Here is a 144,179-nt window from a genome sequence, read left to right on the forward strand (position 1 = left end):
AGTTACTGCAGCCAACACTTCATCATGCAGAGGCAACATGTCAACACCGGAGGAAACAGATGATCATATCTTATGTATGTTAGCAAACAAAGAAACAGGAAGAGATGGAGCATGTGAGGTTGATGTAACAGTAGAGGAGGGAGGGGTGGAGGGAGGATGGGAAGTAGAGGGCACAGACAGGATTAAAGAACACCATCTGTCCACTGAGGTCCTTGAGCCAGCAAACAAAACATCCTGTCAAACATAGCATCAGGTTGACCAGAGTCACCACTGCCTCCAATTCAAACAATTCAAAAACAATTTTTCATACATGCAAATGAATGGGCTTGGTTTATGTAATTTAATGCAGGCAATATCTACAGAAACTGTATTTTCACAGAGATAGACTCAACAAAGATGTTTTTGACTGTCTTAATGGGGATAATTTGCTTAAAATTCTGGGTAAATTAAATTTTTGTTTTGAAGTGAAAAAAAAAAAAAGGGGGGGGGGGGGGTGATAAAGCTACCTGCACTTTTACTTTAAGGAGTCGTAATAGTTACAAGATGTTTTATTGTGAAAATCCATGAGGGGAAACAATCTGTGAAAATGGGTATCACTTGAAGATACAGGAATCTATCTATCTATCTATCTATCTATCTATCTATCTATCTATCTATCTATCTATCTATCTATCTATCTATCTATCTATCTATCTATCTATCTATCTATCTATCTATCTATCTATCTGTCTGTCTGTCTGTCTGTCTGTCTGTCTGTCTGTCTGTCTATCTGTCTATCTATCTATCTATCTATCTATCTATCTATCTATCTATCTATCTATCTATCTATCTATCTATCTATCTATCTATCTATCTATCTATCCAGAAAGGAAGGAAGGAAGGAAGGAAGGAAGGAAGGAAGGAAGGAAGGAAGGAAGAAAGAAAGAAGAAGAAAGAAAGAAAGAAAGAAAGAAAGAAAGAAAGAAAGAAAGAAAGAAAGAAAGAAAGAAAGAAAAATATAATGGAACTGAAGCCATTAAACTGTGGTTTTGGTATTTCAGGGTTTTATTTTTATTAACTTTAATCAACTATTTTGCATTAAAATTTTAAAATACAGTTCTTCCTCGTACAGATTGATGGGTCAGAAAGTAGTCCTGTCCATTCTATGACCCCACTGGCCTATTGTTATTATTTCCACATGAATTCTAATCCACACTGTTTATTACTAAAATAACCAAATCAAGGCTGTGAATTGACCCTAAAAATCAAGCCCGTTTCAGTCCTGCTTGGCCCCTGGTATCAGTTGGATAACATTTGCAGGGAGTTTCCAGGCTTTTGGCTTTGGGCAGTAATTAATCAACTGGTGAACCGCTTATTCAGTCTGAGTCCGCTTGGTTCACTCCGTCACAAGACTGGTGTCAGCAGACCATCGAGCATGCTGCCCTCACGTCTCCCATTACAGCCTAAAGGATAATTCAGTTAAACTGACTCACTCTCCAACTCACCAACTCTCTGACATGCTGACTTACTCTCATTCTATTTGTTCTGCTCAGATGCTGACTCCTTTAACACTGTGCTGATTTTCTGTGTTTCATTGCACTGGCTTTTCTTTGCTTTTCCTTCTCAGCATCTACATCAACAAAGACTGACCAGACAGATTTTGTATGTGGTGCTGAAAATATGAAGAGAATGACTTTAACCCATAAAGACCCAGTGCTACTTTTATGGCAGTTCCCAAGTTAGTTTTTCTCTATATTCAACCTTTCTTATGTGATTTATCACCATTTATTGTAATGTTATCCTCTTTAGTTTGAGTTTTTTCAATGTATATCACATATTTTTCTAGATTTAATTCACTGATGGTCATTAAAGCTCAGAGTAAATTCAAAGGTTATTTTATCAGAGACAGAGAAAACTGAACAAACAGTGACTCTTTTTGTAAAATCTATCATTAACTGAACATAAACCAAGTGTGTCCATCCACTGTCATTGATCCAACTCCATGGGTTTTACAATGTTGTAGAAGATGACGGTGTTTCCATGTTCGCTACGGAGCCTCTGAACATCCAAATGGGTCCTATCTGATGACCATGAAAAGATGACAAACTGCATTTTACACCAATTATTCATACGTATTGATAGGATTAGTGGGTCAACAGGTATTAAACAGTTTAGATCAGTAGTTGGTTTTGGTCGCCAGTGGCTGTTTGGGTCTTTATGGGTTAATATGTGCTGATAACATCTTTCTGACCTGATGGGAAGATTACTGATCTGGTACAGAGTGAACTGACATATATTTCTGTTAGTGTTTTTATGGATGCATAGGTGACCATGTAGTTATCCCACTATATTTTGAAGTTTCTTTGATGATATATATTGAACGGGTTACACATATTAACCCTTTCATGCATGAATTATGAGAACCTTAATCAAGAGTTTTTTCCTGCGTGTTTTTATTCCTCTTTAGGCATTAAAAACAATGCTATTGAAAAACAATAGCCGAAAGTGATATACTGTGTGAAAACTATGAAATAAAAGCATTTTAATGCTGCTAATCTGATGTTTTCTCACATTTTAACATACTCTAATACTAGTCAGTACTCACTTCATTGTGATATAAAATGCAAAAAAACCCCAAAACTTTTTGCTTAAAAAAAAACTGTTAATTGCCGTCTAATAACAATAACAAGCAACCGATTTACACTGAAGCATGTTACTGCAGATCAGGTTTATCAAGAACAGCAAAGTTACAGTAACAGTATGAATGTCAGTGTATTATGGGATGGTGCATAAGCATCCACCGATTTGGCTGATATGGAACTAAAACAACAAAACCCATGAATATACAAGAGAACAGCTGCAGAATAGCTGTCCACTTTTTTATTATTATAAATAAAAAAAAAAAAAAAAAATAGCTGTCTACTGTAGTGACCACTATGTATGAAAGGGTTAATGAACATCTACCACAATTGCAGCTGTAAATATGCCAGATTGTAGCAACAGTACTAATTTCCATCTGTAGTCACTAGGCAGATGACAAGACAGACAGTAGACAAAAGACAAAACATCATAAAAACACACCAAACATCTCTCTATCAAACTGAGGGTTGGTTAAGAAATGAGTAACTACTCACTGCATCTGTTACAGTTAAAGAACATGTTCCTGCTATAAATATATCAGTCACTTACAATAATCACTTGTGCTAACAGGCTCCTGTTTTTTATTTTGATGACCTGAATGAGCATTTTTTGTACTAGATTTATTTATTGATCCAAACATGGTCTTCTATAGCTGATCATAGAACAGTGAGTGAAGTCCTGAATCCAGCACTGATGTTCTTATTCACGTTTAGTTCACCAAACATTTTCCTTTTTCATCCGTCTATTCCTTCCTCTGCCAAAGAGTAGTTAATAATATTTATAAAGCCTAATATCATAGACTACAAACGTGCTGCACAGCACAACACACTCCGTCTTTTCACTCTCAGCTCCAATAAAAAATAAAAAATAAAAAAAAATTAATGGGAACAAATTGATATAAACCTCAGAAAGGGATAAAAAACAAAACAAAACACAAAACCAGCATAAATTGTAACACGCCCCATTCTCAGGCTGTCTTAACAACATCAGCTGATCATAATTATCTGCTGTCTATATTAAATTAAACGTCTTCGGGAGGAGACGATAACTCTCCCATTAACCATGTATTCACATTGACCAATGAAACAAAATGAGAAAACAGTGTGAGGTGTGGTGATCCACAAGAGAGGAGTTATCATTTTAATTTGTTTTAGGTTTAATTTGTACCTCACAATTGTAAGAAAACATCTCGTCAGTGTTTGGGTGTGGGCTTGGACTTGAAAGACGCAGAAATTGAATTTAGGAATGAGCTGAGGGGCGTTTCGGATCAACTGCAGCAGTTAGTTTGATGACACACTCGTAAGTCCCAGGAGTTTATGTTTTTTTGCATTTTCACATCAAACCAGAGTGAAGAGTTCAGTAAAAAGTATTTCAGGGCGTTTTGCAGCAAGCATCATGTCACGTTCACAGCTCCTGGTTGTACTGTTCTGTTGTCTTCCATTGGCAGGTAAGTAGGAGTAAAGTCTCAGTTTATTGGCATAAGTAAAATTATTAGAAACTATATATAACGTGTTTCTTGTAAGATAATGTTCAATTTAATTCCTCCTCTTATTAAAAGGCAAAAACAGCCTAATTATGGCTCATACATAACAGGGGGCTTTGATATAATTTTTAAGAATTTATTACCTCCGCCAAAGAGGTTATGTTTTTGCCAGGGTTTGTTTGTTTGTTTGTCTGTTTGTTTGTCTGTCCATTAGTGTGCAACATAACTCAAAAAGTTATGGACAGATTTGATGAAATTTTCAGGGTTTGTTGGAAATGGGATAAGGAAGAAATGATTAAATTTTGGTGGTGATCGGGGGTGGGGGGGCCCACGGGGGGCGCCACTGATCAGCCTTGGCGGAGGTCTGCGCTCTCCGAGTGCTTCTAGTTCCCACTGTGGGGATTAAAAGAACAGAATATTATGACAAACTGCCCATTAAACAGGCAAGAGTTCATCATCATTAGTTGTATGTGTCATCTGGTGTTTTTGTACCAATCTCAGTCTCAGAATTACATCTCAGTCTGTAAACGTAATCTAAAATCTGATTTTATATTAATAATAATACCAATAAATTGAATAAATCTTTTTCAGTAAATAATATACTGGCTGATAAATGATAGGAAACTGTGATTAATGATGTGATGATTTAGGATTACTCTACAAATGTAGTAATTTAGAGAATTTTTTTTGCAGAAAATGACAAAATAACAAAAAACGCAGTGTTGTCAGACGTATAATACAAAGATAAATTCATATATATTTTTAACCCTTTCATGCATAGGTCACTCCAGTGGACAGTTATTCTCCAGCTGTTCTCTTGTATATTCATGGGTTTTGTTGTTTTAGTTCCATATCAGCCAACACAGTGGACACTTATGCATCATCCCACACCCTGACATTCATACCATTATTGTAACTGTGCTGTTCTTGATAAACCTGGTCTGCAGTAACATGTTTGAGTGTAAATCAATTATTTGTTAGACAAAAAGGTTTTTTTTTTTCCCATATTATCTCCATGAAGTGAGTAATTACTAGCATTAGAATGTATTAAAATGTGAGACAACATCAGATTAGCAGCTTTAAAAATGTTTTTATTTCATTGTTTTCATATCACTTTCTGATGTTGGGTTTTAAACACTTGTTTCTTTCCTTCAAAAGTTAAAAGCATGGACGTTTTTTCTAATTCCACAGTAAAAAAAAAAGTCGATCGCATTGTTTTTTTCAGGCCTAAGGAAGAATAAAAACACTGAAGAAAAAAATCTTGACTAAGGTTCTCATGATTCACGCATGAAAGGGTTAAATAACACATTACTGATATTTTAACTTAGGAGGAGATGACAAATCAGTTTAACCCTGATTTTTCTCTCCTCCAGTCATTTTTATTTGATGCTTTGTCATCATCATCATCTCCTTCCACAGGTTTACAGTGTGAAAGCCTATGGAGGTGTCTTTAATTTTATCCACTGCTGTATTTTGCAGACCAGAAAGCATCACACCAGTGCATAATGGTTGTAATAATATTATTGAAGATTTAATTCTATTTCGCATTGATTATATATAGTTTGATTCTGTTTTATATTTATTTGAGTCACTTTTATGTGTTTGATTCCATTTTTACATTATTTTTCTGCATTTTAATCTATTATACTTGGTCATCGAGTTGCATTAATTTGTATCAAAAAAAAGTTTTATTAATTAATTTAATGCAAATTGATGCCAAAGAGGACTGAAGCCATTCTGGTGCTGGATACTTTTGTTTTCCTTTAATTCTTTACTGTCTGTGTCTTCGTTCTACTGCTTAAAAACTAAGATTCTTATTTACTAAAACACAAATATCAGCCAGTTCTCCAAACTCCACAGTCTGTATGTATTTCTGCTGACTAGAAGCTCCCTGTGCTTGTTTCCTCCAGCCTGTCTGCGCTGTTACACCTGCCTGTTTCCAGCTCTTTCTCCCATGGACTGCTTTAAGTTTCCTCAGGAGTGTCCAGCTGGGCAGCGCTGCCTGTCGAGCATAGCCACGGGAAAACGGGGTAAGATCCAGCACTGTGCTAGTCTGTGTGTGTGTGATAGGGACGGGGAGTTATTTTTGGTTCTGTTGATGTGATTATTTTCTGAGAATCTGGGACATGATGGCCACAAATTGGCAGACAAAGCCTCATTGTGCAGAGGAGCAACAGGAATGAATTACAGAATGTACAGTGTTGAGTGTATAGGCCTCTGTGCATTATACATCAGACTTTAGATAATCTTAAAGCTCAAAATTAAAACTTAAACCCTCAGTCTCCTTTTTATTTGAGACCAGTCTTCTTTTTTTGTTTTATATTTTATTTGATATGTCTGAAAAAAGCCCTAAAATGGACTAGAATTTAATATTCTCCAGACATGCTGTCACAGTTTGAGTTCGACGGTATATTATTATGTTATATTGATTTTTAAGGGGTGCCAGCCAGGTCTCTCTCCTGACATTTAATATGTAAAGTCAGTTTAGTCTTTTGTCTGTTTGTCGTACTTCAAACCACACAAAGGATGCCAGTCTAAATTAAACAAACACCCTACACATTAAATGACAAGAAAAAGAAATCACACATTTAAACCATTTAAAATTCAAAATCATGTATTAAACAATGATTGCACAAAAACTCACAAATTCAAAGCACAAATTTCCCCCCAAAGTCCAAACTCAAAAAAATCCACTAACCAAGCAAAATCAAACTCAAAATTTCCACTTTAGATTTTGTTTCAGTCTTTTAGAAGAAAAAGAAAGAAACAGTTCAGTTCGTTTTAACAAAAAACCTGATTTTATTGTGGAAAGTTACAAAATAAGTCAGCAATCTGCCACCAAAATGCATCCATGTTCTGATACAAACAGACATGGACCCATGCTCCCTATGTGCAACTGCTATAGTAAGGAAGAAACCAACATACGAGTGGTTTTCAGCTGCCTTGTTTTGTTTTTACAAGTGTAATAAAGAGACAAAAGAATGCGCCACTGGATCTAGTCTATGCATCATTACTCATCTGGGCAGCTGTCAGTGCTCTAATGCCATCAAATTATCTCTAAAAATAGATTTGTGGGCCTTTGGGTGGAGTCAGACGCTCACTGTGTCTCATCACGTTTCTACACCTTAAACTGATACTGTTCTGGTGAACTGTTTACAAAAGAAGGCTTGTGTTTGTTCATTTTTGGTGGGACTCTGGTTGTATTTTATAAATCTCACTTGGCTGTTTAACCTGGAAATCTTCTGGACTACCTGTTCTTTATGGATCTGAAGGTTAGTAAAAGATAGACACAAACAAATGCAAAATGTTAGAGTAAATTTCTAAATCTTTTTTCATCAGCTTTAATGTTTTGACAAACTGAAAATAAGACTGTTGTGTAATAGGCAAGGCAAGGCAAGTTTATTTGTATAGCACATTTCAGCAACAAGGCAATTCAAGGTGCTTCACACAGGACATTGAAATAAAAGAAACAAAAAGAAACACATTTAAAACATTATAAAAGAAACATGTAAAAGGTGATTAAAAACAGCGAGTAATAAAACAACACATAAAATAAAAAAAAATAAAATAGAATAAAATAAAAACACACACATATTAAAGTAAGAGTTGCAGTGCAGAGTTTCAAAGAGAATATAAAGTTTAAAAAGTCAAAAGCCTTTTAGTCAAAGGCAGCAGTGAACAGGTGAGTCTTTAACCTGGACTTAAAAGAACTCAGACTCTCAGCAGACCTGATATTTTCTGGTAGTTTGTTCTAGATATATGGAGCATAGAAACTGAACGCTGATTCTCCATGTTTAGTTCTGACTTTGGGAACACAGAGCAGACCTGCACCAGATGACCTGAGTGGTCTGGATGGTTCATACTGGACTAGAAGGTCTAATAAGTGAAAGAATCTAAGGAACATAAAGTATCAAATGTGTCTCCATTCAGCTTCAAATATTAAAACAACACGGTAATTTCAAAATAAACTTTGAGTCGAGAAAGGAGAATTTGCTCAGAATTAGCTGGTTAAAGACATACATCAGGGGTGTCAAACTCATTTTAGTTCAGGGGCCCCATTCAGCCCAATTTGATCTGAAGTGGTCCAGACCAGTAAAATAATAACGGTGAAAAAGTAAAATTATATTATGATCAGGTTTACATCTACATACCTTCCTTAAAAATCTGAATAACCTGAACAACTTGAATTGTCTTGAGAAAAACAAGTGCAATTTTAACAATATTCTGCCTCGGTTTATCAGTTTATCATTTACACATGTGTGTTACAATCACACAAAACATTTAGTAACAGGCAGAATATTGGTAAAATTAAATTTACTTTTCTTAAGACATTTCTGTTTGTTCATATTTGTTCAGGTTATTCACGTTTTTTGTAAAAGTATAGTTTGGTAATGTAAACATTTTCATGTAATTTTACTTTTTTACACCAAAAAACACAAAGAGAGAATCTGGGGTTGTCATTATTTATAGGTTATTATGATAATATTTTACTGGTCTGACCCACTTGAAATCTAATTGGACTGTATGTGTCTGTATGTGGAACCTGAATTAAAATGATTTTGACATCATTGATTGTTAATATCTTCAGTGTAATATTTGCATTTCACAAATTCATCCTGCGGGCCAGGTTGGACCCTTTGGCGGGCCGGATTTGGCCCCCGGGCCACATGTTTGACACCTGTGACATACATGAACAAAAATCTGGAATGCAGACATAAATGTTTCTGAAATTTGAAGCTTGAACTGTTTGAACTTGTATTAAATATCAGATTAAACTTTATTTCCATTACACATGTACAAATACATCCAGTCTGAAGTGCAAAAGTGTTGCAAATTATGAAAAACTAAACAGTGATATATTTAACAGGTGCTGTTATTAACTACTAATGTAGCTGGGTATATTATAGGTGTATATAAATGGATAATAAATGTAGCAGCAGAAGCATATAAAGTCTTTTCTTTGCTCTTGTAGGTGCACTACAGCTGACGATGTATGAGAAGAGCTGTGCCATCTCCTCGCAGTGTGGCGTCAGTGGACAGAAGTATGCAACTGGCCTGTACTTCAACTACACTAACGTGTGCTGTGATACTGACCTGTGTAATGGAGCCGTGTCCGTTGCTGCCCTCAGCTGGGCAGGACTGGCCCTCTGTCTGCTGCCTGCACTCTGCCTCCTGTTGGCCTAAGTCAACCCTGAGGAAACAGGTTATCTGGAAACAAACGGTTAAATACACCCTCACAGACACATCAGTGTGCACCAGTGGTGGAATCTAAATATGTACATTTATTTATATACTCTGCTCAGACTTCTGTGACTATATCTAAGAGGCACAAACTGTAGTGTTTAAAGACAAAGACAAATTTAGTTACTTTTACAATTTCTCATCTCAATGAAAATCTTATTCTCTTAATACAGTGTTTTTCAACCTTGGGGTCGGGGCCCCACTTGGGGTCGCCTGGAATTCAAATGGGGTCACCTGAAATTTCTATCAATTGATAAAAATAAATTAAAAAAAACTTACTACTAAATAATATATGGTGAGTTAAGAGAGACAACCACAATATATAAAAGACATGACAAACTGTGAAGCTGAAACAGTACTGTTTATCTTTCAAATGTTCATTGTGGTCAGTTTCAGATGCTGCAGCTCTTTCATAATTCATAGTTTGAGTTCTTGTTTGTTCAGTATTAATTGTCAGCCTTGTAAATCCAAGCTGGACTGACTGTACATATCCTGACCAAGGAAAATAAAATTCTCACTTTGTGCAGTAATCTACACCTGGCTTTTCTGCCTCCGTCCATAATAATATACATTATATAGACTAAATGTCATCTAAAATTAACCTGTATTTGAAACATAGGATAGAAAACTATTACATGATCAAAAACAAATTAATTTTAGCCAAAAAAAAGTCTCTGTTTTGAATGTCTGGGGCTGCCAGAAATTTGTGATGTTAAAATGGGGTCACGAGCCAAAAAAGGTTGGGAACCACTGTCTTAATATGTTGATTTTTAAGGTTTGAATGAACAGAAAGTTTTTCTTTTATGAGTTGATTTAAAATTTTCCTCCTTATGCTAATAAATTCTTACCCATCTAAGACCTAGAAGTAATTTTGTGGTAAATTCTTATCATCTTCCCCTCTACACTTACCCTTTCCTAACTCATATATCACTATTTATTATAATATCCCCTGCATTTTTCACAGAAAATCTGGTATGTTCCTATAATCAATTTACTGATTTTGCAGATGTTCTTAAAAGCTGGGAAAGAATTCAAAGATGATTATTTCAGAACAGCGAAAACTGAACTGACTTTCAACGAAATATAACCTTTTGCTAAGTGAACATGAAAACAAGTATCTACAACCAGTCATTTGACAAACATGGGTTTTATCGCTGCAGTGAATAGCGGTGTTTCCACATTCACTTCGGAGCCTTTGAACATCCAAATGATTCGTATGTGATGACCATGAAAAGATGAGTAGCTGCATTTTCACCTGAATAATTTACATGTATTGATAGGATTAGCGGTTCAGAAGTTATTGAACTGTTTAGATCAGTAGATGCTTTTGGTCACTGGTGGCTGTTGAGGACTCCCATGGATTAACTGAAAACAGGCCTGTTTATCTGAGCTCATGGAAAGATTATTAAAAATAAATAAATAAATAAATGGTTCTTAAGGATCTGTAATAATGGTGGTGTTATAGAATATGATGGATTGGATAGTAAATTATTAATGAACCTACTACAAGTTTTGTAGTGTAACGGTTATGTTCGCCTCACACGCAAAAGGTCCCCAGCGGAAACATTTGCTATATTTACCTCCGCCAAGGAGGTTATGTTTTTGCCAGGGTTTGTTTGTTTGTTTGTTTGTTTGTTTGTCTGTCCGTTAGTGTGCAACATAACTCAAAATGTTATGGACAGATTTTGATGAAATTTTCAGGGTTTGTTGGAAATGGGATAAGGAAGAAATGATTAAATTTTGGTGGTGATCGGGGGTGGGGGGGCCCACGGGGGGGCCCATTTCCAACAAACCCTGAAAATTTCATCAAAATCTGTCCATAACTTTTTGAGTTATGTTGCACACTAACGGACAGACAAACAGACAGACAGACAAACAAACAAACCCTGGCAAAAACACAACCTCCTTGGCGTGGGGGGGCCCACGGGGGGGGGGGGGGGGGGCACTGATCAGCCTTGGCGGAGGTCTGCGCTCTCCGAGTGCTTCTAGTTAGGCTTGTCACAGAAAGATTGATACACCCTGGAGCAAATTCCTTAACCAAGGCATCTGCATGTTTAGCTACTGATGGGTTAAATGTAGAGGCTTTGGGTGTTTGTTGCATTAACAATATACTGACAAATAAAGATTCTCCTTAATGTAAAATTGTTCAAATGAGTTAATCCATAGATATCAGTTAATTCTACAGTAATATGAACCCAAAAAACATCATATTTAATAGTAAAACACTGACAGGGAGCATTTTACTGCACAGTGACTACTTTAACCTAATAATACTTTGGCTTACATTAGGGCATGTAAGTGTTTTGTAAGTGTGGTATTAGTACTTTTACTTAACTAAGAATATGAAGAATTCTTCCACCACTGGTGTCCACTCCGAACTCAGAGTATAAAAAGTGTCTGAAAAATGTTTTAAATAGCATTAACAGTGGTGACAGGAAGACAAACTAGTAATGCATCAAATCTATACTCTAATATTGTCCTACACAGAGCAACAAAATCAACATCTACAGTCAGGGAAAAAAGCTTTGTCAGTGACACAAATTGACTGGGATTTATTTGCTAATGGGATTCTTTTAAAATTCTTGTAAAATACATAAAACATGGGAAAAAATTTAAATAAAAACTGAAACAGCAAAGCTCGGTCAAAACAAAATCCTTGTCATTGACAAAACTTTTATACATGACTGAGTTAAGATGCAGTTTAACAAAGAAAAATAACTGTTGTGTGAATAAAAAACATTAATAGTGAGAGTTGCACTGGGTGAAAAGCAAAAAAGTGTACAAAATAATCACTAGAAAAAGTAAAAAATCAGGTGTTCATCATGGACATGGCAGGATCGAAAGAAACTAAAATATATAGAAAAACATAGTGACCAATGGGAGATATCTCAAAAAATACAGAGTAGAGAAAGGCAGTCAATAAACATCTGATAACCTTGAAGATACAGCCACACATTTTCACCCCAAAGAATCTTAAACAGGACGGAACTGTTCAGTGATTTTAAGATCACACTTTGACAGATATATTGGCTGTATCTATTCCATAGAACACAGGTGTCAAACATGCGGCCTGGGGCCAAATCCGGCCCGCCAAAGGGTCCAGTCTAGCCCCTGGGATGAATTTGTGAAACGCAAAAATTAAACTGAAGACATTAATCCTTTTAGTTCAGGTTCCACAAACAGACCAATTTAACCTCAAGAGGGTCGGATCAGTAAAATACTATCATAATAACCTATAAATACTCACAACTCCAAAATTTTGTCCTTGTAAATATAAATATTTTCATGTCATTTTACTGTATTTACACCAAAACAAACTAACATTTCACAAAAACATGAGTAACCTGAACAAATATGAACATTATAAAATGTCTGAAGTGTAATTTTAACAATATTCTGCCTGTTATTAAATCTTTTGTATTTGTAGATCCACTATGATTTGTAAGTTGTAATTTACACGTTTAAATAATAAACTGAGACATAATATTGTAAGGTTACATCTTAAAGATCTCATAACCTCATTAAATAAAATGATTAAGGAGGCAAGATCCAGCTACTTCCACAAACTTATAGCCACAAACAAGAAAAACCCCAAAGTAATCTTTGACACAATCCAGTCCATTGTGTCCCCTGCTGTCGCTGCTGCCCCTGTGCTCTGTAAAGCTGACAGCAATGACTTCCTAAACTTCTTCACAGACAACATCAGGGATATTAAACACAATATCCCACCACCCTCTGGCCGTATGACCCTATCTGATCCCCCTCTGCAAACCTGGTCCTCTTTCGACCCTGTGACACTGGAGGACATCTCAGCACTTTCATCCAAAATGAAACCCTCCTCCAACTCTGCAGACATCCTCCCCTATAAGCTCCTTGTCGGTGTCTTTGACACTATTGGACCATGGGTCACAAAGTTTTTTAACCTGTCGCTCTCAACTGGTTTGTTTCCCAGCTCCTTCAAACAGGCCATCATAGAACCTAAACTAAAGAAAACCACGCTGGACCCCACAGACTTCAAAAGCTACAGGCCCATTTCAAAGCTCCCCCTATTGGCCAAAATCCTTGAGAAAGCAGTGTCTAAACAACTTACAGCTTTTCTGGAGACACACCAGATCTATGACACTTTTCAGTCTGGGTTTAGACAACGCCACTCAACAGAAACCGCACTATTAAAAGTGTCTAGTGACATCCTGATGGTGGCTGACTCCGGGAAATCCACGGTCTTGGTCCTGCTAGATCTCTCCTCGGCCTTTGACACAGTGGACCATACCATAATGATTGAGAGACTGAGGGACCTGGTAGGGATGTCAGGTCCTGTGCTAGACTGGTTCTCCTCTTACCTGACCGGCAGAAGCTTCACTGTGTCAATAAACAACTTCCAATCTGACTCAGCGGATCTACTGTGTGGTGTGCCCCAAGGCTCTGTCCTGGGACCAGTCCTATTCTTACTCTATGTCCTCCCACTTGGCCACATTATCCAACAGTATAGTGATGTCTCCTATCATCTATTCGCGGATGACATCCAGATATACTGCTCCTTTAACTCCTCTGAGCCCCACAAACTGAGTTCCTTAATCAACTGCTTGTCAGAGCTGAAGCAGTGGCTAAATGATAACAGCCTCCAGCTGAACTCCAGCAAAACTGAGACCCTCATCATTGCCCCGGATAGTGCAATCCCAGGGATCAAACATCACCTTGGAGACCTGAGTTCCTCGGTAAAGACAAAACTGAGGAATCTGGGTGTCATCTTTGACCAGGACATGTCTTTAGAATTCTACTCCAAACACCAAGTCAAAAACTGTTTCTTCCACCTACGCAACATCTCCAAACTCAGATCTATGGTGTCCACAAATGAGCTCGAGATGATCGTTCACGCTTTCGTATCTTCTCGCTTAGACTACTGCAACAGCCTGTTTACATGCTTAAACAAGAAGGAGCTGGCCCGTCTACAGTTTGTCCAGAACTCTGCTGCCAGGCTCCTGACCCGCACAAACAGGAGAACCCACATCACTCCCATCCTTAAATCTCTCCACTGGCTCCCTGTTCTATATCGTCTTCATTTCAAAATTCTTGTGCTAACTTTCCGGGCCCTACATGGCCAGGCCCCTGCATACATTGCTTCCCTGATCCAGCCCTACAGCTCGACTCGTAGCTTGAGGTCTTCAGGACAGCACCTGCTGATGGTTCCACGGACCTGTTTTAGCACACGCGGTGACAGGTCTTTTAAAGCTGTGGCACCACGTCTATGGAATGACCTGCCTCTACACCTACGGTCCATGGACTCTGTAGAGAGCTTTAAAAAACACCTCAAAACCCTCCTGTTCAAAAAGGCTTTTTAGTCTCCCACCTGACCCAGGACCACCACAGACTGATTACACCCTATGTATTCATCATAACGTACTCCATGTGTCACCCCCCGCCCCCCCTCAAGTCTCTCTATATCTCTATCGCTCTCTCTTTTCTCCTCCTTTACTCTCTCTCTCTCTCTTTAACCCCAACTGGTCAAGGCAGACAGCCATCCTTCAGGAGTCTGGGTCTGCTCGAGGTTTCTGCTGTTAAAGGGAAGTTTTTCCTTCCACTGTCACCAATCACAAGTGTTTGCTCCTGAAGGATTCTGTTGGGTCTCTGTAAACTTAATTTGATTATGATTTGAATTGATAAAGCACTTTGTGACTCTGTCTGTGAAAAGTGCTCTATAAATAAAATTTACTTTACTTACTTTACTTTATTGTTAAAATTACACTTAGTTTTCTTAAGAAATTTCAGTTTGTTCATGTTATTCACATTGTTTTAAAGGATAGTTGGTATATGTAAACATTTTCATCACATAATTCTACTTTTTTTTTGCTCTAAAACATAGAGGAAAGTTTGGAGATGACATTATTTATATATTATTATGTTATTATTTTGCTGGTTTGGCCCACTGCAGATCAAATTTGGCTTAATGTGGCCCCTGAACTAAAATGAGTTTGACACCCCTGCCATAGAATAAATAAAATTCTATATTTAACTCAGTTGTTCATCTAAAAAGTACTTTTTTAAACACTTCTTGTTTGTCTCTTTACCTGCCTGGTGACATGCTCATTATTCATGAACAATTCTGTCAAAATTAATTTTAAAAATGTCTCTTTTCTGTGTTGTGCCCGATACTACTGATGTTTAACCAACTACTTTTACCATTAAGCTTCTAATGGTGCTCAGTCTGATGTATACACAGATCAGCCATAACATTCACTGACAAGTGATAATAATTGATGTATTTACTGTGGATGCAAATGTATATATTTTCAGTTGATAAAATGATTAAATCTCCTTGTCTGTGGTTTTACATTACAGTTTTTTGTTGTTTGCTGCTTATAGTTTGCCATAACCCTTGAAAACATTAAATGGTAAATGAAAAACACATGAAACTGGTTTATTAATATGACAATTTTATTGGGATATTAATAAATGAATGTGTCTTTGCAAGAGCTTTTAAGTAAAAAGTACATCATATGAAACTTCAACTGTGCTGTTAGTTTGATTGTCTTCATTTTAATCTGATTTAGCGTCCACACTCTGGACTTCAGAGTGCAACAGCTTCAGCTACATGACAAACAGCAGGAAAAAAATGTAAAAAAAAAAAAAAAAAAAAAAAAAAAAAGTTAAAATACATATTTGGAGGTTAGCATGCAGGGAAGGAAATGAGTGAAAAGCACAAAATGTGTTCTTAAGAAAAATACATGACACAGAAATAAACAAAAAAAAAAGGTTTTAACAGCGAAGTACAAAAGTTTTAACGGTTCCTAGAATCATTCGTGTGCACTATAAGAAACTTCCACATCACATTTCAACAACGATGAAATTATTCTGACATTTTCCCTTTAAAAATAGGTCCCAAAGCCGTGACATTTCACTCAAGTACATCAATTGTTTCAAAAAAAGAGGGCTGAATCTGCACAAAAACAGACTGTCATTTCAATCCATTAAATTGCACTTAGGTTTAGTTTTTGAGAGACTGATGAAAAAATGAGCTCAGACTAATAATATTATACAGTGAGAGAAAGATGTTTACATCACTATAAAAAAACAGCCTCTATAATTGCTAATTTGCATTGTGACTTGGTTAATAAAAGGCTCTACTCAGGATGCTACCACAGTTCAACACCATGTAACTTTATTGCTTCCAGTTCTTTCCAGCAGTTTTATTTCAGTAACTTTTATTAAAAAAAAATAATAATAAAATTTTACTTATACTAAATGACAGAGAAGTGTCGGCCTGCAATCACTCATGGTTAAATATAGGGATTTATATTATGATGAGGTAAATGTGTTTGTGATATTAGATTTTAGCTTCAAATTTTAGTATAATTTGGTTCGGCAATTTAGTATTATTTCATTGTCAATTAATCTGTTGATAATTCTCTTAATTATTTGGCTGAAAAAATGGTGATAAATGCCAGTTTTCCCTCAGAGCCCCAGATTACATCTTTAAGTGTAAGCACCACTGTAATGAAGTGATGAACAATATTCACTAGAACTGCAAAAATCACAATCCTAAAAACTGAAAGATGAGTTAATACTAGGGATAGACTGATTGAGCAACACTGATAGGATATTTTCCAAACTGTAAATATCAACTGAAGTTGAGGCTGATAGTTGATATTAAGATTATCAGTTGGAACGACTGACTTGGGAGAGAAAATAATATGTAAAAACTGCCCCAAATAGACTTTTTAACAGTTAGTCTAATGTTCATTCCCACATTTATTGATTAATTACAGTATTTATTGCTTTATTCAAGTTAAAGTAGTACATATCAGATACGCATCATGTCTTTTCAAGTAGGGTTGGGCCACTTTGATATGACACACTGGGCCAAACTGGTATATTGGATTTTACCACTAGGTGTCATATTTCCACTGAACAGAAGAGAAGAAATGAGACTACCAAAGCCTGTGACTGGGAACGTCATGACTCCACTTGGTGGTGTTAATGCCCCTCTAAAATGGTTTGTCATACACCAGTAAACACTGAATAATGAAAAGAAAAAACAGAAGCACTGAGGACCGTACGACTTGCCATCCCCTTTTTCCTGCAGTGTTTACTGATTGCGTTGTCTACATTTTTCTCTTATCGCCTTAAAATCAGCTGTTAGTCTGTTTATAACAATATAATGACATCATGTTCATCACGTTGTCATGTTGCTACACTTATCGCCATCAGGTTGTTTATGTATTACACTTCTTATTTTGGCACAACCTGTCACAATGATAAATGTTCGTTCAAACGGTTTGCGTGAATCAAAAACCAGTTTATGCTTTTACACTGGACTGGATTAGCCAATCTGGAATCAGACTCCCACTATCATCATATCAACCTTGGTTAAACTTTAGTTAATACAGTACGCTTGTTGATGATAGCAAAAACATGGGATCATGGTAACTTAATTCAGAATTAACTTGAAATTTTTCCAATTTAAACTTTAAAACTCATTGACCTGGTGGAGTTCAAAACTATTCAAATAATGTATAAAGCAAAGAATAATTTACTGTCAGGTAATATTCAAGAAATGTTTTGTGAAAGAGAGGAGGCTATGATTTACGGGGAAAATTTAATTTAAAGATTCATAAAGTATGCGCTACGTTAAAAAGTTTCTGTATCACCATTTGTGGAGTAAAACTGTGGAACAAATTGTGTGTGGAGATCAAACAAATATCAAACATAATTCATTGATTCAAAAGAGGTACAGTATTTAATAATGACAATGAGGCCTGTTTGTTTATGGATGATGTTGTGCTGTAATTATTGAAGAAAATGGTTGAATTGTTGAGTCTGTTTGTATGACTGTACTGCCATGAACATTTTGTTTGTGAATAATTCAGTTACTGCATTATGTATTTGTTGTGGTTCGATGCTAAAATTAGGAACATAGTATTATTTGATTTTTATATTAAGTTAGTGATAAAGGTGTAAAAGCACTGAGGGGTAGGATTAAATAAGTTTATCCTTCTTCCTACTCCTTTTCGAACATGCAAAATTCAGACTTGTACGTGCTTGAAGATAGATTCTGTCCATTTAAATGTTATTTTGTTTTTGTCTTAATTTGCTTCATTTTGTTTTATTTTGTTTCTTTGCATGTTCGAAATAAATAAATAAATCAAATCAAATATTTTTCATGTTTAAGTAACTTTTCCCTGCAGCTTCTCAAATGCAACAATCTGACACATTTCTTTTTACAATAAAAGAATAAACACTAAATACGTTGGATTGAAATTGCTTGTTGCATTGGAAAGGCAACACTGATCTACAAGGAAAATGCTTCCAGAATAAAAGTAATGAAATTTTACCACAGGAGAGTCACTAATAAAGAAAAATCAAGTCAAAAATGCTGGTTGGCTGAACTTTCCAAGATACAGCCTTGGGTCAAAATGTGAAATTCAAGAATTAACGAGAGAATGGGTTTGACTCGAAAGGAATATTTGTCTCAGAGCTACAAGATCTACTTCAAAACACTGTCTGCACATTAGAATACATTCACTTTACAGGTTCTATTTAGTGGAAGATTTCTAAAACTGTTATATAAATGTACATAAACCAATATATATGTGTAATAACACTTAATCATATACCTTGAAAACATCAGCAAACCGGCACTTTTGTCATTTATTTTCCAAATAATCTTATTAAAATACGTGACATTTAGCACATTTAATGTCTGAAGCGAATCATTTCTAAAAAATTGTAGACCAGTGTAATTTGAGCATAACGTTTTGGTTCAAGGAAATCATAACCATCACATTTTTATCATTTTTTTCCCCAAAATCCTCAATAAACAAATCATTCCAGCTTCCTTTTTGTTTAAACATTGCTCTTCTCTTTCCTTCTTGTTTTCATTAACAGACAGGACGTTTCAGTGTTGCATTAAACAACCGACACTTCTTTAAACAAAGCACCTTAAGTACACTTTTGACCTAATCAACTTCTTTTTTAATGATACAGTGAGATCCCTCATACATGGCAGGCAGAACCGAATAAATAGTTGGCAACAAGCCCTAACAGAGGATCACAACAAGCTTTGTAATCTTGAATAATCCTTCACGCCTGCTGTGGGAGCTCAGAAAGGGGAAGCTCACGTCTATTGAAACAGTTTCCTGTCTCTGTTTAACTGTTTTCAGCTCAGACCCAAAGAGAAACCCCTCCTCTGTGCAGAATGAAAAGCTGTTCATTTAAAAAAAAAAAAAAAAAAAAAGACTGACTGATCGTTCACTGTAAAAGGCGTGTTCCCTCAGGAGGATATAATGAATATGACACATCTATGATAACACACAAACCAGAAAAAGACACTTTGGCAGGTGAGCTGATCGTCACCCAAGAAGCATTTCCTTGATACAAAAATGAAAACGTGAATTACATCAGCTGGCGTGAGGCTCGTGAAGTAGATTAGGTTTGATCTGATAGGCAGCTTTGTGTCTGTTTACGAATCGACTACACTGAGGTTTTTTTTTTGTTTTTTTTTTCCCGCGATCAGACTGTTTTTTTACGACGGAACAGTGGTTTTTCCTTCAAGTTCTGACTTTACAGTGTGTTTGTGCTGAGGGTGAAACTAGACACGAGCAAAGGCTGTAGTTAAACGGGTCAGTACGCAACAAACCACCTCCATGTCGAGTTCATGTCGGGGATTTTCACTAAAAGATTTAGGTGAAGTTCAAGAGACTGTGAAATCTAAAGCTCTACTTCAGATCAGGGATGGGAAACATATGGAACTAATCAGATTACACTGGTTTATGACAAACAATGAAATAATAAATTTGAGGTTATTCCTAAATGTACCTTGTTCTATAGAGCATGCCATTTTTATAAAGAACATTATTTTTTGGCCAAATCAGATGGTTTACTTCAAATACTTTTCTAGATTTGAATGTTTTAAGTTTGATGAAGTAAATTCCATCATTAATATGTTTATTCTAAGCCTTATCAGTGACTTATTTTCACTTTGACTTCATGGAAAACAATGAAAAAAAACCCTCTACACACTTCATAAAATGTAAAAAAAGAAACAATAATTTAATAATCATCTTAAATTATCTTTTTTTTTTTAACTTAAATTTAGTTAAGTATAGAAGGATGATGCTGCATAAATCACACTTAACTTGGAAATTGTGTCTAATACCTCTAATGTAAACAGATTGCTAGCAATATTATTTTAGCTGTTGATTATTTTCCTGATTTAACTGTTGGTATTCAGATTTCATAAAGATGGAATTAGATTGCTGATTTTGTTTACTCTAATTTATTTATTTATTCTTTATTTATCAGAATGCTCCCACTGAGATACAAGATCTCTTTTTCAACAGAGGGTGGTTCTTAAAAAATTACTCAAGCCAAATATCAATTAACAAAATAGTTGATTAATATAATACTTGACAACTAATTGATTCATTGTTATAGATATAAATGTAAATATGTAATGTACTTTTTTTTTTGGGGGGGGGTTAAGATAAGTTTAAGTATGGAATATAATCATCCAACTGCTTACAATAATCTCCAAGTTAACTGTGGATTTATACAATTGTATTCTCTGCTTAATTTTTTTTATATAATTGAGACTTTTGTCCTCTGATGGAACAATTTTAAGTCATAAGAAGACAGCGTCAAAGGTTATTTCTTGTTTTTGCAGTTTAAAAATCAAAGGATTGAGATGGAATTTGTGCAGAACATCGAAGAAACCCTTAAGAAAATTCACAATAAAATTTCTCATCTACTAGTTTTTACTTCTTGTTTCCAATTACGAGCAGGATTCACATATTCCTGTCATATCTGGCAGTTATTTGCTTCTACATGAAAGACTGATCTGGTAAAAAACAGAAAAAAACTCATTTTGATCGTACATTTTCCCAGAGGAAGTATCTGCATTTCCTTCATAGCTTTCTGAGGGAAAGTGTTGACATTCATTGCAGATTGTGCAACTTCTTTATCAGCTAATATTTCCTTTTTTGCTCCCGTTTTCACAGCCTTAAAAGGAGCTTTAGGATTTTGTACAGTTTCATGAGGGTTGAAGCTTTCACATAAATATTTCAGAGAAAATCCATGAGATGAACTGTGAAGTCTGTGTGAGTTGGTACTGAATGACCTAAAGTGTGTGTGTGTGTTTGTGTATATGAGTGTGTGAATGCATGTGTGAACGACCTGAACAACAAGTTTCCCACAGAGCAGACTGGTCACGGAGGAAACATCACATGATATTTGGTCTGAAAACAAGCTCATCAGGGGTCAAAATAGATCCAACCTCAGTTATTTTATCCCTTTTTTGTTTTGTTTTGTTTTAACTCCTACTATAACAGTCAACCAACCTACATTTAGAGATTAAAACTGCATAAATAATCAAATAAACTGAGAATAAAAACCACTTCAACATATGACAAATGATGCCGTAGACACGTGTTCTGGTTGAAATCCTGTTGAGGCGTTCACAGTCGCTCCAGATCTGCCGTGTCGCCCTGTCGTTGTGTTGTAGGTGAGTGTTCGATGTGTACAGGTGTGTGTGTGTGTGTGTGTGTGTGTTCTGCTGATGTTCATGACGTTCCTCCTACTTGAGAGTTTTAGCTACAGACGAGTAGGCGATGTGGATCTCGTCATCGACCGGACAGGTGGAGGAGAACTCCTCCCGGGCGTATGCTGCGTTCAGGTACCTCCACAGGTGGGTCAGACTCTCGGGGATGGAGAATTTTCGATACCTCAAACACACCACCTGAACGCACCACAGAGACACACAGAGGAGACTTAGATCAGGATTTATTGTTAGTGTGAGGTTTATTTATTTTAATGCCTTATTATCATCATTATTGTTTTGGTGGATTGTTTTGGCTATTATTTTAATTAATCAATCAGCATTAATTAAACCTTAAATGTCTTTTTTAAAATCAATCTACATGCATTTTTTTTTATATACAATCAACTTAAAATAAATCTAATGTCAATTGTTTACTTTTTATTTTATATTTTTTATTTAAGTCATCAAATTTTAAAAGTAATTACCTTAATTTCATATAAATTATTTGATTTAAAACATTTTTTTGTAATATTTAAAATATAATGGCTTACATTTTCACATTAATTTCCATATTTAACAGTTATTCATTACAATACAGTTCATTTAATCATTTTTTTTTTATTTTTAGCTTTTAATATCAATTAATTTTTTAAATCAGAATAAACCAAATTAAATCTATACCAATTAATTTATAAATTATTTACTTTATCCTTTAACAAATTCATTTCAATATACTTTTTTTTTTTCATCTCACTTTATTCTTTTTTGCACTTTACCAGTTAATAGTTTATTCATTAATTTAATAGCTTAAACTATTAATAATTTATGTTGAGGATTTTTACTAATTGGTGGCCAATTCTAATTATTCTATATTTGAGCAGATTCATTTTTAATCCATTTGGTTGATTCAGGTGTTGCTGCTTTAGCCACACAGACTCTGCAGCCGATACCTCACACTTGAAATGTTTACACATTACACAAATAAACATTTCAAGACTCTTTTGTTTGTTTGTTTGTATTTTTTTTTAGGGTGAAATCAAGAGCTGATCTGATATAAAACAAGATTAAATTCTTCTAATCTGCCTGTCCTCTACTTTGTGCTGACATTTACCTTCACAATGTGGAGCTTCGGCAGTAAGTTACAGTCGGCCAAAGTGAGCTCTTGGCCGTCCAGGAAGGGGCGGGATGAGGAAATGACATCATCGGCGCTATTCTCGTCGATCTCGTCAGGAAGTGGGGAGCTGAGGTAGTCGTTCAGCTTCTTCAGGGCCTTCAGTAGACCTTTCTCTAGATCTGCACATATAAATTCACATATAAAAACATAATCAGACATCTATCCTGATTTATGATTTAATTATGTATAAGTTTGTTTTGGTTTAGCTCCTCCAGTCTGGTCTGGACACAGTGTTCTCTGACGTTAGATCAGCTCACGGACCGAGCAGCAGGTGACCGCTTTAGACAGAGGAGGAAAAGCTCAGACTGTAATGTTATTAACAGTCGCTCCCTGCTGGTTTCTGAGCATCAGAAAGGACACACAGCTCTTAACAAGTACGACCTGTTCAAATACAAACCTGCATAAGTTACTCATGTGAACACACAGACCATAATATCGACTCATATTTTGCCCTGTGTTAACAGATTTTTTCCTTCTTTTCCATCATTTACTTTAAGTTAACAAGACACTCAAGACTTTTACCTAAGGTTGCATTTAATTTATATAATAATATTCTTAAAGATACTTTCATTATAAAACTAGACGACCGAAACACAGGGAATGGAGGAACTGCACTTAAAGTTATTGTAATTTCTAAACAGTCAATGCAATATTTTTGTTAAACTTCCTGAATTAAAGCTGAAAGTCCACATTTCAATCACATACATACGTGTTCACAGCTGTAACAGAGTGTAAAATGCATCTTCATATGGATGACATGATCTTTTCCATGGCCAGAAATACTGACTATGATAGCATTTTCATCTCCACTATAAATGGTTGAAGAATTGTCAGACCCACAAATGATAAGTATCTACAACTGTGGATTGAGGATATTTGACACCTGCATCCTTCAGTTGCAACACTCGCTGATGCTGTTTATTACTGATGATAACCATAGTACTCATCATTGTGCATATGCCAAATATGGGTGTGCGTCTGTCTATATAAAGGTATAAACACTGGATTTTATTTATTTATAAAGCATTTACTGGTCTTTTACCTCCATACTTCACTGCATTACTGTCTTTTAATATGGGCACCCATGACTTCATTACACTGCACATGCCACCTGTTTTTACTCTTGCTCTTTGAAAATGCAGTTTTATTGCAGAACATGCAGAAAAGCTCAATATTGCATCATTTGTATGTCGAGGGCAATGCAAATTTTAATTTCACTACATTTTCTGAATAATTCTTTGTGTTTTAAGTCATTTTTACGTTAACTGGTTTTAATTGTTTTATTGAATTATGTTTTACTGTTTGTTTTTACTTTTATCACCAAGGTTCTGGGTATAATCCCTTTAAATTCTGTGTTAGGTTTTTATTGTTTCCAGAATTAATGTTTTTTAATTGTCACTTATTCCTGTGTTTTCTCAGTTATATTGTAAATCAGGGGTGTCAAACTCATTTTAGTTCAGGGGCCACGTCCAGCTAAATTTGATCTGAAGTGTTCCGAACCAGTAAAATAATAACATAATAATATATAATTAATGTCAACTCCAAACTTTTCTCTATATTTTACAGTGAAAAAAGTAAAATTAAACAATGAAAATGTTTACATCTACAAACTGTCCTTTCAAACAATGTGAATTACTTGAACAAACTGAAAGAATAAGTGTAATTTTAACAATATTCTGTCTCAGTTTATCATTTCCACATGTTCATTATAACGTACAGATCACAGTGGATCTACAAACACACACAATATCTAGTATCAGGCAGAATGTTGTTACAATTGCACTTATTTTTCTTAAGATATTTCAGGTTCTTCACATTTGTTCAGATTATTCACATTTTTTTGTGAAATTATACTTTGTTTTAGTGTAAATACATGAAAATATTTACATTTACAAAGAGAAAAATGTGGAGTTGTGAGTATTTATAGATTATTATGATAGAATTTTACTGGTTTGACCCACTGGAGATTGAATTGGTCTGCATGTGGAACCTGAACTAAAATGATTGTTAATTTCTTAATATCCATTTTTGCATTTCACAAATTCATCCTAAGGGCCGGACTGGACCCTTTGGCGGGCCGGATTTGGCCCCCGGGCCACATGTTTGACACCTGGGTTGTAAATGAAGCCACCGCCTCAGTATATCCCCAGATGATAACAGTAATGATATTGTATGTGCAAACATGTATATGTCACTTACTCTCATTGGCTTGAGGGTTTGAGTTTTTGATATAAGCAGAGAACTTGGAGAAGACATCATTGCCTGCCGTGTTGGACTCTGGGTTACGGGCAGCCAGACGAGGATACCTAACAAACACAAACACACATGCATGAAACATGTCAGCTTAATTTCAGCACAAAAGCAGACAAATAACACTGGTCAACAACAAATTTATTGTTTCAGTTTTTTGAGCTGATTTAGGATAATTCTGGTGTGCTGAATCCAAAAATCACATTAATTTTGCTCAATCAGGTCAACTTTCTGAACTATGCTACATATTGGCTTTTGAACATTTTTGCTTACATTTACGGGCATTTTCACATCATATGATACAAAATTCTTTCATATTTCTTCCAATAAATGAGTTCTGAAGATTTTACTTTTGCCAATTTATGATTAATGTTTTTTTTTAATATTACAGGTGAATGAAATGGCTTCGACTAGAAGATCTTGCAAAAATAAACCTGACGTATTCTGCTACATCTGCGGTGAATACATAATAAATAATAAATACATCCTGTTAGAAAATGATTTTTTTTCTCTTAAAACCTATTTTGGGTGAGAACTACATAAAAAATCAACTGATAAAGTCACAAAAATGTAATCAATTTTGTGAGAAGATCAAATTTTTCAAAATCAAATTAGCAAAAAAACCTGACCTGATTGGGAAAAACAGATGTCATTTTTGGATTCAGTGGTGCAAAATGGTCCTAATTCAGTTGAAAAAACCTAGACAACTTGCAAAAAACGTTTTTTTTGTAACCCAGTGTAATACAACTACAGACAACTTGTGGATGGGGTGATTACTTTGGAGGGCAGAGATTTTCCTCCAGGAATTCCTCAATCTTGTTGGTGTCGGTTTTCACCTCGCTGCCGTACAACAGGAAAGGTGGCTGAGCTCCAGGAGCCAGGTCCTTCAAGATGTCTGGTTTTCTACAAGTGAACAGATGTGAAGAGATGAGCAGAGTGTGACTCAACATAAGTCAAAGGGTTAAAAAAAAAAAAAAAAAAGGAAGCAGAAAAAAACTTGAAACCGCTAAAAATGACTCGTTTATTGCATCAAAAAAGTCCTCAGCTTTCACTAAACACAATGCCAGTGTAACTTTACATCTCCAGAGACGTGAAAGTGAATAAAAAGTCCTGCTTGCTTTAGTTTTTGGTGCATTTGAGAGCAGTAACAGTAGGATGACTCTGAAATATTATAAAAAATGTGCAGTGGGGAAAAAGGAAATATCAAAGTCAGGTTTTTCACCTCTTCATATCCACTGTGGTAACGTCGAAGGTCACTCCTTTCAACCACAGAACCATGAAGAGACGCTGAGAGAACGGACAGTTTCCAATGCTCTGACCATCACTGCCCGCCTGGAAAACACACACATTCAATTACATCCTCCTGAGACCCAGCAACGCATTTTTGTCCTCTATAGGGGACAAGTGGGTCAATACTTTACTTAAAAAAAAAAAAAAAAAAAGTGTTGTCCACTGCAAAGGACATTCCATAAAAAATGTATCTAAACCTCAGTACTAAACAGAGTGTTGTTTTGAAGTTTGTGGCCAGACGTCTAATTCTGTTAAACTAGAAGAACAAAAATCCTCCAACTCTTCAGACTCTGATGAAAGATGTCATGCAACACTTACATTTGGAGAAAATCTAATTTTCACTAAAAGATAATGTAAAGTTATTTTATTCAATTTGGCAGCCCTTTATAGATTATTTTAATGTTAAGTAAGTAGACAAACCTCCTTCCTTTTTTTTTCTTTTCTTTTTTTTGTGTATGTGTATGTGTACATGTGAGTGCGAGTGTAATGCTCTTGTTTTGCATTGTTTTAATTTCAATAAAGAGTTAAAAAAAAAAAAAATTATCTGAAAGAACTGTTGCATCAGGATGTCTCCAATCAAGGTAATTATTTAATGTAAAAAAAACCAAACCAAAAAAAAAAAAAAACATTTCCTTTCCTAGGTGTCAGGAGGATATATCAGTGACCATTTTGGGGATTTACTTTATGTCATGCAAAATTAAATTATTCAGTTAAAATAAGCAATGTGAGAAAAGTTGAAGCATTTCAAATCAATGAATGGAGAAAATCATCAACACATAATCCATAGTAGAGCCAAATAAAAGTACAATCACTCAGGGAAAATACTCCACTACTAGTAAAAGTATGTGAGTATATTAACAAAATATACTTAAGGTATTGACTGTGCAGTAAAACACCCCTGTCTCTGTTTTACTGTAATATATGACTATTTTTATATTCCTTTTACTGCTGCACATGTTTAAGGTAGAAATTATTTACAATTGGTGATTTAATCTACATCAATGCAAATAGAAATTGTATTTGAATTGTTTGTTTTAAGATGTGATGAGACAAAAATGTGTCTGCAGTCTCTTATTTTCCTTCTTCTTTTAAAAAGTTAGAATAAGATAAAAGTTGCTTATATGTATTTTTTTTAACACCTTCTCATGGTCTGAGCAAACACCAGCTAAGTATTATAACTGAACAACATCACATGTCAATATTAAAATATATATAACTTAATTTAAGCACAACAAAACAATAAAACATTTTTGCTTTTATAATGTTAAGAAAATAAACCGTAAAGCAAAAAGGTTTATGTTACGAAAGCAATAATTACTTTGATATAACATTATAATCTGATATTCATAGTTGCTGATCTACTAGGAAAATTAGTGCATTATAATAGTACAACTTAAGCGATTTATGATTTTAATCTGTTGTTCTCAGCCTCCATGAACTGAAGACAATTTGATTCAATAGTACTCTCTTTACTTAAACTATGTGCCATATATGACTAAAGGAACACTTTTATAATTAATATATTACAAGAAACAAATGGGTTGTATTTTTAATTTTCACTGAACAAAAAAGGTATCCAGAGGAATATCCTTAACTTCAGCGATCTAGGCTTTTTTCACAATTTCCAGAAAACAAAATCTTGATTAATTCTATATATATTGCCTGGGTTTATGATATTATATAAAATTATATCGTGATAGTAGCAAGTAAGAAGGCCCTGACCAGAAAATGGCTGAAAAGAGCATACCTAATATAAATGACTGGACTGATGTAGTGTACAGTGTATATGTTATGGAGAGAATCACATTTAAACTGAGATGTATAAACTGAGATTTTTAAACTGAGATTTTTATTGAAAATTAGTCAAAGTGGCACACTTATGTTGCAACTGTGAGGCCGGACTTTGCATAATTTCTATGGACCCTCAAACTTTACCTTAAAGGAAAAATTAATATGAGCATACAAGTATATTGATGTATAGGGCTGTAAGAAAATATCGGTTCTGCAATTTATCGCAATATTTCATTTCACAATACTGTATCGATATTAAAAAGTACTGTATTGATATTTTAGGTATTTATTCAAATGCAGACATTGTGGAGGTTCACTTTTATTTTTATTTTTTGTTTATATTTTATTTATTATTTTTTAACAGTCTTTTATTAAATAAAATTAGTTCCTTTGTTGGGATTGAACTAAAATGCTGTTCTAATGTTAGTTCTGAACTAATAGAATGTGAACATTTGAACAGGATCTTAAACTGTAATGTCTGTAAAACATAATTTAAGATTGAACACAGGAACATTTTGTGATATAGTATTAGATCCTGTTCTGATCAAATAAAAATGTGTTTAGTATTTGTGCAGATTTCTGGTGTAACTCAATTCTTCAAGGAAATAATCATTAAAAGAAAAAGAAACAAACCAAAAATTGCCTTTTTAACAGTATCATGATATATAGTATCATGATCCTAGTATTGTGATTTGTATCGTTTCACCAGATTCCTGCCGATACACAGCCCTATTGATGTATGTATGGACTAGATGCTGCTCTAATGTTGGACTCTCTGTCTGTTTGTTTTTTTATTGTAAATATTTGTGTTACATTTTTTCAAAAACAAAAATAAAAAGTAAAAATAGTCGCGATAATAGTCATGATTGTCCTACAGAGCAGAAGAGTAATGTTGCAGATGGAAAAACTCCCATAAAGGTGGAAGTGCCTCTAAAACACAGGTGTCAAACATGTGGCCCGGGGGCCAAATCCAGCCCGCCAAAGGGTCCAGTCCAGCCCTTGGGATGAATTTGTGAAATGCAAAAATTACACTAAAATATTAACAATCCTTTTAGTTCAGGTTCTACATTCAGACCAATTCAATCTCAAGAGGGCAGGATTCAGTCAAATACTATCACAATAATGTATAAATAACGAGAGCTTCAAATGTTTCTCTGTGTAAATGTAAATATTTTCATGTATTTACACTAAAACAAAGTATAATTTTGAAAAAAAAAAAAAGTGAATAACCTGAAATGTCTTAAGAGAAGTAAGTACAATTTTAACAAAATTCTACCTGTTATTAAATGTTTGTGTATTTGTAGAGCCACTGTGATCTGTAAGTTATAATGTACATGTGTAAATGTTAAACTGAGGCAGAATATTGTTAAAATTATTCTTATTTTTACAGTTTGTTCATGTTATTCACATCTTTTGAAAGGATAGTTTGTAGATGTAAACCTTTTCATAATGTAAATTGACTTTTTTCGCTCTAAAACATAGAGAAAAATTTTGGAGTTGACATTATTTATATATTATTATGTTATTATTTTACTGGTTCGGCCCACTTCAGATCAAATTTAGCTGAATGTGGCCCCTGAACTATAATGAGTTTGACACCCCTGCTTTAAAATAAAGCCTATTTAAGTACAGTACTTCAGTAAAATTACATTCCGCTACTGTTCCATGATGAAAACAATCATTAGCTGCGGCTGTACAGTAACATTACTCATTTCTGTGTTCAAGTGCAGCTTGTAGGCGACTCAGGAAATGATCATACGGCTGTAAAATGTGCCTTGTTTGTCTGTAGGAAGCCATATTTTACTTTCAGTCATTCTACGTCTTTAAGGATGTGAGTCGTGTGAGCCTGTGTTTCAGTAAACCAAGCTGATGTGAAACTATACTTAGGTGTTATTTAACCCTTTCATGCATACTGGTCACTATGGTGGACAGCTATTCTACAGCTGTTCTCTTGTATATTCATGGATTTTTTTTTTTTTTTTTTTTTTACACATATCTTTATTAAAGTTTTAAGACACTACATATCTTTTCTGACATGTATTGGTAACATTATGTAGATCTCTCCTGAGCATAAACCCCCAGAATAATAAGCCCTCCCCATAGTTTTCACACAATGTATCAGTAAATACATGTTTCTGTGCGTCAAAAATTAAACACATGGTGTCCAGTTGAGAGGACATTTTTGCAACTTCATGAAATTTAGGTTCATAAGAATTTTTTTTTTTCATTATTGTTTTTAATGTTTTTGTTTTTTTTTTTTGATTATTTTTTATTTTATTTATTTATTTTTCAGAACAAAATTTTCAATTGCATTGTTTTTTTCATGCCTAAAGAGGAATAAAAACACTCAGGAAAAAATGTTGATAAAGGTTCTCATAATTCATGCATAAAAGGGTTAAATTAACCCTTTCATGCATACTGGTCACTACAGTGGACAGCTATTCTACAGCTGTTCTCTTGTATACGTGGATTTTGTTGTTCTTTTTGTTGTTTTTTTTTTTTTTTTAACACATATCTTTATTAAAGTTATATTACACTACATATCTTTTCTGACATGAATTGGTAATATTACGTAGATCTCTCCTGAGCATAAACCCCCAGAATTACAAGCCCTCCCCATAGTTTTCACATATTTATAAGTAAATTCATGTTTCTGTGCATCAAAAATTAAACGTGTGGTGTCCAGCTGAGTGGACATTTTTGCAACTTCATGAAAAAGACGCTCATAAGAATTTTTTTTCATTATTATTTTTTATGTTTTTTTTTTTTTTTTTTTATTTTTCAGAAGACATTTTTCAATCGCATTGTTTTTTTTTTTCATGCCTAAAGAGGAATAAAAACATTCAGGAAATAATTTTGATAAAGGTTCTCATAATTCGTGCGTGAAAGGGTTAAATTAAGGATGTTTAAAGTTGCTGTGGAGGCTGAATGGAAACCAGGATTTAGAGAAGTTACAACAGCATCTTTCACCTCTGCAAAAAAAAAAAAAAAAAAAAAAAAAGGGTGGTGCACATGTTCACATGTTCATACAGAGGGGTCATTATAAGAGCAGTGAGGAAGCCAGAGAAAGCCATATTGGTTATATTAGAGCATGTTTTTCAGTCAAACAAAATGAGCTTATCCTGCCTGAGCAACATACTAAATATAGATTAAAGTCGGCTGCCCCTTTATGTTAATGTGCATTTAATGAGATTAGTCTAAGTGTCGTTTATAAACCCGGTGAGTCAGCAGAGGTGGTCTGGAAGCTGACAGGAATCTAATAACCCTCATGCAACATCCAGCATGTAAAAAACAAACCGATGGAACCGATCAATAGATAAGATAACCACTAAACAAAGTAAACTCTTGTCAAACGCTCCCATTACGCAGCGCCTCTTACAATGTGTGGGCGTGATTGTGGCTTTTTTTTCCTGTCATCATTCAGTCTTACCTTGACAAAAAGTTCAACTCTAGGCTGGTTTGCGTCGCTCATCTTCAATTGTTGATGTACGAGGCCTGTTATGGAGGAAAAAGTTACGTAAAAGCGGTTAGAAGGTCCGTGCGTAACGCGTAAAAGTTCTATTTTCTGGAGCGAGAAACCACGCGTAGAGAGAGAGAGAGCAGCCAAGCCCATCTTCCGCTCCAAAATCCACTTAGTAAAACACCAAATGAGACATTGTAACAGCAACACGAACGACTTTAACAGCGCACAAACACAAGCCCGTGTGCGTAAAAGCTGTAAATGTTGGATTGGGTTTGGTTTTTCATCCTGCAGATCTTACCTTCTGCTGCTGAAAGTTGCCTGTAGCTGTTGCTGCTGCTGCTGCTGGTGGTGGTGGTGGTGCTGCTGCGGGTCGTTTCCCCTCCCAGTTCTGCTGTGAGCACACACAGACACACATCCCCACAGCTCCTCCATTTCCTGGTGCCGCCGCTGCAGCTCCACGGCGCGACACTCAGCAAACGCAGACACGTTCACGGACGACGCGGAAAAAAGAGTGCGGGCTGAATTTGATGTGAAAAGTACGACGGCGTATTAGGGCCACATGAGACAAAAAAAAACAAAACAAAAAACGCTTGTCATTACGAGAATAAAGTTGTTATTTAACGAGAATAAAGTCATAGTTAAAAAAAACAAAAAAAAAACAAACAAACAAACTCATTGTTTAACCCTCTGGTATCCCGTCCAGCAAAGCCCTTACTAAGCACCAAGTGTGCCTTTTTGGCACACTTGTGGAATAATGTCAAAAAAATTAGCATACAGTTTGTTTTTAATTCTTTTACACTTTTTTCTATTTCATTAACTTGAGCCGTAAATAAAAATACCAAATACTCAATAACTGTCACATTTTTTAACCCTTTAAATGCCGTGTTTGTAATGTAAACAAACCATTTTTTTGGATGCAAAAAACACAAAAAAATATTTTTTTTCAATATCCTACATAAAAAGTGGATCACATATTACTTGATTTTTTCATCCTGGCATATGTCAATGATTAACAGCAACATTGATTAATTTGCATTATTATTTTTGGCGCTAGGTCAAATGCTCAAAAATACTAGCATCTGTCACCAAGTGTGCGTAAAATGCACACCTATAAATCAAACTATTAAATATTCTACATTGATTTATTTTTCCGCTCTAATTTGATTTTATTTTTGTAAATCAAGGTCAGCCTTAATCATACATATCAAATGGAAGAAATAGTGCGTTTTAGGCACACTTAGGAGACAGATGCTAGTCTTGTAATTTTCTTTTGTTTACAATGTGCGCATTTTAGTCGTTGGCCAGAATTTTAAAGATCATGCCAAAATGAACAACTTTTGAATTCTAACCTGATTTAAATGATGAAAAATAATATGAAATTTTTTTAACACGAAGTGCAAAGTGTGCCTAAAAGGCGCACCTGGATACCGGAGGGTTAGCCCATAAGGACCCAGTGTGACATTTGTGGCAGTTCCCAAATGATTTTTTCTCCATATTTAACCATCCTTAAGTGGTTTGTCACCAATTATTGTAATATTTACCTCCGCCAAGGAGGTTATGTTTTTGCCAGGGTTTGTTTGTCTGTTTGTTTGTTTGTTTGTTTGTCTGTCCGTTAGTGTGCAACATAACTCAAAAAGTTATGGACAGATTTGGATGAAATTTTCAGGGTTTGTTGGAAATGGGATAAGGAAGAAATGATTGTATTTTGGTGGTGATCGGGGGTGGGTGGGGCCCACGGGGGGGGCCACTGATCAGCCTTGGCGGAGGTCTGCGCTCTCTGAGTGCTTCTAGTTTGTTTGTTTGTTTGTTACCTCCGCCAAGGAGGTTATGTTTTTGCCAGGGTTTGTTTGTCTGTTTGTTTGTTTGTTTGTCTGTCCGTTCGTGTGCAACATAACTCAAAAAGTTATGGACAGATTTGGATGAAATTTTCAGGGTTTGTTGGAAATGGGATAAGGAAGAAATGATTATATTTTGGTGGTGATCGGGGGTGGGGGGGGCCCACGGGGGGGGGCCACTGATCAGCCTTGGCGGAGATCTGCGCTCTCCGAGTGCTTCTAGTATTTTATGTATTTTGTGTTTTTTCAGTGAAAATCGGGTATTTTCTGACATTTAAGTTACTAATCATGTAGATGTTCATGACAGCTCAGAGAAAAGTCGAGGATTAATGTTTCAAAAATAGAGGAAACTGCAGAAAAAGTGACATTTTCAGCCAAATATATCATTAATTGAACATAAACCTAGTGTGTCCATCCGCTGTCATTGATCCAACTCCATGGGTTTTACTGGTGAATCAATGTTGTAGAAGATGACAGTGTTTCCACGGTAACTACGGAGCTTCTGAACATCCAAATGGGTCATATCTGGCGACCATGAAAAGATGAAGAACTGTATTTTACACCAATTATTGATATGGATTAGTCAATCATCAGGGATTAAACAGTTTATATCAGTAGATGATTTTGGTAGATGGTGGATGTTTGGGTCTTAATGGGTTAACGAGAATAAAGTCGTAGTTAAAAAAAAAAAAAAACAAACTCATTATTTAACGAGAATAAATTCGTAGTTAAAAAAAACAAAAAAAACAAAACTCATTAACCCTTTCATGCATAGTGGTCACTACAGTGGACAGTTACTCTACAGCAGGGATGTCAAACTCATTTTAGTTCAGGGGCCACATTCAGCCCAATATGATCTCAAGTGGGCCAGACCAGTAAAATAATAACAGTGGAAAAAGTAAAATTAAATTATGATAACATTAGCATCTACAAAAAATCTGAATAACATGAATAACTGGAAATGTCTTAAGAAAAACAAGTGTGATTTTAACAATATTCTGTGTGCATTACAACTTACACTACAATTACAAATGCACAAAACATTTAATAACAGGCAGAATATTGGTAAAACTGCATTCACTTATCTTAAGACATTTCAGGTTTTTCACATTTTTTGTAAAATAACAGTTTTTTAGTATAAACATTTTCCTATAATTTTACTTTTTTACACTAAAATAAAGATAAAATTTGCTGTTTTCATTATTTATAGGTTTAATACGAAAGTATTTTACTGGTCTGACCCACTTGATATCTAATTGGTCTGTATGTGGAATCTGAATTAAAATTATTTTGACATCCTCGATTGTTAATATCTTCACTGTAATTTTGTATTTCACAAATCTATCCTATGGGCCAGATTGGATCCTTTGGCGGGCTGGATTTGGCCCCCGGGCCGCATGTTTGACACCTGGGCTCTACAGCTTTACTCTTATATTTTCATGGGTTTTGTTGTTTTAGTTCCATATCAACCAACACAGTGGACGCTTATGCATCATCTCATACACTGACATTCATACCATTATTGTAACTTTGCTGTTCTTGATTGGTTCTTGAGTGGAAATCAATTGTTAATATTTATTTTTTTGCATATTATCTCCATGAAGTGAGTAATAACTAGTATTAGAATATGTTAAAATGTGAGAAAACATCCGATTAGCAGCATTAAACGTGGTTTCATTTCACTGTTTTCATATCACTTTCTGATAATGGGTTTTAAATACATGTTTTTTTGCTTCAAGAATATAATTCATGATGTAGCTGAGTGGACATTTTTGTAGCTCCATGAAAAACAGGTTGATTTAAAAAAAAAAAAAAAAAAAATCACTTTGTTTTTTTTTTTCATGCCTAAAGAGGAATAAAAACACTCAGGAAAAAAAAATCTTGATTAAGGTTCTCATAATTCATGCATGAAAGGGATATTTAACGAGAATAAAGTCGTCATATTTTGAGAATAAAGTCATAATATAATGAGAAGTTGTATCTAATCATTGATGTAGAACTGTGAACATTTTGTGAAGTTCTGCTTTCATTAGTCTATCCTCCATCAACACATCAGTCTAAGGCCTTTGAAGACAGTTCACACACATTTGGGTTTGTTGTAGAACTGAACTGATTTGTAGCAAACTGCCTCTTTTGTGGAGGAGAAACTGGTGAAGTGTTCAGCTGTAGGGCTATCAGTGGAAACACCAGAGAACTAAACACAGAGGGTTTGGTGTTTCTGAACAAACTGTGGGGATGACACTCTGAGTTTTGAAGTCCAACAGAAGGGAAAGTTACTGCTCGCTTATTGCCTTCGCTGTAAAACCGGAAACTCTGTCGAATTTTCAAAATATTACGAGTTTAATCTCATAGAAGTACGACTTTATTCTTGTTAATCAATGACTTTATTCTCATTAGTCAACGACTTTATTCTCATTAATCAACGACTTTATTCTCATTAATTAGCGACTTTATTCTCGTTAAATAATGACTTTATTCTCATTAATCAACGACTTTATTCTCATTAATCAACGACTTTATTCTCATTAATTAGCGACTTAATTCTCGTTAAATAATGACTTTATTCTCATTAATCAGCAACTTTATTCTCATTAATTAGCGGCTTTATTCTTGTTAAACAATGACTTTATTCTCATTAATTAGCGACATTATTCTCGTTAAATAATGACTTTATTCTCATTAATTAAGGACTTTATTCTCATTAATTAGCGACTTTATTCTCATTAATAAACAACTTTATTCTTGTTAAATAATGACTTTATTCTCATTAATCAATGACTTTATTCTCATTAATTAACGACTTTATTCTCGTTAAATAATGACTTTATTCTCATTAATTAACAACTTTATTCTTGTTAAATAATGACTTTATTCTCATTAATTAAGGACTTTATTCTCATTAATTAGCGACTTTATTCTCATTAATAAACAACTTTATTCTTGTTAAATAATGACTTTATTCTCATTACTCAACGACTTTATTCTCATTAATTAACGACTTTATTCTCGTTAAATAATGACTTTATTCTCATTAACTAACGACTTTATTCTCATTAATTAGCAACTTTATTCTCGTTAAATAATGACTTTTTTAAAACGACGACTTTATTCTTGTGGTGACAAGCGTTTTTTGTTTTTTTTTCTTATGTGGCCCTAATACGCTGTTGTAGAAAAGAGAAGATTTATGGAGAGAAATGTGTTTCTTTATTCATCAATCAAAAAGAATGGATTTGCAATTAAAAAGAATAGATTTGCAACCAAAAAAGAGATTTGAGAGCAAAAGACAGTAAGTGGCAATCCAAAAAAAAAGATCGTTTTGCTTATAAAACAGTTCTCTTTGCTTGTGAGTTAAAAACTTTTGCTTGAGACTTCAAAAGTTTTGGTTGGAAGTCACTCCTCTTTGTTTGCAACTCCAAAAGTTTTGCTTGTGAATTTAACTGCACTTAATGGGCGTGGCCTAAGCCGATGGATGAGAGAAGAGTTTCTATTGGTGGGTTTGTCCTGGCTCCAGCTTCTGGCTCCTGGATTGCCACCTACTCTTTTGCTCTCAAATCTCTTTTTTGGTTGCAAATCTATTCTTTTTAATTGTAAATCCATTCTTTTTGATTGATGAATAAAGAAACAAATTTCTCTCCATAAAGATTGGGTCAAAGATTCAGACTAAAATGATGCCTATAAGGCAGGGATGTTAAACTCATTTTCTTTCAGGGGCCACATTCAGCCTAGTTTGATCTAAAGTGTGCCAGACCAGTAAAATAATATAAATAATAGGTTAAGAACTTATAAATAATGTCAACACCAAAGTTTTCTCTATGTTTTTGAGTGAAAAAAAAAGTCAAATTCGGTAATGAAAATGTTTACATCTACAAACTGTACTTGAACATAACATGAATAAATATGAACAATACGAAAATTTTAAAGAAAAATAAGTGCAGTTTTAGCAATATTACACCTTAGTTTATCATTTATACATGTGAATCACAACAACATACACAAAATATTTAGTAACAGGCAGAATATTGGTACAATTCTGCAAATGCCTCTTAAGAAATTTCATATTGTTCATATTTGTTCAGGTTACTTATGTTTTTTGTAAAAGAATAGTCTGTAAAAATAAACATTTCTGTGTAATTTTACTTTTTTTACACTAAAAAAAGACAAAATTTTTCGTTTTTCATTATTTATGGGTTGTTATGATTGTATTTTACTGTTCTGACCCACTTCAGATTGAATTGACCTAAAATGATTTTCACATCCTTGACTGTTATTATCTTCATTGTAATTTTTGCATTTCACAAATTCATCCCAGGGGCCAGATTGGACCCTTTGGCGGGCCTGTTTTGGCCCCCGGGCCGCATGTTTGACACCTGTGCTATAAAGAGAGTAAATGGACTTCAGTGCCACATTCAACAGTGGTGGACTGTAAATACTTGCTTCTACCCAAGTATTAAAATTGTGCATTTCCTTTTTGTGTGCATAGCTACATTTGTCTGTGACTAGTCTGTGCAAAGGCTGATTTTGGGAGGATGTTATGAGCATTTTTATTTCTCATAAGAAATGAAAATAAAATAATAAAGTTGTGAACAGCTTTAAAAAGACAAACTAGGTGGAGTTAAGTGGCTTCTATTAGCAAAAGTCAGTATTTGATGTGACCTCGGTTGAACTGTCTTAACTTCTTGATCAATTCTTTTATTACCTCCGCTAGGAGGTATTGTGATCACTTTGCTTTGTATGTTTGTTTGCGTGTTTGTTTGTTTGTTTGTTTGTTTGCAACTTTATGGGAAAACTGTTCCAACCATCTTTACCAAATTGTACCCACAGATAGGCCTAGGCCCTGGGACCAGCCCATTAAATTTTGGGCCAAGTAGGCCAAAGTTCAAGGTCACAGCAAGGTCACAAAATCTACAATTTTCCTATCTCTCATCATTGAGCAATTTTCGAAAATTCATTAAAAAAAATTCAAAACGACTCCGATTAGCCTCCAATTTGATCCACCCGTAGCTTATAACAATATCTTGTATCTGGCACAAAATTGTCCACATCCACTGTGGAATGTGGACTCTGTGGACATTTCAATTTAACACTGAAAATACCATTTACGACACATTTTTCATCTTCACTTTAAAATTAAAATTCTATAAATAAATAAATAAATAAATAAATAAAATAAATAATTAAAAACAAACTACAGACCCCTTGTACTGAGGACCTATAGTTCAAATCTTTTAATTCAATCAAACTATAACTATAAAAATTTAAAACCTATATAAATGTATTACCATGTTTGACCACAATTTTTCTGTTGTATGGAACAACCTTGAAACTGTTTAATTTAAAAAGAAATAGTCGATCCACACATGCACACCGTTCGGGGTGCTTGACGGAGGTTTGCGTTCTCTGAACACTTGTTTTCATTTTGCATCTCAGAAATTAAATACAAAAGAAAAAGAAAGAAATTCACATTTTATGGTATAAGATTTTGTGACATATAAAGTATAAACCCTGCCCCCCCAGAACCAATGGCAACCCCCAACCAACCCAACCTGGATCTCAAAATATGAAAACCAAAGTAATAAAAACAAATACATGTATATAGATGAAAGAGAATATAATATACAGATATAAACAGAACAGTGATCAACCGAGGTCACATCAAACATCCTGGGTTACCAGGTTTTCATTACAATTTTATTTTTCAGTGAAAATCAGGTGTTTTCCTAAATTTAATTCACTGTTCATCAGGGCCGTTTCTAGCTTCATGGGGGCAGAGCCTGGTTAGGGCCCTGCAGCCACCAGGGGGCCCCAAACCTGTGTATCATGTCATTTGATTTGTTGACAATCTGGCAACACCAAACAGTGAAAACGGTGATTGTAATGAAAACCTGACAACCCTGGATGAAGCATTTGTCAGTTTGTTGGAGCGGTTTCACCATGTCCAAACAACCACCAAATCAGATCAATATTACATCATCAATCTAATTCTGTTTTAAGCAACATACCATATTCATGAATCCAAATTCTCCAATCACAAACCTACTTTTTTAATCTTTAAAATTGAGCGTCAGTGGAAATGCGCTGAGCTTCAAGTGAAATTTCGCTTGAATTAAGCAAAAAAAAAATCTTGAATTACACCAAAAAAGTCTGCCAACAGAACAAGTGAAAATTATCTTGGTAAGATTTCTTGAAATATGATTTTCAAGATCTTATATCTCACTGAAAAGTTACTCTTTAGGTGATTATGTCTTATTTTAAGTGTGATGAGATATTTTGACTAGAAATGAGAAAAATACACTTGGTAAGATTTAGATTTTTGCAGCGTGACTCAAGAAACACAGCCCCTAAACCCATTTTGGGTCTTTAACCTTAAGCTTATGAAAGGCAGTGCTAGAGATCCTAATAAAGTTCTTCTGAGTCCAAATTTTCATGAGGTATATTGAACTTAAATCACTGTACACACTGTAGTGTCCCCTCATAATTCCACACATGATCTATTGTATGAAGGTTTGGAGACAAACATACAAAACCAAAACTAATCCAATTTTTCTGCAACGATAACAGTGGTAAGTCAATTAGGTTACTATGCACCAACTAATACAATATTTAGTCATTTAAATGCATTAATATAGAACAGCTTTGTTGACTTTAAAATAGCACAGATAATGTAGAAAGCACAAAATAATGGATTTAAAATGACCTTCAGAAGTTAGACGTTAAAGAGGGTCAGGGTGCACTGAGGGTAACAGGAAGGTTTAGGAAAAACAATGATCAGGACAAATGCAGAAATCAGATGTAGACCTGTTAAATGAATAAACTTGTGGATTGACTATAACTAGGAATTGAGGATCTGAGATTAAATTTGCACATGTCAAAATGTTTATGAAGGGGGTGAACAAATATAAAAGTGTTGCATGATTTCAGTGTATTGTCTATTATATAAAACACTTTGACATGCACATAGAAATTGCTTTGATATGCGCAAATGTTGGTGTAATAAATTCTCAGTCAATATTGTTTTGTTTTTCCATGTCATTTATAGTCTTGTGGTATCTGGAGAAAATCCAACAAGCACTGAAATTAACTAACTGAACTGAGCTAGAGCCAGTAGGTGGAGATGTTGAGTTTCAAATGGCACGAACACTTTACAAGACAGAACTTGAATGGATAAATATTTATGTATTTTTAAGAAGCTGTAACCGTCAAAGCGTTTTTCTCTGTGTCCTCCATGATAGAGATTCTAACTTAATACAATAACTGTGATGTAAGGTTTTATTTTTGTGGTTTGTTGCTGCGCAGAAACAGAAAACAGAGGTCTGAGGTGACATAACCTGCAAATGTGCTATTTTATAATAATTTACAAAAAGGCGGAAAATATGAAATAGATCAGGCCAATGGTAGGTGATTTTTACTGAGTTTTCTGTCAGATATGTGAGGTTTTGGTGGGGGGTTTTATAAGTACGTGTGCTACTTGTCGTACACTAGAGGGCAGCCTGAGTTCAGACTTGATTTGCAGGTTCAGGTTATGAAACAAGTTTAATAACTGTAGTTAATGTGTTTGGTTCCTCAGGACATTAAGTGGCAAGTGTTAACAAAACCAACAACACAGTTCCTCCCCTGTGTACAAAGTGCAAAGAAACCTGTTCCTCTTCTCTGCTATTAAGTTTCTCACAGTTTGTTTTTTTTTTTAGATGGTAGTTCACACATTATACTTTAGTTTGCCTTTTTTACTTCTTCTTCCTCTTGTACACAGAGATGATTTCTTCTTTTGAACAAACCATGAATATTTAGTTACATTACCTTAATATGTGAAATCATCTGGTGTTTTCTGTGCTATCCACTGATAATATAATGAGGAAATAAATGACATTTTACTGGTTTTCTGACCTCAAATAACATCCAGGATGCCATACTTTATGGCATAAGTCATGACATGCACAACATCTGAGCCCCATGTCATCATTCTGTAGGTGTAGACAGATTGAACCTTAATTCACATAACGTACATCTGCAGTTCTGCCTTAAGGGTTTTTTCTTTTACATTTAAATCAGTGGTTCCCATCCTTTTTTGGCTCCTGACCCCATTTTACCATCACAAATTTCTGGCGACCTCAGATATTCAAAACGGAGACTTTTTTTTTTGCTAAAATTAATTTGTTGTTGATCATGTAATAGTTTGCGATACTATGTTGCAAATAAACATTAATTTTAGATGACATTTAGTCTATATAATGTATTTTATTATGGACGGAGGCAGTAAAGCCAGGTGTAGATTACTGCACAAAGTGAGAATTTAATTTTCCTTGGTCAGGATATGTACAGTCAGTCCAGCTTGGATTTACAAGGCTGACAATTAATACTGAACAAACAAGAACTCAAACTATGAATCATGAAAGAGCTGCAGCATCTGAAACCGACCACAATGAACATTTGACAGATAAACAGAACCACATTGCTTCAGTTTCAGACTCACAGTTTATCATGTCTTTTATGGATTGGAATTGTCTGTCAACTCACCATATATTTTTTATTAGTAATTTTATATTTTTATCTTTATCAGTTACTGGAAATTTCAGGCGACCCCATTTGAATTCCAGGTGACCCTACGTGGGGTCCCGACCCCAAGGTTGAAAAACACTGATTTAAGTTAATCTTTTCTTTGTGCTATGCAGCACTTGTCACAACACACTATGTCAAAGCATTGCATTGTAATGGCTCAATAAAACCTTATACATTTACAACATTTCTTTTAACCCATAAAGCCCCAGCGCTACTCTTATGTCACTTCCCAAATGAATTTTCTCTATATCTAACCTATTATAATATTATCTTCTGTACTTTGTATTTTATCAGTATAAATCAGGTATTTTCCTGTATTTAACTGACTAATCATGAAGATGTTCATAAAAGCACAGATTAAAGTTGGGGGCATTATATCAGAAACAGAAAACTGCAGAAAAAGTGACTTTTTCAGTAAAATCTATCATTAACTGAACATAAAAGAAGTATTTCCATCCACTGTCATTGATCCAACTCAATGGGTTTTACTAGTGAATCAATGTTATAGAAGATGACGGTGTTTCCATGGTAACTACAGAGCCTCTGAACGTCCAAATGGGTCATATCTGATGACCATGAAAAGATGACAAACTGTATTTTACACCAATTATTTACATGGATTGATAGAATAAGTGGATCAACAGGTATTAAACAGTTTAGATCAGTAGATGGTTTTGTTAAGTGATGTTTGGATCTTTATGGGTTAAATATCACCCACATTTTGCAAAATTCAAAGCAACATGTAATACTTTATCAAGCATTATGATGACTATTTATATAATGTGATTTTTATTTGTAAAAAGCTGCACTTTTAGCAGCTTTACTCTGAATAACCTGAAGATTTTTGATATTTTGAGGGGAATAGTTTCAGAAGAGCATTGCAGTCATTAAGTCTGCAAGAAAAAATGTAAGTATGTCTTTCTAGGTCAGCTTTTGACGGGAAAACCCTAAGTTTGCCTGTAAAACCTGTTTTTTTTTACTATTGCTGTTATGTGCTCATTCAGAGTAGGATCAGAATAAACTACTTTAATTGAACTAATTTATTAAAAATGTAACTGAACTGACAAACACTTTTACTTTTGGAACATAAACTCAGGGTTTTGAGGAAGTTTGAGGCTTTTTCAGGTAATCCATTTGGTGGTTTTATTGGACAAATTGTTTCTGAGAAATGTTTATGCTGATCTGCAGATTTTGAGGATGATCAGAGGGGTATACACTGACCTGAATTACACACTGTCTTTTCATTTCTTGAAAACACAATTGTATTGAGTCAGTTTAACTGTTTTGCTGTTTAAGTCTGTTGTTAAGTTTATGTCATTGTTTCTTAATAATGATCCTCAAATGAAAATACTGCTGCGAGAGCTTATTTATCCACTGTGTTCTGCTTTGGCCAGTGTCAAAATCCTAATATTTGCTTAAAGAATTCATATCTACTAGTTATATATTAACCTGATCTGAATATTTTTTTGGTCAGTGACTTGGTTTTGCCTTTTTATGCACCTGTGGCTCAGGAAATGAACATGCACAACCATTACCTTTCATATTAAGTGCAACATTTTGATGCTTGACAGAGAAATTTATTCAGCAACTGCAGTATACATCATCATGGTGGTGGTTTGTGTTGTTTATTTACTGCTAGATCCCACAACCCAATGCCATCAGACTGTAGACAGATGATTAAATACATCAAGAAAATTCAACTGACAATTAGGTCTATATATAAAGAAAATAAAAAAGCAATGAATCATCATGAATCATTATTTAAAAGCAAATAGTGGTGGAAAGCAGTAATACATGTGGTGCTTTATAGTAGTCATGTAGTAAAATGGTTCATGTAGCTGTGAGGATGTGGGATACCCTGTATTTTGCATTTTTGGTTATGTGTTTTTGCTTTGTGGACATCTTTAAGGACTATTTTAGGACTTGTGGTGATATCGCTGTTAGTTTTTAGGTTCCAACAAAGCATGATTTGATAATGCCGAGTATTTACAACTGAATAGAAGAAAAAGAAAAGGCAATTGTTTGGATTTTTTGTAGCAATTCCGGAAATGTCTGGAAATGTGCTTCTAACTCTAATCAAATCAACTTCATGTAACCTCCGGTCCAGGAATGGATGACGGAAGTTGCAACAGTAGCAGCATATGAAAGAATATCATATAGGATGCATTTGAAATGGAGCAAATATCTGGAATCTTTAGATCTCAAAGACTAAAGGCTAAAAGGAGTCACACTGAAAAGACAATGATCACGTACCTTATGTATACGTGTGTATATTATGATTAGACACCTATGTGTAGATATTTATAGTGTATGGATATAATACACTGGTCTACAAGGAAAATGCTTCCAGAATAAAAGTAATGAAATTTTACCACATGAGAGTCACTGATAAAGAAAAATCAAGTCAAAAATGCTGGTTGGCTGAACTTTCCAAGATACAGCCTTGGGTCAAAATGTGAAATTCATGAATTAACGAGAGATTGGGTTTGACTCAAAAGGAATATTTGTCTCAGAGCTACAAGATCTACTTCAAAACACTGTCTGCACATTAGAATACATTCACTTTACAGGTTCTATTTAGTGGAAGATTTATAAAACTATTATATAAATGTACATAAACCAATATATATGTGTAATAACACTTAATCATATACCTTGAAAACATCAGCAAACCGGCACTTTTGTCATTTATTTTCCAAATAATCTTATTAAAATACGTAACATTTAGCACATTTAATCTCTGAAGCAAATCATTTCTAAAAAATTGTAGACCAGTGTTATGTATGGACACTCAAAGTTGATGTGTGCGGGATAAAAAGCCACAATATTGATATGAAGACCTCTTCTGATTACAGGTGGGTAATTTACCAATGCTCTAATGTTACTATTTGATGTGTGATGATGTGATATGTTTGGAAAAAGTTAATAAAAAATGCAAGTCATCAAAAAAAAATCAACTTCATGTATGATTCATGTCACACTGCATGATTTTTTTTATGTTTTTTTTTTTTTTCTTTTCTGGAATTTATTTATTCCTCATTCATTGAGATTAAAGGTTAGATGAGCGTGTAAACTGATCAAAACAGATTTGGTGTGAGGAGACAGATGATGTAAAACTACACCCCCCATGCGGTCCACACAGAGGACAGGACTGCAGTGCCGATGGCTGCCATCACAGAGATCTGAACTAAAGTGGCTCCGTTACACAGGGTTGTGTTACAACATGTGAATCTGCTGCTGTATCCTGATCCCAGGAACTGGCCAGTTATCGTTTTTTCACAAAGGTCCGAGTCCAGACATCCACGAATGTACAGCACGACCCCCTCTGTAGCATTGAACTCTGGGAAGATAACAAACAGAACATGTGTTATTTCTTATCCTGCACATTGTTGTTGTTGTTGTGCTTAACTCTTTAAAACCTGACGTGTCAGCACTGACACACCCTGTGCATATGCAGTTTAGATGGCTGGAACTCTTTCACTGTTTGTGCAACTGGAAAATTCCAACAGTTTCTGAAACCTGAGACGTTGAGCTTTATAGGTTTTATTGGGTCATTATGGTAATTTCACTCATGCCTGTACTAGACGCTGGAGAAGAAGCCCTTTTAGCAGTATTATAAAATGCAGTAGATTGTAAATGATTGCAAGATTTTGAAAGATCTGGACAAAAGTGCTCTGGAAAAATGGGCAAATGGACTCACTCACAGCATATTTTCTAAACTTTAATTAGTCAAAATAAGAAAAAAGTCCAGGCGGACCATTTTAGGCTTAGGATTTAAAGGGTTAATTACTTTTTTTTCTCCTTTAAAACATTTTATTTTAGGAATGATTTGAGAAATTATACATGATTTGGTACAAACATTAACATTTACACAAGAATGAACCTAGATGATTTTAACCCTTTCATGTATACTGGTCACTCCAGTGGACAGTTATTCTCCTGCTGTTCTCTTACATATTCATGGATTTTTTATTTATTTATTTATTTTTTCTCTTTTTTTATGGGCTCAGCTGGCTGACAGGCAGCTGTCTGTACCGATAAGGCAGCAGTCGACACCAACTGTACTCCCAGTCGTCATTGCCCATTTTTCTGACACCTTTGCCTGTGTATCCTCTTTTGTTTGGACATTTTACCAGGAAGTATCTCACACTACTTTTTTTTTTTTTCTACTTGTCTTGTCCAGCGTCCTAACAGCAGAATGGTAGTCTGGTTCCTCCCGGTGCTGAACAAATTTGCTTTGCCAAGGGTAACTTCATAAAGTATATGAAGCGCCCTTGGATATTCTACTGTGTTTATTTTGAGTTTTGTATATTCATGGATTTTGTTGTTTTAGTTCCATATCAGTCGACACAGTGGACACTCATGCATCATCCCATAATTCACTGACATTCATACTGTTACTGTTACCTGATCTGCACCAACATGTTTGAGCGGAAATCAAATGCTTGTTATTGTTATTAGACTGTTATTAGCAGATTTTTTTTTTTTTTTTCGCATATTATCTCCATCATAATATGTTAAAATGTGAGAAAACATCAGATTGGCTGCTTTAAAAATGTTTTTATTTCATAGTTTTCACACTACATATCAGTAAATACGTTTCTTTGCATAATGTCCAGCTCAGTGGACATTTTTACAACTCCATGAAAAATAGGTTCATAAAAACAAAAAAAAAAAATTCAATCACTTTGTTTTTTTAATGCGTAGAGAAATAAAAACACTCAGGAAAAAAAATCTTGATTAAGGCTTTCATAATTAAGGCATGAAAGGGTTAAGGCCAAAGGTCAGAGACTGCTGTGACCTCATGTCTCCATATACTTGAACTGAAAAACCTAAAAATACATTTTCATTGCTCTCTGTGACAATAACTTAGGATTTCTCTTACTTAACCCTTAGATGTAAATAGCTACCAGTGAGCATCTACTGATCTAAAATGTTTAATAACTTTTGAACAAGTAATTCCATCCATGCACTGAAATGATTCAGGTAAAACAGAACTCTGCATGCACTCTGCAACACTGATTCACCAATAAAACCCACGTAGTTTGACAAATGGTTGTAGAAACCTGATTCTATGTTCAGTTCATGGTATATTTTGCTGAATAGGCTAAAAAAAGTTTTTCTTCTTTTTTTCTCTGTTTTGATAAAATAATCTCAGAATTTACTCTGAGCTTTTATGAACATTTACATGGTCCGTAAATTAAATACAGGAAACTACTTGATTTTCACAGAAAAATGCAGAGGATAATTTAATGAATGGTAATAAATAACTTAGAAAAGATCAGAAATAGAAAAAAAATTAATTTAGAAGTCACCACAAAAGTAGTTCTAGGTCTTTATTAGTTAATATCAGGACAAATATTTTTGCATTTTCTTTAGATCTGAGGTTCAAAATGTCACATAGGGACTTGCTCTGAGATGGTTTATGTGCTGTAAAGGAGAACAAAATGAACAGTAAGAGTTAAATAACAAATCCACTGTGGATATAAATGAATTCATAATATACATATCATTTATGAGCTATTTAACCCTTTCATGCGCAAATTATGAGAATCTTAATCAAAATGCTTTTCTGAGTGTTTTTATTCCTCTTTAGGCATGAAAAAAACAATGCGATTGAATATTTTCTTCTGAAAAATAAATGAAAAAATAAATAAAATAAAAACAATTGTACAAAATTTTAAAATATATAAAAAAAAGGATAATGAAAACAAAATTCTTATGAACCTATTTTTCATGAAGTTGCAAAAATGTCCACTCAGCTGGATACCACACGTTAGTTGTTGATGCACAGAAACATGTATTTACTGATAGATTGTGTGAAAACTATGGGGAGGGCTTATGATTCTGGGGGTTTATGCTCAGGAGAGATCTACATAACGTTACCAATTCATGTCAGAAAAGATATGTAGTGTCTTAAAACTTTAATAAAGAGATGTGTAAAAAAAAAAAAAAGAAAGAGAAAAAAAAACAACAACAACGAAAAGAACAACAAAATTCATGAATATACAAGAGAACAGCTGTAGAATAGATGTCCACTGTAGTGACCACTGTGCATGAAAGGGTTAAACAATGGAGTGTGGCCAATTTATCCTAATCCCTCAAATCAGTATCATCATTTGCTTTATGAGTGGACTATAAATAATCTATAAATGATTAGTAAATTTCCTTCAATAAGACCATTTGTGATGTTCTAATAAAAATATTTTTATTTAGTTTTCCTTACTTGCTTGTCCACGAAAGCATTTTTCAGTCTGGTTATTACATGTGACCTCCTTTCCAAAAAGACATGCGTCTACAATAGAAATGGGGCACTGCTGACACTTCAGACACTGAGCTGTGGAAGTAAAAACACAATACATTAAATTCAGCTTTAACTTGCTGAGCAACATAGTTTAAGGGCCACATAGATTATATGTTACAGGAAATATGTGCCGGGAAAATCTGTCTGTATTTTCCTGTAGCGCTGATATTGACAAATGTTTGAAGTTTATGTGAGAACGGCGCACATTGAAGGTGAAAAACAAACTGTGAGCATAAAAGATAAATCCACAATTGCTGTAGTAAAACATAAAATGGATGACAAGAGTTGTACAGAATGAAAGACTTGATTGTACAACTTTACATTTTTAATTTCACCATTTATTATGTTCCTGTTGTAATTCTAAAAGGCACATGTATTCTTCTTCTTTCATATAAACTAGTAAAAAAAAACAACTCTCATCCACTTTCAATGGGAAGACATTGTGTGACCCTCACCTTCTTCTGTGTTATGTTACGTCTTCATGCTTTAATGTACAGAGTTAGAACTTTATACAAACCACAAATGATCTTGATGTCTTATACAGTCTTTATGAAATTGCTGTTTAACCCATAAAGACCCACTTTTGCTGCAGTTCCCAAGTGAATTTTTCTCCATATTTAACCTTTCTTAAGTGATTTATTACCATTATAATATTATCCTCTGTATTTTGTGTTTTTTCAGCGAAAATCACATATTTTCCTGTGTTTCATTTACTTATCATAGATGTTCTAAAAAAGCTCAAGAGTGAATTTGGTGGTTATTATATCGGAAACAGAGAAAACTGAAGAAAAGCTGATTTTTTCAGCAAAATATATCATTAACTGAAATTTTCCTCTCTATTTAACCAATCATAAGTGATTTATCACCATTTATTATATTATCCTCTGTATTTAGTGTTTTTTCAGTGTAAATTAAGTATTTTCTTATATTTAATCTGCTGAGAGTCTGTTGAGTGTCTGGTTTCGACAAACTCTATGTGTAAAGTATCATGAGATAACTTTTGTTATGATTTGGCACCATATAAAATAAAATTTGATTGATTGATTGATTGATTGATTGATCATGTCGATGTTCATTAAAGCTCAGAATAAATCCAAAGGTGATTAAATCAGAAACAGAGAAAACTGCAGAAAAAGTGAAATTTTCCACAAATATATTAATAACTGAACGTAAACTAAGCATCTCCATCCACTGTCATTGATCCAACTCCATGGGTTTTACTAGTGAGTCAATGTTGTTGAAGATGACGGTGTTTCCATGGTAACTACGGAGCCTCTGAATGTCCAAATGGGTCATATCTGATGACCATGAAAAGACGACAAACTGTATTTTACACCAATTATTTACGTGGATTGATAGGATTAGTGGATCAACAGGTATTAAACAGTTTAAATCAGTAGATGCTTTGGTCGATGGTGGATGTTTGGGTCTTTATGGGTTAAATTTGATGCTTTTTTGTGATATTGTACAGAATGTTCTGATTTAGAGTGAGTATATTTTCACTAGAGTGCAGAAAGCTCTTGGTAATATTTAAAACTAAAACTGTTTACAACCATTACACCATAGTTACCTCAAACATACACAACAAACAAAAAGTTAAGAATATTTTTAATTTTTGGGCTATTTTTTTCAGTTGGGATTCTTGCAGAGTGCTTTTTACTTTTTTGTATGTGAACTGAATTGAAACACATTTTTTTAATGACCAGACATACTTCTATTTACAAATGGCAAAAATAACAAAAAAAAAAACAAAAAACACAAAAAAGCAAAAGAAATATCCTTAACTTTTTGTTTGCAGTGTATCTACATTTTACCGTCTTTCCTACAGTGAGACTTCCCAGTTCCATTCACCTGCTCCATTAAAACCAATAGTAAATCAGAGCTAGTTACGTGTCGAACTGCTAGTATGAAAATCCTTGTATTTATAGTTCTGTGACATGTGTTTTGATCCCCATTATGACAGGTCATGCAGGTACAGGTGTACTAAGGTGAACTCAGGCAGAAGAAGAAGAAGAAGAAAGATGAGTTAAAGTAAACACATCTTCTGCAGTGAGACATTTAATGACAGGGTCTACAGATCATTAAATTGTTGGTTATTATGGTCGGTGGCTTCAACCTGAGAGCAGAGCCTTTCATGACAGCATTACAATGGTATTCAGTTTGACTTCCTCAGTAACTTTGTTCCTATTACTCTGTCCTACCTGTTACACATGACAACATTATGAGTCAGGAGCTGCCCTTTCACGGTAAATACCACAAACACAAACAGCTGAAACGTGTGCAGATTCCACTACTGTGTGTTTACTCACTTCACACTAATGCTTTTACAATAATACAGCCTATATTGACATGGGATTGTGTTATTCTGTACTGCAAAATGTAGTTTTAGTATCGTTATATGAAGATTATTTCGTGTCTTTATTATGCAAGCAAAGGGACAAAAAGGAAAACAAAAAAATACAGGTTTGAAAAAAAAAAAAAAATCAAGATTTGAAAACAAAAATGAAGGTTTCAAAATTTTTAAGCTTAACAAAATCAATTGTGTTCTCATTTTCTTTCATTTCATATATGAAACTTCTGCTTGCAGGCCAAAATGTTTCACCCCACCCCCCCGAAGGAACTGAACTAGGACCCACCCCTTCTCGACAGGATCACCTCTTTGACACAGACTATACACACCAACCCCCTACAGCACGGGTGTCAAACATGTGGCCCGGGGGTCAAACCCGGCCCGCCAAAGGGTCCAGTCCGGCCCTTGGGATGAATTTATGAAATCCAAAAATGACACTGAAGATATTAACAATCCTTTTAGTTCAGGTTCCACATTCAGACCAATTCAATCTCAAGTGGACAAGATTCAGTAAAATACTATCATAAGCTCCACATTTTTCTGTTTGTAAATGTAAATATTTTCATGTATTTACACTAAAACAAAGTATAATTTCGCACGAATGTGAATAACCTGAACAAATATGAACAATCTGAAATGTTTTAAGAGAAGTAAGTACAATTTTAACAATATTCTGCCTGTTATTAAATGTTTTGTGTATTTGTAGATCCACTGTGATCTGTAAGTTATAATGTACATCTGTGAATGACAAACTGAGGCAGAATAGTGTTAAAATTACACTTATTTTTTCAGTTTGTTCATGTTATTCACATCTTTTGAAAGGATAGTTTGTAGATGTAAACCTTTCATAATGTAAATTTACTGTTTTTGCTCTAAAACATAGAGAAAAGTTTGGAGATGTCATTATTTATATTTTATTATGTTACTATTTTTCTGGTCCGGCCCACTTCAGATCAAATTTAGCTGAACTTGGCCCCTGAACTAAAATGAGTTTGACACCCCTGCCTTACAGGTTTATTAGTCTGCTTTCCTGCACCGGCAAATAGAGCTGATGAAGTCTCTTAGATGAGAGACGGAACGTATTCAAGAACAAAACCAGTTCCATGTCGGAAACCACTAAGGATGATACTGGAGGTGTTAGGCTATCGGCTTAGGCACTGATCATCATGATGGTTCAACCGTAATACGTAACTTTGTGGGTAACACTGCCCCATGCCCAAAAACAAAATGAAACTAAAAAAGAGAGAAAAAAAAAGAGATAAGAAATTTAATTGCTATATTTGAAGTGGACACACCACCACAGATAAAATCTATCTTTATGTAAATCTTTGTAATCACTACAGGAATGTGGCCATGGGTTCCACCTGTCACCTGACTGCTCACATCACACAGGCAATGATGTCTTCCAAGTGCAAGCCTGCAATTTCCCCTTTTCACCAATAGAGGTCACCAAAAAAAAAAAAAAAGAAATCTTAAGTCTTGAGCCTCAAAATCCAAAAAAAATCTATTTTTACTTCACTGTCTTTTCCCCACATTTCCACTAAATCGACGGAAAATATATATCAGTGTGAGGGAATTATACTGTTTATATGTACCTAAGTTATAGTGTATTATTATTATTATTATAGAGGCCATAATGCAGTTGCACTATTATTTTGTATATATGTATTGTGAGGGTTCGTTGGTGGTTAATAGTTCATTCTTTATAAAATGAGACTGCAGGATGCAGATGGATTTTTTCTTACAACAGTGCTTTACTTTTTCATGTACCATAACAGCTACCACAACACCTCCTGAAAAATCCTCTGACATGACTGAACCAGCCAATCAGGAACTAACAGTACCTAGATTGGTAAATGTAAGTGATTTAGAAAAGGCACATTCAGCAGGTTGTTTTAGCTGCTTATATACAACAAAGGAAAATAATTAAATGTGCATATATGTAAACAATTATTATACAACATAAATGTAAATGGTTATTTGTGTAAACACTGTCAAGATATATATTTTTTTAACAAATATGTGAATTAATTATTCCCTGTAATTTATTCCGTTGTCAAACCCCACATTCCTTCAACATGAATTATTTTAACTTCTGAGCCTTACATATAGTTTAGCAGGGACGCCATTTATTAGATTTTTCATTACTTTAAATCCAGAAAAGGGGGTAAAAAAGTGTAACTCCGTGCAGTACTGTATTTTTAATTGCACTGTGAATATTACAAGTGCACCTTCAGCGGTACAGTGTGATGAGATCAGCCCCTGAAGGCATTCTGTTTCGTAGTTGGCAGGGCAGATTTAAAACTTGTTCGACCTGAAGGTAAATCTCATTCTTTGTCCCTGTGTCCAGCCGAAACATCCACTCAATCGGCCAAGTCTTCTCTTCCTCACAGTGAAAACATTTTGTTTATATTGCAATTAAGTCATCAATAGAGTTTGGTTGAATGAATGTATGAAGCACTCCCTCTTAATGTTTTACTTATGATTCAACAGCCTCTGACAAGAGTCAACTAGATTTACCAGTCCTCAATCAGGGATGTTGTATGTGAGGCCAAAAGGTGGCTATGACAAAGGAATTATGACTAACGCCATCAGAATATATTTGATCATAGTTTTATAGCCCCGCCCCTAAAAACCACAATTACATAAATATCAAAATGTCAGGTCACCATAATAATAGTGGTTTCTCCTCTTTTAGCTATAGTTGTTGAAGTATTTATGTGAGATGTGAAATCATATAACTACAGTACTGCAATGAATAGTAAATAAATAATTAATACACATATTAATTGGCATGACAGGAGTGGAGAATCAGGTTTGGGTTGTGTAAGAAGCCGGTATTTAAAGATGAACTCATTCCTCTCTCGTGTATATATAAAAAAAAAAAAATTCAAGCTTCGGGAAGATGGTGAGAAAAAAGTCATGAAATACACTGTGAAAAAAATCCTGTTGTTTTTACAGAAAAAAAACTGGCAGCTGTGGTTACCAGAACAATACTGTAAAAAACACATCCAACTGTAGACATATTTACAGAGTAACATGTAGATTTAACATTTTAGACATGTAGATTTAACACTGGATTTAACTGGTAAATGGACTGCACTTATTTAACACATTTTCTACACCTTCATGGTGTCCAAAGCACTTTCCAAAACCACCAGGTCCAACTGGGAACAATTTAGGGTTCAGTGTCTTCCATAGACACTTTGACATATGGACAGTCGGAGCTGGGATTCAAACCACCAACCCTTTGGTTACTGGATGAGCCGTTCTACCAACTTTACCAACCCATTCATTTGTATGTTTAAAATGTTACATTGTTAAATGCTTACTATTCTTTTGTTTTTAATAAGTTTTTTTATTTAAAAAAAAAAAAAAGAAAATACGCTGTTATTTCAACATTATGGTCTTGCAATTTATACAGATATATATAGAAATACATAATTTCTACGTACAAATCTGGTTTTGTTCACATACTTTTCCTGTAAAAACTGCAGCTATATTTGATTTAATCGTTAACACTAAAATCCATCCATCCATTCTCTTCCGCTTATCCGGGGCCGGGTCGCGGGGGTAACAGTCTAAGCAGGGATGCCCAGACTTCCCTCTCCCCAGACACCTCCTCCAGCTCTTCCGGGGGGATCCCGAGGCATTCCCAGGCCAGCCGAGAGACATAGTCTCTCCAACGTGTCCTGGGTCTTCCCCGAGGTCTCCTCCCGGTGGGACATGCCCAGAACACCTCCCCAGGGAGGCGTCCAGGAGGCATCCGAAACAGATGCCCGATCCACCTCAGCTGGCCCCTCTCGACGCGGAGGAGCAGCGGCTCTACTCCGAGCTCCTCCCTGGTGACTGAGCTCCTCACCCTATCCCTAAGGGTGCGCCCAGCCACCCGACGGAGGAAACTCATTTCGACCGCTTGTATCCGGGATCTTGTCCTTTCGGTCATGACCCAAAGCTCATGACCATAGGTGAGGGTAGGAATGTAGATTGACCGGTAAATCGAGAGCTTCGCCTCTCGGCTCAGCTCCTTCTTTACCACAACCGACCGGTACAGCGACTGCATCACTACACTACACTACACTACACTACACTACTACACTACTACACTAACACTAAAATCTTTTCAAATAAACAACTTTGCATTGGATTGTCACTTACAGGTTTTTTATGTTGCAGTTTTACAACTTTTTGGTGTTAATTCTACAGTCATTTTTTACAGTGTACAAAAATATTTTTGTAACAGTGGTGATTTTTAAGAAGAAATGCTTAGTTTATTTCATGGCGTTATTTGTGCACAGATAAGAGCTCACACAGGAAACAAAGACAGTGTGTGCGAACAGATCTCTGACAATCCAAAAGGAAGACTGTTTTATACCAAAAAGTTGATATATCAGCTGCATTAGGCATATAATAACAATAGTAGTTCACACACAGGATGATATTTTAAGAGAATATCATCTTGATAAAGAGAATGGTTACGCTATAGGACATACAAAGACCACAACAGATTCGAACACTTACGTAAAACTAATCCCTATAAGAACACAATAGGGACACAGTAATTTTTTGATCAGTTACGTGTTTTGTTTTGCCCTGTTTGGAATGTTTTCTAGTCTTACTTAACTAAATGAGGATCACAGGCAACAACACAGCACAGGGACTCCATGTTCACCCCACTTTATTTATTTCTTCTCAGCCAGTCAAACACAGAACATCCTCCTTTTTTAAGGCTTATTTCTTTGCCCAGAAAAAAATGAATACCAATACCAATTTAACCCATAAAGACCCAACGCTGCTTTTGTGGCAGTTCCCAAATCAATTTGTCTATATTTTTAACCTTTCTTAAGTGATTTATCACCATTTGCTCTATATTATCCTCTGTATTTTGCATTTGTAAGTGAAAATAAGGTATTTTCCTATATTTTATGAACTGATTATGTAAATGTTTACTAAAGCTCAGATTAAAGTTGAGAGTTATTATATCCAACACAGAGAAAACTGAAGCAAAAATATTCTTTTTTCTCAAAATGTAGTGTTAATTGAACATCCTACTATATAATCTTTTAAATATTTTAATAAAGTTTTTCCCAGGATTATCACAGACTTTCCCAGGATTATCTCTGGACCTGCTGCGGTGGTCCTTCCTCTCTCCTGCCTTCATCATCATCAGTCACTTATCCTCAACTGCCTCCATGTGTCTCCCCCTACTCCCCGCTTCTCCCCCTCTCCCCCAGTCTCTATCTCTATCGCTCTCTCTTTTTCTCTTTCTTTACTCTCTCTCTTTAACCCTAACTGGTCCTGTCAGTCGTCCATCCCCCAGGAGTCTGGGTCTGCTCCAGGTTTCTGCTGTTAAAGGGAAGTTTTTCCTTCCACTGTCACCAGTCACAAGTGTTTGCTCCTGGAGGATTCTCTTGGGTTTCTGTAAATTGGCTTAGAGTGTGGTTTTGACCAACTCTATATATAAAGTGTCATGAGATAACTTTTTTGTTGCGATCTGGTGCTATGTAAATAAAATTTGATTGATTGAGTGATTTGATTGGTTTTCCCCTGTAAGTCGCTTTGGAAAAAAGCTTCTGCCAAATGCATAAACATAAACATAATACACGTTCTGTGTCTGTCTGATCGATGTTGCAGCACAGGAGGGCGTTTGTACAGATTTTCCTCAGCCTTCACAGGCCTGATCACCACCAAACTCGCTAAATGAATAGAAACATTACCTGACTATCTACTAGGCACAATTTTATGTCCGTATTCAAATGTTGTGAGGTATGCTGGGAGATTTTAACCTCTCATGCTATCGTACAATGGCACCGTGGGTACAATGCCGCTAGTAAAATAAATGTCTCTAACCACTGTCATTATCGAACTCCATGGGTTTTCTGGTGAATCAATGTTGTTGAGATTTGCTCAAAAGACATTTATTTCTACTTTACACGGATTTGAACCCTTTAACCCTTGACGTGTCTGTGGTGCTTGTTTTGAATGTATGATTTATTTTAAATATTCAGAAAAATTCAACCATTTGTTCAATAGAAACATTTTAAAAACGTGCTGATAGAATAGACCTTGTGCTTTCCATAGACGTTTGATGATGGTGTTTCCATGGTAACTACGGAGCCTCTGAACGTCCAAATGGGTCATATCTGAAACTCTCGAACTGTATTTTACACCAATTATTTACATGTATTGGTAGGATTAATGGATCAACAGGTATTAAACATTTTATATCAGTGAATGATTTTGGTCACCAGTGGATGTTTGGGTCTTTATGGGTTAAACACACAGTTGTCATCTAAAAAAATATGGGGAAATATAATAATCACTAATTAAACATAGCCTATTGCTCAAAATGTGTACATATTGAATTATTGCAAAAATAAATCTATCTTACACCCTTTCCCCGATGGCTGTGCTCTAAAGCACACTCACCCACACCATTTCATAACTCTATAGGAATGTTCCACAAGAAACACAACAGAAGCACATGTTTCCTCCTCCTCTGCAGACTGCATATGACTTGTAGGATCTGTAGGCAGACCACAGAGATGTTTGTGTGCACAGAATGAAGCTCATTCACTTTGTTCTGCCCATGCATGTTGCATGACGCTGTGATTGATTGGATGGAGGGACAAACGCAATATGCAAGATTCACAGTCAGAAATGTCCGGAATACAGCAAAACAAAGGGAAAATAGAAGATAGAGTCAAAGATCAGGGTGTTTGTGGGTAAATACGCCACCGCACACTATACAGGGTCAGAGGTGATGATTGAGAGGGATTATTGTGTTACTCTATGTATTGTGCTTTTATGAAAATGTTATGTATTTTGCCTCTAAAGCTGACATGTTGCCCAGTAGTTGTTGAGATTTGCTCAAAAGACATTTATTTCTACTTTACACAGATTTTAAGGTAACATTAGCTAATTACGGTCAGTTTTATTGGATTAACAGGCCTGGTTTGTTAAAGTTAGTAGACTATATTGTGTGTAGTTTTGCACACAGAAGACAGTAAGGAATTTGGGAACAAGCACGTGGATTCTTACGGAAAGTCTGATCCACGTAATCAACTTGGAAATCAGTGCACAGGCTGTTAACATGAATGTAGGCAAAGGAGACAATCTATGATTAGAATTCCACAGATAACCAACTACAAAAACAAAAATAGGACCAATGGCCCTGCAGTTTACCAGCCAAATTAAAAGCTTTGGGAAATGTATCCAGATGCCATTTATTCTCACCCAGTTCTGTGTATTTATTATATTACAGAAATAGCCCATGTTTTGGTCATATTCCAATTAGATTTGTAAAAAATTAAAATTCCAACTTAATGTCATTGATACTGATTTATTGGGTCAATCCACTTCCTATCTGTTATAATGGGGAAATTTTTCAAAGTGGCACCAAATCTTGAATCAGATCCGGATCCAAATAATTTCAATGCCTTGTGTTGACATCATCATACAGAAGCTGTATACCAAGTTTGAAGTCAATCAGAACTGGAGTTTGGGAGAAAAAGACAATTGAAATGTTTTCCCCATAAGAGCCCATGTTAAATTTTCCGTAAGTTCCCGGATCCAGAGGAAGATCCTGATCAGCATGTGGACATTATGTTCTGGTCATCTCCCCATCAGGGCTGGACTGTAGAAATTTACACTGGATATCGTTTATATTTACTGAGTTATTGCATCGATCCACTTCCTATCTATTATAATGGGGAAATTTTCAAAGTGGCACCAAATCCAGAATCAGATCCAGATCCAAATAATTTCACTAACTTTTGTTGACATCATCACAAAGAAGCTGTATACCAAGTTTGAAGTGAATTGGAATTGTAGTTTCGGAGAAGAAGACGATTTAAAGTTTTGTAAAAACATTTTTGTCAAACATTAAGCTTTAAGCCTCTTTTACTTTGTCACTAGTTTTATCGTCAGGCTGGTTACTTATTGAAACAAGTGGTACCAGGCACAACAACCCAACCCCTCACACATATTTTGCCCATTATAACTAAATGAGGAGATTTTATAAATTCATAAAAATTTTGAACTTTGACCTACTGTTACAAAAATGTAATGAGATCTATTTTGGGTCACTGGCAATTGATAAACCAAATTTGGTATGAATTCACCCAATGTATTTGCTACTACAGACATTTGAAATTTTGCCCACTATAAGTAAATGGGGAAAAAGAAAAAGATTTTAAAAATTCTTTAAAAAATTATGCTTTCATGTACTTTTCCCAAAATGTAATGAGATCTATTCTGGGTCACTGGCAATCAATAAACCAAATTTGGTATGAATTCAACCAATAGTTTTGCTGCTAGAGTGTTAACATACAAAGAAACAAACAGAACCAAAAACAATACCCCATGCCTCCCTTTCGGGGCACAGGGTAATAAATCACATTTTAAAGCCCATAAATAATAATAATAAAAAAGTAAATATATCCATAACCTCACCATAAGTTCCCTGACATTATATGTAGTAGTGCAGACTACTGACTATAAGTGGGGAAAAAATAGTGCATCAAAAGAACTCCAAAAAAGCTATTACTAATGTACAGAAAAGCCAAAAGGGTTTATGTGTTTTGGATGAGATGTGATTTTCACCTATGACTGACCTCTTACATGGAACATTGTTACGTAGTTGAATTATACAATGCATGTAATAGTAGTCCATTGTATTTACTGAGGAAAAAGGCTTAAATAAACTCCAATTACTGCTCAAAATGTCTGTGACTAAAATCATTTTCACTATTAATATTTGCCATTTAAATAAAAGTTGAATGCAGGAATGACTTTTTGGTGAAAACTTGTGTAGAATATAACATTCCTCCTGTATTTTGGTGTTTTTGACATATTTCTGGATGAACCAGGTCAGCCAAGGAACACAATGTAAGATATGCTTGAAGGATTTGCCTCTGTGTTGAGACAATACTAAACTAGGGTGAAAGATCTGGCGTCAGACAAACACTGACTTGCCCTGATGATAAACTTTATTATCTCAAGGATCGTTCATTGCTTCATCTCTTCCGCGATTTAATGTGTTCATCCAGAAAAACAAGGTCACACTGTGGTCATATGGTGTTCAGTCATAGGAGTGCATTCTTTTTCTTCATTCTGTGATTCAGTGACCTACATACATGGGATTTGCTTCAGTGTTTGTGCTTTAAAATATCACAGTTTTAATACAAGTTACACTGATACACCTTTAATCAACAGTAATCACTTTTAACCCATAAAAACCCAAACAGTCACTGACGACCAAAACCATCACCTGATGTAAAATGTTTCATACCTGTTGATCCATTAAACTTATCAATCCATGTGATAAGTAGTGTAAAATATAGTTTGTCATCTTTTCATAGTCATCAGATATGACCTATGTGGACGTTCAGAGGCTCTGAAGTGAATGTGCAAAACACCGTCATCTTCTGTAACATTGATTCATCAGTTAAACCCATAGTTTGATCAATGCTAGTGGATGGACACACTTGTTTTATGCTCAGTTATTAATATATTTGTGGAAAATGTCACTTTGTCTTCAGTTTTCTCTGTTTCTGATTTAATAACCTTTGGATTTATTCTGACTTTTAACGAACATCAACATGATCAATCAATCAATCAATCAATCAAATTTTATTTATATAGAGCCAAATCGTAACAAAAGTTATCTCATAATACTTTACATATAGAGTTGGTCGAAACGAGACACTCAACAGACTCTGAGCAGATTAAATATAAGAAAATGCCTAATTTACACTGAAAAAACACTAAATACAGAGGATAATATTATAATAAATGGTGATAAATCACTTACAATAGGTTGAATAGGAAGAAAAATATATTTGGGAATTGCTACTAAAGCAGCATTGGGTCTTTATGGGTTAAATATTTTGAGGTTTAAACACTACAGGACTTTTCAGCCTTTTTACCTAATTTAAAACACAGGTAGCATTTTATATCACAAGCTAAAATCTACCTTATTTTGCTGGAAAAGTGATAAAATGCAGTCTTTTACAAGTAACTAATTTCTCTGGTAATGTCTTAATCCAGGGGTATCAAATATAAGGCCTGTGGGTCAAAACCGATGCAAAAATTACATTGAAGATATTAACAGTCAAGGGTGTCAAACTCATTTATATTCCAAACTCCAAAATTTTAACAACATTATTTATGTCTGTTACTAAATATTTTGTGCCTTTCTAGATCCATCATTTTCTGTAATGTACGTGTATAAATGATAAGTTCAGGCACAGTATTTTTAAGATTGTACTCATTATTCTTAAGAAACTCCAGGTTTTTAGATTATTCACATATTTTTGTGAAAGGATAGTTTGTATTTGTACATTTTCATAAATCAGTTTTACTTTTTTTCAATCCAATCCAACTTTATTTGTAAAACACTTGAAAACAACTGCAGTGGACCAAAATGCTGTACAAAAGAACAAAGAAAAAACAAAAATTAAAGAATAAAATACAAGAATCGATTAAAAAGCATAAAAAGCTGTACAATTAGAAACAATAAAAAATAGGAACAATAAACCAATATCAGATAAAACAACAGAATAAAATAATACATTCAAATATCTCACATGGTTTTGAAAGCCAAGGAGAAAAGCTGGGTTATAAGATGTTGTTGTATTTTTTTTCACTTAAACAAAGAGTTCTCATTGGCTATTATTTTACTTATTCGGCCCACTTGAGATGAAATTGTGCTTTATGTGGCCCCTGAACAAAAATGAGTTTGACACCCCTGTCTTAATTGCAGTTTCAGTTTGGTTCCATTCAGTAAAAACTCCTCACCTCAGGCAAAATAATTTATCTTACCTGCAGGTACAAAGACGCACAGGAAAACCATTATGTTCCACAAGGAATTCATCCTTCTGGAGATTAAGACGTCAACAGGTTCCTCTGAAATTATAAAGTAGGTCTGAATACCTGCTTCTGCTGAGTGGGTGTTTAAGACTAATGCCAGGGAAGATTCAATGCAGGTACAACATCCAAGAAAGAAGTTGAACAGGTTCTGCACAAGGTAGGAGTTTACAAAGAAAACAAAACACACTCACATGTTGAAGCGTATAAAATCTTTACTACTGTAATGATTTTCTGAGTGAGCAGGAAGAAAAAGTAGGAGCTAAAGATTTAAGATGTTTTACAGTTACTGTGTCTACACTCCATGAAACATCAAATATTTATAGAAATCAGGTTAAGTAAATATCGGCTAAAATTTGCTTAGAGGTGTTATTTATGTCTTTGTGCATAAGAAATCAATATAAGTGAATCCCTAAAGGAACTTTGTGTTGGTCAATGCAAGTTATGCAAATTTACAGGATTTCAGTTCTGTTGCAACCTGTTGATGGTCATATGAACTATGTTTTCAGCTCAAAAATGTCCAATTTCATCACAATTAATGCTATATTTTCATGTCACAAATGGCCAAGTTATATTTGAACTGAATTTACCTGAAAAACAATTATTCTATCCTACATATCACGTTTTATTTTTACAGGTTGCAATATGGAGTATGGTGCTGATCCATCCTGCTTATGTTACGCCAATACATACATTAAGAATGTCACACGTCACTTTTGAAATCAACAGATTTCTAATAATAAGCATTTTTATAAAGAAATAACAATTCTATATTGTTATTTACTCTTTAGTATGATGATAAACTATACGATAAATAATTCTGATCCTAGTTTTTGCACAGGGATCATTAGTGTAAACGGTGACATGGCTGCCGAGCATCAGTATGATGGGATCTGTAACAACCATGTCACATCCGTCCACTGCCACATTTTGTGTTTTTGTGTCAGCTGTTATTGTTTTAGATCCACAATACTAACATTTATGAATAAGAGGAGAATTAGCAATAGTAAGTCTATAAGTTTATTACTAATAAAGTACTGGTACTGACCAGAGCATCATGGGTAATGTCACGTCCGTCCACCAGCAAAAGTTTTCACATACACGTGCTATTCCAAATCCAATATTTCTGAAAATATAGCTTCCACTGTCAAATAATATCAGTAGTCTGTGCACAAATGGATTAGTATTATTTCAACACAGTTCTCTGCATTTCTTATGACTTTTTTTTTTTTTTTTTTTGACAAAAATGGCCACTCATTTGACCCCCTAAGTAAATTTTAGCCGATGAGAATGTGTGTGTTCAGTGGTTTAATGTTTGCATACACAGTCAGGTCAATAGGATGTATAAGACGCCTTCAGAATAGGACGTTTGTGTTGCGTTTAATGACTCCAGGTGCTCCACACAGACATGACGGCGGCGCCTAAAGCAGCAGTCAGAGGGATCTGGATGGCTGTGGCTCCGTTACAGCAGTCGGTGTTGCAGCAGGTCCTGGACACAGTGTAACCTGCAGTCAGGAGCGTCCCTGTTTCAGTTGTGTTGCAGAGAGACGAAGCGATGCAACCTCTGGCATGCATGCGCATGAACTTACTGACGTTGAGGACTGAGTGAGAGAAAGGACAAAAGAAAAACGTTTTAACATAAAAATAAATAAAACAGACTCCATTCCAAACTCTCAAGCTAAAGATGTATTTGATGTAAAGATGTAAGTGTGAGGGATGTGGATTTTTAACACTGAGAAAACACTCTGATAAAAGAAGACAGGCATCCTTGAATGTAATAAAATTGTCTTGTATTGAGAAAAAGAAAATCAGCTGATGGGTTGTACAAATGTAAGTTTTTTTTACCAGATGTCTAGTCACTGAAACCACACTGTAAGGCCCTTAATGGAACAAAATGCTCAAATTTAATAATTCAAGCTCAATAATTCAAGCAAACACATTTATAGGACAGGCTTCATATAATATTCTTAAACTGAGAAGTAACAGAAGTAGTCATAATGTTAAGATAAGGAAAACAGTCTTGTCTTGGACACCAGTAAACTGCCACTATATAAGGAGCAGAAAAGTTGAAATATTCAATGTGATATCATGAATTGCGTAAATATACATGCTATACACGCCACTTTTAATTGGTGTCTTATCTGTACGAATTATAAGCTTTCCACATGCATGTTCATGGCGCATCAAATACCATGTGATTAGTGGTTAGGGTTAGCAGTTACGAATATGTAAACTGAAGATCTTGGTGTAAATTGACATGTGATCAAATGGCACTGAACAACATGTGAAAGGATGAAAATACATACGTATAGCAAGCCAAATGCCATAAGAACTGGCGTGACATAAGTGATTTCATGAGATCAGTTTGAAATATTAATGATTCAAATTGACTGCTACACTAGAATAAATCTATTCGTAATACTGTATTGATATTATACTATTACCAGAGGTCCACAATAACAGATGAGAAGCCACAACAGAGGGATGTTCCCATCAGCTATTTCGTAAAACTTGCTGTAGGAGAAACCACATTACCCTTTGGAAATGATTTGACCAGGCATCAGGCAAACAAAGAAAAAAAAGATACTACTGAGTTAAGGCAGTGTATTTCTTTTTATTCCAAACCATCCGGGTCACCTGTACAACACCGAGTAATTTTGGACAGCATCCAACCAAAGAATGAAACTTTTAAAATTAAGTCCTTCATTAAAAGGTTGAGTAAGATCTCACCTAAACATAGTAATAAAGTGCATGTAAAAACACATCATGGCCTTACTGTACATAAGAATATTCTCTTCTTGTCACCATCTGTAAATTTAAATACTTTCTTCTTTGATTATGTGCGGTTGGAAGTTGGACAACATGCTAACCACATACCAGATCTGATTTATGTTTCCAAGATGGGAAACTGGAATTGTACCTGAAATAATCTTAAATTTTTTAATTTTGGCAATTGCCCTTTCCACCTGCGCTATGTGTTCAGGTATTTTTTTGTTCATCTCAGTTTCTGGATGTGGCGTCTGATGGTCGGATCCAGCAGAAGGTGGAATGTTCAGTTTGAGACCAATCTCCTCCACTTCCTTCTCAATCTGAAAACTCTCATCTGTCATTAGTCCGTCTCCTTTCTTGAGGAATCCACATTGAAGGCAACTCTGCAGTAGCTCTGCGATTTTACAGTGATTAAAGACCTCTTTGTACGACATCGATCCACTGAAGAGTGCAGACACATATATAACTGCACCTCGTGGGTCACAGGCCACCAGAGACTTGAGTGTGTTCATAGATGTGGACATAGAATCAGTCTGACTCTGCAGCTGTGTTGAACTGGGCCTTTCAATCTGCAGTTCAGCACAGCCCAGTATTGCAAACGTGTTTGGGAAGTCCTGTTTAAAGTCAGCAGGCATGTTTGATAAGATCACATCTCTGTGTGGCCAACTGGAGAGTTGACCAAGTCTGTCATCCATGTAGTCTATCCAGGAGTCTAACAAAAGGATGACACTCTCTAAACAAATATGAAATGTAAACGCTAAATCTTTGTTGTCAAAATTTTGTCTGAGTTTCATTAGTGTCAGAAAGAATTGACAACGCAAAGGTATTTTCTGGATCTCAGGGTTTGTCGTAGTGTAAGTGAGAGGTATCTGTGTTTGTGAGGACAGGGGATCAGTTGGCACTTTGAAAAATTCACACAAGCTGTTGAATTGATCATAGGTGAATCCAGTGCAGTAGCTGAAAAAAGCAGGCAGGTGACTTTGGTTTAGAGTCTCTGGAGTTAAGGCATCTTCTGCACTGTGCACATTATGAAGTTCCTTTTCAAGCAACAGGATTTGGCTGTTTTTCACATCAGATTCAGGTTCAGGTTCAGGTTCAGATTCAGGTTCAGGTTCAGGTTCAGGTTCCAGCTTCACTTTCATCATCTCTTGGTTTTGTTCTGTTAGTTTCTCCTTTAGGGTCTTCTCTTCCAATTTATGTTGTACTTCTGTAAACATAAAAAAAAATAACATTGAGTTAATCGTTTATTTTGTAAGATTGCCTTCAGTCACAAATATTTGAACATATGAACAGATAATTATTAATATACCAATTAATAAATTATTAATTGGTATTATTTGGGCGGACGTGGTGTATGATATTCTGTTCATGCTTTCTTTTCTTATAGTCATCATTTAATAGCTCTTATGTGTTTTATTTTAATTTTATTGTAGTTTTGTTTGTTTGTTTTGTGTTTTTTTTTCTCTCCTGATGACTCTCCCAGTTTACTCAGTTCTGGTTGTAGTTTTTGTTACCATTATAATTATCACCATGGTTGTTACTGTTTGTACTGCTGATACTTTCTTGTGAGGGTCTTCGCCCCCTTCTTCTTTCGTGCTCTCTCCCCTTCACCCCCCCCCCCCCCCCCCCCCCCCATGTCAGAGCCAGCATTAACATGTGGTTCAACAAAACTCATAATAAAGTCAGTGGAATATCAAGGGAAGCTTCATATACTTTATACTTTAAGTTACCCTTGGTAAAGCAAATTTGTTCAGCACCAAAAGGCAGCCAGACTACCATTCTGCTGTTAGGATGCTGGACAAGACAAGTTACAAAAAAACAAAACAAAAACAGATAATTAAATAAATGCACCAGGTTAAACACTTACCATGGGGACTTTCTGTGCCATTGTGTTGAATTGGAGGTTCCTTGGTGTTGTCTGAGCTGCTGGATAGTGCACTGTCCAATTCTTCAGAACTGGAAAAATTCAGTTTTGTTATTTAATTACAAGTAAAAACACATACATCATTTATAATGCTTTTCAGAAGTTTGATTTTCTTAAATATTAGCTCTGTACTTAATAGCTATCTGGAGAGTATTCTAAATCTTTTTATGCAATAAATCTCTATGCAAATATGTAAATGGAACCAAGAATGAAATGTCACTTTAATTTGTCAGGTGTAATTCATCCAACCTTTCAGCTAGACGTTTCCGCCTGGCTCCAAGAGGTGTACTCTGTTCACCAGGTACAGGTACAGCAGATACAGGATGGGGGTATTCTGGAGTAGGCTTCCCCATTAGAAAATGCTGGAAAATAAGAGCTAGCATATTAGAATATATGTCTGACAGTCTTTACACTTTGTTTCATTTGGTATTCTAGCTAACTCAGCATCATATAATACACAGTATCTCCACTTTAAGCCAAAACCTAACTGATAATTAATATTCAGTCATTGTTGTTTGATAACCAGCTGACCTAGCTAAGGTTACTGAAGGTAGTTAGCATCTTACCTTAGAGCAAACGAAGGTGTTTTTGTTGACTTTAGAAGGATTCAGCTGTGAGTAAGGTCTTCCACACTGTTTAATCCATATCCCGCATTTGTCTCCCTGTGTCTTAGGCTTCGGAAAAGGGTAAAACACAACACCACCTTCTACACTTTTAGGATATCTGCTGTCGGATTTGCAGGTTCCGTGCGCACACCGCTTCGGCATCTTTACTACTGCCTAAAAGACTGGGAAGCTTCCGGTGCATAGTAACGGTTGCTAAGGTAGGATTGGACGAGGGGCATTTTAGGGAGGGTCTTCTTCTTCTTCTTCTTCTTCTTCTTCTTCTTCTTCTTCTTCTTCTTCTTCTTCTTCTTCTTCTGCTGCTGCTGCTGCTGCTTCTGCTGCTTCTTCGGTTTTACTGGTAAATGGTTTCCAACATTATTTAGATGCATATCGCCACCTACTGCACTGGAGTTAATGGCGTCAAGACATGTACTTTAGGAAAATTCCAAGTAAACTAACTAACTAACTAACTAACTAACTAACTAACTAACTAACTAACTAACTAACTAACTGCATACATACATACATACATACATACATACATACATACATACATACATACATACCTAACTAACTAACTAACTAACTAACTAACTAAATACATACATACATACATACATACATACATACATACATACATACATACATACATAACTAACTAACTAACTAACTAACTAACTAACTAACTAACTAACTAACTAACTACATACATACATACATACATACATACATACATACATACATACATACCTAACTAACTAACTAACTAACTAACTAACTACATACATACATACATACATACCTAACTAACTAACTAACTAACTAACTAACTAAATACATACATACATACCTAACTAACTAACTAACTAACTAACTAACTAACTAACTAACTAACTAACTAACTAACTAAATACATACATACATACATAACTAACTAACTAACTAACTAACTAACTAACTAAATACATACATACATACATACATACATACATACATACATACATACATACATAACTAACTAACTAACTAACTAAATACATACATACATACATACATACATACATACATACATACATACATAACTAACTAACTAACTAACTAACTAACTAACTACATACATACATACATACATACATACATACATACATACATAACTAACTAACTAACTAACTAACTAACTAACTAACTAACTACATACATACATACATACATACATACATACATACATACATTCATACATTCATAAATGACTAACTAACTAACTAACTAACTAAATAAATAAATAAATAACTAAGTAACTAACTAACTAAATAAATAAGTAACTAAATAATAAATAAATAAGTAGCTAAGGAAATAAATAAACAAATAAATAAATAAATATCTTATCTCCAAACCATGTTGTTTTAAGGAAATCAGAAAGAACCCTGAAGTATTCTTGCTCCTTTTCGACCTTTCCTGAAATCTCAGCCACAATATGTTTTTATGATTCATACCGACCAAGATTTACTTCAGTAATTTTAAATCCTTTCAGTTCCTTTTCAACAAAAGGAACAACACCTTTAGTTTGTAAAAATACGTAGAATTTCACCAAGACAGGTAAGTGTAGCACATTGGAAATATCACAAAAATGCTCAATAACCTGAAAATTAAAGGCTATTGAAACTAATGACAAAAATTATTACATTTAGTTTAGGTTTTTTTTTTTTTTTAATTAACATACTGTACTGCAGGGTTTTTCTTTTTTCAGGAAATTTCATTCAACCCAACTTAATATTTGTTAAAACTACACTCAGCCTGTTTAACTGAGTAAATGCCTTTATTTACTCATAAAATATTAATCCACCCCAAAGTGAGTTTGTATTGCGTGTCATTGGTAGAAAAAGCAAAGTAAAAGGTGAAATCTGAGACACATTAGTCAGCTAAATGAGTTTAAAGTATCTAAATTAACATGACTTTACAGTAAAGGGCATTGTTCAGAACACTATGTGTACTTTGTTTTCTTCATGGTCTTCAGTGTCTATTGTTCGGGAAATTAGAAGTGTTGTCATTGTTTGCTGTTGGCTTAGTGTGGCTCCTGTTTGAATGGTGTCCTTAAAGACACAGAAGGTTAGACAACAATGACTGACAGCACAATGAGGTTTAAGGTGCAGTACATCACAGACATACACACAAAGATGGGTTTTACTGACCCAGGTTAACTTCAAACTCTTTAAGAGACAGACACATAATGGCAGTGAATGACTTGTGACATCAGAGAGCAGCACCAGGTTCAGGTTATTTCACTGTACATGAAAAGAGCTGGTTTAAAATTAAGAAAAGATACATTCTATGAATACAATTAAATACAATAGGATAAAATACTCAGCGCTCCACATCATTATTTATAGACTCATAACCAGAGTCTTTGATATTTTGGATAATATACTAAAAACCTCTTACCAATTACATCTGTATGTTAAACTCATAATCAAACTGAAATTGAAAAATTACAAGAAGGTTTTACAAAGTTGTGAGAATTCAACATAGATGTGGAAAAGTCCCTTTAATCTGTTTTTTTTTTTTTTTGAGTAAATGAAGGAAATGAGGAGATTTAGAGATGCGTATTTCCAAAATTAAAATGACATTCACCAACATGTGATCATTGGTTAGTTAAAGAAACAAAATGGCAGTGAAGTGATTTTAACCCTTTCATGCATGACGTCCACATTTGTGGACATATAGATTAAACTCGCTTTCCAAAGGGTTATAAAGGCAATATTCTCCAAACCACATGGAGGCAGTCTCTATAGACCCTAAACAATACAATGAAAAAAAGCATCATCTTAGTTTTAGGATTTGGACTGCTCTGTGATCTCATAAAATAAACCTCCTAAGACCCAGCTATGGGTTTTTTGTCCACATTTGTGGACAAAAAAAAAAAAAAAAAGTCAGCTGCAAAGGACATTCCAAAAAAACTGTAAAAAAAAAAAAAAAAAAGCATCTGCAAAAACAGTTGCAACATGATGTTTCCAATCTAGGCAATTATTTAATTAAAAAAAAGCTAAAACTTGCACTTTCCTAGGTCTCAGGAGATTAAATATGTTCTTAGTAAAACCATATTTAAAAAAAAAAAAAAAAAATCAAATCAAAATTTATTTCAACTTTAGCCTATTTGAGTAATAAAATCTATCTAAAAAATATATATATATAGATACTTTTTTCATAATTCATGCATGAAAGGGTTAAATACTATTGAGGAGAAATACTTTCCAAACATAACAATTAGAATGCTGTTCTTGTGTTGTTATCAATGCAATGTTTTGTTAATATAACATTGTTGAATAGTTTGTAGTTGGAGTCATTTTTAAAACTAAATACAAATAATTTTCAAATACCTTCTTGAAACATTAAGGGGAAATGTCTCCAAGTTTAAAACAGGCCTACATGTGTGAGTCATAAATCAGGGGATAAAATGACTCAACTTCATGTAACTAATGACTGCTGGAGACTCCACAACACCAGCCCAGAAATGTTAGATTTCTCTGTGTATTTGATTAGAAAGTTTTTACAAGCTCCAGATGATGAGGAAGATTCTTAAGAGCTGAACATGCATTCGTTCTGTTCACACCTCTCACATTATTTCAGATGCAGCAAAGCTTCACAGGGGAAGTATTGACCGCTCACCCATATTTCCAATGTAGCAGTTGGGCTGAGCATCACTGCAGGTCATTCTGGACGGGAACAGACATCGACCTCCAAGACCCATTTTACAGGTTCTGCAGACCAGACACTCACCTGTTGTTGAAAAGGAAGGAAATTCTTAGAAACAGTGATTGTAAGGGTTTATTTAAAGCAGGGGTGTCAGACTCATTTTCTTTCAGGGGCCACATTCAGCCTGATTTGAGCTCCAGTGGGCTGGACCAGTAAAATAATAGCATAATAACCTATAAATAATGACAACTCCAAATGTTTGTCTTGTTTTAGTACCAAAAAACCCCCCAATTAAATAATGAAAATACTTACTTTTATAAACTATCAAAAAGAAAGATGTGAATTACCTGAAAAAACTGAAATTTCTTAAGAAAAATAAGTGCAATATTAAAATATTCTGCCTCAACTTATCATTTCTACATGTGCATTATGGTTTGGATCTACACAGGCACTAAACATTTAGTAACAGGCAGAAAATTGTTAAAACTGTGCTTAACATTTCAGGTTGTTCATATTTGTTTAGGTTATTCACATTTTATTGTTACAGGATAGTTTGTAAATGTAAATATTTTCATAATTTAATGTTATTTTTTGCACTAAAACAAAGACAAAAATTTGAAGTTGTCATTGTTTATAGACATAATGTAATATTTTTTCACATCAAAACGAGAAGAAAATACGGAGTCATTATTTTTTGTAGGATATTGTACTTGAGATTATATCGGTCTGTTTGTGGAACCTTAACTACAATGAATCTATGGAATTTTACACTTTGCAAATTCATCCCATGGGCCAGATTGGAACCTTTGGCGGGCCGCATTTGGCCCCCAGGCCACATGTTTGAGACCCCTGACTTAAAGGTTCATTGTGAAATTTTTAGTAGAATGTAGTGGCCTATAGCACCTCTAAAAACATCCCTTATTCAAAGTGCTGTTTTCTTCTCTACTTTGAGCTTTTTAGGTAAAGTGATATAAACTCTGATGCAGTTTAACACATTAAAAAACAAAGAAGGAGATGTGAAAGTCTGCTGTGCTCTTCAATCAGTGCATTTTATTTAATCTCAGAAGGTGGCAGAAAAATGGCACAAACATTCATAAATCTTTCATCCTGCCCCTCTACATCTGTGTCTCTCAATAATAATGTGTTCTGCATGTTTATTTATTGCATCATAATAAACATTTGTTATGAGGAGAGGGGCTAAGACAGATTATCAAAAAGAGAAGGTGGTAATTTTCTATGTAAAAGACTGAAATAACCTGAAATAATGATATTCATATCATGGAAACCTGGGAAAGTTTTTCCTTCTTTTTTGTTGTTTTTCATGTGTTTTTTATGTACTCAAAATAGCTTTGTTGCCTCTATTTCTTGTGCACAAAGAATCTAAATAAAAATAGAATAGAATAGAAAGTCTGAACTGGAGTTAAAACAAAAAATTTTTAAGAGATTATCTTTATCTAAGTAAGTGTCATTATATAATTATACATACTTTTTTCCAAAAAGTTGCAGAAAGCTTTTTAAAAAACACTCAGCAAAGTTTAGATTAAAAATAAATTCACGTATTTCAGCTGCAAATCAGATTTTATCAGTTATTCTGAAAAATCCTCTGAATAATTACACTGTACACTGTGAGCTTTAATCTAAAGCATTTCTACAGACAGAATACGTTTCTACTCAGTATAAAGTGCTTCTTACCTGTGACAAACATCACCATTAAAGCTGCACCGATCCAGAGTAATTTGTTCATCTTGTTTTGAAAAGATAAGTCAAAAATAAGATAAAATCAGAGCAAATTGAGTAATAAGTCAAAGATCCAACTGTCAGAAATGAGCTCCTGCAGACCTGAACGTCAGCTTTTATATGAAAGGTATAAGACATCAGAATCTGTGGTCAAGATGATAAAAAAAAAAATTTAGAGGTCTGCATTAATTGTATTATATCAATGGAAACAGGCAGGAAAAAAGAGCCCATAGAGAACAAGGCAAACAATACATATTTATGGGTATGTTTGAACCCATGTGTGGCTGGAAAATCAACATCATGGTCCTTTTCAAGAGCCTCTGTCAATAATTAGGTAATTGTCCGGTAAATATCAAGAGTAAAGAGAGCACTCCCTCTATTTAATAAAGAAAAAGGAAAGGCCAGACAGATATAAAAAATAAACAATAGAGGATTTTACCCCTGGTCTGGGTGGATCATCTCACTGCACCTGTGTTCCCATGCAGAGCCTTTCCGTGTGACATTTTGATGTTTTTCCCATGTTGATTTGGAGTCATTGTGATCAACTGAAGGATTAATCTTAATTTATGTGTTGAGTTTAAAGTCTTCCTCTATAAGCGTAACCCTAAAAGCCCTAAAACTATTTTTGACTCTGATATAAAACAATTCCACATTCCTCCACTGTGAATTATTTGAAAAATATGTCACATTTTATGTTTTTTTTTTAATAAAACAAGTGGTATCACATATTCAAATGGTTAAAATTCTGAAAATTAAGAACATTTGGTAATTCTGAGTCAAGCTAAAGTGATTTAAGAGATTTGTGCAGGAGAAAGTAGGAAAAAAAATATTGATATAAGATCATTTTATTGTAGTATTTTCCATGTACATTGATTGGGTGTTGTTATATGTATAAGAAATGTGTAAGATTAACAAACAATCAATGGTAAAACTATGCCAAAAACAAAAACAAAAAAAAAAATGGAGAAATTCATGTCATAAGCAGCCATAAATGATTATATCAGAAAAGAAAAGTGACAAAAATGTGCAAAAATGGAATGAGCGATCCCTAAAGGTTAATTCAGGGGTTTTCACAAAAAATTACAGTAGCCATTTAGGAAGTATAACCATTTAAAACATAGTCCTTTCATTTTTAGAGGCTCAAATTAATTGGACATACTGACTGAGAAGCAGCTTCATGTCCAGACGTGGCCTGTCCTCTGGATATTTTATGACAAATGAAGCAGATAAAAGAACATTCAGAAGATTTTCAATGAATTCTTAATATGATGTTCAAAGAGATGTCAATGCAAGTGAAGGAGGACATCTTTGAGATTAAAAAACAAAATTAAACCTATCAGAGACACAGTGAAAGCTGTAGAAGTGCTCAAAATAAACAATTTGGTACATTCAAAGAATCCACTGGTGAGCTCATCAACACCACGAGGCCTTGTACAACATCCATCTAACCCTGAGTCCAGAACACACTTTAGGAGGTGGGACATGGAGACACCAGTCCAAATACCTCCTTGGCCTTTTAACACTCGTGCAATGTTGACATTTTGTTTCTGTTTTTATATGTTAACTTGTTTAATTTATCTATTTTTATTTGATTTTAATGTTTTTTTTTATTAATTTTATCTTGCTTATAGTCTTCTACACAGCACATTGGTCCACTGTGGTTGTGTCAAAGTGCTTTATAAATAAAGTTGGATTGGATTGGATTGGACTGGATTGGATTGGATTGGAAGTATCAATGGATTTAACTGGAGAATATGATGTAGTGTTACGGAATAATAATATAAAAAGTATATCAACTGAACTCAGTCTAAAACGTTTAGAACATGTAAGACTAAAATACAAATAGGGGTAATTTTCCTGCATAGTGACTACTTTTAATCGTCATATTTAACCCTTTCATGCATGAATTATGAGAACCTTAGTCGAGATGTTTTTCCTGAGTGTTTTAATTCCTCTTTAGGCACAAAAAAACAATGCAATTGATTTTTTTTTAAAATAAATCTGTTTTTTTTTATGAAGGTAGATGTGTTTCTTTATTGCTTTAAATTAAAAAAAAATTCAATTAAAAAAAAGTGTTTGAATGAAAAAAAATATACGATCCAAAAAATTACATTTGAACACTTCTTTTCCTTGATTGAAGGGATTTTTTTTTTTGGTTAAAACAATACAGAAACAAATCCACGTTCATAATTTTTTGTGGAGTTCCAAAAATGTCCACTCTGCTGGACACCATGTGTTTATTTTTTTTAATATCAAAAAGTGATATACAAAATCAAAACATTTTTAATGTGGTTAATCTGAAGTTTTTGTTTTTGTTTTCACATTTTATAATATTACCAATTTTTATTAGCAATTGATTTACACTCAAACATGTCATTGCAGATCAGGTTTATCAAGAACAGCAAAGTTATAGTAATGGTATGAATGTCAGTGTATGGGATGATGCATAAGCGTCCACTGTGTTGGCTGATATGGAACTAAAACAACAAAACCCATTAATATACAAGAGAACAGGTGGAGAATAACTGTCTACTGTAGTGACCACTATGCATGAAAGGGTTAAGTACATTTTTGCAAACAAAAGTTGCACACTTTTGTTGTAGAAAGGTTTAAATGCAGAACTCATATTTTTTTATACAATATTTTTACTTTGAGAACAGCACTAGAGGTGCAAATAGTAGGGAATGGGACAAACCATTTACTGTAGAAGCTTGTGTGAAGTTGATTTTTATTGCGGTAACACTGAAATCAGAACATGTGGGTTACTAAGCATCATGGATTAATACAATAAGTATTAAGGAAGACAATAAGAAGGAATTAAACACACAATCTGTCAGTGTTGTCATGCATATCTGGAAAGTTGTTGAAATAAAGCAGACATTTGTGTTTGAGATCAAAGAATCACTCAGAAAAGTACAGATATGTAACTTATACAACTAAAACTACTATCTCACAGGTTAATATACTGTAAATACTCCAATACAAGTGTTACTATGCAGCCAGTATCCCTCCATTGAATATCACCGGGATACTGGCGTGCTGTGAATGTTATATCAAAAACAAGAATGATGCAGAAATCCTCCTGTCTAAAGGCTCCATCTGGTCCAAATGGCCACCAGAGCAGCACCCACAGCTGTCGTCAGAGGCATCCGGATGGAGGTGGCTCCGTTGCAGTAGTTAGTTGTGCAGCAGTGCATGATTATGTTGTACTTTACAGTGAAGATGGCTAGATTGGTGGAGTTTTTGCAGGAAGTTTTTGTTATGCAGCCTCTTGAGTGGATATCCAAGATCTCGTCGCTACTAAATGCTGAAAAAAACAAAGGATGATGCGTTATGGTCATTGAAATCGAGTAATTTTTTTTAACTCTCACACTTAGCTTTAGGATAATACATGCAACATACCTAAACGTTATGCAAACGTAATAGGTCATTTCAGTGCATATTTTTATTCCCTGCTTAAAAACCTGACAAGTTGATGAATGGCATTAGAAACAGGAGCTATGTGTAGTATTTATATATAAAATAATAGAATACGACTTAGAATTATTATTACAGTCTTTTGAATACAGTTTTTAAATTATGCCAAAGATGCCAGTTTATGGGGTTGTAAAGATTTGCAGTGAATGCATTTGCGCCAAAGGGGCGGGGGGGGGGGTCTATGTGACCACTAGAGGGAGTAGTGAGTCATAGTGAGGAAAACGAACACCATGGTGCCTTTGACCACTGTCAGAATATGACGAGCTGAGGTAGGAACCAGTTAGAAACATCTTTTAGAGTCATGAAATGATAAAAAATGAATGCTGTTGTTTTCACCACTAGACACAACTCTAAATAAAACGAGTTTGACTCTGAAATCACAGCATTTTTCTACACAGGTGAGTTTGATTGAGGTTTATAAAGGTATAAAGTTCATATGTGATGTTATTTTCCTAGTTTGTTGTTTGTTGATCCACAGTTCAGACCTTGTTTAGAGGACTCCAAACAGATCTTTAGTACAACTGTTAACAACTTGGTGTATTATCCTACTATTTTTAGGATAATTTACAGGTCTAGATTATGAAAACCTCCCAGTTTACATTTATTACTATTAAAGTTTGCATTATTTGTTGATATACTGTAATTTATGGTGATATTTACCTCCATATCAAGTATCAATGAAATTCTCTAGTGAGATAATAAACAGCCTATGCTAACACTTTGTTTCTTAGTGACAAATGAGCTATAGAATACTGAAATCAACTAACTTTAGAGGCTTTTGCACTTCTGAAACTGGTCCAAATGAGAAAAAAAAATTGCATACAATTAATATCTGTAAAAGGTGTAATTCATCAAAGAACTGCACTGTCAAACAAATAGCCTCATGGTGCTTCTGTGTCATTTGCATGGCTGTAAATTAGGTAACAGTTATACATGTGGTGCACAAATATGCCGCTGTGCAATTTTTCACGGGCAGTCATGAAAGTGATATGAATGTGTGCATAAAGCTAATGTTTACAGTGAAGAAACTCATCCCTCACTCACTCTGTCTCTCTTTTTCTTCAAATCTTTCACAATCAAGTTTGCGAGGCTTGAATGATATTGAATTGCAGTTTAATAAAATCAAAATCTTTAGCAGGAAATTCTGAAGATCAGTAGAGTCTGGGGCTTATATCAGAGTGTCATCTGCTTAAAAATGTACAAACATTTTCACTCAGTATCAATGGTATCTGAGTGTAACAGCTGAAAAAGCCACTGGTAATGCAGGTGATACCAAACAACCTCTAAATCAGACTTGTCTCATCAAAAACCTTTGGCCCTAAAAGTAGAAGACTTGAAATTTGTCTAAAAGTAGGTTTTTGTTGTTTTTCTGAAGCTTCTTTAAATGTTATAAATCTAGCTATAAAATCCTTGAGTTGATGTATTAGTGTTTGTAGAAATTGTTTTATCTATGCACCTGCTTTGGTTTGAGACTATTAACACCAGAGATGAGTTGCTGAGAAGTTCCATGACTATTAAAAGGGGACATATTTTGCAAAACCCTCTTTTATTAGTCTTTGGTACATTTATTTGTGTATTTGGACCCTAATAGTTCATAAAGTTTGAATTTGAACCCTCCAGATGTTGCAAAGCTATCTTTATATTCATTCTGGCAAAAACTGAGTGGATTTCTACAACCTGTTTTAGTTCCTTCTAAATTTGTTGCGTCTATAACTAGTTACATCACAACATTTGCACACATATGGTCAAGACTTCCAATGAAAATTTCTCCAAGTACGGAGAAACAGGACAGAGCAGCATGTTTGTCAAGGGACGATTTGAGTCTCCAGACGATGTGAGTCACACTGGCGTAGAAGCATTTATCTGTCGGCCATCTTTTACGACTCGCTACGCAACCTCGCTAGGACATATTACTGTTGTAGGAGTCAAATTATGTAAAAGTACAGAGACTTTACCTTCAAGGAGTATCTTTCTAGCGATCAGAATTGATTTCGAGAGCCAATGTATATGCTTTCACAGCTGAGAGCCTATCCAGCAGACAAATGTTTTGATCTAAATCTGGGGGAAGCTGAGCGGTAGGGGGAAATCACAGCCCTATGCCGATGATGCGATCTTTGAGGTTGCCATAGCAAGTCATAAAAGATGGCCGACAGAGATAAATGCTTCTCTGTATGTGCGACTCACACCGTCCGGAGACTCAAATCGTCCCTTGACAATGGTCAACCAGAGCCATATAAAGCCATATCTTTATATGGCCCAGCGGTCAAAAATCTGGAGGGGGTGGGGTCTGAAGTAGTTCATTTGCATTTAAAGGGCCAGCGCTCAAAACGACCTTTCTGGTGTCATTACTCAGAAATAGGGTTGAAGATGGACCTGTGGAGTTGAATTAATGAAGAATTCAGACCCAACCATCGTATTTACAGTTTATGTAGACCACAGGGAAATGTTTGAAAATGCAAAATTCCATTCAAAAAAGCAAAATATGACCCCTTTAAATGTTTCTGGACTGATGACCTTACTTGCAACTCCAGAGTAGCATTGGTCCTGAGTTCCAGTGCAGTTTATAGCTTTGGTGCTGAGACAGTAGCCGAAGACTGAAGTGTCACAGGTGTTACAGGTGAGAGACTCAACTGTTGGAAAAGACGAACACAAGTATAGGACATTTTCAGTCATCTGTACGGAAGACAAAACTGAACCAAAGGCCTGAATTATCTGACTCCACTTAGTTACACCTTTATTAACCAAGCACCTGCTCTAATCATAAAGTACACATCCAGAGATTGTTCCGTAACCTCTCAAGGTGAACGCTGGCAACAAATGTGTTATTGAAGATGAATTCAAAGGCATGTTGTAAAAATGTTAGAGGTTTGTTTCATTTATCCAGGTTTTACATGTTTCAGATACTACAATAAATTCATATACAGCTGTTCTGTTAACATCTGATGCAATAAAACCATAACTGGACTTAATATGTGGCTTTAAAATAGGGTGGAATTAACATCTAAAGGTAAAAATTTCTGTTTTATGTGCAGAAATGCTCCTGGGCCTGTAAAAGATTACCGCTCCTGTCTCAAATCTCAAACAGTTATTTTTGTTACTACTAATAGTCAACGCAGGTTCTAGATAAAAAAAAAAAAAGCTTCAAATCCTACATCACATCTTGTAAATTACTTAAAAATAAAATTCTTTATGCGTTGGACACTACAGCACTGGATTTAACTTGGTCCCACAAAGTGTTTTCCATCTTTTCCACAAACTAAAACCTCATACCTGTAACAAACAGAGTGAAAAGTGCAGCACAGCTCCAGAGAAGTTTGTTCATGGTGATGTCCAACGATGCACTAACAAATGGAAATATCCTTAAAATAAGGCGTCGTCTGGTCTCTAATTTGACTCCTTCGGTAACTGTGAGATGACGATTTGAGGATCAGTGAATCACGATCCACATCTTTATATGCGGGGGAGTACAGTCAGTGAAACACCTCAAATATACGTCAACAGAAGTGATAAGAAAGTTTGTAAATGGGTGACACGTACCGATAACATGCCGATATTATGCTTCACTCTGAGGAGGAGAATAAAGCAGTCATTTTACTTTTGACATATTTGAATGTAATTACACTCCTAGATTAGATGGTTTCACATAAATAGAGTTAAAAGAGTTAAAATGTTTGCACCTTTATAACAGTCAGTTATAGAAACCGCTGCATTCAACTGACAAAATGGAGGAAAATGCATCATACATTGTAATGTCATTGAATTAGAAAGGGGGAGATAAAGTATACAATGCAAGAAGGAGCCTGTTCCAGAACACACATACACCTACCAAAGCCATCAGTGAATCAACACTATGAATGAAGGTATAAAGTTAATATGTGATGTTATCATCTTTGCTATGTTCTGTGTTTTTAGATCCACGGTTCAGACTAAACAGTGACAGTTCTGACTTTGTTTAGGTAATTCCAAACAGATCTTTAGTGCAGCTATTGGCAAGTGAGTATATTATCCTATAATTTTTAGGATAATTCCCAGGTCTACAGCATTATCAGAACCTTCCAGTTTACCTTTATTACTATTAAAGTTTACATTATTTGTTGATATAATTTGTGGTGTCCTAAAATATGACACAGGATCATGATATATTTACTTACATAACAAAAACAGATGAGGGTAGAAGAAGATATCAAAGGAAGGGAGAAGGAAGAATAATTATATTCTCTAGTGCACAGGTGTCAAACATGTGGCCCAGGGGCCAAATCTGGCCCGCCAAAGGTTCCATTCCGGCCCTGCAGGATGTAAGTGTAAAAATTAACCTGAACAGTCAAGGTTGTCAAAAATCCTTTTGGTTCAGGTTCCACATACAGACCAATGTGATCTACAGTAAAAATAACAGCACAATAACCCATAAATAATGACAACGACAAATTTTATTTGTGAAAAATTATGTAGAAAAAATCAAAGTGAAAAAAATAACATTACACTGTGAAAATATTTACGTTTACAAAACTATTCTTTCACAATACAATGCAAATGAATACATAAATAAAAACAAAGATGAACAACCCAAAATGTGCAGTTTAAACAATATTCTGCCTGTTACTAAATGTTTGGTGCATTTATGGATCTAATGTGATCTGTAGTCTTGTTAATAATAAGAGATGGAATATTGTAGAAATTGTTCAAATTTTAGTTCCAAACTCCAGAATTTTAACAATATTCTGCCTGTTACTAAATATTTATGGAACACTGTGTGTAATGTACATGTATAAATAATAAGTCGAGGTATAATTTTGTTAAAATTGCACTAATTTTTCCAATGAAATTTCTGTTTTTTCAGGTTATTCACATCTTTTTTGTAAAATGTAAATATTTTCATAATTTAATTAGGGATTTTTTGTATTAAAACAAAATGGAAAAACTTGGATTTATTTATAGGTTATTAAGTCATTATTTTACTGGTCTGGCCCGCTTGAGATCAAATTGGGCTAAATATGGAACTGAACCAAAATGAGTTTGACACCCCTGCTCTAATGAGAATAATAAACAGCCCATGCTAACACTGTGTTTTTTGGTGAGAGATGCGCTACAGAACACTGACATCAACTTCCAAACTTCCAAATCTATAGATCGTTAGTGCAGCTACTGACACAAAAACCTTACAGAAAACAGAGGTGATTTGTAGTTTTACTGTGGCTGTTTTCTGTTAAAAAACAGAAGTAAGCTACCAGAGCCATAATGCAAACTATCAGCTGATGTAGCATGTGCTGAGTGTAAGACAAAGTGTTGTTTTGACCAACAAGAAGATAACTTCATGATACCATGATACAGATGTGTGTAAACATTGAGCTTTGTACTTGATTTAGTGCATGATACAGTTTGCTGTTGAGTGTTTGGAAGATCAGTTCTATATAAAAACCCTTTAAAGAGCATCATGGGATCAGTCTGTTGTGTGTAAATCAACATCAGACTTTACCTTATACACTTCTTTCTAACTTTGCAAACAAAACATAACAAATAATTATGTAAATATTCACTGATTTACTTTTAACATAATAAATAGTCAAGCCCCTTAGAAAGAGTCATTGCTGATTAGATCAATTTATCAATCTGAACCATTGCTATTGATACCTAATCCAGCTGTTTCGGTGTGTTTTATTAACGTGCCACTGTTTTGCTGAAATCAGTTAATATTTTCATTTTGTTCTCATTTATATTACCTGTTGTTTGGAATTGCACTAATTTGTTTGAAAAGTAATACAATAATATAATTCTAGAATAATTGATGGACTGATGATTTTTTTTTTTTGACGGGGGGGGGGGGGGTAGCATTTACAACAAGGGAAAAACATGTTGTTTTTTTTTAAAGTTTTCTTTATTTTCGTATTAAAGTTCTGCGCAATGAGACACAAAGCAGACAGCGGATAAATACAACTTGATTTAAAAAAAAAAGAAAACAACATCAGCATGGAAGAATTACAAACTCAATGTTTCCCCGAAACATTCCATCGATCGACTTCCATACCTGAGTTTTATAATAACATATCAGTAGAAAACCCTGACTTGACAAAATTGCAAAAATAGGCCTGTCACAGACTTTTATGTTGCAGCATGGAAGTGTTAACGCCTATAAGCACAAACAGTCTGTTAGTATCTTAGTGTTTTTACAGTGACACTGCATAAATCATCATTGAACAAATTAGTAAAAGGAGCAGTTGGGTTTGTGGTTCTTTTTTTCATATTTTACAGCATGCTTCCCCACACGGAGGCCAGAACAGCTGCAGTGATGGCAACAGTGAGGCTCATCTTTGTGGATGGAGCACCGCTGATTGTGATGGGGTTGCATTTGTCTTTTGAGCAGCACTCGATTTTGCTCTCATACGTGACGCCCAACAATGTTCCCGTTGTCGTATTGGTGCATTGAGAAGGTTCTCGGCATCCTTGGGTATTGAACCCCACAAAGGCGGTGAGAGAAGGAAATGCTGAGGAGAAACAGAGATGTAGATATTATTCAAATATTCAAAAGAAGCCCAGTTATCTTAAAATATAATCAAATATTCTGAATTGTCTGTAATGACCCCTTCCACTCTGTCTTGTAAATATTAAGGTGTTGACCACATGTGGCCTGGTGTGTGGAGAGGGAGGGACACCTGCTGTTACCTGTCTATGTGGGCGGGGCTTACAGAGGGCATAAAAGACTGCACCTTCAACCTGTCTCACTCTCCCAACCTGATCTCCTTCTATTTTGTATTTTCTTTGTTTGGTTTGTTGCACCAGACAACATGCATAACACCATATTTTCACCTACCCACATACTGCTGACATGACTGATTACTCTCTTACTTCCACATCCCACTGTTTAAATTACTTTTGGTTATTAATTTAAATAAGTAAATTCTCTTTTGATAGAATTTATGAATGTAGCCTCGAGTCAGTTGGTTACAAGCTAAAAATTGTGTCACCTTGTCAATGGTAAAATATAGACAAAAATAACGTGAATGATGAATATATTTTCCTAAAATTTGATTGCTTTAATGAAAATAATCTTGGCAAGAGTATTTTATGTCAATTTCAAACGTAAATGTAGACTCAGATTTTTCAAAGAATGTGTGATAAGGTTCTAAATATAAGTTTGACGAGGGATGCGCTGGGTGAAAGATGACAAATTAGACATAATTCATGACAAAATCCTTCAGACACACCCACAGACAAATGTTAAGGTTGAATACAGGCTTTAGTAAGATTTTCAGAAGTCTATCAACTCACATTTGAAATATTTCTTGTACTAAAGTAAAGTTTTTAATTTTAATTTTTTAAATTTGATTTTTATCCTGTTTGATTATTAATTCATATTCTCATACATGATGTTGTTTAATCTCACTTCTTCATTTTTGCATTGATTTGACAGCATCGTGTTACGTTATCCTTGCACCCTTTACTGCGATTCACTTAATTATTTGAAGTGTCATGTTTTTTGCATTTGTTGTACACATCTCTATTATTGTGTTGCTTCTGTTTTAGTGTTTTTACCTGCTTCTTGTATCCTGCTGTTGTGCCCTCTGCTTTGTCTGTCAAAGCACTTTGTAAACTTTGTTGTTAAAGGTGCTATATAAATAAAAGCTATTATTAAAGTGATGCAAAAATAAAAGAGGAATTTAAATGGAATGAACCAGATTCTTTCATAGGTAATAGTTTTCTCCTATTTTCTAATTTGTCATTTCAGATTTTACCCTGTGTTTTCTTAAACGCTTCTTGCAACATTCATTGCTTTCCCTCTAACTCTTCAACAATTAGTCTAAAACCAGATAAACTACCAAAACTGGAAATACTGGTTTAACACCTGACACCCAAACTCCTCTTTTGTCTGCTTAATTACTTATCTATTTAATTACCTCATAGACACATTCCAACTCCCACACATCACTTGTATTTATGTGTTTTTTGTTGTGGCGCTGCTAGATTAAAATGCATGATTTTATACCAAATACAGATGTCAAATAACATCTTATAGGGATCATTTTCTGTAATTAGTCTGTGGGTGTGTACTGTGTCACAGTGTTTGAGAGTCATTTTGGTCGAATCATGCCTCATAGATAATGTTTGAAAAGAAAAGGGTGTGAGTTTTGAGCTAATGAGGAACTGACCGTTTTGTTGAGTGTGTCATGGTTTAAGCACGTCTTATAGAAAACACCCCAAAACTAAGTGTTAAAAGGCATGACATTATTTGAAGAAAACCTACTTGCACGTCCGGTGAAGCAGACGCTGGTGTTGGTCGAGCAGGTTTCCTCAGCTTGGTTCAGACACACGCCCAACAGACCAAAGGTGCACTTGTTGCATGTCAGGGACTCAGCTGAAACACAAATGAAGATATGAGTTAAAACGTGTCCACAGTCATCATTAAATGTTCATGTAGACAAAATTAATCAACATCAACTGGACTTTTTGTTTGCATTTCTTGGGGTTTGTGAACCTTTTTGGAAAATTTGAGGTCCACCACACCCATGTAAAAGCTTCTCCATCAGCATCTTTTCTTCGTTAAAACTCCAATGTGTTGAGTCATCGACCAATCTCAATCAGACTTAATAAAAACAAGATCTTACAGAGTTGGGAAAAACAATCACATGACTAAAACTAACAGAGGAATGGTAACCAGAAAGGGACTGGGGGTTAATACATAGTCTGGTTTTGGATCAGAAACATAAAATAAGTAAATATGAGGATCAGTATTAACCAAAAGACGTAATTTTATTAGGGGCAGCATAGAATTTTTCTGTAGTTTTTGTCATGTTTTTAGAAAAATGTTCCCCTGGTTATTGGTTATGAATGTTTTCAAGTGAAAGAACATATTTTCTTAGTCACTACTGGAGAATGAACCTCAGATGTTGCTCTCTCTAGTTAGATTTTTTTCTCCACTTGATAAATCGATGGTTCGTTGGCGGGACATGACATTAAAAATAATTCTTCAGCTTCATCCTCAGTTCCTTTCTTTTGAACTACCTTGACTTAGAGTCTTTAGAAAACCTGTCAACACAACAATCACCTAAAGTATTGGCAATGTTTTCTGATTCCTTAGACATTCATTGTTGTTCATAATGACTCATGTTTCAAAAGAAACACAACAACCCAACCTGTTCCTCTACAATCTACATATAAAGCATCACAGATAAGTGACCAAATATGGTGTTGGTGATTCCTTTAACCTGCTGCTTTCTAGAAGATAAGATGCCCGCACTTGAAAACCCTCGGCCTTCAGTCCACAACAAAGTTTTTGCACATACGGACAGACAGACGGACGATGAACTGATGACAATACCCTGCGGCAAGGGCCGAGGGTAAAAACCAAATAGAGGCAGGGAGTTCTATGAGTTAATTTAGAAACACAAATTATGTATCTAAGTACATAAAAGAAAAATTATCCATTAGCTCTGAATTATATGAATTTACATCCACTAAATGTCTCAGTTGAGAAGTGAAATATTGTCAATAATTTTAAAATATTTCTTGACTTTTTCAAGAAAACCAAACGCAGGCAGTTAATTCAGAAAAAAATACATTCAAAATGAACAAAAATGATCATTTTGCCATATATTTATATCAAAATACATCTATTAAATGCCTATGTATGAACTGGAATTGATGATTCACATTTTACCCCTTTTTTCTGAAAAACTGCAAATATCTGAGGCAAGTAACTGCCATGAATTCATAAAGAAAAACATATGTTTATATTAAATCTCTGTACATAAATTAAAAGGATAATGATCTAGATCCATGGATTGGAAATAAAACAAAATATAAATTTCCTTAAAGTTTTTCCAACCAATTTCCAATGAGGGCTTTCACTTTGAAATCATAAGATTATTATTATCATTATATTATATACACATTGTTTTTCCTTTTTTGGTTATTGATGAATCTTACCCAACATGAAAGATGCAAGAACTGCAATGACTCCCAGTATGATCCTTCCCTTCATCGTGTATCGGTTTTTTGGTTTCGGCGCGCAGACAAAAAAAGAGTCTTCTTGTTGTCTCCCAAGTGTTTAGATGGTGAGGGAGTGAGAAATGATGCCTGTTTGGTGAGAACACAAATTTATAGGAGCTGAGGAGCAGGTGAGACAGGTGAGACCAGACAAAGGGAGGAGACGATCAGCAGGGTTTCAGGGCTTTTGTGATTTACTTCTTCAGACAAAGTGGAGGAATTTCAAACATGATGCTTACCAGAAGTGAGTCTCAGCAAACATCTCAAACTTCTTGTTTTTTGAGGAAACAATATCTACTTTATTTCCCATTGAATCACAAATATCCTGTGAATAACATTTATAATCTATCACGCAAGATAACGCACCTAAATTGCTGAGAGTTTGCCCTGCATGGTTGGAAATACTGAAATCTGAGCTGAACTAGTAAAAAAACAAAGGTGAATTTAATCGTCTCAAAGGCATGGAGGTTGAAGCGATTAATATTTAATTAAATGTTTGGAAATAATGGAGACTGAAAGTCAGCTGAGTTTGACAGTGTCTCATGGTTGATTTCAATGCAAAAATGCAGGTAAAGAGCAATAGGCAGCTCCTAATTACAAGATGATTCATATAAATTGTTCAATACTGACAAAAAATCCACTGGAATTGGTTGTGTGAGTGAAAAGAATTCAAGATATCTTATTTACACTTCAGAAATGAATGAAATTTTCACATCTAAGGAGCAAAAATGAGAGATTATTTAGGTTTTTCCCTGAGGTTGCCAGTTAAATGCTATATTTTTATATTTTTTATCAGCTGAGTGAGTGCGTGGTGTTTTTTTTTTTTTTTTTTCCACAAGTTCTCAATAAAGACAGATCATCAGTGAGGAAATGCATAGAAATGTGGATAGATAGATAGATAGATAGATAGATAGATAGATAGATAGATAGATAGATAGATAGATAGATAGATAGATAGATAGATAGATAGATAGATAGATAGATAGATAGATAGATAGATAGATAGATAGATAGATAGATAGATAGATAGATAGATAGATAGATAAGATCAGGGGTGTTAAACTCATTTTAGTTCAGAGGCCACATTCAGCCCAATATGATCTCCAGTGGGCCGGACCAGTAAAATAATAAATGAAAAAAAGTAAAATTATATTATGATAATGTTAACATCTCCAAAAATCTGAATAACATGAACAACTGGAAATGTCTTCAGAAAAACAAGTGCAATTTTAACAATATTATGCCTCAGATTATCAGTTTGTCATTTACGCATGTGCATTACAACTTACATTACAATCACAAATACACAAAACATTTAATAACAGGCAGAATATTGGTAAAATTTCAGGTTTTTCACATTTTTTTGTAAAATAACCGTTTTTAATATAAATATTTTCATGTAATTTTACTTTTTTACACTAAAACAAAGATAAAAATTTGCTGTTTTGATTATTTCTAGGTTTAATATGATAGTATTTTACTGGTCTGACTGGATTAGATAGATAGATAGATAGATAGATAGATAGATAGATAGATAGATAGATAGATAGATAGATAGATAGATAGATAGATAGATAGATAGATAGATAGATAGATAGATAGATAGATAGATAGATAGATAGATAGATAGATCAAGAGAGAGAGAGGCAGTTGGGTCACATCTAGGACTCAGAGTTGCTGAGACTGTGAGTTACTTCCTGGTGTTACGTCAAGACAAAACTATTTTAACCTGACACTTTGTGACTTGACTGACTCAATGGAGTTCCTCAGTATTTGTACTCCCTCATTACAGGTTTAGAGTTACTCATTTGTTCAACTGGTTTCATATAGTCAGACTAAGGTTTCACCCCAGCTTTTAGTCAGAATTCAGATTTTTCATGAATTCTGGGTCAACAAGACTTGAACTAGCTGACTGAGCCACTACTCTGATCAGTTCACAGCAGTAGACAAACTTTACTCACAGGACTTTAACAGTTACATGGTGATTAAATGTTCAAAAGTGTAATCTGGCAAAAAAAAAAAAAAGAGGCCTGAACACAGACTAACTTTATATTATATTGCACCAAAACTTTAAAACTGTCAACAGCAAGAGACAATAATTTCTTGATCTTGTTTGTGTTGGGCTACCATTTACACATACAATGTTTTTTTTTTTTTTTTTTTTTTTTTAAATGTTTTAATTTTACAAGCCAAGAAAGTCCTGCTTAAACAGCTCAATGAACTGTTGATGTGGATCTCTTGTCACAAGTGATGCACATCAACACCAAACTGGATGCGCCTTGTTACAGTTTACATTCATCTTCAAGAATGAGATGAAAAAGTATTAAAAGAAGTGAAACTCACTACAATCTGGTATTGTTTAAGCTGCAGAGACATCAACAACTTTTACAATACAATGATATCATCTGTAGGTTTAGTCTTTCTGTTGTATATTTTCACAATCTGATACTTCAAAAGTTTTACCATAAACTGCAACTCTCTTGACTGGTAAAATTACATTCTAAATTGCCAAACATCATATGCATATGCAATGGCAGAATCAAAAAGTAATCAAAAAATAACTGTTATGGAAAAATAATACTCGACTAATTCATCTTCAATAAAGAAGGATAAGTTCAAGTGTTGAGTGTCAAAGAAATCACTTTGTTTGGAGCTCCAAAGAAAGAGATATCACTCAATCAAAAGACTGAGACGGTCTGAACCCAAAAATACAAATCACAATGTAGTCTTCTGTCTCCCATGAGAAAATTATGATGTGTAGAAAGTGTTTTGGCTTGTGTCAGGAACTTACAGATAAGACCCCTGTGAGAAATCTTCTCTATACTACTAAGGTGTTGGCCTGGCCTTCTACTCTGGACACAACACAGAAGAAGTCACACTATCTGAAATAAAGTTAGAAGCCTACAGGGGTTGGACAAAATAATGGAAACACCTTCACCTCAAGATGATAATGCCCCAATCCATACAGCTAGAATTGTTAAAGAATGGCATGAGGAACATTCTAAAGAAGTTGAGCATCTCGTATGGCCGGCACAGTCCCCAGACCTCAACATTATTGAGCATTTATGGTCAGTTTTAGAGATTCAGGTAAGAAGTCGATTTCCACCGCCATCGTCTCTAAAAGAGTTGGAGGGTATTCTAACTGAAGAATGGCTTAAAATTCCTTTGGAAACAATTCACAAGTTGTATGAATCAATACCTTGTAGAATTGAGGCTGTAATTGCCGCAAAAGGCGGACCTACACCATATTAAATTATATTTTGTTGATTTTTTTAAGGTGTTTCCATTATTTTGTCCAACCCCTGTATATGATATATGAAATACATAAATATATATATGAATATATATGGATATAAGTAATTTTGCCATTACATAACCATTGACCGTAAAAAATAAGGTCCAATGGGGTACAACTGGAAGTGGTGTAGCATCTGCTTTATATTACTCTGTATTCACTTCAGCTCTGTCTAGAACAGGAGTGTCAAACTCATTTTAGTTCAGGGGCCACATTCAGCTAAATTTGATCTGCAGTGGGCTGAACCAGTAAAATAATAACAGAATAATATATAAACTAGAAGCACTCGGAGAGCGCAGACCTCCGCCAAGGCTGATCAGTGCCCCCCCCCCCCCCCCCCCCGTGGGCCCCCCCACCCCCGATCACCACCAAAATTTAATCATTTCTTCCTTATCCCATTTCCAACAAACCCTGAAAATTTCATCAAAATCTGTCCATAACTTTTTGAGTTATGTTGCACACTAACGGACAAACAAACAAACAAACAAACAAACAAACAAACAAACAAACCCTGGCAAAAACATAACCTCCTTGGCGGAGGTAATAATGTCAACTCTAAACTTTTCTCTATGTTTTAGAGCAAATAAAGTAAATTTCCATCATGAAAAAGTTTATATCTACAAACTATCCTTTCAAAAGATGTGAATAACATGAACAAACTGAAAAAATAAGTGTGATTTTAACAATACTATGCCTCAGTTTATCATTTACACATGTACATTATAACTTACAGATCACAGTGGATCTACAATACATAAAACATTTAGAAACAGACAGAATATTGTTAAAATTGTACTTACTTCTCTTAAGACATTTCAGGTTCATATTTATTCAGGTTATTCATATTTTTTGTGAAATTATACTTTGTTTTAGTGTAAATTCATGAAAATATTTACAATTACAAAGAGAAAAATTTGGAGTTGTCATTATTTCTATGTTATTCTGATAGTATTTTACTGATCCTGCCCACTTGAGATTGAATTGGTCTGAATGTGGAACCTGAACTAAAAGGATTGTTAATTTCTTAGTGTAATTTTTGCATTTCACAAATTCATCCCAAGGGCCGGATTGAACCATTTGGTGGGCCAGATTTGGCCCCTGGGCCACATGTTTGACACCTGTGGTCTAGATAAAATCTTTAAAAAGTGACGTAATGTCCCCCATTGTGTCAAATCTTAAGATGTGTGTAATTTTTAGGGGCATCTATTGGTGATGATACAGAATCAGAATCTGCAAAAAGTCCTTCATTTGTTTGTTCTGGGCTTTTTAGTTGAGGGCGTCTAAACTCTAGTCTGCAATTACACATACTGTAGTAAAAGGGCTTTATTTCACATACTATAAAAATGGAAAGAGAACGCATCCGGGTGACTATAGCAACATAGTGGCCACCCACCCTTTGTAGACAGACAGACTGCTCATTCAGAGGAAAAGAAAATATGTTTCATGTTTTAAGGTTTGAAAACAATTACTACTTTATTCCATTTCTGCATTTAGATCCTCTTCCGTCTCTGTAAATTCTCCCGACTAGAGCTGACAATGATTCTTCTGCCAGCTGAACATAGTAACCTTTGTCTCATTGCCAATATAGAGTCCATTGAATTCCTGTGGTTTGTTTAAAACATGTTCACCCCACCAGAAACAAACCACTAATTATGACATAGGTTTTCCTCATTTTTGCCAGTCGGTCAGTATAACTAACTGTTGTCATGAAAACAAAGGCTTAAGGCTTCAATTACACAAATGTTTTTATTTTAAAGACGCTTGATGTGACTATCTCTGTCCATATACAGTACATGTGAACCTCATGGGACATCAGATTTATTGCAAATTGTTTGAATGACAGTTCACCTGCTATTAATGCAGTGATCAGTAGAGAGAGAAAAAACTATTTAACCCTTTCATGCATGGTGGTCACTACAGTGGACAGCTGTTCAACGGTGTTCTCTTGTATATTCATGGGTTTGTTGTTTTAGTTCCATATCAGCCAACACTGTGGATGCTTATGTACCATCCCGTACACTGACATTCATACCATTACTGTAACTTTATTGTTCTAGATAAACCTGATCTGCACTAACATGTTTGAGTGTAAAAAAAATTGCTAAGTGTTATTAGACTGTAATTAACAGTTCTGTTGTGTTTTAAATTTTTTTTTTTTATATATATATATATATATTATCTCCATGCGGGTATGTTAAAATGTGAGAAAACATCAGATTAGCAACATTAAAAATGTTTTTATCTCAGTTTTCTCACAGTATATCAGCAAATACATGTTTCTTTGCTTCAAAAATTAAATACATGGTGTCCAGCTGAGTGGACATTTTCAATTGCGTTGTTTTTTTTTCCATGCCTAAAGAGGAATAAAAACACTCAGGGAAAAAATCTTGATTAAGGTTCTCATAATTCATGCATGAAAGGGTTAACTGCACAACTGATGCCATGAGAGACAAGAACAGAAAGAGATTAAACTCAGTGTCCATGTTATCAAGAGGGTGTTGTCTTGTTTTTTTAGGACAATGATCATGTGAAAGGGTGTGATGCATCAGGGAGGGATACTTATGCCACGCACTGGCGGCTGTTTTGGCAGTAGCCTTGGATCTCTGAGCACACCGGGCTTTTTTTTTTTTTTTAAATAAGCGTGAGTAAATACATTTTTCTTTCATCATTTTTTTTAAGCCCTGAACGTTTTCAAGTCCTAACAACACCCATGATGCCATGTATAAATGTAGCCAGATATCAGGCAAAAACACATCAGAAAATGTTTTTCTATTCATCCACGTGAAACCTCTGCTTTAGGTCACTGAAAAATTTATATTTCTGATAATTCTTTTTTTTTTTTCCTTAAACCTGCCACCACCCTCTTCAGAGGACAACTTTATTTTTAATTACAGCTTGTATTTAAGCAACAATCTCCAACTTCATTTTCACATATTTCTGAAAATTCTGATCAAAGTGAAGATTTAGAATATTCCTAGGGTCCTGAACGTCACAGCATGAGACCAAAAAAACCCCCCCCAAAAACATGATGTTTATATCCAAACCCAAACCCCATGACAGCCTTCTACAGCGCATTTATGCAGGTTTATGTTGATGAAAACTATTCTAAAAATGATCTGACGTGCACATTATTAATGAAAACAAAGGCAGTGAAATCTTGGTTTCTTTAAATAGATGTATACATTGCCTTAATGAGTGAAAAGACTAAGATTGGCATCCAAGTTCTTTGTTCACATACAACTCCGTGTTTCTAAACTACAACAGGGTCAGCAGAACTGTTTTGGGGAAGTCAAAAAACCAGAGGAGTGTGTAGAAATGCTGCAAAAACCATACATTTTAAATTCCAGAATATTAGTGTTGACTTGGTTCTTTGGCTACCTATGGAAAAGGTTCAGACTAAAAATAAAAGCCAGACTTTATTTGTACAACCCATTTTGCAGAAGGGTAATCAAAGCTGAAAACTGCAACTGGTCTGAAAAACACCTTTGTGTAATCCGACCACATGAGCGACATTTCGTCTGTGTCGCTGGAAGGAGAAACCAGAAAAACCAGTGGGTTCAGCAGGATGTACATTTAGAAAACACAATAAAACAGTTGTTTCATCATTAAAGTCACTAAAGCTGAAGGCAATTTTTACCCAATTTGAAGTTTTATTCCATTTTGAAACATTTTAAAACATCACCAATTTGACAAAAACATCCAAACAGGCAGGAATCTTTGGAAAGTAATGCCAAAAATATTAGTTTCAGGAAGTATCGATAATTATTTGTATGACTGATGTGGAAATTCAAGCCGATATCAAACACATACAGAGGACAATACCTGACAGGGATCAGTCCTGACAAATTTCAAGTCGGTTACATGTTGATTTATGCAAATAATATAATCAGTTAAATCACTTTTTCCCCCATATTTACATTCAAAAACTAGCAAGATAAATGAAAGCTTTTATCCCACAGCTATGAGTAATGTGCAGCATGGCTTTAACAATATCAAAAATAAAACATGTTAAACAAAAAAGGATTTGGGGCGAAAAGAGGGAAAGAAAAACCAGCAAAACTAAGAAATGTTTTCACAGAACCTGTCACACAAAAGAAGAAGCTAAACATGAAACATTTGGCATTAGAATATACGTTTTGAAATGTTTACAGAGGCTTTTACATCATGTTTTCAACTCTATCACTCTAAAAATGACAATACACAAGGTGAGTGTTAATAAATTAGGCTGGAATGACACGAACTGTCAAATGGACAGAACATGTTGTCATTTACCATCATTGTCTAAGGTGATTCATGTGTTCACAACTACAGGACTGAGAGTTAATTATGGGAAATGAAAGTCTATGTTGTTACACTATGAAATGTTTATCAGCTAATATGGACCAACATTAAAATGAGGCCTATGGGAGGGATCTAAACTTCATCTGTGTGAATAGTTTGCAGCGTTTGTGACAAATATAATGCACCTGAAGGACAGTAAACACAACAACCATGTGGAGAGAGAGAGAGAAAAAAAAAAAGCTACAGATCTGATGTTTGGGAAGAGCGTTTAATTTAATCCATAGTGCTGGTGTGTGTACAATGTGTAGTGTATGTGCTTAAACGTCATGCATGTCCTGTCAAACCAGGAGGTGAGCCACAAACAGCGCAGCGACGGAGGCGAGGGCCAGTTTAAGTCCGGAGCCTCCGGGCAGACCGGGGGCAGAGTTACACAGGTCGGTGTTGCAGCATGTTTTGGTCATCGTGTAGGCAGTGGTGTTGGAATCGGAGGGAAAGTTCACCTCTGAAGTCTGGTTGCACTCAGCCTCTGCCAGACAGCCCTTCATCATGATGTCCACAAAGCCGACTATGGAGACAAGGTTATTACAGTTAACAAAAACCAAAAGCGTGGAGAAATAAAAAAAAAAAAAAAAAAAACCTTTATGCAGAAGAAAATTACAAACACTAAATCGAGGTTAATTCTCCTGCCAGTGCCCCTGAGCATGGTGATGTGGAGTTGGTCCCCAAGTGCCTTCAATGGCAGCTCACTGCTCCGAATGTGTGCTAATGCTAATGCTAAGTACTGTTTGTGTATTAACATGGGTAAAAATCATACAAATAAAAATATTTATTTAATTCAGCATTTCTCAGTGCAGGTGTGTGCAAGATAATGTTAGTGTTGTTTATTGTACTTAAGCGAGATCATTAGTCGCTTTTCCATCGATCCTCAAATTGCGCGAAAATAACTTGCGCATAAAAATTTACTCAATGGAAAAACGACAATTTCGCCAAAACTTGTTTTTCGATTAAAAGGTTTCGCGCTCATGGCAAGAAGTGGATTTTGGGTGTAGCGCAATTGGTACATCACACAAAGCTACAATGGAAAGACCTTTTTCCGCAACTAGACTAGTCTACGCATGAGAAATACAAGGTGTGGCTTGTGAGCAGGTTAAAATGCATGTGACTCGAGAGCCCTGAGAAAATTATAAACACTAAATCGAGGTTAGTTCTCCTGCCAGTGCCCCTGAGCATGGTAATGTGGAGTTGGCCTTCAGTGGCAGGTCAGTGCTCCGAATGTGTGCTAATGCTAATGCTAAGAATTGTTTGTGTATTAACGTGTAAAATACAGAGACAAGGTCAGTCAATGGGGATAATAAGACAAGCTAACTTTAGTTGTGCACTTTTAGTTACTGTTGTTGGAAAAAAAAAGATTATAGTTTTCATGAGGGATGCACCGATACAGGGCTGAACTTTGGTACGGTCAGATATTGGCCTTATTGACTAGATGTAGGGTTTCTGAACAGACCAGGGCCTCATACTTCAGTAGCTGTTTCATGGGGATTTGAAGGGAGGGTTACAGTCATTATATTTTGAGTGCCATTTGCTTTTGCATATTTATACGTTTTCTTTAAAAACCAATCTGTAGGAGAGGTGAAGTTCTGCTCTTTTCACTATGCTCCATAAAACAACTTCAGAAAAATATGAATCTATGTCAGCAGTAATAGATGTCATTTTTTGATCCTGTTTGATTTGTGCCACTATTTACACAAATGATGTCAATTTAAAAGATAATTTTATGAGCCGACAAAGTCTGCATGCTTTCTACATTGTAAAGAAGGGTTTAAAGACATACAACATGACTTAGGCAATTATGCTAAGAGGCTAATGAACTGTACACTGAAACCAAAGCATTTTCAGCAACCAACCCTGCACAGCCACTTTAAAAAAGCCAATTAAAACTAAACTAGAAGTCAAAATAAAATAAAAATAAGGGTTTATGTGAAGACTAATTCACTGTTACTTTTCCCCCATTGAGTCAAGTCTGAACTGGAGCTGCACAAAGAGGTATGTGAAAACATACTGCAGGTTATATTCTATTGGCTCAAAACCACGTTAGTCCTGTTTGGTCTCTGGTTATAATGAATGCCTGACTTTAAATTAAAAATACAATCACAGGTGTTACTGATGTGCATCTGTCAGCACTTCCTTAGCCCGTCTCCCAACCTCTAATCAGTAAACAGCTCACAAGCATGGAGGTTTATTTTTGTAACAAGGCTTCCTCAGGTCATACAGCGCTTAAAAATATTTATATAAATGATGCATTTGTGGGGATCTGATGACTCTAAAAAGCAGCTTGTTAGCATCTTAGAAAGTCATTTTACTTTTTTACATTTTTTTCCTTAAGATTAGGGCTGTAACGATTACTAGTATAACGATAAACCGCGGTAAAATTGCCAACGGTTAGTATTACCATTTAAATTGTCATTATCATGATAACTGTTTGATTACCACACTTGTAGGGGAAAAAACGCCTATGTAAAGATATGCTTTTATGTCAAATATTTGAGTACAGTTTTAATTTATTACAATTTTAATTGTATATACCTAATATTTGGAACCGATATTCACTTTTAAAGTCTTTGAAAAGGTTCGTTAAGCATCTTTGTGTTATCTATGCAATAAATTATATACATTTTTCAAATGGGATTTTATATTTTTTTGTGTTTTCTGGCCTTTTATGTTTTTATAGTAGGTTAAAGTGAAAAAATAATAGACAGATGATATAGATGAAGTTGTGCTGAAAAAAAAGATACCAAACATGGGTATAGTAAACATTTGTTTATATAGTATATAAAGGCAAAATACAAAAGTACTAAAAAACAGACAAAATAGGCTCAGACCACTAAGGGTTAATATTTGAATGTTTCTGCAACAGAGGGTACATTGTGCCTATTATTTTATTTTATTAAACTTTTTTTAAATACAACTTGGTTAAATTATTTCAGTGTGTGTTTAAGTACTTTTTTTTTTTTTACATTTTGAGCACAATTTCAACAATACCGTGATAATAATGATAACCGTGATAATTTTGGTCACAATAACCGTGATATGAAATTTTCATATTGTTACATCCCTACTTAAGATGCATCTTTCCAGGAGAAAAAGAGTAGTTTTGTAGTACAACTGCTCCATTGTGTTGCAAAGATTCCAATGCTTAAGTCAACTTTAAATATCTTTGTGTTGCTGAAAATGCATCGTCTCAACGCAGAAACCAGGCCTGTTTTTCTGACCTGAAGAGTTGACTTGAGACATGTTTCAGGACAGCGACATTACAAACATGTGATGCATTTGCTGTCTATAGTTTAATGTGGTTAAAATGGACTCAACATTAACCATCTACAAAAGTAAAATGCAAGTTGTACGTACATTAATACACAAGTGAAATAAAGCTAAAAAAAATCATTTTTGTTTAGAGTTTTGAGCACATGTTTACTTTTAGTGATTTTCCATTGTGTAGCATTAGCACTTTGACTAATATAAATGATTTTCCACAACTGTTGAGAATAACTGACATTTCAGTTATGACTATGTTTTTTTTTTTTTTTTAACCAGTCAATACCCTACAAAATGTGTTGTACTGACATAAAAGGAAAGATTGCTTATTCTCAAGAAATGTACATAAATGAAGAACAGTAAATCATTTGATTAAAATACAGGGGGGAAAAAAGGTAAAAACGCAACAACAAATAAGAGTAAAACTCAAGCATATTTTAAAACACTTAAAATAGTCTGATATGATCATGGAGGATACATTTATAGTATGTTTTTTTTATCTGAATCTCAGAATACTTTTGTAAATAAACTGCCAACATGTTATGAAAGAGTTCATTTATATTTGATTGTATCCGAGCTCGAAGAAGAGATTTTACACCGACAACTTTAAGTAGAGGGTGAAATATACTGTGGGTCTATTTGTCCTTCTGAGAACAGCCGTTAGAGATCGTAATCATTTCTAGAGGCTGTTCTTATCTGTAGCACCTGATAACACGAACTCACAGATCACTTTACTTCTTACTCTGATTCTTTTCCAATTCCTCAAAATCCCAGGGTTTAGAGACTAGAAACTGCAGGTGAATGTCAAGCTTTTTTCTTTGTAAATTGCAAAGATTTGTTGCTCTATTCTTATATTTGTTATACACACTCTCCTCATCTTAGCCTTGGGGTAAAAAAGCATTTACGTCAACAGGAGCAAAGTCATCCTCCTTCACTTGAATGCATCTGATTTCACTGAGTTACTGTGACAAACGCCTTCAGAAGAATGTTGACATGTGAGATGTTTTGGGGATGATCTCTTACCTGCCTTTCCAGTGCCACTGAAGCAGTGTTCTCCGCTGGCACATGTCGTTTCAGTGGTGAAACAGACGTCAAAGAAGCCAATTTTGCAGTTGTAGCATTTCAGAGTGTGAACTGTGAACAACAAAGATCGGGATTAAATAAGTTGGGAACAAAAGCTTTAAAATAAATATACAGGCAATGCAACAACTATATTAAATAATCAGAAAACACTAATAATACTCACAATACAATGCAGGGCCAAGAAAAAAAAAAGGGAGGGAGGGAATTGCCATATTTATGAACCAGCTCTAATAAATGCAGGTGTTTTTTTTTACCGAATGTACTCCTCACCTGACTCCTTAAAGCCTTTCTGTAAGCAGTGTCAGTGCATTTGCAAGTTGAGTATATATGGTATTGTGACCTTTTGCAGCATGTGTTAATGAAGATCTATCTGTTTGGGTGTGTAGTGCATATACACTCACTGGCCACTTTATTATTAGGTACACCTGGTACTAACAGGGTGTACCTAATAAAGTGGCCAATGAGTGTACGCTGCTCTTGTAGCCCATTCATTTCAAGGTGTGATGTGTGTTTTTCTTCAGACCTCCATTGTTGAATCACTGCCTTTTTATCAGCTCAATTCACTTTGGCTATTCTGACTTCCAGCATCAACAAGGCATTTTCACCCTGTAAAACTACTACTCATTGAACATTTTCTATTTTTCTCTGGAATCTGAAGATGGTTGTATGTGGAAAACCCAACAGATCAGCAATTTCTGAAACTTTTAGACCAGAAAGTTACTCCGACCATCTCTCTTCTTCATTCTGAGGCTGGGTTTCAACCATGTCTACGTGCCTGAATGCATTGGGTTTCTGTCATGTGACTGGTCTGGTAGATATTTGTGTTTAAGTGCAGCTAAGCAGGTGTACCTAATAAAGTGGCCAGTGAGTATACACAAGGTCTGTTCATTGTTGTGCTGCAATAGTGATCATTTTCATCAATCTGCCAATTGCCTTTTTCATTTAGTGTTGTGTTCTATGATATCCCAAAATTGTGGAAAATCCATCCATTGAAGATCTTAAGAACATTCATTATCTCATCTGAAAAGTTGAAAACAAGTCCACAGATAATTTTTAGCTGAAATATCTGTAAAATTATTAATTGTTTATCAGAACAGTTGCTGATGACCATCTAACGGTTACAACAATGAGTTATCCCAGCTCCAACTCACCTTGAAAAGAACAAGAACCATTTTAAATGTGTTACCACATCTAAAATGGTTCTTGTTCATGACAGGATGTGAATATTTGTGCTACTAAGAGTGCACTCACAAGCTTTAAATCACTGACAGATTGAGAGCAGGTGGAAATCTAAGCTGCAATTCAGGAAATAGAATTCATATAGAGGAATGTAAATACAATGAAATATTCCAATATTGATAGAATGAATCACTGGCTATGTCTATTTGAGTTTGGAAATGATAAATGACAGTTTAAGATGGAAGAACAATCTATTAATTTGTTTTGAGCTCTTTCACTGAATACATTAATTTTTACTTCTGTGCAGCCGTTTTTGTGCACACAGATTTAGCAAAAAAAAAAAAAAAAGTGAGTAAAACTTTGCATTTTGCCCAAAATGTAGCAGTTTCTTGGTATATCTGTGTCTATCTTACACAAGTTTAATGAAAATGGTGCAGTTGTTTTGTTTTGGTAATAATCCTGCTCACAGACTGATGAAAAAACTTCCTTCTTTCTTATCTAAATTATCTACAAATTCAATCTCTGTTCAGAATTCACCATATGGATAACTTAGACAATATCTGAAATAGCTGTATTACATAAATAATAGCCTACAATTAGAAAAATACTGTTTTGTGCTTTTATAGGAACCTATAGCTCTCACAGTTCAACGAGAACATGGACAAAACCAGGAAGAAACTTCAACAAAAAGTAAATGAAAGTAACAGGTTTGACTCTTTGAAAACAAGCCCAGAGGACATGTTTACTCACACAAGGCCTTACTGACAAAGACCATTGTTTAACTTTAGCCTGGACATAGTTTGGGTCTGTCAAGCTGGTTTTTAACCAAAATAGAGGATGTCATCTCTTGTAGAGGGTTTTGTATAGTCTGAGGAGCTTTTCGAAAAAAATAAAAATAAAAATTATATATATATGATAATAATAATAATAATAATAATAATAATAATACAAAAAAAACAATTAATAAATAGGCAGACATGAAATTGTTGAGACACTGTTGGTTTTAGTATCTGCATTATTCATGACTGAACAAAAAACAAAACAAAACACAGTGTTACTGTAAGAGAATGGAAAACTCTAAACAGAAAAGAACATAATAATTTAAGTAATGGGATTAAAAAAATTGAGTAGGCCTCATTGAGTTGAGGGATCAGAATTAGATTTTGTTGCAACTAATCTCTATTTGGTTGGCAAATTCAACATTGAAATTAGTTTAACATTAGTTTTTTCTGCTCATACTTGCAGTAATGGATTGTAATATTCATAATCATAGTTCCATTGTTGTATAAATATCTGTAAATGAGAGATGTGTTTTATAAGCCTATAATGAGCCATTTATACGTACAGGGTTTGAGTCACTGTTTATGTTTATGCCAGTGTTTTTCAACCTTGGGGTCGGGACCCCACATGGGGTTGCCAGGAATTCTAATGGGGTCACCTGAAATTTCTTGCAATTGATAGAAAATGTAAAAAAAAACCCTAACTAATAAAAAATATATGGGGAGTTGAGAGAGACAATCATAATACATAAAAGACATGACAAACTGTGAGTCTGAAACTGCAGCACTGTGGTGCTGTTTATCTTTCAAATGTTCATTGTGGTCAGTTTCAGATGCTGCAGCTCTTTCATAATTCATAGTTTGAGTTCTTGTTTGTTCAGTATTAATTGTCAGCCTTGTAAATCCAAGCTGGACAGACTGTACATATCCTGACCAAGGAAAATCAAATTCTCACTTTGTGCAGTAATCTACACCTGGCTTTTCTGCCTCCGTCCATAATATTATACATTATATAGACTAAATGTCATCTAAAATTAATGTTTATTTGCAGCATAGTATAGCAAATTATTGCAAGATCAAAAACAAATTTTAGCAAAAAAAAAAAAAGTGTCCGTTCAGGAGTGTCTGCGGTCGCCAGAAATTTGTGATGTTAAAATGGGGTCACGAGCCAAAAAAGGTTGGAAACCACTGGTTTATGCTGTCACATTTCTACAGTGGCATCATTTTTATAGAGGGTCAGTTTTTAGTTAAAGGGACATCAACTAGTACACACTAGGCAGGTTTCCTTCCATCCCAGTTAATTGAAATTTTTATTTTGAATTTTGAGAATGAGGCCAAAGAAAATGCCAAAATTTCCATCCCCTACTGTTTAAGTATTCTATAAAATAACTTGTCAACCTCTGTTAACTGATGTAAGTAAGGTCCCAAGTAGGGCTGTGTATTGGCAAGAATCTGGCAATACGATACAAATCACAATACTAGGATCACGATACGATATATCACGATATATCATGATACTGTTAAAAAGGCAATTTTTTGTGTGTTTCTTTTTTTTTTAAATGATTATTTCCTTGAAGAATTGAATTACACCAGATATCTGCACAAATACTTAACACATTTTTATCTGATCCCAACAGGATCTAATGCTATATCACAAAATGTTCCTGTGATAAAACTTAAATTATATTTTACAGACATTACAGTTTAACATCCTGCTCAAATGTTCATATTCTATTCGTTCAGAACTAACATCAGAACATCATTTTAGTTCAATCCCAACAAAGGAACTAACATTATTTAATAAAAGAGTCTTAAATAATAATAAATAAAATATAAACAAAAAAGAAAAACAAAAATGAACCTCCACAATATCTGCAATCGAATAAATACCTAAAAAAAATATAGATACCGTATTGTGAAATGAAATATCACAATACATTGTAGAACCGATATTTTCTTACAGCCCTAGTCCCAAGCGTGTAAACTCGTCATATTTAGAGTTTTCCTCCATAAACTGACAAAGCAAATAAAACAGCTGGATGGAAACTCACTATAATGAGGGATTTGAGTGTATGTGTGAAAGGTAGGGTTAGGATATGTGCAATCAGCATGTGAACAGTTAGACATCACTGAGCCTCTAACAGTTTTACAACAAACTGTGGCTTTCTTAACTGACAAATAATCACTTTTTTTTTTTTCCTTCTTCCTCACTTTTTCCATCAGTCAGGGTCAACAATCAGCGGAATGAAGGGCCTTGGTTGAGGTATGTGCTCTAGGAGTGGCCTTCAAGTTAATGCCTAAACTTTATTTGTCTATAGTCAATACAGTCCCTAATGTGCTACGTGTCAACAGGCTCTCCGGTATAAAAGAGTGGTAAAAGTTGACCTGGCAGCACTCCAAACACAACTGTTTCCGATAATAGTGAAGCGGCTCTGCCAGATTTTTTTATGTACCCAGGATTTGTTATTGTGCAGATGTTATTTAAGACAAGCAAATGCAACCTACGTTCACATAGAAGTCTTTTACATTTAAGACACCCAATATGCCGCTCCCTTTTGAGAGGCTGATGTGAACATGACTCAACCTAGTGATGACTGGAACAAATTCAGTAACAGCTGTCATTAGAAACCATGAACGTCAGGACCCCACACACACACTATAGTCACATGTCACTGTCTAAGTACCTGGAAAATCTATTTATAGCTTGATCGGTGGTGGTAAAAATGAGCAAATCCCAGCTTACTTCAGAACAAGATGATGAAATAAATTATGGAAGCAATTTTTGTGAACATATTAGATAATCAAAAACCACAGAAAACCGCTCATGAAGCGCAGTGTTCACATACAGGGGTTGGACAAAATAATGGAAACACCTTCACCTCAAGATGATAATGCCCCAATCCATACAGCTAGAATTGTTAAAGAATGGCATGAGGAACATTCTAATGAAGTTGAGCATCTCGTATGGCCGGCACAGTCCCCAGACCTCAACATTATTGAGCATTTATGGTCAGTTTTAGAGATTCAAGTAAGACGTCGATTTCCACCGCCATCGTCTCTAAAAGAGTTGGAGGGTATTCTAACTGAAGAATGGCTTAAAATTCCTTTGGAAAACAATTCACAAGTTGTATGAATCAATACCTCGGAGAATTGAGGCTGTAATTGCCGCAAAAGGCGGACCTACACCATATTAAATTATATTTTGTTGATTTTTTAAGGTGTTTCCATTATTTTGTCCAACCCCTGTAAGTCATCATCAAACAGGACAGCTTATTACACTAATGCTATATACCAGGGGCGTCAAACTCATTTCAGTTCAGGGGCCACATTCAGCCCAATATGACCTGAAGTGGGCTGGACCAGTAACATAGTAACAGTGGAAAAAAGTAAAATTACATTATAATAATGTTTACTTCTACAAAGTTAAATTAAAAATGTGAATAACATGAACAACCTGAAATATCTTCAGAAATGTAAGTGCAATTTTAACAATATTATGCCTCAGTTTATTATTTACACATGTAAATTACAGATCACAGTGGATCTACAAATACACAAAACATTTAATAACAGGCAGAATATTTGGTAAAATTGCACTGACTTCTCTTAATACATTTCAGGTTGTTCAGATTATTCACATTTTTGTGAAAAGATAATTTCTAAATGTAAACATTTTCATGTATTTTAACTTTTTTGTACTAAAACAAAAAGAAAAATTTGGAATAGTCATTATTTGTAGGTTATTATAGTATTTTACTGTTCTGAGGGTGGAACCTGATCTAAAATGACTGACATTCTTGATTGTTAATATCTTCAGTGTAATTTTTGCATTTCACACATTCATCCCACGGGCCAGATTGGACCCTTTCCTGGGCCAGTTTTGGCCCGGGGGGGGTCGCATGTTTGACACCTGTACTATATACAGTACTACATCATTTGTCACATGTAAAAAGGAAAGATTTTATCCTTCTAAGATCCAAAAATACAGTTGTGACTAAAGGCATCTACTGATCTAAAATGTTTACTAATCCCACTAATCTTATCAATACGATGAAATAATTCAGGTAAAGTGCAGTTTGTTGTCATCAGATGCATCTTTTTTTTTTGTTGTTCAGAGGATCCATAGCGAATGTGGAAACACCGTCATCTTTTGCAACATTAATTCACCAATAAAACCCATGTCATTTGACAAATAAACACCAGTTTTTATGTTCAGTTGATGAAAGTCACTTTTCTGTTTTGATACAATAACTTCTGAATTTACTCTGAACTTCTATGAACATCTACATGATCAGTACATAGCAAAAATATTCCAAAAATGCCAGATTTTCACAAATATATGGTGTTAAATCACATTTATTGCCTGTATTTACTCAAAAAAATGTTAAGTTATTTTACTGTCGTTTCAGGGGCTGATTATGTACAATAATAAGCATTTTAAAAAGGCTTATAGACAGTATTTAGAATCAGTTGGTGCAAGGCCTTCATAAAGATGTGAATATCAGGTTATGTTTCATATATTAGTTTTTTTAAGCAGGTTTAACCCCTTAAAGCTGTAGTAGTTGATAGTTTTTTGACAAAATTGGGCAAAATTTCCATAATTACCTTTGTATTTCATGTGGCCTGAGAGGAAACAAGAATTTTACCTACTACTGCAGAGTATCTGTCATTTAAAATCTAACCTATTTAGCACATACTTTAATTACAGGGACTTTCCGGCAGGTAAAGAGCTTAAATGTGACTGACAGCTGTAATTAGTGATTGCTATTAAGGTTTCCAGAGATGTGACACTACTGTTCAGCTTGGAATGTGACGTCAATTCCACAGAATCTTTTATACGATTTGGTCCAAGAGGAGAGAGCTTCAGAAGGAAGGCGTGTATTTGCAGATTTATTCCGATTCAAGGCGTTTATTGTCACATACACAACAGAAACACAGTGGTTATGCCGAGTAATGAAATTCTTACTTTGCTGGTTCCCTTCACACAACTGAAATAACAGTTTAACTAAACCAAAATAAAGGATTGAACTTAATTCTAAGCACAGAAACTACATTTAATAATAATAATACAAGTACTATGAACCAAAGGGTAGAGTGCAGTCAAAAGTGTAAAATTCTATTCATGCAAAAAAAATAAAGTACTGTCAGTGGTAAGACAATTACTGATTAAAAGTGCTTAATTCTTGAATTTCTGCAATTTACTCAAACTGTACGCTTAAGGATCGGTTGTAGTGTTTCGTTGTTGAGTCACAGAGAGTAAAACACATGAGTACAATATGACAAAATGATATATGAATTCATTTCTAAGTAAAATAAAGGAACACTATGTAGAATGTAGACATGTTGCCCTCAGCAAAAATGTGAAATATAGGAGACACTTCAGTCCTGAGGCAATGCATTACATAAGGTGAATAAAGCAAAAGTGACAGGACTGAAATGACAAAAGAAACGTAAAAATAGATTTTCAAATAGTATTTAGGCTGCGTAATAGTCTTATCTTATTCTCTATGATTGATGCTGACATTCCAGTAAAGTGTATTTAAATCAAGGCAGTTAAAATGAAGACATTAGTGACACTTTGGAGACAAATTGATTTTTTAGGACTAGCAGAAGAAGTATGGAAACCATTGGTGTAGATAAATTATTTTGAATATATATTTGTCATTTTTACTACTCTTTTCTAACAGCTTACAAACAACTCTTTTTGCACTCATTTTTTAACTTGCCTTGTATTTTATATACTGTTTGTGTGTATTAGGGATGTAACGATTACCGGTATAATGATAAACTGCGGTAAAATTGCAGACAGTTAATATTACCGTTTAAATTCATGAATAACATCCTGATAACCGTGTTTGATTATCGCACTTTTAGGGGAAAAAACACCTATGTAAAGATATACTTTTATGTCAAATATTTGAGTATAGTTTTAATTTATTACAATTTTAATTTTATATACCTAATATTTGGAACCAATATTCACTTTTAAAGTCTTTGAAAAGGTTCGTTAAGCATCTGTGTGTTATTTATGCAATAAATTATATACATTTTTCAAATCGGAATTTATATTTTTTTTGCGTTTTCTGGCCTTTAATGTTGATATAGTAGGTTAAAGTGAAAAAATAATAGACAGATGATATAGATGAAGTTGTGCTGAAAAAAAAGATACCAAGCATGGGTATAGTAAACATTTGTTTATATAGTATATAAAGGCAAAATCAAAAGTAATGAAAAACGGACAAAATAGACTCAGACCACTAAGGGTTAATATGTGAATGTTTCTGCAACAGAAAGTGCAATGTGCCAATTATTTTATTTGTTTTTTTTGTTGTTGTTGTTGTTTTTTCCAAACTATAACTTGGTTAAATTATTTCAGTGTGTGTATTAGTACTTTTTGAACAGTGTGAGCACAATTTCAACAATACCGCGATAATAATGATAACCGTGATAATTTTGGTCACAATAACCGTGATATGAAATGTTCATATCATATGTATGTGGTCGTTTCCCTGTTTGTAACCTGATTAATTGTGCTGTTGTTCATCTCAGCCAGGACACTCGTTGAAAAAAAAAAATAAATAAATTTAAAAAGTTATCTCAACATGTCTTTCTTGGTTAAATAAATCACAGTAGTAGGACATTACAGACTTTACTGGAGTTTAAGAAGAGCAAATTAATGCTCTGTCTCATAAATTTAGAGAAACAGAAAAAAGCCCTGCCCCTTTTTCATGGCTCTGCTCCAAAATGGGTTGAGTATGTGACCCTTCTGCCAGGTTTCATGTCAGTTTTTGCGTAATCCTACAAACAAACAATGACATAACCACCTTGGCACAAATTTATGTTTACCAACTAAATTCATATTCAAACTGAATCCCTATGAAAGTATATAGGGCTGAATTATTTGTGTTTTCAACACCATTATAGTATGTGATAAACATACCGCAAAAAGCAACTATAATGATTTGAAAAGTAGACATAAGCCATACAGAGTATTGGGTCTACGATGGACTGTACATAAAATAAATATACTTTAGTGTGTTTTTTAAAAGTCATATTGTCACTGAAATATGTACTTGTGCTCATATTGTACAGAACATCAACCTGTCCAGGGACTACAGGTGGAAATTAGCTTCAACTATAACCTGGCACCAACATCTTTCCTTCTGACCATCTATAGCAGCGTCATTTTAGTTCAGGAGCCATATTTAGCCCAATTTGATCTCAAGTGGGCCAGACCAGTAAAATTATGACTTAATAACCTATAAATAATGACAAATCCAAGTTTGTCTTTTTGTTTTAGTACAAAACCCCCACAATTATATTATGAAAATATTTACATTTTACAAAAAAAGATGTGAATAACCTGAAAAAAAACAGAAATTTCATTTGAAAAATTAGTGCAATTTTAACAATATTATGCCTCGACTTATTATTTATACATGTACATTTGCACACAGTGTTCTATAAACATTTTGTAACAGGCAGAATATTGTTCAAATTGCACATTTCAGGTTGTTCATCTTTGTTTTTATTTATGTACTTTTTTGCATTTTATTGTGAAAGAATAGTTTTGTTAAATGTAAATATTTTCACAGTGTAATCTTATTTTTTTCACTTAAATTTTTTCTACATAATTTTTCACAAAGAAAATTTGTCGTTGTCATTATTTATGGGTTATTGTGTTGTTATTTTTACTGTAGATCACATTGGTCTGTATGTGGAACCTGAACCAAAAGGATTTGGACAACCTGGACTGTTCAGGTTCATTTCTGCATTTTCATCCTGCAGGGCCGGAATGGAACCTTTGGTGGGCCAGATTTGGCCTTTGGGCCACATGTTTGACACCTGTGGTCTATAGGTCAACATACTGTCATCCACTGTTCCTGTTTAAATAAAATCATACCATACCTACTGAGTCTATCATATTTTATTTGTATACAGGTTCAATTAACTGTATAATCCTCCACATGTTAAACTTCACACGCAATAGCGTCACATGCAACACTTCTGATCCTGGTGGATTACTCTGGTCATTTCAACAAAATGTCAATAAAACAGATTTCTTTACCTCAGCGATAAAACACGCCCACACCTTTGTACACACACTTAACCCCACACACCCTGCCCTGCTGGTTTCGGTTACACCCAGGATCGAGTGACTATTCAGAGGCTTTTGGGACAAACCTCTGGTCGTTTTCTGCACAAATGAAGAAAAATGCTTTGTATTCATTGTATTGTATACGCAATTAGTCTGTTGTGCCATAATGGTGTAGATTTGCTTAAAAGAGGGATAAAAAAGTGGAGTTTTATATAATAAAAACAGCCAAAAGTCAACACGTACAGCTCATCAGACTGAGATAACAGTTTGTACAAATGGTGAACGCTTCTTATAATAAAACCTTTGAGTGTCAGCGTCATGTGGCGTCCACATTGCCACACCTGGAGATACATCAGCGCTCTGCAATGCTGACAGACATGTTTCATACATGCATGCTCGCTGTAGCCGCTGTGGTCGTCTGGAAGAAATCTAAAATCCAGTCCGACCTGATCCTTGACACTATTGTTCACACTGATGCACTAGACCAAACCAAACACACATTTACGCAAACAGAGGTGTGTTACTTAAGATGTTTCTCTACATTGCAGCACTCGGCTGTAAACATATGGTGTGGACATGAGGTTAATGGTGTTTTATTAAACAGCAGCAGATTGTTTGTGTTCACCAGAGCAGAAGTGTCTCAACTTATAATCAGGGTTCAGCACCATTACTGCAATACAGCGACGAGCTCAGGTAGTCAGAGGTGAGCAGGAAGTAGCTCTGCCTTTGAGTCATCAGATGTTCCATGACAGAGGTGGCGTCATTTTAAAAGGGTATTAAAAGCACTGAGTCACTATTAGTGATGTAACGATATGAAACTGTCATATCACAGTTATTGTGACCAAAATTATCACAGTTATTATTATCACGGTATTGTTGAAATTGTGCTCAAAATGTTCAAAAAGTACTAATACACACACTGAAATAATTTAACCAAGTTGTATTTAAAAAACATAATAAAATAATAGGTACAATGTACCTTCTGTTGCAGAAACATTCAAATATTAACCCTTAGTGGTCTGAGTCTATTTCGTCTGTTTTTCAGTCCTTTTGATTTTACCTTCATATACTATATAAACAAATGTTTACTATACCCATGTATGGGATCTTTTTTTTTCAGCATAACTTCATCTACATCATCTTCCTATTATTTTTTCACTTTAGCCTACTATATCAACACAAAAGGACAAAAAACACAAAAAATATATAAAATCTGATTTGAAAAATGTATAGAATTTATTGCATAAATAACACAAAGATGCTTAATGAACCTTTGCAAAGACTTTAAAAGTGAATATTGGTTCCACATATTAGGTATAGAAAATTAAAATTGTAATAAATTAAAACTATACTCAAATATTTGACATAAAAGCAGATCTTTACATAGGCATTTTCTCCGGAAAAGTGCAGTAATCAAAGGCAGTTATCATGATAATTAGAATTTAAACAGTAATGCTAACCACTGGCAATTTTACCACGGTTAATGGTTATACCAGTAATTGTTACATCCCTACACATGACATTTTGAAAGATAATAAAAGACTGTCATTACAGCCCTGATTTGGTCCATTTACGAAAGAAAAAAAAAAAAAAAAAAATCAAAATTACAATTTGTGCCACAAATGAAAAGGAAAATGTAATAACCCCCCCCCCCCCCACCAAAAAAAAAAAAAAAAAAAACTAGACAAAGAATTGTTTGGCTCAATTTGTATCAATCAAACACAATAAACTCTTATTATAACAGGCATTTCTGTGGTTTTTGCTACTTAACCATTCCATAAATTGTTTCATGACCACGTATGAGATTAAGAGACAAAGAAATGCTGTTGTTTCACCACAACAGAAAACCCATCCTTCTCCACTAGCGGAAGAAATTCACTGAAGACTAGAAATCATTCATCACTTTGTAGTGAACATGCTTTGGGTGGAACAGAGCATTTGAAGAATTTCTGTTTTGATCTGATCGGTTTCTACAGCCCTGAGCAGAGGTTTTGAATGAACCCTGTGACTGTTTAAATCCCGAAGATAGAGACTTCATTTATAGAAAAAAAAAAAAGTTGTGTTACTGAGTTAAGAATTTAGGTAAGACAACAGAAAATCTAGATTTTTTTTGGCATAGTTTGATTTAATGAATTTAATTTCAGGGACTTTATTGAATATTGTTTTATATTGAGACAAAGAATAAGGACTTTGGCTAAAAAGAGAACGGCAATTTTGTGTTTTGCAATGATTTGGTCCAGTTTCTATCACATGAGGTGTCAGTGAGAATAGTAATGATAAGAAGGAGATGAAGAAGACGAAAAAGACAAGAAAGACAAAAAAAAGATGACAAAAATGAAGACAAAAGACGACAAAAAAAAGACGAGAAAGACAAAAAGGATGATGAAAATACAAAAAAGATGACAAAAAAGATGACCAAAAAAGACGAAAAAGACAAGACAAAAAGACAAAAAAACGACGAAGACAAAAATGACGACAAAAAGACAAAAAAGATGACCAAAAAGATGACCAAAAAAGATGAAAAAGACAAAAAGATGAAGATAAGACAAAAAGATGACAAAAAAGACAAAAAAGATGACGAAGACGAGGAAGACAAAAAAGACAAAAAAGATGACGAAGACGAGGAAGACAAAAATGACAAAAAAGACGACAAAAAAGACAACAAAAAGATGAAAAAAAGACGAAAAAGACAAAAAAAGATGACAAAAAAAGACAAAAAAGATGACAAAAAAAGACAAAAAAGATGACCAAAAAAAATGAAAAAGACAAAAAGAAGACGAAAAAGACAAGACAAAAAAGATGACAAAGATGAGGAAGACAAAAATGACAAAAAAGACGACAAAAAGACGAAAAAGACAAGACAAAAAGACAAAAAAGACGACGAAGACAAAAATGATGACAAAAAAGATGACGAAGACAAAAATGATGACAAAAAAGACGACAAAAAAGACAAAAAAGATCACAAAAAAGACGACAAAAAGACAAAAAATGATGACAAAAAAAGATGACCAAAAAAGAAGATGAAAAAGATAGACAAAAAAGATGACAAAAAAGACGAAAAAGACGACGAAGACAAAAATGGCAAAAAAGATGACAAAAAAGATAACAAAAAAGACGACAAAAAGATGAAAAAGAAAAGACGAAAAAGACAAAACAAGACAAAAAAAGACAAAAAAGATGACAAAAAAGACAAAAGATGACCAAAAAAGATGAAAAAGACAAAAAGATGATGAAAAAGACAAGACAAAAAAGATGACCAAAAAAGAAGACAAAAAAGACAAAAAGATGAAAAAGACAAAAAGAAGATGAAAAAGACAAGACAAAAAAGATGACAAAAAAGACAAAAAAGATGACAAAGATGAGGAAGACAAAAATGACAAAAAAGACGACAAAAAGACAAAAAAGACAAAAAGATGACAAAAAAGACAAGATGAAAAAGACAAGATGCAAAAGGCGACGAAAAAGACGAGAAAGACAAAAAAGATGAAAAAGATGACAACAAAGGCCAAAAAGATGAAAAAGGCGAAAAAGACGACAAAGAAGACGACGATGAAGACGATGAAGTCCATGACAAAAACAAAGAAGATGAAGTTGACGTAGACAATAAGGATGAAAACAAAGACAATGAAGATGATTAGGAGAAAAACAAAGATGACAAAGACGACAGAGATGAAGCCTATGAAGACAAAGAGGATGACAAAGACAATGCAGATGAAGACAATGAGGATGAAGGAGAAAAATAAGAAAAAAGACTAATAAAGAGAAGACATTTCCAGATTCTTCATCTCATAAATCCACTTTCAGAAACCATCATTTGAAGTACACGTTCTGACCGTATACTGGTTACATATAAACCTGTCTTCAGCCTATATTTGGCCTCATGTGGTCGACAACATGAAATGAATTCCCCTTCCTTTCGGCACGCCATGGTAGAAAACACAAAAACGTCAGTGTCATTACTGTAAGACATTCTTCGCATGTATAGAATTTCCCTTTACGTCACTATGTTAAATGAAAAGACACACCTCAATAAAAAACAGCAGCCTTTCATTGAGGAGTCAGTGTCAGGTGTGATACCTCAACATGTCGTAATAGAGTTCCTGCCTTTGTGGAAGCTACACTTTAGCCTCTTTATTCATACACTGTAGAGGATGCACTTACTGTTAAATTGTGCCTTTCATATAGGTCATTTATTAGGGGCAGGTTTGGCTCATTTCAGATTAAAACTACATTACATAACTTGTTTGTAAAAGTCTGACTGAAACATTCTCATTGTGTCATTTGTTGATGCACAGTGTTGAATTAACGGCTGATAATGTTCTTTTTTTCCTGATAATTTACAACTTTATTCCCATTCTTTCTATATTTAATTAGTCATTTGCTTCACTTTGCGTTCTTTTTCCTACTTTTCTTGTCTTGGCTTCATTCTGAGTGGAAAAGACTCGTCTGCTGCATCTGTTTTTGTATTATACTTGAAAATAAATTCAATTATTTAAACATTGTAAGAAGTTGTGAGTGAAAGTGTGATTTACATCTAAAAATTACAGTGAAGCTGCAACAACCAGACAGTTAATTTAAACCATTTTTTTTTCCAGGTTTATCATTAGTTTTATTAGTTAATTTTGATTTTGAAGTGAATTAATGTCTATGAAATTAAGAAAAGCAAAGCAATCTAATTATAGTGGACACATTTTTGCATGAAGTTCAAGAGTCAAACAATTTCTGAATAAATTACCGGTAAGTGGTGATTCAGCAACACTTTACAATCATCAGCTCTGGTCAAAAATATTTCAGGCCCCATTTGAGGTTTTACAAGAATGACTTAACCCAGATCCAGTTCTAGTTTTAATTGGTGCTAAAGTGAACCTGAACCATCTAAAAAAAAATAAAATAAAATAAAACTACACTGGCAGGTATCGTGGCCTTTCTATGGCACAAAGGCTTATTTTGGCAAAACAAAAATCCACAATCCTGCTCAAATATACAAAATAAAGAATGGCACACAACTGTATTTTAAAGTGAGTTAACCCTCCGGTATCCCGTCCACCAAGGCCCTTACTAAGCACCAAGTGTGCCTTTTTCGCACACTTGTGGAATAATGTAAAAAAAAAAAAAAAATTTCAAACAGTTTGTTTTCAATTCTTTTACACTTTTTTCTATTTCATCAACTTGAGCCATAAATAAAAATACCAAATACTCAATAATTGTCACATTTTTTAACCCTTTAAATGCCGTGTTTGTAATGGAAACAAACCATTTTTTTTTTTTGCAAAAAAACACACAAAATTTTTTTATTTTTTTCAATATACTACATAAAAAGTGGATCACATATTATTTGATTTTTTCATCCTGGCATATGTCAATGATTAACTCCAACATTGGTTAATTTGCATTATTATTTTTGGCGCTAGGTCAAATGTTCAAAAATACTAGCATCTGTCACCAAGTGTGCGTAAAATGCACACCTATAAATCAAACTATTAAATATTATATATTGATTTATTTTTCTGCTCTAATTTGATTTTATTTTTGTAAATCAAGCTCAGCCCTAATCATACATATCAAATGGAAGAAATAGTGCGTTTTAGGCACACTTGGCAGACAGATACTAGTCTGGTAATTTTCTTTTGTTTACAATGTGCACATTTTAGTTGGTGGACAGAATTTTAAAGATCATGCAAAAATGAACAACTTTTCAAGTCTAACCTTACTTAAATTGTGAAAAAAATAATGACGTTTTTTAAAACGAAGTGCAAAGTGTGCGTAAAAGGCACATCCGGATACCGGAGGGTTAAAGTCTATGAAATTAAGAAAAGCTTATTATAGTGGACACATTTTTGCATGAAGTTCAAGAGTCTAACAATTTCTGAATAAATTCAGTGGTGATTCAACAACACTTTACAATCACCAGCTCAGGTCAAAACTTTCAGGCCCCATTTGAGGTTTTACAAGAATGACTTAACCCAGATCCAGTTCTAGTTTTAATTGGTGCTAAAGTAAACCTGAACTACCTAAAAAACTACACTTTGGTAGGTTTCGTGGCCTTTCTATGACACAAAAGTTTATTTTGTTAAAACAAAATCCCACAATCCTGCTCAAATATACAAAATAAAGTATGGCACACAACTGGAAAAGAATAAGTTCTCACTCAACCATTCATCCATTAACTCACGTATAGTATTTGGTCATTTATTTACCAATGGTGTGTTTTAATATGCGTTTTATGTATATTTATGTACTTAAAACATCTAGAAAAATACCCTATACTGCTTCAAAATAAACAGTTGCATATATTTTGAGTTGTCAAAGCTGGAGACTCATATTTTCCTCTGAAATACTTATGAACCCTCTGCTTTTCAACACATACTTATTGTCCTCCTCCTCCTGTGGCAGGTGTGAACACAGGTGTGGCTCATTCACATTAACACAAACACAAAACTTGGTTTATACTGACACCTATTGGTCCTACTGTGCAACTGCAGATCTAAGACACTGGCTTTATCCCCATGTAAACACAGACAGATAAACAAAAAAAAGGATCACAAGGAAACTATTAAACACAGTATGTTTAGACATCCAGTTGAATCTCATATAATGGAATAAAAGAGCAGTAAAAATCAAAAACAGCCGATGTTTGATATGATTAACATCGCGTGTTATCTGTTTTGGGAACAGTTAGTTCTCATATTTTCCTCCTGAGGGCATTGTATTCTCCAAAGATCCTAAAATAGAGCAACTTCAGTCAAGTTTTACTGGTTTCATGGTTTTCATGAGGTGTATATTAACTTGGATATTTTATTAATTTGCTTGATTTCTTTGTTCATATTTTCATTTACTTCATTACTTTTGTTCATTTATTTGCCTTTGTCTTCACTTTCTTGAATATTTTAAGCATGTTTGTACATTTTCTTGATTAAGCTTGTTTATTTTTGTTCATTTACTTTGAATATCTGTACATATCTTATTCATTTTGACAACTTAATAGCTGATGCTGACTTAATGTGGTAAAAGACAATAACATTGGCATGCCAAACACTATCACTACATTAAATCAAAATAAAATTCAATCACTCAGTATGAAAGACTCAATATGTCTTCGCTTTTACATTTATAAAGACATAAAAATGCTTTGATATGTGGATTCTTTTTCCAGCTATGGTAATTCATAACAAATCTTAGAGTGACCAAGTATGTCACAAACAGACTCCCCTTTCTCTGACATTTTATTGGATTAAAAAAAAAATTGATTTACAGCATTGCAAACATAAAACGCATAATATAAGCGACTCCTGCCAAAGTAAAAGCTGTGCAAAGTCATGAAATGCTTACGCAAACACGTTTATGGAAAATAACACCAAAAGTAAATATGCAAACAGTGCCTTAAAGCCGTCTGCAAATGAAAAAAAATCATCATCTTGTCATAAAAGATAAAGGTACGGGTGGGTCTGGTTTGTCATGCAAACATCAACAGTTTGTAAAGAGGATAAATTGCTTTTCACAAAATCAACATTCTTAAAAAAGACATGAATGAGATGTTTGTTTTCCACCCGCAAGTTCATTTTTAATGCTTAATTAAACTGTTAGAAGTCATTTAACATACTATCAGTCAAACACATCAGGCTCATACATGAAATCTGAAACTTCCCCTGATATTTAAACCTAAAACCTGCAGAATCCTTTTGTCTATTTATCTGGCAGCTGCTGCTTGAGGAACACTTTCAGCCGCCTGTGACATATTTACTCAAATTTAACCAGACCGCCACCTAAAACCACCCACTTTTCTGCAGAGCACACACACAGATTCATCCCTTATGTGGGAATAGACAGGCAGACGAAAACCTCCAACATGTAATTACAGGCATCGGTTTATCCCTTTTCTGTCACAAACAACTATTAAAGCAAAGGCACAGTGGGCTGAAGGTTGCAGTTAATACCTGAAAGGGGTTACAGTGATGAAACAAACTGAAAGTTCCCGTTAGGAAGGGTGTGGTTGGAAACAGGAGGCCGAAAGAAATGGAGCCAAGGGGCCAAAGAGAACAATAATAGAAAAAAAAAAAGAATGAATAGCCCCAAAACACAATAGTCAGATAACTTGCAGTCTGTCAAGTATGCAGACTTTGTGTAGAAGTGGAACCTGAGACACGGGCGATGCCTCAACTATTACAAGGTGAGGAATTTCTCATGTAATAGTTGGCAGGTTGTGACATGAATCCTGAATGTGTAACCCAATGACTGAGTCTATTTATGCATCTAAAAATCACTCTACGCCTCATTAAGTAGGCTATATAATGAGATTAAACAAAAACATAAGGAGAATGCTGTAAATATTTGGTGCATAGGACTGAAAATGACACAACAGTGCCCACTTTTTGCCCCATGGTGCGTTCGAGTACACCCCTTCTTGGAAAAAGTGAACACACCCAGTCAGACTAAAGCCTCCAGCCTCTAACCCTGCAGCCTTCAAAACTCAGGAAACTTTAAATAACTGGAGCGAAGCACGAAAACACCTCTGGATGCATCTACAGTAGTACAAGTTTGAGAAGATCTTAAAAAAAAAAAAAAAAAAAAAAACTATAGAGAGATAATTTCACAGCTTCTAGGTTTAAAAAAAAAAAAAGAAAAACACTAAAATACTTATATAGTAGCAAAAAAGGCAATGAGGAGCCTCTGCAAATGAATTAACGATTTAAACATAGTAAAAAGTTGTAAGTGAAAAATAAGTCTAAGTGTGATTATTTACATCTAAAACTTACAGTAAAGCTGCAACAACCAGTTAATTTAATCAAAGGAGAAACAATTTCTCTGTATTTATCATTAGTTTATTTGCTATTTTTGATCTTAAAGTGAGTTAATGTCTAAATAAATATATAAAAGCAAAGATATCTGAATATATTGCACATATGTTTGCATTCATTTGCCAAGATAGTCACTATTACAAACAAATCAAGTGGCAATACAACAAAACACTTAACCATCAGCTCATGTCAAAAATATTTCAGGCCCCATATTAGGTTTTACAAAAACAACTTAAGCCAAATCTACTTCTAGTCTAATTTGGTGCTAAAGCAAACCTGAACTATCTAAAAAAAAAAAAAAAACCACTTTGATAGGTTTAGTGGTCTTATATGGTACAAAGGCTTATTTTGTTAAAGTTCAAATTTACAGAATAATTTATACACACAAATGAAAAACATTATGTAATTTTGGGTGCATATGACAGAAAATGACATAACACTGCCCACTTTTTGCTCCCACACACCGTCCATGGTGAGTTTGAGTGCACCCCTGCTTGGAAAAAGTGAACACACCCAGTCACAGCCTCAAGCTCTGCAGCCTTGAACACCCAGGAAGCATAAAATAACTGGAGATAAACACTAAAACACCTCAGCTATGCAAGTTTGAGAAGATATTTTAAAAAAAAAACAAAAAACAAACAAACAAACAAAAAACATTCTTTAGAGACATTTTCATCGTTTTTCAGTGATATAAAAATACTGAAATTCACTATAAAATGATGAAATAAAGTCATAAAAACTAGTAAAGAACCAGAGAGCAGCAGTAAAATGGGTCCAGATTAATGTAACGTCGACGCATTAATAGCCTATTTCTGGATTTTAAAGATTTTTGCAGTAAAAATCGCTCTGCAATAAAACTTTATAATAAGTAATAAGAGGTTTTTCTCACCGATTGCAAAGCAGAATCCAAGGGCGAAAATCTGCAGGATGAGTCTGTTCATTTTGGTCAGACTGTGTCAGACGCTCACGCAGCAGAACTCAGACCGTTAGAAGTTCAATCACACAAACATGAATGTTTTTTCCGCCATCGGTGCATTTATAACCTCCAGCTCCCTGCCGCGCGTCACCGGCGTCCAATCAGAGCGCGCCTCCTGGGAAAGGCCCGCCCACTCCTGCAGGTGGGACATCCAGTGTGGAAAAGCCAGGGAATAAGCAGAGGAATTAAGGAGTTTACAGCAGGGGTGTCAAACATGCGGCCCGGGGGCCAAATGTGGCCCGCCAAAGGGTCCAGTTCAGGATGTTTTTGCCAAGTGCAAAAATTCCACAATCTTGAATTGAATTTACGCAAAAAACAAAAAACAAAAAAAAACAAACAAAAAAAAAAATTGCTTGAATTAAGAAAAAAAATCTTCAATTAAGTGAAAAAAAAAAAAAATCAATTAAGCCAAAAAAAAATCTCAAATTTAGCAAAAAATCTTGAATTAAGCAAAAAAAAAAAAAAAAACTTCAATTAAGTTTAAAAAATATCTTGAATTAAGCCCAAAAAAATCTCAAATTTAGCAAAAAATCTTCAATTAAGCCATAAAAAAATTCTTCATTTAAGTAAAAAAAAAAAAAAATCTTCAATTAAGCCAAAAAAAAAAAAAAATCTTCATTTAAGCCAAAAAAAAAAAAAAAATCAAATCTCAAATTTAGAAAAAAAATCTTGAATTAAGCCAAAAAAAATTTCTTCAATTAAGTAAAACAAAATCTTCAATTAAGCCAAAAATAAATAAATAAATAAATAAAATCTTCAATTATTGAAAAAAATCTTCAATTAAGCCAAGAAAATCTCAAATTTAGCAAAAAATCTTGAATTAAGCCAAAAAAAATCTTCAATTAAGTAAAAAAAAAAAAATCTTGAATTAAGCCAAAAAAATCTTGAATTAAGTGAAAAAAACTTCAATTAAGTCAAACGCCGCCCCCCCCCCTCAAATTTAGCAAAAAAAAATCTTGAATTAAGCCCAAAAAAATCTTTAATTAAGTTAAAAAAAATTTGATTTAAGCCAAAAAAAATCTTCAATTAATTAAAAAAAAAACCTTGAATTAAGTAAAAAAATAAATAAATAAAAAAAAAAATCCTCAGTTAAGTAAAAAAAATCTTGAATTAAAAAAAAAAAAAAAAAATCTAGAATTAACAGCTTAATTTTTGTCCTTTGTTTTAGTGCAAAAAATTGCATTAAATTATGAAATTATTTACATTTACAAACTATCCTGTAACAATAAAATGTGAATAACCTGAACAAATATGAACAACCTGAAATGTCTAAAGAAAATTAAGCATAATTTTAATAATTTTTCTGCCTGGTCCTCAGTGTTTAATGTCTTTGTAGATCTGATCCATAATGCACATGTAGAAATGATAAGTGGAGGCTGAATATTGTTAAAATTGCACTAAATTTTCTCATGTTTTTTAATTTAAATTTTAGTTTTTTCAGGGTTTTTTTTTTTTTTTGGATAGTTTATAAAAGTAAGTATTTTCATAATCCAATGGGGGTTTTTTACACTAAAACAAAGACAAAAATTTGGAGTTGTCATTATTTATAGGTTATTCTGTTATTATTTTTCTGGCCCACTGGAAATCAAATTTAACTGAATATGGCCCCTGAAAGAAAATGAGTTTGACACCCCTGGTTTAGAGGCTCATCCAACTGTAGACCAAACTGAGGGTCGGGACCCCAAACAGGTCGTGGTTCCTGGTTCATTGGGTCACCCATTTATGTGTTATTTTGTACATTTTTCTTCATTTTCTCCATAAATGTGATCATCGTGTGTTCATTTTCTTGATGTTTGTGGTCATTTTTGTTCTGGTAGTGATCACTTTGTTGATTTTTGTTCCTTAATTGTTTTTTTTTTCTTTTCTTAATTTTCTTGATAATTCTATTACATCTTTGTTCCTTTTCCTCATCTTTTTTTTTTTTTCATTATTGTACAAATTATTGGTCATTTTTGCTCATTTTCCTCATCATTTTGTTCATTCTCTTATCATGTTGTCATGTTTATTCATTTTCTTAATACTTTTGTTCATTTTCGTTCATTCTCTTGGTCATTTAGTTGAATTTTTATTCATTTTCTTCATCATTTAATTCATTTTTGGTCATTTTCTTGATCATTTTGTTCAGGTTTTTTTTTGTGTACATGTTATTTTGTTCATTCTCTTGATTATTTTGTAAATTTTTCTTCATTTTCTCTATAAATGTGGTCATTGTTTGTTCTTTTTTTTATGTTTGTGGTCATTTTTATTCTGGTTGTGATCACTTTGTTAATTTTTGTTCTTCAATGTTTTTTTTTTCTTCATTCTCTTCATAATTTTATCACATTTTTTGTTCCTTTTCTTTATCTTTTTTTTCTCATTATTGTACATATTATTGGTCATTTTTGTTCATTTACCTCATCATTTCTTTCATTCTCTTATCATTTTGTCACGTTTATTCATTTTCTTAATACATTTCTTCATTTTCATTCATTCTCTTGGTCTTTTAGTTGGATTTTTGTTCATTTTCCTCATCATTTAGTTCATTTTTGATCAGTTTTTTTTTTCTTGTGTGTGTGTACATGTTATTTTGTTCATTCCCCAGATAATTTTGTAAATTTTTCCTCATTTTCTTGATCATTCTGATCTTTTGCTTAATTTTGTTGACAATTTTGTTTCTTGTTGTTTATTTCCTTTATAATATTCTTCATTTTTTGTTTGGTTCTTGTTCATTTTCGTCATCAGTTTTTTTTTCATTTATTATATTTTGTTCATTTTATGGTTAGTTTGTTCATTTAGTACATTTACTTTCATGCCTGTTAATAATTTTTATTCAGCTTTTGTTGATTCACTTCTTATTCTGTTTTCATGTTGACTTAATGTTGTGAAAGACAACAATAACACATATACGCTGTACACTACCTTTCACTGATTTGCTCCATATGTGAAAACATGTAAACAAATTATATTAGCAAAACCTGTTAGAAATTAGGAATTTCACCTAGTAAGATGTGTCTAGCAGTTCTATGGCAAATAAATAAACTCAACTCAACTACAAAAGTACATTTATTTAGCTGCAATTTTGAGAAATTTGTTCATTATTCTAAAAAAAAAAGATCAAAATCTGTCATATTTTATAAGAAGGTTTAATTGTTTAATAAAGCACATGCTTTATTCATTACATAAAATTGTATAAATAGTGTTTTTGTGGGATAAAATTGTATCAAAATGCAACTTATTTTGGTTTTAATTTTGGTTTTTTAAAATGTTTTTATTTGTAGCTTTATGAATGATCAAATCTAATCAAGTACTTAAATGAACTCAGGTGTTACGCATACATTTGAGATTCTTTTACCCCAGTACTTCCATAAATTTAACTTTATACTTCAATTCCACTACCTCAGAGTTAAATATTGTACTTATTATACCACTACACTTGTCTCACAGCTTTAGTTATGAAAGTTTTGATGAAATGGGTGGTAGTACAGGCTCGTAAAACCCAACACAGAGTTAAATATTAAACCAGTTGTTTTCAACCTTTTTGTCCCATGGTGCCTCTAAAAAAAAAAGTGTGTTTCTGACTCACATTCCAGTTAACAGTAACACCAAAGAGTGAGTTTTCCCTCAAAACTCCTCACATGGTTTCATTCCAAATAATGTCAAAATCACAAAACTTCTCAGAAAAATCCAAAATCAGAGCAAAAGTCCAAAAACCTACAACAGATTATTGTATTCAAGCTTCTTTTCTGTCTTATTAATGATGTGATTAACCTCTAATGTACTTTACTTGTATATTTCCATGTTATGCTTCATTTTGATCACAAATATTATACTCCCTATTCCACTACATCTGTTTGACAGCTTTTGTGACATTTTTCCCCCAAAAGTTTGTGATAACCTGTAGGATTCCTTCATGGGTTCAGTGTAATATTCTCCTCCTTCTTAAGCTAAAGAAACTCTTAAAAATACGTAAAGTGTACCTGTACAAGTAATGTTTACGGCATTAATTGTGTTTTGTGTATTATTTATAAGCAACAGAGGCGCAAATTCAGTAAAAAATTGCTTTAACTCATCAAGACCCAAACATCCACTGGTGACCAATATCATTTACTGATATAAAAAGTGAAATAACTATGAATCCATAAATTCTATCAATATATGTTAATAATTGGTGTAAAATACAGTTTGTCATCTTTTCATGGTCATCAGATATGACCTATTTGGACGTTCAGAGGCTCTGTAGTTACCGTAGAAACACGCTCATCTTCTACAACGTTGATTCACCAGTAAAACCCATGGAGTTGGATCAATGACAGTGGATGGACACACTGGGTTTATGTTCAATTAATGATAGATTTTACAGAAAATGTGACTTTTTGTTCAGTTTTTGTCTGTTTTTGATATAATGACCCTCAACCTTCTTGTACTGCTGCTGTAGTAACGAAACAATTTCCTGCAAAGGATCAATAAAGTATCTATCTATCTATCTATCTATCTATCTATCTATCTATCTATCTATCTATCTATCTATCTATCTATCTATCTATCTATCTATCTATCTATCTATCTATCTATCTATCTATCTATCTATCTATCTATCTATCTATCTATCTATCTATCTATCTATCTATCTATCTATCTATCTATCTATTTGACCTTAAACCTTTCATGCATGAATTATGAAAACTTGTATCAAGATTTTTTTCCTGAGTGTTTTTATTCCTCTTTAGCCATTAAAAAACAATGCAATTGAAAAAAAAATTCTGAACCTATTTTTTATGGAGTTGCAAAAATGTCCACTCAGCTGGACGTCATGAATTTAATTTTTGAAGCAAATAAACGTGTATTTACTGATATACTGTGTGAAAACATTTTTAATGCTGCTAATCTGATGTTTTGTCACATTTTAACATACTCTAATACTAGTTATTACTCACTTCATGGAGATAATATTAAAAAAACACATTTTGTAAAAAAAAAAAAAAAAACCTGTTAATTACAGTCTAATAACAATATCAAGCAATTTTTTTACACTTAAAGATGTTACTGCAGATTAGGTTTATCAAGAACAGCAAATTTACAATAACAGTATGAATTGCAGTGTATGGGATGATGCGTAAGTGTCCACTGTGTTGGCTGATATGGAACTAAAACAACAAAATCCATGAATATACAAGAGAACAGCTGGAGAAGAACTGTCCACTGGAGTGACCGCTATGCATGAAAGGGTTAACTTGAGCTTTTCAGAGTTCAATTTTAAATTATTATTGTTTAAATTAATTAAATACAGAAAAATAACTGATTTTCACTTTAAACTGTAAAATACAGAACATAATATTAGAATAAATGGTGAAAAACTACTTAAGAACGGGTTAAAAACAGAGGAAATTTCATTTGGGAACTGACAGAAAATTATCTCTGGGTCTTTATGGGTTAAATGCATCACACTGGACCTTTTTATTATGTGGATTACACACAGGGGTAGAACCTATGGGGAGCAGCCACTGTCAGCCAGAAGTGACGTATCACCATTGATTCTGGGTGATTGAGTGAAAGTAAACAAGCAGCAGTCAGTGAGCAAGATTGAGTGGAAAGCATATGCTTAAGAAGCAAACTATGGCTAGCAATTTTGAGGAAATGGATGTAAATGGTTACCTGTCTGATCCAATAGGTGACCAGGTGTCTGCTGCACGGGATCGTAGTCCACGTAATCGGACAAACCAAGGACTGCGCATCTCTACTGGTGCTGGAACAGCCAGTGAAGGAGGCAACATGTCTGACTGACAGAGCAGTGACTGAGTACTCGGGCTATGACAAAAGTTAGCTAATGGAACCGCTAGTATTATAAGTGATCTTTTGAAATAGCTAACTATGAAAATTCACTACAGGTACACTTTAATGCATTTTCCTTCCAATCCAAGAGGGAAAATGCATTGTGACAAACTGAAAACAGAGGTAGTTTTCTGGTTTACTCACAGAACAACACTACAAACATATGATGATCTTATAGAATATGATGCATTATTAACATTATATAAAAATAGGTCAGATGAGCTCCACCTTGAACATACAGTAGTGAAATCCAACATACACATTATGCAGCTGGTGAATAAATTTTAAAAAATGTCATATATGATAATAAAACCCTGACAGGGCTCATTTTACTGAATCGTCAACACTTCTACACTGTAAAAAAAAAAATATCACATTGTTTTTACAGAACTGGCAACTGTGGTTACCAGAAAAATACTGTGAAAAAACACATCAAACCATAACATATTTACAGAGTAACATGTAGATTTAACATTTTAAACATGTAGATTTAACATTTTTAACATGTAGATTTAACATTGGATTTCGGTGATATTTATATGTTTAAAATGTTAAATTCATATATATTTTTTTTTTTTATTGCTTTTTCATTTAAAAAAAAAGTATGAGAATAGGCTGTTATGTCAACATTATGGTCTTACAGTTTAAACGGCACCACATTGTTTTTCAATTTACAGTTTTATTTTCTAAAAACAATAGAAATACATAACGTCTACATACAAATCTAGTTTTGTTCACATACTCTTCCTGTAAAAACTACAGCTATATTTGATTTAATCGTTAACTCAAAAATCTTTTCAAATACACAACTTTGCGTTGTATTTTCACTTACAGGTTTTTTTATGTTGCAATTTTACAACTTCTTAGTGTTAATTCTGCATTAATTTTTTACAGTGTATTTCTCATACTAGTACATACTTAAAGGATCTTATTATGATTTTTCCAAACACTCATTACTGTAAGTTCAATGAGACTGACGGGAGACTAAATCAAAACTTTTTCTTCTGTTCATTAATGCATTTAAATATAATATGAGGCTTTAGCTTATCTTCAAAATCAATTTTACAATACTTCACTATCAAACTATTACCTCCAGGGGATTTATAGATAGATTTTCATTATTAGTATTAGTATTAGTATTACAGATAGAGCAAGTATGACTCACAGCTTTGTGTAATTTAGGTAAATTGTTCACAACTGGGGGGTGTTTTTTTGGTTACTTTATCAAACTGGATGGTATTTGTACTTTGACTGGCATTCACAAAGCAAACACCAAAACATAAAGAAGACAAAGAAGGAAAAATGGTCACATATTTTTCTTTTATTTTCTTTTTTGTGGAATTTTACTTGTTTTTAACATGCTTTTACCCTTCCATGCATAGTTGTCACTCCAGTGGACAGTTATTTTACAGCTGTTCTTATGTATATTCATGGGTTTTGTTGTTTTAGTTCCATATCAGCCAACACAGTGGACACTTAAGCATCATCCCAAACACTGCAATTCATACCATTACTGTAACTTTGCTGTTCTTGATAAACCTGATCTGCAGTTACATGTTTGAGTGTAAATCAGTTGTTAATTGTTATCAGACTATAATTAACCCTTTCAAGCATAGTGGTCACTACAGTGGACAGTTATTGTGCAGCTGTTCTCTTGCATATTCATAGGTTTTGTTGTTTTAGTTCCATATACTCTCTCTGTAGCACTTTGAGATTCAGCTGAATGAAAAGTGCTTTATAAACACAATTATTATTATTATCATTATATCAGCCAACACAGTGGACACTTATGCATCATCCCATCCACTGCAATTCATACCATTTCTGTAACCTTGCTGTTCTTGATAAACCTGATCTGAAAAAATACATTTTTAATCAATTGCTAATTGTTATTAGACTGTAATTAACATTTTTCTTAAGCAAAAAAAATTTTTTTTTTTGCATATTATCTCCATGAAGTTAGTAATAACTAATATTAGAGTATGTTAAAATGCGAGAAAATATCAGATTAGCTGCATGAAGAATGTTTTTGTTTCATAGTTTTTCTTCTTCCCACTCCTTTTTGAGTGTAGATGAATGATTTTGGAATTTTAAATTTGCATTTATTCTGTAAAAGCTTGAAATAAACAAAAAATTAATGAATAAATGAATAGTTTTCACACAGTATATCACTTTCTGATGATGGGTTTTAAATCCATGTTTCTTTGCTTCAAAAATTAAATGCATGGTGTCCAGCTGAGCAGATGTGTTTGTCTGTAACTCCATGAAAAACAGGTTCATAAAAAAAAAAAAAAAAAATCAATTGCATTTTTTTTAATGCCTAAAGACGAATAAAAACACTCAGGAAAAAAATCTTGACTCAGGTGCTCATAATTCATGCATGGAAGGGTTAACAGTTTTCTTGAACAAAAAGTTTTTGGTTTTTTTTGCATATTATCTCCATGAAATGAGTAACAACTAGTATTAGAGTATGTTAAAATGTGAGATAAAGGGATTAGCGGCATTAAAAAATGTTTTTATTTCAAATTTTTCACACAGTATATCACTTTCTGATGATGGGTTTTAAATACATGTTTCTTTGCTTCAAAAATTAAATACATGGTGTCCAGCTGAGTGGACATTTTTGTGACTTTGTGAAAAAAAATCAATTGCATAGTTTTTTTATGCCTAAATGAAGAAACAAACAAACCAAAAAAAACACTCAAGAAAAAAATATTGACTTAGGTTCTCATAATTCATGCATGAAAGGGTTAATATTAAAAAAAAATAATGAATGACTAATCCTAGACCTAACAGGATAGTTGGAATGTTTACCCCCATTTCACACGTAAATAAAGTAATAAATTAGATCAGAATAATAATGACCTTTGGGGTATTTGAAGGACAAAACAGCTCAGTCAGTCCAGTTTATATGAGGATGAAAATGAGGCTTCAAACCTGGAAAGCGTCATCTGCAGCTCTTGAGGTTAAAAAAATAATACTGTATGAAAAGGTGCAAAAAAATAGTGTAAAGTGTGTTTTGTTTCTGTCAGATCAACCTTTGTTTTCACTGACTTGTCATGCACTCACGCTGTTCCAGTTCATCTCTCACCTCTTGTGTTTACTCGGTATTTTTGTGACACGTCTTTGTGCAGGAATGTCTGAGTCTCCAACACCAAATCCCCAAACAGTGCAGTGTTTGCTTTGACCACCACTTCAGGCCCAGATAAACTCAGATAGGCTGCGGTCGAGTGCACCTTCAGGATGACAAATAGTCATTATCTTTATTGGGTCCGTTATGTCAGTACAGCTGTAAAAACCAGGAACGGTAAAGAATATCTTTAACTCTTAAGTCAACAGAGGAAACATTTGTCCAGAGCTGATTAGAGGGTTTTTGGCCTTTTATGAACTTTAGAAGAGTCTGGAGATGTTCAGGAAGTGATGGTGCTGTTTGGATGGAGACGATCCCAAGACTAAACATTCCAAAAAGTCTAAAAACCTACAATTACACACTATTTCTATGTAAAATAACTAGCACTGTGATGATTTATTGATTCATCTAGTAGGTGTCAACTAGTTTAATGATCAGTTACCCAGGTTGAATAATTTCTTAAGAGGTTTTTTGTTCATTCTTTTGATTATTTTCTTAATTTTTTTTGTTAATTTTTCTTATCGTTTGGTTATTTTTGTTCATTAGCTTATTTTTTGGATCATTTTTGTTTATTTACTTGAAATTTTGTTTAATATTTGTTCATTTTCATTCTCATTTTAATCTTTTTTGTAAATTTTCGTAACAATTTTTGGATGATTTTCATTCATTGTCTCAATAGTTTTCTTCATTTCTTTTATCAAATTCTTGGTCATTTTATTTATTTACTAATTTTTTTTTATCAGTTACAAAAAATATAATATTAGAACAATAACAAAATATTTCTAAATATATGAATGTAAAATAACTAGCACTGTGATGATTTATTGATTAATCTGGTAGGTGTCAACTAGTTTAATGATCAGTTACCCAGTTTGAATAATTTCTTAAGAGGATTTTCGTTCATTCTTTTGATTATTTTGTTAATTTTCCTTTTCGTTTGGTTATTTTTGTTCATTAGCTTATTTTTTGGATCATTTTTGTTCATTTACTTGAATATTTTGTTTAATATTTTTTCATTTTCATTCTCATTTTAATCATTTTTGTTAATTTTCGTAACAATTTTTGGAAGATTTTTGTTGATTTTCTTAATAATTTTGTTCATTTCTTTTATCAACTTCTTGGTCATTTTATTTATTAACTAATTTTTTTTTTTTTTTTTTGATCAGTTACAAAAAATATAATATTAAAACAATTACATTATATTTCTAAATATCTGAATGTAAAATAACTAGTACAGTGATGAGTAGTGTATTATATATTTTTTAGATTAGTCCAAATCATCCACTTCCAACTTCTTAAACATTAATATTTTTTGTTTCTTCACTCTGTGAGAGTAAAGTGAATATTTTTGGAGTTTAGAGTAAACATGACATCTTGGATTTTGGGAAATACTGATATTTTCTGATATTTTATCAACCAAACAACTAATCAATTAACCACAAATATAATTAAAAGTTTATTCATCAGCAAAAATATTGGTAGTTGCAGCTTCTAAAATGTCTTTCTGTCATTTTTTCCTTGAATAATCATTTCTTTGCCTTCAGTTTACAGTCATTTTGTTTCCATTTACATTCCTTAAACAAAATGTATTCTGATATGAGTTTAATGGAAGCATATATTGTTAATACAGTGTGAGACAGGGATAGGACAGGTAGGAGAGAGAGGGCATGACATTAAGCACCAAGGTTCTAATAGGTTTGGATTTTTCATTATAGTTTAGTTTTATTTAGTTTTGACTCGTTTTTTTCTAAAATTCAGTTAGTTTTAATTAGTTTTTAGAGCAGGTTTGCTAGATTTATTAGTTTTCATTTTTTGTAAATGCTTAGTTTTAGTTTACCTTTAGTATTAGTTGTAGTTTTTTTTTAAAATATCTTTTCTCTTCTTCTCTGTCGTCATATTCAAATAAATCCCAGACAGGACTCTGCTGCTTTCTCCCAACTTTAGTCTCCATGTTTCCAGGAAGAGTGGGGACCAGAAGACGACTGGAAACCACAAGTGACGGACCGTGAAGTGTTGTATGGTGCCGCTAGCTAAAATAGCTCGAGCAAAATAAATCAATTTCGTATCAATCCGACATTGACGAAGACGAAAACGAAGGGAATTTCATCCACAATTTTTATACGTTTTAGTTAGTTTTGTAAGCACACAATACAGTCTCAGTTTGTAATTGTTTTTTCTTTTAATTATAGTTTTTATTTATTTCAGTTAACAAAAATGTTTTCACAATTCTTGTTTTTGTCATTTAAATAGTGTTTTTGTGGGATAAAATTGTATCAAAATGCAAATTATAACAGGGGTTTTATTTTGGGTTTTTTTTTAAATGTTTTTATTTGTATCTTTATAAACGATCAAATCTAATCAAGTACTTAAATGAACTCAGGTATTACGCATATATTTGAGATTCTTTTACTACAGTACTCCCATAAATTTAACTTTATACTTCAATTCCACTACCTCAGAGTTAAATATTGTACTTTTTATACCATTACACTTGTCTCACAGCTTTAGTTATGAAAATTTTGATGAAATGGATGATAGTACAGGCTCTTAAAACCCAACACAGAGTTAAATATTAAACCAGTTGTTTTCAACCTTTTTGTCCCATTTTCGTCATTTCGTCAGTTTTTGTTAACAATAATAACCTTGTGACAAGACCTGGACCAAAAATGGAACTTTAGCCACTGTAGTTACAGGTTAAATTACAACATATGTACTTTGTAGATATACCACACCTGGAGGTAGTGCTTATAAAACCATGAATTGATAATCCATGCATGACATTTTGCTTCATGCTTCCTGAACCACTCTTTCATAATGTGCACTGAATGAATCCTGGGACTGTCAGAAAAAAAAACACTGATGTTCAGACCTGGTTATTCATTATATTCAGGAAGTAAAATGACCTGAAATGTAGCTGAACCTAGATCTGATCAAGTGATTCAACCCCAGATTTTAACACTGCTCCCACAGGCTTGTTCTGTAGGCACTAGGCATGATGGGTAATCATTTTATCTGCCTCTTTGTCACTCTGGAACTGGGTCAATCTGGATTCATCAGACTACATGACCTTTTTCCATTGAAGCACAGTTTAGATTAGTGATATTTAGCTTTTTTAAATGGAATTATGCATTTTTAAAACATTTCACTGTGGTCTACATAAACAGTAAATCAGGGGTCTCAAACATGTGGCCCGCCAAAGGTTCCAATCTGGCCTGTGGGATGTTTTTGCAAAGTCAAAAATTCCACAGTCTTGAATTGAATTAAGCAAAAAAAAAAATCTTGAATTAAGCAAAAAAAAACATCTTACATTTAGCAAAAAATTTTTAACTAAACAAAAAATCTTGAATTAACAACTTCAAATTTTTACCTCCGCCAAGGAGGTTATGTTTTTGCCAGGGTTTGTTTGTCTGTCTGTCTGTCTGTCTGTCTGTTTGTTTGTTTGTTTGTTTGTTTGTCTGTCCGTTAGTGTGCAACATAACTCAAAAAGTTATGGACAGATTTGGATGAAATTTTCAGGGTTTGTTGGAAATGGGATAAGGAAGAAATGATTACATTTTGGTGGTGATCGGGGATGGGGGGGCCCACGGGGGGGGCCACTGATCAGCCTTGGCGGAGGTCTGCGCTCTCCGAGTGCTTCTAGTTTTCTCTGTTTTAGTGCAAAAAATAAAATTAAATTATGAAAATGTTTACATTTACAAACTATCCTGTAACAATAAAATGTGAATAACCTGAACAAATATGAACAACCTGAAATGTCTAAAGAAATGAAGCACAATTTTAACTATTTTCTGCCTGTTACTAAGTGTTTAATGTCTTTGTAGATTGGATCCATAATGCACATGTAGAAACGATAAGTTGAGGCAGAATAATGTTAAAATTGCACTTATTTTTCTTAAGAAATTTCAGGTTTTTCAGGTTATTCACATCTTTTTTGTTTGGATAGTTTATAAAAGCAAGCATTTTTATAATTTAATGTTTTTTTTTCTTTACACTAAAACAAAGACAAAAATTTAGAGTTGTCAATATTTATATGTTATTATTTTACTGGTCCGGCCCACTTCAGATCAAATCTGGCTGAATGTGGCCCCTGAAAGAAAATGAGTTTGAGAGCCCTGATGTAAATGCTCTGCTTGGGTCTGAATTTTTCATTAATTCAACTCCACAAGTCCATCTTCAACCCTATTTCTGAGTAATGACACCAGAAAGGTCATTTTGAACACTGGCCCTTTAAAAGCAAATGAACCACTTCATGCCCCACCCCCTCCAGGTTGTTGGCTGTGCTGCTCTGTCTTGTTCAACCAACAACTGAACATTTTAGGTAATCAGCTCAAAGTTTGGACATATTTTCAGTTTTTACTACAACCGCTGCTGCTGACAATCAATTGTCGTACTCAGAGAAATGTTTGTCGGAAGTCTTGACCTTATATGTGCAAATGTTGTGATGTAACTATTTATAGACGTAACAAATTAAGCAGGAATTAAAACAGGTTGTAGAAATCCACTCGATTTTTGCTGGAATGGATATAAAGATAGCTTTGCAGCACCTGGAGGGTTCAAATTCAAACTTTTGGAACTGTTATGGTCCAAATACACAAATAAATGAACCAAAGTCTAATAAAAGTGGGTTTAGCAAAATACGACCCCTTTAATTTTTAAGTTTTATATTAAACTGATGGTTGTAAGAAAAGAGAAGTTACTTATTACATCAGTTATGGTTAAAGAAGTTGTTGCAGCTGAAATATTTTAATTAGTACAGTAACTATCATAGTATTTGGATTATGACTGTAGTGTCCATTAAAACATGAGTGGTGTCAGAAGTATTAAGACCCATGATCTGAGTAAAAGTAAAATACCACACTGTGATCTGTTCCATCCATCGCTGAACAGGAAGAGAATGAAAAACTGTGAAAGGAACTAAAGCTTTTAGAAAAACATAGTGGAGATGAAAAGAATAATATTTGCTCCTGATATGAGGTGTAGAAGTATAAACGCGCATAAAATGGAGAAAGTGTGTCAGATTTGTCCTTTAAATATTTGAGTCTGTCTGCACTGTTATAGCAGAAGGTTCTAGTGAGTTAGAGTCAGTTTTTCTCATTTCTGTCTCATTTAAGAACTCTGAATTTTATCCTGAAGGACAGAAATGTTTGACATGTTGACCATGAACATGTTATCCTCCAGATTATCACAAAAATGTGAGACCAACATGTTTGGAGATATTACATTTTCACAGGAAAGGGATGAAAATATGAGAAGGAACTGATTGTGCCAAACACATTCAGTGAGCTAAAAGGTACATTACACTGGTCTACAAGGAAAATGCTTCCAGAATAAAAGTAATGAAATTTTACCACATGAGAGTCACTGATAAAGAAAAATCAAGTCAAAAATGCTGGTTGGCTGAACTTTCCAAGATACAGCCTTGGGTCAAAATGTGAAATTCAAGAATTAACGAGAGAATGGGTTTGACTCAAAAGGAATATTTGTCTCAGAGCTACAAGATCTACTTCAAAACACTGTCTGCACATTAGAATACATTCACTTTACAGGTTCTATTTAGTGGAAGATTTATAAAACTATTATATAAATGTACATAAACCAATATATATGTGTAATAACACTTAATCATATACCTTGAAAACATCAGCAAACCGGCACTTTTGTCATTTATTTTCCAATTAATCTTATTAAAATACGTAACATTTAGCACATTTAATCTCTGAAGCAAATCATTTCTAAAAAATTGTAGACCAGTGTTATTTGTCTCCAAGATGTAGGGGAGTAGAAGCATACAATAGAAATTGGAAATACTTTAGAGGAGGGGTGGTAAACATATGGCCCGGGGGCCAAAAGCGGCCCGCCAAAGGTTCCAACCTGGCCCACAGGAGGAATTTACAAAGTGCAAAATGCAGAAATTACCCTGAAGATATTAACAGTCAAGGGTGTCAAACTCAAAAATAATAGCATAATAACCTAGAAATAATGACTCCAAATGTTCTTCTTGGTTTAATGTGAGAAAAATAATATGATATTATGCCTCTAAAGAATAGCAACTCCAATTTTTTTCTCTTTTGATTTATTGCGAAGAACATTAAATTCTGATATCCTTTAACAAGAAAATATCAATAAGCTGAACAAATATGAACAACCTGGAATGTCTAAAGAAAAATAAGTGCAATTTTAACATTATTCTGCCTGTTTTGTGCCTTGGTAGATCTGATCCGTAATGCACATGTATAAATCATAAGTTGAGGCAGAATATTGATCAAATTGTACTTATTTTTCTTCAGAAATTTTCCAGTTATTCACATCTTTTTTCTTTGGATAGAAATAGTTTCATCATTTAATGTTATTTTTTGCACTGAAAAATTTGGAGTTGTCATTATTTATAGGCTTTTATTTATTTATAGGCTTTTATTTTATTTTATTTTTTTTATTTATAGGCTGTTATTATTTGACTGGTCTGGTCCACTGGAGATCAAACTGGGCTGAATATGACCCCTGAAAGAACATGAGTTTGACACCCCTGCTTTAGAGGAGGGGTGGTAAACATACGGCCTGTGGTCCAAAACTGGACCTCCAAAAGGTTCAATCTGGCCCACAGGAGGAATTTGCAAAGTAGACAAATTAGACAGAAGACACTGACAGTCTGAGTCTTGACAGGTTGCTTTGATCATAAAGTCAAATACTATATATTTCAGTTCCAGATGCCTGTTACTAAATGTTTTGTGTCTTTGTAGATTCACTATGATTTGTAAGTTGTAATACACATGAGTAAATGATAAGCTGAGACGTAATATTGTTAAAATTGTACTTATTTTTCTTAAGAAGTCTGTTTTTTCATGAATTTTTAGGTTATTCTTATTTTTTTGTTTATGGTTAAGTGCAATAACAGAATGTGTGCTTGTGTGTGAGTGATGGGTTTGTGCTTGTGTTTGTATACCTATCTTTGTTTGTTTGTTTGTTAACACTCTAGCAGCAAAACAATTGGTTGAATTCAGACCAAATTGGGTTTATAGATTGCCAGTCACCCAGAATAGATGTGATTACATTTTGGGAAAAGTAGGTCAAAGTTCAAATTTTTATGAATTAACAAAAAAAAAAAAAAACCCCATTTACTTATAATGGGCACAATTTCAAATGTCTTTAGCAGCAAAACTGTTGCTTGAATTCATACCAAATTTGGTTTATAGACACAGTGACACAGTGCCAGTGACACAGAATAGATGTCATTACATTTTTAGAAAAATAGGTCAAAGTTCACATTTTTTATGAATTTAAAAAAAAAAAAAAAATTCTCCCATTTACTTATAATGGGTGACATTTCAAATGTCTATAAAAACATCAATTTTGTTTCAATTTACTTCAAACTTGGAACACACACACACACACACACATAAACATGATGACATCAGCTGGATCGATGCCAAAATAAGCGACAATATGTGCGAGGGGTGGGGTTTGTTGTGCCTGGCACCACTTATTTTAGCTGCTTTTATTTATGTTTATAGTACATTTTTATATTTTATATGTACAGATTGGATGTCACTTTTAAATTTTGTTGTACTTGTTACAATGACAGTGAAGATATTCTATTCTAATATGCAAATGTAAACATCTTCATACTGTTATTAGACTTTTTTGTGCTAAAACAAAGAGAAAATTTTGGAGTTGTCATTATTTGTAAGTTATTGTGTTATTATTTCCTGCTGTAGATCAACTTATTGTATGTTGTAACTGTATGTTGTAACTGCGTGTTGTAACTGTGTGTTGTATTTCATGCTGCCTCTTGGCCAAGACTCCCTTAAAAAGAGGTTCTTAATCTCAATGGGATCTTTTTTCCTGGTCAAATAAAGATTAAATAAATTAAAAGAAAAAAAAAAAAAATTGACCTTTACATGGCCCATGAAATAAAATAAGTTTGATACCTCTGCTTTAGAGTCAAGTAGATTTTATAAGAGCTGTCCTTGAGTATAAGTACTTAGTTATGTTCCATAACAGCGTGCAAAAGCTGTTTCAGTTATCATCCTGGTACCCTTAGTTACAACCTACACTGAAAAAAAAAAAAAAACATAAAAAAGGAGTATTATTCTAGCAGCAGGGGTGCCGAAAAAATACCGTTAAATAATGGAAAATAACCATCTCATAAAAATACGGTAATTTTCCACAATTAAAATACAGTTTTTTGCACAAACTTTACATGAGATTTTGCTTTTTTTTTCTTACTTTTTAATGTTTAATAAAGAATATTTACATGTATTAAAACAATCATATTACCTATAAATTAATTAATTAATTAATTAAAAAAAAAAAAAAAAAAAAAATATATATATATATATATATATATATATTATATATATATATATATATATATATATATATATATATATATATATATATATATATATATATATATATATTTTATATATATATATATATATATATATACACACACACATATATATATACACACACACAGATAGATAGATAGATAGATAGATAGATAGATAGATAGATAGATAGATAGATAGATAGATAGATAGATAGATAGATAGATAGATAGATAGATAGATAGATAGATAGATAGATAGATAGATAGATAGATAGATAGATAGATAGATAGATAGATAGATAGATAGATTATTGATCCTTTGCAGGAAATTGTTTCATTACTACAGCAGCAGTACAAGAAGGTTGAGGGTCATTATATCAAAAACAGACAAAAACTGAACAAAAAGTCACATTTTCTGTAAAATCTATCATTAATTGAACATAAACCCAGTGTGTCCATCCACTGTCATTGATCCAACTCCATGGGTTTTACCCCTGTGTGTAATCCACATAATAAAAAGGTCCAGTGTGATGCATTTAACCCATAAAGACCCAGAGCTAATTTTCTGTCAGTTCCCAAATGAAATTTCCTCTGTTTTTAACCCGTTCTTAAGTAGTTTTTCACCATTTATTCTAATATTATGTTCTGTATTTTACAGTTTAAAGTGAAAATCAGTTATTTTTCTGTATTTAATTAATTCAAATAATAATAATTTAAAATTGAACTCTGAAAAGCTCAAGTTAACCCTTTCATGCATAGCGGTCACTCCAGTGGACAGTTATTCTCCAGCTGTTCTCTTATATATTCATGGATTTTGTTGTTTTAGTTCCATATCAGCCAACACAGTGGACACTTATGCGTCATCCCATACACTGCAATTCATACTGTTATTGTAAATTTGCTGTTCTTGATAAACCTAATCTGCAGTAACATCTTTAAGTGTAAAAAAATTGCTTGATATTGTTATTAGACTGTAATTAACAGGGTTTTTTTTTTTTTTTTTTGTTTTTTTTTTGTTTTTTTTTACAAAATGTGTTTTTTTAATATTATCTCCATGAAGTGAGTAATAACTAGTATTAGAGTATGTTAAAATGTGACAAAACATCAGATTAGCAGCATTAAAAATGTTTTCACACAGTATATCAGTAAATACACGTTTATTTGCTTCAAAAATTAAATTCATGACGTCCAGCTGAGTGGACATTTTTGCAACTCCATAAAAAATAGGTTCAGAATTTTTTTTTTCAATTGCATTGTTTTTTAATGGCTAAAGAGGAATAAAAACACTCAGGAAAAAAATCTTGATACAAGTTTTCATAATTCATGCATGAAAGGTTTAAGGTCAGATAGATAGATAGATAGATAGATAGATAGATAGATAGATAGATAGATAGATAGATAGATAGATAGATAGATAGATAGATAGATAGATAGATAGATAGATAGATAGATAGATAGATAGATAGATAGATAGATAGATAGATAGATAGATAGAATTTTCAATGACACTAAATTGTACAATCCACTGATAAAAACTGTATTTGGACAGTTTATCAGTGCTTATACATGTCATACATTCACACAAATACATTTATTCAACATTTTTGTTGTGAAACCTCCTATAATTACACAAGATATTTGTCAATTAACAAACAAGTCTTGTTAAACTTACAGAACAAGTACTTCTTTTACAGTTAATTGTCAGTAATTTTATCTCATTTTATTATTTTTTTTACAGTATTAAACTTTAAATTAACAGTTTAATCTCATGAATAGAAAATAAATATTTGTGAACCTATGATACATTTACAAATGTATTTTAACTGTGTTTTTCTGTGGAAAAAAAAAAAAAACTTTTAAAAAATGGAAATTTTATGGTTATTCACAGTTACAGTTTTTTCATGTTATTTTACATTTGACATGTAAAATCACAGTCTGTTTTTGTAATTTCATTGATATTTTCCTGAACCTTAAAAATACAGGAAAAATCTGTAAAATAAACAGTGAAAATTCTGTTAAATTACAATTTTTTTTTTTTACAGTGTACATCTTTTAGAGAAGGTGACTCAAGGGAAAAGTGTTATTTTTTGCCAATAATTAAACTTTTTCAGTCTAACTTGGTGAAAACTGCACTGGGACAGAACTTGTCAGACTCTGTTGTCATTGGTCCAAAAAAGCCAAACTAAGGAAGGGAGTTTTCTTTGCGTCCTTCCTTCCAGTGTGACGGATAAGATGCAGTACATTCCTCATTTTCCACTCAGGGTGATCCTCTACATAACTTATTTACCTCTGCAGGTCTGGTCTTGCCCTGTGTGTATCCAGAGGCATTTTTTTTCTGTGAGTGTGTTTGTCTGTAAGTGTTTGCAAACATGCAGAGGACAAAGGCGTTTAGAAATGACTGATGACTGGAGTCATGGGTGAAGTGTTTACGAAGACTTTCCCAGTCTGATTTGTTCACATGGCTCATTATGACTGTAGTTTTTGGGCGGTGCTGGTGTTTGTTGTCTGTGTAATGATTATTAGGGTATGTGGTTCAAAGTGTGATGATCGGCGCTGGAGGGGGAAACGGTTATGAAATGGCATCTTCAGAGTCATGGTTTGGAAATGCTTTGCAGAGAGGGAGGCTGTTTGTGCCCGGTGAAATGCTCTATTGTCTTGCCCACAGATCCTCGGTGTTTCTCAACTGTGTCACTGGGAGGGGAGGGTGTGGGGGACGAAACAGCCAAACTAATCCTTATTCAATCACTCATAGCAACGACAGCAGAGGGAATCCAGACAGAGGGAATGAAAAAAATCTGATCTATCTATTTGACATTTTGCTCCTTAATTCTTCTAAACCTCAGCTAAAACTGCACAATAATAATAGATACTTAAAAATACTTAAGTGGTTTATACATTTTAACCCTTTCATGCATAGTGGTCACTCCAGTGGACGGATATTCTGTGAGATTCTGTTGTTTTAGTTTTATATCAGCCAACACAGTGGACGCATATGCATCCTCCCAAACACTGCAATTCATACAATTATTGTAACTTTGCTGCTCATGATAAACCTGATCTGCAGTAACATGTCTTAGTGGAAATCAGTTGGTAATTCTTATTAGACTGTAAGTAACAGTTTTATGAAAGATTTTTTTTTTTTTTTTTTTTGCATATCCTCCTGAGACTCAGTAATGCATTTTGTCCTCTGTAGGGGACAAAAGTTTGACAGTTTTACTTCAAAAATGCTGTCCATTACAAAGGACATTCCATTACAAAATCAATCAATAAATAAAAATTATTTTAAAAATGTATCTGAAAAAACTGTTGCACTATGCAGTTTCCAATCAAGACAATTTTTTAATGTAAAAAAGCTAAAACTGTCAAATTCCTGGGTCTCAGGAGGATTTTATCTCCAAGAAATGAGTAATAACTAAAATTAGAGTATGATAAAATGTGAGAAAACATTAGCGATGTAGCAATTAGCAGCATTAAAAATGTTTTTATTTCATAGTTTTCACACAGTATATCACTCTGATGATGAGTTTCAAATACATGTTTCTTTGCTTCAAAAATTAAACACATGGTGTCCAGCTGAGTGGACATTTTTGTAACTCCATGAAAAATAGGTTCATAAAAAAAATAAATAAATAAATTAAATTGCATTGTTTTTTTCGTGCCTAAAGAGGAATAAAAACACTCAAGAAAAAAATATTGACTAAGGTTCTTATAATTCATGCATGAAAGGGTTAATAGCATATAAAATGTCAATTCTTTACTTAACTGCTAAACTGAATTTAACCCTTTCATGCATAGTGGTCACTCCAGTGGACAGTTCTTCTCCAGCTGTTCTCTTGTATATTCATGGGTTTTGTTGTTTTAGTTTCATATCAGCCAACACAGTGGACACTTAGGCACCATCCCATACACTGACATTCATACCATTACTGTAACTTCTTGATAAACCTGATCTGCACTAACATGATTGAGTGTAAATCAGTTGCTAATTGTTATTAGACTGTAATTAACACTTTTCTGAAACAAAAAAGTTGTTTTTTAATATTATCTCCATGACGTGAGTAAGAACTAGTATTAGAGCATGATAAAAGGTGAGAAAACATCAGATTAGCTGCATTAAAATGTTTTTATTTCATCGTTTTCACACAGTATATCACTTTCTGATATTGTGTTTTAAATACATGTTTCTTTGCTTCAAAAATTAAACACATGGTGTCCAAATGAGTGGACATTTTCATAACTCTATGAAAAATAGGTTCATTTAAAAAAAAAAAAAAAATTCTATCTCATTGTTTGTTTTTTGTTTTTTGTTTTTTTTCATGTCTAAAGAGGAATAAAAACACTCAGGAAAAAAAAAATCTTGACTAAGGTAACTAATAATTGACAAATAATTCATGCATCAAAGGGTTAACACATAAATGAAACAAACTGATTTTTAATCCATAAACACACAAACATCCACTATCAACCAAAATCATCTACTGGTGTTAAATGTTTAATATCTTCTGAACCACTAAACCTATTAATAAGTGTAAATAATAGGTGTAAAATGCAGTGTGTGTTACTTATAAACAACAAGGCACAAATTCAATAAAAAATTGCCTTAACCTATAAAGATCCAAACACCCACTGGTGACCAATATCATTTACTGATATAAAACATGAAATAACTATCGATCCATTAATTCTATCAATATATATAAATAATTGGTGTAAAATGCAGTTTGTCATCTTTTCATGGTCATCAGATATGACCCATTTGGACGTTCAGAGGCTTCGTAGTGAACATGGAAACACCGTCATCTTCTACAACATTAATTCAAAAGTAAAACCCATGGAGTTGGATCAATGGCAGTAGATGGAAACACTTGTTTTCACATTCAGTTATTGATATCTTTGCTGAAAAAGTCACTTTTTCTTCACTTTTCTCTGATTTTGATATAATAACCCTCAACTTTAATCTGAGCTTTTACAAACATCTACATGATTAATGAATAAAATATAGGAAAATACATGCTTTTCACTGAAAAAACGCAAAATAAAGAAGATAATGCTACAATAAAGGCTGATAAATCACTTAAGAAAAGTTAAATATAGATTAAAAAAATCATAACTGCCATAAAAGTTGTACTTGGGTCTTTATGGGTTAATGATGATTCAACTGCAGCTGACATCATTTTCCATGTTATTCATTGTTAGCATGATAAATAAAAAAGATGTGTTGTCTATAAAACACCACAAAACATAAGTATTCTCAAATGTCTATTTTGAAACACAACTTAAAATGTTTTGTTCAGTATTCATCATCATGGAAAAAAAACAGTAAAAGGTAATGGAAAAAGCTGAAGTCAGAGCGTTATGACCTTTTTCTTAATAATATGTGATTAATAATTAAAATATAAACAACTTATTTTAATAGTTGACAGCTAAAAATGTTGGTTAACCCTTTTGTGGTGATATAAGAATGAATATTTCTCTACATTTAACCAATGATTTATCACCTTTAATTATAATATTGCCCTCTGCATTTTATGTTTTCCAGTGAAAATCAGGTATTGTCTGATATTTACATCGTTAATTTTGTAGATGTTCATAAAAGCTCAGAGTAAATTCAAAAGTTATTATTTTAAAAGAGAGAAAACTGAAGAAAAAGTGACTTTTTCAGCAAAATACATCATTAACTGAACATGAACAATTTGTTGTTGAACGGCAGTGTTTCCATTTTCACTACAGAGTCTCTGAACATCCAAATGGGTCATATCTGATGATGATGAAAAGCTGCGAAACTGCATTTTACCTAAATAATTTACAGGATCCATGGTTCTAAAATTATCGTTTTAGATCCATAGATGCTTCTGGTTGCCAGTGGCTGTTTAGATGTTCAGTATTAGTTCCATGTCATTTTTCTTGTATTTCTATAATCTACACTGGTGTATCAGACAAAAAACATCTATTATAAACTTTCTGATCATTTGCATTACACAGTTTTAACCCATAAAGACCCAATGCTACTTTTACAGCAGTTCCCACATTGATTTTTCTTTCTATTTAACGTTTCGTAAGTGATTTATCACCATTTATTGTAATATTATCTTCTCTATTTTGCATTTTTTCAGTGAAAATCAGGTATTTTCCTACATTTAATTTGCTGATCAAATAGATGTTCATTAAAGCTCAGATTAAAGTTGAGGTTTATTATATCAAAAACACAGAAAACTGAAGAATAATATACTTTTTCAACAAATAAATCATTAACTGAACACAAAAACTCTCCAGCCACTGTCATTGATCCAACTTCATGGGTTTTACTGGTGAATCAGTCTTACAGAACATCCAAATGGGTCATATCTGATGACTGTGAAAAGATGAAAAACTGTATTTTACACCAATTATTTACATGTATTGATAGGATTAGTGGATCAATAGTTATTAAACACTTTACAGCAGTAGATGGTTTTGGTCACAGGCGGCTATTTGAGTCTTTATGGGTTAAAATAAGCAGATAAACTCAATGTGATATATTTGTCAGTCAAAACAGAGTACAGTACAAATACATGAAAAGCACACACATACATAACCGGGTTTCATGACCTCCTCATTTCTGTAACATTTGATTGACAAATATGCATCACGCTATAGTTCTTCATATTAAAACTGTGCAAATGGACATAATTTTGAGCTGGAATTCAAATACATACACTGCTTAAGTGTTTTTCTGAGATGCACATGATGTAGCTTATGGCTCTATGTGTCCTCACTCTGCGGCTTACATATTTCTTCATGTGTTGCAAAGGCGGCATCCCAAAAAAATCTTTGCAAAGAAAATGGTGCAATATTGCCTCTGGGTGTGGCAGAACCAGAGCTGAATATTTCACATGACTGAGCAGCTGAACAGACAAGATCACTGCTCTGCAAATAGTCATCTTTCTCATCTTTTATCATCGGCGGTCAGAGCGGAGCATCAGATAAAGATCATCAGCTCCTCCGCACAGAATGGACACTCAGTTAAAAACTCACATCAGGGGGATTCCTCTGTGCAAAGTTGAAAGGAGTTTCCGAGAGAAGCAGCAGGGCTCCTCCTGAGCTGTGGTTTGAGGTTATCCTGAGTCATGAAGGAACCTCCTCTGCTCCCTCTGGAAAAACTGACAGAGCCAGGCCACACGAAGACTCAGCCCTGCCACTCATATCTGCCAAAGACGGCTGCAGAAAAACAGCTTTTATGAGTCAGGCATGAGGAAGCCATTCTGTAGCATCCTCCTGGATCATGTTTTCAGTCTCCAACAACAACACAAAGCAAATTCACATCAAATACTCTAAAGCAGGGGTGTCAAACATGCGGCCCGGGGACCAAATGTGGCCCGCCAAAGGTTCCAATGCGGCCCGTGGGATGAATTTACAAAGTGCAAAAATTCCACAGTCAAGGCTGTGGAACTCATTTTAGTTTAGGTTCCACATACAGACCAATATGATCTACAGTAAAAAAAAACAACATAATGACCGACAAAAAATAATGACTCCATATTTTCTTCTTGGTTTGATGTGAAAAAAATATTACATTATGCCGATAAATAATGACAACTTCAAATTTGTGTCTTTGTTTTAATGCAAAAAATAACATTAAATTATGAAAATATTTACATTTGCAAACTATCCTAGTAACACACAGGTGTCAAACATGCGGCCCGGGGACCAAATGTGGCCCGCCAAAGGTTCCAATGCGGCCCGTGGGATGAATTTACAAAGTGCAAAAATTCCACAGTCAAGGCTGTGGAACTCATTTTAGTTCAGGTTCCACATACAGACCAATATGATCTACAGTAAAAAAAAAAACACAGCATAATGACCGACAAAAAATAATGACTTCATATTTTCTTCTCGGTTTCATGTGAAAAAAATATTAGATTATGCTGATAAATAATGACAACTTAAAATCTGTGTCTTTGTTTTAGTGCAAAAAATAATATTATGAAAATATCTACATTTACAAACTATCCTGTAACACACAGGTGTCAAACATGCGGCCTGGGGGCCAAAACCGGCCCGCCAAAGGGTCCAATCTGGACTGTGAAATGTTACACTGAAGATATTAACAATCAAGGATGTTAAAATCATTTTAGGGCAATTCAATCTAAAATGGGTCAGACCAGTAAAATACTATCATAATAAGCTATAAATAATGAAAACCACAAATTTTTGTCTTTAAGTGTGAGAAAAGTAAAATTACACAGAAATGTTTACACTTACAAACTAGCCTTTTACAAAAAATGTGAATAACCTGAAATGTCTAAAGAGAAGTCAGTGGAATTGTATCAATATTCTGCCTGTTACTAAAACTTTTGTGTATTTGTAAATCCACTGTGATGTGTACGTTGTGATATACATGTGTAAATAAATAAAGCGTAAAATTTTTTAAATTTCACTTATTTTTCTTACAAATTTTCAGGTAGTTCGTGTTATGTTCAAGTACAGTTCGTAGATGTAAACATTTTCATTATGTGATTTTACTTTTTTTCACTTAAAAGCATAGAGGAAACTTTGGAATTGACATTATTTATAAGTTCTCACTCTATTATTTATGTTATTTTACTGGTCCGGCCCACTTTAGGTCATATTAGGCTGAATGTGGCCCCTGAACTAAAATGAGTTTGACACCCCTGCTGTAACAATAAAATGTGAATAACCTCAACAAATATGAACAACCTGAAATGTCTAAAGAAAGTTAAGCACAATTTTAACCATTTTCTGCCTGTTATTAAGTGTTTAGTGTCTTTGTAGATCTGATCCATAATGCATATGTAGAAATGATAAGTTGAGGCAGAATAATGTTAAAATTGCACTTATTTTGCTTAAGAAATTCAGTTTTTTCAGGTTATTCACATCTTTTTTGTTTGAATAGTTTATAAAAGTAAGTATTTTCATAACTTAATGGGTTTTTTTGCACCAAAACAAAGACAAAAATTTGGAGTTGTCATTATTTATAGGTTATTATGTTATTATTTTACTGGTTCGGCCCACTGGAGATCTAATTTAGCTGAATGTGACCCCTGAACTAAAATTGACACCCCTGCTCTAAAGGTTTGCATTTCTGTTACGTTGCTTAATTTAGTCATTTCCATCTGGTGTTTTCAGGGTTTGTTCACATTTTCAGTCAAATTCAAGCACTTTTAAGGGTACTTTTCAAAT

General features: G+C 34.0%; 7 protein-coding genes and 1 long non-coding RNA gene across 11 annotated transcripts; 1 reads left to right on the forward strand and 7 right to left on the reverse strand.

Annotated features, from left to right (window-relative positions):
- Positions 1 to 3,591: 3,591 nt before the first annotated feature.
- Positions 3,592 to 9,587, forward strand: LOC115428008 (prostate stem cell antigen). 2 transcript variants are annotated; one of them, XM_030146774.1, is made up of 4 exons: positions 3,592 to 3,918; positions 4,007 to 4,066; positions 6,013 to 6,132; positions 9,075 to 9,587. In XM_030146774.1, exons 2-4 carry the CDS (start codon positions 4,015 to 4,017, stop codon positions 9,284 to 9,286), a joined length of 384 nt encoding a protein of 127 aa, XP_030002634.1. In that variant the 5' UTR covers positions 3,592 to 3,918; positions 4,007 to 4,014; the 3' UTR covers positions 9,287 to 9,587. The 2 variants fall into 2 exon arrangements, with proteins under 2 accessions (XP_030002634.1, XP_030002633.1); XM_030146773.1 differs by having other exon boundaries at positions 3,598 to 4,066.
- A 1,644-nt stretch (positions 9,588 to 11,231) lies between these two features.
- On the reverse strand, positions 11,232 to 17,922 carry LOC115428009 (uncharacterized). The gene is made up of 3 exons (XR_003936571.1): positions 16,290 to 17,922; positions 13,132 to 13,140; positions 11,232 to 11,245 (listed from the first exon to the last, which is right to left on the reverse strand). It is a non-coding gene; the product is annotated as an uncharacterized LOC115428009 (long non-coding RNA).
- Positions 17,923 to 19,217: 1,295 nt separating this feature from the next.
- On the reverse strand, positions 19,218 to 32,279 carry clic1 (chloride intracellular channel 1). 2 transcript variants are annotated; one of them, XM_030146772.1, is made up of 7 exons: positions 32,142 to 32,279; positions 31,811 to 31,875; positions 26,522 to 26,631; positions 26,077 to 26,202; positions 25,249 to 25,355; positions 22,987 to 23,168; positions 19,218 to 22,073 (listed from the first exon to the last, which is right to left on the reverse strand). In XM_030146772.1, the coding sequence occupies exons 2-7, from the start codon at positions 31,850 to 31,852 to the stop codon at positions 21,912 to 21,914; spliced, it is 729 nt and encodes a 242-aa protein (XP_030002632.1). In that variant the 5' UTR covers positions 31,853 to 31,875; positions 32,142 to 32,279; the 3' UTR covers positions 19,218 to 21,911. The 2 variants fall into 2 exon arrangements, with proteins under 2 accessions (XP_030002632.1, XP_030002631.1); XM_030146771.1 differs by lacking the exon at positions 32,142 to 32,279 and having other exon boundaries at positions 31,811 to 32,121.
- Positions 32,280 to 45,156: 12,877 nt separating this feature from the next.
- LOC115428720 (protein Bouncer-like) lies at positions 45,157 to 61,867 on the reverse strand. Its single transcript, XM_030147907.1, has 3 exons — positions 61,710 to 61,867; positions 48,458 to 48,568; positions 45,157 to 45,571 (listed from the first exon to the last, which is right to left on the reverse strand). The coding sequence occupies exons 1-3, from the start codon at positions 61,759 to 61,761 to the stop codon at positions 45,348 to 45,350; spliced, it is 387 nt and encodes a 128-aa protein (XP_030003767.1). The 5' UTR covers positions 61,762 to 61,867; the 3' UTR covers positions 45,157 to 45,347.
- A 1,105-nt stretch (positions 61,868 to 62,972) lies between these two features.
- LOC115428721 (protein Bouncer-like) lies at positions 62,973 to 72,557 on the reverse strand. The gene is made up of 3 exons (XM_030147908.1): positions 72,435 to 72,557; positions 70,716 to 70,826; positions 62,973 to 63,355 (listed from the first exon to the last, which is right to left on the reverse strand). The coding sequence occupies exons 1-3, from the start codon at positions 72,484 to 72,486 to the stop codon at positions 63,135 to 63,137; spliced, it is 384 nt and encodes a 127-aa protein (XP_030003768.1). The 5' UTR covers positions 72,487 to 72,557; the 3' UTR covers positions 62,973 to 63,134.
- Positions 64,342 to 67,386, reverse strand: LOC115428719 (uncharacterized). Of its 2 annotated transcripts, XM_030147905.1 has the most exons (5): positions 67,014 to 67,293; positions 66,697 to 66,809; positions 66,391 to 66,479; positions 65,651 to 65,730; positions 64,349 to 65,620 (listed from the first exon to the last, which is right to left on the reverse strand). In XM_030147905.1, exons 1-5 carry the CDS (start codon positions 67,212 to 67,214, stop codon positions 64,571 to 64,573), a joined length of 1,533 nt encoding a protein of 510 aa, XP_030003765.1. In that variant the 5' UTR covers positions 67,215 to 67,293; the 3' UTR covers positions 64,349 to 64,570. The 2 variants fall into 2 exon arrangements, with proteins under 2 accessions (XP_030003764.1, XP_030003765.1); XM_030147904.1 differs by having other exon boundaries at positions 64,342 to 65,730; positions 67,014 to 67,386.
- A 2,948-nt stretch (positions 72,558 to 75,505) lies between the features above and the next one.
- On the reverse strand, positions 75,506 to 79,278 carry LOC115428158 (sperm acrosome membrane-associated protein 4-like). The gene is made up of 3 exons (XM_030147005.1): positions 79,227 to 79,278; positions 78,476 to 78,586; positions 75,506 to 75,786 (listed from the first exon to the last, which is right to left on the reverse strand). Exons 1-3 carry the CDS (start codon positions 79,276 to 79,278, stop codon positions 75,566 to 75,568), a joined length of 384 nt encoding a protein of 127 aa, XP_030002865.1. The 3' UTR covers positions 75,506 to 75,565.
- Positions 79,279 to 92,856: 13,578 nt separating this feature from the next.
- Positions 92,857 to 117,779, reverse strand: spaca4l (sperm acrosome associated 4 like). Its single transcript, XM_030148221.1, has 3 exons — positions 117,646 to 117,779; positions 97,846 to 97,956; positions 92,857 to 94,075 (listed from the first exon to the last, which is right to left on the reverse strand). The coding sequence occupies exons 1-3, from the start codon at positions 117,695 to 117,697 to the stop codon at positions 93,849 to 93,851; spliced, it is 390 nt and encodes a 129-aa protein (XP_030004081.1). The 5' UTR covers positions 117,698 to 117,779; the 3' UTR covers positions 92,857 to 93,848.
- Positions 117,780 to 144,179: the final 26,400 nt, after the last annotated feature.

This window comes from Sphaeramia orbicularis, chromosome 11 (assembly GCF_902148855.1).
Source record: "Sphaeramia orbicularis chromosome 11, fSphaOr1.1, whole genome shotgun sequence".
NCBI lineage: Eukaryota > Metazoa > Chordata > Actinopteri > Kurtiformes > Apogonidae > Sphaeramia > Sphaeramia orbicularis.

Coding starts and splice junctions, on each gene's coding strand:
- spaca4l (XM_030148221.1), bottom strand. CDS start 117,697: ATGAACAGACTCATCCTGCAGATTTTCGCCCTTGGATTCTGCTTTGCA. Junction 97,957..117,645: donor TGGATTCTGCTTTGCAATCG/GTGAGAAAAACC, acceptor TGTTGTTCACAG/TTCACACTCTGAAATGCTAC. Junction 94,076..97,845: donor CAGTGGCACTGGAAAGGCAG/GTAAGAGATCAT, acceptor TTGTCTCCATAG/TCGGCTTTGTGGACATCATG.
- LOC115428720 (XM_030147907.1), bottom strand. CDS start 61,761: ATGAATTCCTTGTGGAACATAATGGTTTTCCTGTGCGTCTTTGTACCT. Junction 48,569..61,709: donor GTGCGTCTTTGTACCTGCAG/GTAAGATAAATT, acceptor TTACTTCCACAG/CTCAGTGTCTGAAGTGTCAG. Junction 45,572..48,457: donor ATGCTTTCGTGGACAAGCAA/GTAAGGAAAACT, acceptor TTATCTTCCCAG/AGTTCAATGCTACAGAGGGG.
- clic1 (XM_030146771.1), bottom strand. CDS start 31,993: ATGGGCTTGGCTGCTCTCTCTCTCTCTACGCGTGGTTTCTCGCTCCAG. Junction 26,632..31,810: donor GAGTTGAACTTTTTGTCAAG/GTAAGACTGAAT, acceptor TGTGTTTTCCAG/GCGGGCAGTGATGGTCAGAG. Junction 23,169..25,248: donor AAACCCTCAAGCCAATGAGA/GTAAGTGACATA, acceptor TTATATGTGCAG/ATCTAGAGAAAGGTCTACTG.
- LOC115428721 (XM_030147908.1), bottom strand. CDS start 72,486: ATGAACAAATTACTCTGGATCGGTGCAGCTTTAATGGTGATGTTTGTC. Junction 70,827..72,434: donor AATGGTGATGTTTGTCACAG/GTAAGAAGCACT, acceptor TTTCAACAACAG/GTGAGTGTCTGGTCTGCAGA. Junction 63,356..70,715: donor CTGCTACATTGGAAATATGG/GTGAGCGGTCAA, acceptor TCTCTCACTCAG/TCCTCAACGTCAGTAAGTTC.
- LOC115428158 (XM_030147005.1), bottom strand. CDS start 79,278: ATGAACAAACTTCTCTGGAGCTGTGCTGCACTTTTCACTCTGTTTGTT. Junction 78,587..79,226: donor TTTCACTCTGTTTGTTACAG/GTATGAGGTTTT, acceptor CTTTTCCAACAG/TTGAGTCTCTCACCTGTAAC. Junction 75,787..78,475: donor ATGCTACTCTGGAGTTGCAA/GTAAGGTCATCA, acceptor TGTTTTTTTCAG/CATTTAGTAGCGACGAGATC.
- LOC115428719 (XM_030147904.1), bottom strand. CDS start 67,214: ATGCCGAAGCGGTGTGCGCACGGAACCTGCAAATCCGACAGCAGATAT. Junction 66,480..66,696: donor CGGAAACGTCTAGCTGAAAG/GTTGGATGAATT, acceptor GAATTTTTCCAG/TTCTGAAGAATTGGACAGTG. Junction 65,731..66,390: donor TGGCACAGAAAGTCCCCATG/GTAAGTGTTTAA, acceptor TTATGTTTACAG/AAGTACAACATAAATTGGAA.
- LOC115428008 (XM_030146774.1), top strand. CDS start 4,015: ATGTCACGTTCACAGCTCCTGGTTGTACTGTTCTGTTGTCTTCCATTG. Junction 4,067..6,012: donor CTGTTGTCTTCCATTGGCAG/GTAAGTAGGAGT, acceptor TGTTTCCTCCAG/CCTGTCTGCGCTGTTACACC. Junction 6,133..9,074: donor CATAGCCACGGGAAAACGGG/GTAAGATCCAGC, acceptor TTGCTCTTGTAG/GTGCACTACAGCTGACGATG.